This window comes from Salmo salar, chromosome ssa21, assembly GCF_905237065.1.
Source record: "Salmo salar chromosome ssa21, Ssal_v3.1, whole genome shotgun sequence".
Taxonomy (NCBI): domain Eukaryota; kingdom Metazoa; phylum Chordata; class Actinopteri; order Salmoniformes; family Salmonidae; genus Salmo; species Salmo salar.
The window spans coordinates 45287273-45396114 of record NC_059462.1 but is presented as its reverse complement, the minus strand read 5'-3'; the positions used below and the strand labels follow the sequence as shown (position 1 = coordinate 45396114).

The 108842-nt window shown below is 43.5% G+C and overlaps 2 protein-coding genes across 19 annotated transcripts; both read right to left on the bottom strand.

Moving 5' to 3' along the window:
* Positions 1-22584: 22584 nt before the first annotated feature.
* On the bottom strand, positions 22585-90186 carry LOC106582400 (R3H domain-containing protein 1). Of its 18 annotated transcripts, none has more exons than XM_014165478.2 (27): positions 89965-90186; positions 58149-58414; positions 57013-57219; positions 55359-55394; positions 54792-54884; positions 51569-51713; positions 51128-51206; positions 50822-50881; positions 50324-50464; positions 49438-49546; positions 47991-48086; positions 47811-47893; positions 47442-47659; positions 43251-43535; positions 40349-40515; positions 39143-39244; positions 37578-37793; positions 37092-37215; positions 32744-32976; positions 32367-32512; positions 31280-31389; positions 26218-26369; positions 25803-25947; positions 25431-25528; positions 25065-25158; positions 24071-24142; positions 22585-23890 (listed from the first exon to the last, which is right to left on the bottom strand). In XM_014165478.2, the coding sequence occupies exons 2-27, from the start codon at positions 58338-58340 to the stop codon at positions 23733-23735; spliced, it is 3561 nt and encodes a 1186-aa protein (XP_014020953.1). In that variant the 5' UTR covers positions 58341-58414; positions 89965-90186; the 3' UTR covers positions 22585-23732. The 18 variants fall into 18 exon arrangements, with proteins under 18 accessions (XP_014020953.1, XP_014020963.1, XP_014020951.1 ...); XM_014165488.2 differs by lacking the exon at positions 89965-90186 and adding an exon at positions 89301-89567 and having other exon boundaries at positions 24071-24146; XM_014165476.2 differs by lacking the exon at positions 89965-90186 and adding an exon at positions 89301-89567.
* LOC106582384 (formin-like protein 18) lies at positions 59454-60113 on the bottom strand. The gene has a single exon (XM_014165448.2). The coding sequence runs from the start codon at positions 60111-60113 to the stop codon at positions 59454-59456; it is 660 nt and encodes a 219-aa protein (XP_014020923.2).
* Positions 90187-108842: the final 18656 nt, after the last annotated feature.

Sequence of the window (108842 nt, the reverse complement as noted above, 5' to 3'; positions counted from 1 at the left end):
GGAGTAAGGAGGTAAGGCAATAAATAGGCCATAGTAGCGAAGTAATTACAAATTTGCAAATTAACACTGAAGTGATAGATGTGCAGATGATGAAGTGCAAGTAGAAATACTGGTGTGCAAAAGAGCAGAAAAGTAAATAAAAACAATATGGGGATAAGGTAGGTAGTTGGGTGGGCTATTTACAGATGGGCTGTGTACATCTGCAGCGATCGGTAAGCTGCTCAGATAGCTGATGCTTAAAGTTAGTGAGGGAGATATAAGTCTCCGATTTTTGCAATTTGTTCCAGTCATTGGCAGCAGAGAACTGGAAGGAAACGCGGCCAAAGTGGGCGTTGGCTTTGGGGATGACCAGTGAGATATACCTGCTGGAGCGCGTGCTACGGGTTGGTGTTGTTATGGTGACCAGTGAGCTGAGATAAGGCGGATCTTTACCTAGCAAAGACTTATAGATGACCAGTTTGTCTGGCGACGAATATGTAGCGAGGGCCAGCCGACGAGAGCATACAGGTCGCAGTGGTGGGTGGTATATGGGTCTTTGGTGACAAAACGGATGGCACTGTGATAGACTGCTTCCAGTTTGCTGAGTAGAGTGTTGGAGGCTATTTTGTAAATGACATCGCCAAAGTCGAGGATCGGTAGTATAGTCAGTTTAACGAGGGTATGTTTGGCAGCGTGAGTGAAGGAGGCTTTGTTGCAAAATAGGAAGCCCATTCTAGATTTTATTTTGGATTGGAGATGCTTAATATGAGTCTGGAAGAAGAGTTTACAGTCTAGCCAGACACCTAGGTATTTGTAGTTGTCCACATATTCTGAGTCAGAACCGTCCAGAGTAATGATGCTAGTCGGGGGGGCGGGTGCGGGCAGCGATCGGTTGAAGAGCATGGATTTAGTTTATTAGCATTTAAGAGCAGTTGGAGGCCACAGAAGGAGTGTTGTATGGCATTGAAGCTCGTTTGGAGATTTGTTGACACAGTGTCCAAAGAAGGGCCAAATGTATACAGAATGGTGTCGTCTGCGTGGAGGTGAATCAAGGAATCACCCGCAGAGAGAGCGACATCATTGATATATACAGAGAAGAGAGTCGGCCCGAGAATTGAACCCTGTGGTACCCCCAGAGAGACTGCCAGAGGTCCGGACAACAGGCCCTCCGATTTGACACACTGAACTCTGTCTGAGAAGTAGTTGGTGAACCAGGCGAGGCAGTCATTTGAGAAATCAAGGCTGTTGAGTCTGCCGATAAGAATACGGTGATTGACAGAGTCGAAAGCCTTGGCCAAGTCGATGAAGACGGCTGCACAGTACTGTCTTTTATCGATGGCGGTTATGATATCGTTTAGTACCTTGAGCGTGGCTGAGGTGCACCTGTGACCAGCTCGGAAACCAGATTGCACAGCGGAGAAGGTACGTGGGATTCGAAATGGTCAGTGATCTGTTTGTTAACTTGGCTTTCGAAGACTTTAGAAAGGCAGAACAGGATGGATATAGGTCTGTAACAGTTTGGGTCTAGAGTGTCTCCCCCTTTGAAGAGGGGGATGACCGCAGCAGCTTTTCAATCTTTAGGAATCTTGGACGATACGAAAGAGAGGTTGAACAGACTAGTAATAGGGGTTGCAACAATGACGGTGAACCATTTTAGAAAGCGAGGGTCCAGATTGTCTAGCCCAGCTGATTTGTACGGGTCCAGGTTTTGCAGCTCTTTCAGAACATCTGCTATCTGGATTTGGGTGAAGGAGAAGCTGTGAGGCTTGGGCAAGTAGCTGTGGGGGGTGCGGAGCAATTGGCCGGGGTTGGGGTAGCCAGGATGGCCAACAGTAGAGAAATGCTTATTGAAATTCTCGATTATCGTGGATTTATCGGTGGTGACAGTGTTCCCTAGCCTCAGTGCAGTGGGCAGCTGGGAGGAGGTGCTTTTGTTTTCCATGGACTTTACAGTGTCCCAGAACTTTTTGGAGTAAGAGCTACAGGAAGCAAACTTGTTTTTGAAAAAGCTAGCCTTTGCTTTCCTAACTGACTGTGTGTATTGGTTCCTGACTTCCCTGAAAAGTTGCATATCGCGGGGACTATTCGATGCTAGTGCAGTATGCCACAGGATGTTTTTGTGCTGGTCAAGGGCAGTCAGGTCTGGAGTGAACCAAGGGCTATATCTGTTCTTAGTTCTACATTTTTTGAAAGGGGCATGCTTATTTAAGATGGTGAGGAAATTACTTTTAAAAGAACAACCAGGCATCCTCAACTGACGGGATGAGGTCAATATCATTCCAGGATACCCGGGCTAGGTCGATTAGATAGGCCAGCTCGCAGAAGTGTTTTAGGGAGCGTTTGACAGTGATGAGGGGTGGTCGTTTGACCGCGGACCCATAACGGATGCAGGCAATGAGGCAGTGTTCGCTGAGATCCTGATTGAAAACAGCAGAGGTGTATTTGGAGGGCAGGTTGGTCAGGATAATATCTATAAGGGTGCCCATGTTTATGGATTTAGGGTGGTACCTGGTGGGTTTCTTGATGATTTGTGTGAGATTGAGGGCATCTAGCTTAGACTGTAGAACGGCCGGGGTGTTAAGCATATCCCAGTTTAGGTCACCACACTAAGTTGACTGTGCCTTTAAACAACTTGGAAAATTCCAGAAAATTATGTCATGGCTTTAGAAGCTTCTGATAAGCTAATTGACATCATTTAAGTCAATTGGAGGTGTACCTGTGGATGTATTTCAAGGCCTGCCTTCAAACTCAGTGCCTCTTTGCTTGACATCATGGGAAAATCAAAAGAAATCAGCCAAGACCTCAGAAAAAAAATGGTAGACCTCCACAAGTCTGGTTCATCCTTGGGAGCAATTTCCAAATGCCTGAAGGTACCACGTTCATCTGTACAAATAGTACGCAAGTATAAACACCATGGGACCACACAGCCGTCATACTGCTCAGGAAGGAGACGCGCTCTGTCCCATAGAAATGAACGTACTTTGGTGCGAAAAGTGCAAATCAATCCCAGAACAAAAGCAAAGGACCTTGTGAAGATGCTGGAGGAAACAGGTACAAAAGTATCTATATCCACAGTAAAACGAGTCCAATATCGACATAACCTGAAAGGCTGCTCAGCAAGAAAGAAGCCACTACTCCAAAACGGCCATAAAAAAGCCAGACTACGGTTTGCAACTGCACATGGGGACAAAGATCGTACTTTTTGGAGAAATTGATGAAACAACATAATGACCATCGTTATTTTTGGAGGAAAAAGGTGGAGGCTTGCAAGCTGAAGAACATCATCCCAACCGTGAAGCACGGGGGTGACAGCATCATGTTGTGGGGGTTCTTTGCTGCAGGAGAAACTGGTGCACTTCACAAAATAGATGGCATCATGAGGCATGAAAATGATGTGGATATATTGAAGCAACATCTCAAAACATCAGTCAGGAAGTTAAAGCTTGGTTGCAATGGGTCTTCCAAATGGACAATGACCCCAAGCATACTTCCAAAGTTGTGGCAAAATGGCTTAAGGACAGCATAGTCAAGGTATTGGAGTGGCCATCACAAAGCCCTGACCTCAAGCCCATAGAAAATGTGTGGGCAGAACTGAAAAAGCATGTGCGAGCAAGGAGGCCTACAAACCTGACTCAGTTACACCAGCTTTGTCAGGAGGAATGGGCCAAAATTCACCCAACTTATTGTGGGAAGCTTGTGGAAGTCTACCCGAAATGTTTGACTCAAGTTAAACAATTTAAAGGCAATGCTACCAAATAATAATTGAGTGTATGTAAACTCCTGACCCACTGGGAATGTGATGAAAGAAATAAAAGCTGTAATAAATCACTCTCTACTATTATTCTGACATTTCACATTCTTAAAAGCAAGTGGTGATCCTAACTGACCTAAGACAGGGAATTTTTACTAAGATTAAATGTCAGGAATTGTGAAAAACAGTTTAAATGTATTTGGCTAAGGTGTATGTAAACTTTGGACTTCAACTGTATATATTTGCAAAAATCAAAAATAGTTTTTTCTTTGTCATTATGGGGTATTGTCTGTAGATTGTCGTGATGTGTGTTTTGTCATATATTTTTTAATCCCAGCCCTCGTCCCCGCAGGAGGCCTTTTGCCTTTTGGTAGGCCGTCATTGTAAATAAGAATTTGTTCTCAACTGACTTGCCTAGTTAAATAAAAGGTTAAAAAAATGTAATAAGAGGATACATTTTTTTATTTTTAGAATAAGGATATAATTATTATAAAATTATTAATTAGAATACAGGAGCTCTATCACCTTATGGTGAGGATAACTGAATCGTTAGGCAAGGGCAATTTAAGTGGAGGAAAAGATTATACAGCATCTGTGCCACCAGTAAATACAGGTAGTAGTGTTAATCGCCCTGCACATTTGCCGCAGCCGGATAATGTTCTCCTAGTTCCTGGAAAAAAATTATTCAGCATGCTCAACCGGTGTCTCTCATTCAGCCAATAGAAACTTTTAACCGGTTCTCCCCACTAAGAAACAAGTCACAGTCAGAGCCCAAGCCTTCTCAGGTCTCTCCTCCACCCATTACGGGGTCTGAGCATTCAAAGCCTCCCACCATTAGCTCTGACAAATTGGAAACCCTAGTAATTGGTGACTCCATTACCCGCGTTATTAGATTTAAAATGAATTATCCAGCGGTCATACATTGTTTACAAGGAGACAGGGCTACTGACATAAAGGCTAATCTGAAGATGGTGCTGGCTGAGACTAAAATTGGCGAGTGTAGATGGTATAGGGATATTGTTATCCACGTCAGCACCAACGATGTTAGGATGAAACAGTCAGAGGTCACCAAGCGCAACATACCTTCAGTGTGTAATTTAGCTAGAAAGATGTGTTGGCCTCGAATAATTGTCTCTGGCCCACTCCCAGTTAGGAGGAGTGATAGCTCTACAGCAGTCTCAACTCAATCGCTGGTTGAAAACTGTTTTCTGGCCCTCCCAAAAGATAGAATTTGAAGATAACTGAACCTCTTTCTGGGACTCCACACAAAGGACCAAGCCTGGCCTGCTGAGGAGTGACAGACTCCATCACTGATCATAAACTTGATGTGATTGGCCTGACAAACATGTTAAATGAGGCCTCTCCTCGTGGTTACTCTAGTGACCTTGCCCCCCCCGCACATCCTGCAAAGGCGTAGGTGTTGCTAACATTTACGACAGCAAATTTAAATGTACCCCCCCCCCCAAAATTACTGCGTTTTCGTCTTTTGAGCTTCTAGTTATGAAATCTATGCAGCCTACTCAATCACTTTTTATAGCTACTGTTTGCAGGCTTCCTGGGCTGTATACAGCGTTCCTAACCGAGTTCCCAGAATTCCTATCAGACCTTGTAGTCATGACAGATAAATGTTTTTGGTGACTTCAATATTCACATGGAAAAATCCACAGACCCACTCCAAAAGGCTTTCGGAGCCATCCGCGACTCAGTGGGTGTTGTCCAACATGTCTCCGGACCTACGCATTGCCACAGTCAAATATTGTGGATATAAATATTTTTCCTCATAATCCTGGACTATCGGACCACCATTTTATTACGTTTCCAATCGCAACAAATAATCTGCTCAGACTCCAACCAAGGATTATCAAAAGCCGCTCTATGAATTCTAGGACAACACAAAGATTCCTAGATGCCTTCAAGACTTCCTCCACCTACCCAAGGGCGTTGGAGTACAAAAAATCAGTTAGCCACCTAAATGTTTATCTGAGTGATACTTACCTTTTATGTTGAAATTGTAATGTTTCAAATGTTGAAATTAATAGAGTGATAACTGCTAGCGATCTTGACGGAGATGACTGGGTTTGCGGCTAAGTTAGGCTAGGCCATAGAATAACATAAGACAAAATGGAGCCGGCTAATATTCTGGTTTGGACTTATTGATTTATTGCTCCTCTGAGGTAATATTGTGGTTTATTTTCTACTCCGTTTACATGGCCTAGGTTCTGACATCTTCCCAATCAATTGTTATATATTAGAGTTGTATTTTGTTTAGAAAAACTAAACTCTAACTGTCCTAACGCAAGCCTGTCAAACCTATAGTGTTGCTATTAGCTTAGCGGCTACCGTTAGCTGGCTCAGTATTGAGATGGCTGTACTGGTTTATAGTTAATTTAGCTATTTAAAGGTAAAACAGGTTTTCTTATATATGTGTATACATTTGTATAGAAACATAGTACATGAGGTTAAGATACATACTGAGAAGGTACATTGACTTGATTTAAACAATGTATTTACTAGTATGACTATTTTAAATACAGAGGATATATTATGTTACTTCCAGTACTTCCTATTTTTTTACAGCATCTGACTGAATTATTCATGTTTGTAGATCGAAATTCACCCAGGCTCGAATGTTACAGTCCCAAAGAACATCTGGAGGGTGGCCATGCAACCAGGCAAGCAGTTCCACTGTGATGGCAAGAGCGCTGTTGGGTGCTTCAGATGTTGACATGTTGCGGAAAAGCAACAGGAGAGGTATGTACAGAGGTTGTATTGACTGTAGAATTAGAATCGAAAAGATACATTCACATTGAGTAATTTTTTGGGGGTCTCCATCTCACAATGCACATACTGTATAAGGATAACTAGGGTTGCAAAGGGTCAGAAACTTTCCGCTAAATTTCCAGCATTTTTCCAGACATTTTCCATGGGAAGTTAAGCCCTGGAATTTGGGGAATTTTGCTTAAATTCATCAAAATAATTAGCTTATAACAGTGAACCTTTTTTGTGGGATACACATTAGGCAATTCTAGGTCTTGTGGCATATTTTGGTTAAACTATCCCCAATTCAATGGAATTGCAACCCTCTGCAATCCACAGTACATTCTTCCATCACATGTACAGCTGATCTCTCAAGATCTTGCACACTAATGAGATGCTATTGATCCCACACAACTACACTGTCTGGGCCAAGGACTACATGCCTTCTGATAAGTTTTGATTACAATACTGAGTGGGGTGAATATATTTTATATGACATACATAATTTTTTGTTAACTAGTAAATAGTAGCCTACAGCAAAGTGTGTTTAAATCATTTCAAACTTAGCAATTTCTGCTAGTTAGTTTTTGCTACCATGTAGGTTTTAGCTTGCTTGAGCGTGCTAACTGAGGAGTGTTAATTCACCAGTTTCCATACACGTTTCATTTTAAAACATTTATCTTACAAAGGAGTTGTTTAATCTAACTGCTTAACTATTTATCTGTACATGGAATTGTATTTTAATTCGATTTTTTAACTCATTTTTTTCTAATCTTTACAGGAAAATGCCACAGGCACTATCTGATGTGTGGAGACATTTCACTGCAGCTAATGTAGAAGGACAAGCTGTATACATTTGCAAATACTGTGCCAAATCATATGTGAAGAATGCAACAAAGATGCAGAATCATCTGGCCATGTGCATAAAGTTCCCTCAGCGCTCACAACAAGCAACCTCTGACAAAAGTTCCTCTACTTTTAATCGAGGTGAAAATAATGAATCGGAGACCTTATCGATAGCAACAGCTCATGGTCCTCCTGGAATCAGACGTTTTTTTGACTCAATGGAGAAACGTAGTCAGAGAAATGATGAATGTCTTGCTCGAGCTGTGTATGCAACTGGTTCACCTCTGATGCTCACAGGGAATGTGTATTGGAAGAGATTTCTGAATGTTCTCCGCCCAGCATACACCCCTCCAACCAGACATGCTTTATCTACTCATTTGCTGAATGCAGAGTTGAACAGAGTTCAAGTGAAGGTCAAGCAAATCATAGAGAAAGCAGACTGTATTGCAATCATCTCTGATGGGTGGTTGAATGTTAGTGGGCAAGGAATAATGAACTACATCATCTCCACCCCTCAACCAGTATTCTACAAGAGCACAGACACAAGGAACAACAGACACACCGGTCTCTACATTGCAGATTAGCTGAAGGTAGCTATCAATGACCTTGGACCACAGAAGGTATTTGAACTGGTGACAGACAATTCTGCGAACATAAAGGCTGCTTGGTCTAAAGTGGAGGAGTCCTACCCTCACATCACACCTATTGGCTGTGCTGCTCATGCATTGTATCTGCTCCTCAAGGACATCATAGCACTGAAAACAATGGATACACTCTACAAGAGAGCCAAGGAAATGGTTAGGTGGGTGAAGGGTTATCAAGTTATAGCAGAAATCTACCTCACCAAGCAAAGTGAGAAGAATAAGAGCACCACATTGAAGCTGCCCAGCAACACCCGTTGGAGTGGTGTTGTCATCATGTTTGACAGTCTCCTGGAGAGGAAGGAGTCTATCCAAGAAATGGCCATATCACAGTCTGCCGATATGGCCAGCCCCATCAAGGGATCCTCCTGGATTATGTATTTTGGGAGAGAGTGGTAAGCAGCCTGAAACTCCTGAAACCTATAGCAGTAGCCATTGCACGAATTGAGGGAGACAATGCCATCCTGTCTGATGTTCAAACTGCTTGCAGATGTAAGAGAAGAAATCCATACTGCCCTGCCCACTTCACTGTTGCTAAGCAGAGGAAACTGCAGTTCTGAAATGCATCAAAAAGCGTGAAGACTTCTGCCTGAAACTCATACATGTTGGACCCCAAGTATGCTGGCAAGAGCATCCTGTCTGGTGCAGAGATCAACAAAGCCTATGGTGTCATAACTACTGTGTCTCGCCACCTTGGCCTGGATGAGGGCAAGGTTCTTGGCAGTCTGGCGAAGTACACTTCCAAGCAAGGGCTTTGGGATGGAGATGCAATACGGCAGTCGTGCCAACATATCTCATCAGCCACCTGGTGGAAGGGACTTTGTGGATCTGAGGCTCTTTCCCCTGTTGCCTTCATCATCCTCCAAATCCCACTAACATCAGCTGCCTCAGAGCGCAACTGGTCCTTGTTTGGGAACACACACCAAGGCACGCAACAGGCTGACCAATACAAGGGTTGAAAAATTGGTGGCCACCTGGGCAAATTTAAGGCTTTTTGAGCCTGACAACGAGCCATCCTCAACAAGGTTGGAAAGTGACAGTGAAGATGAGGCCTCAGAGTGTGATGTTCAAGAGTTGGACATTGAGGAGATCCAGGGAGAAGACATGGAAGACAACCAAAGCTTTAGTTTCTAGACTATCATTTTACAGATGTTAAAAACATTTTTGGGAGATGCGAAGGATCATTGGGGATCATTCAATATTCCCTTTTCTGTTGTTGTTCAGTGAAATCATCCCATGTGAAGAGTCAACTCATTTAATTACAGTTCAACTCGAAACTAAATCGTTTTTAAATATTCTATTGGAAGGATTTAATCATTTGCAATTATGTCTACTTATGATAAGGTCAAATGTTTATGTTTGTCTCCATATGATATGGTAAATATACTGCTCAAAACAACACATCCTAGATCTGAATGAAAGAAATAATCTTATTAAATACTTTTTTCTTTACATAGTTGAATGTGCTGACAACAAAATCACACAAAAATAATCAATGGAAATCCAATTTATCAACCCATGGAGGTCTGGATTTGGAGTCACACTCAAAATTTAAGTGGAAAACCACACTACAGGCTGATCCAAATTTGATGTAATGTCCTTAAAACAAGTCAAAATGAGGATCAGTAGTGTGTGTGGCCTCCACGTGCCTGTATGACCTCCCTACAACGCCTGGGCATGCTCCTGATGAGGTGGCGGATGGTCTCCTGAGGAATTTCCTCCCAGACCTGGACTAAAGCATCCGCCAACTCCTGGACAGTCTGTGGTGCAACGTGGCGTTGGTGGATGGAGCGAGACATGATGTCCCAGATGTGCTCAATTGGATTCAGGTCTGGGGAACAGGCGGGCCAGTCCAAATCATCAATGCCTTCCTCTTGCAGGAACTGCTGACACACTCCAGCCACATGAGGTCTAGCATTGTCTTGCATTAGGAGGAACCCAGGGCCAACCGCACCAGCATATGGTCTCACAAGGGGTCTGAGGATCTCATCTCGGTACCTAATGGCAGTCAGGCTACCTCTGGCGAGCACATGGAGGGCTGTGCGGCCCCCCAAAGAAATGCCACCCCACACAATGACTGACCCACCGCCAAACCGGTCATGCTGGAGGATGTTGCAGGCAGCAGAACGTTCTCCACGGCGTCTCCAGACTGTCACATCTGTCACGTGCTCAGTGTGAACCTGCTTTCATCTGTGAAGAGCACAGGGCGCCAGTGGCGAATTTGCCAATCATGGTGTTCTCTGGCAAATGCCAAACGTCCTGCACGGTGTTGGGCTGTAAGCACAACCCCCACCTGTGGACGTCGGGCCCTCATACCACCCTCATGGAGTCTATTTCTGACCGTTTGAGCAGACACATGCACATTTGTGGCCTGCTTGAGGTCATTTTGCAGGGCTCTGGCAGTGCTCCTCCTGCTCCTCCTTGCACAAAGGAGGAGGTAGCGGTCCTGCTGCTGGGTTGTTGCCCTCCTACGGCCTCCTCCACGTCTCCTGATGTACTGGCCTGTCTCCTGGTAGCGCCTCCATGCTCTGGACACTACGCTGACAGACACAGCAAACCTTCTTGCCACAGCTCGCTTTGATGTGCCATCCTGGACGAGCTGCACTACCTGAGCCACTTGTGTGGGTTGTAGACTCCGTCTCATGCTACCACTAGAGTGAAAGCACCGCCAGCATTCAAAAGTGACCAAAACATCAGCCAGGAAGCATAGGAACTGAGAAGTGGTCTGTGGTCCCCACCTGCAGAACCACTCCTTTATTGGGGGTGTCTTGCTAATTGCCTATAATTTCCACCTGTTGTCTATTCCATTTGCACAACAGCATATGACATTTATTGTCAATTAGTGTTGCTTCCTAAGTGGACAGTTTGATTTCACAGAAGTGTGATTGACTTGGAGTTACATTGTGTTGTTTAAGTGTTCCCTTAATTTTTTTGAGCAGTGTATATCCAATGCAAAAAACCTTACATTTAAATGGTATTAATATTAATTTGCATACATTCCCGTTAATTCCCATATATATTCCTGTTAATTCCCACGGAAAGTTTCCACCTCTGAATATTCCCCAAAATGTGCAACCCTAAGGATAACAGGCGTTGTATCAGAGGCTACTTGCTGTCCATTCTACTTCTATGAAACAATGGCTGTGGTACAGTGGCAATTTTTGCATGTACATTTTTATTTAACCTTTATTTAACTAGGCTTTAACTTTAAGTCAGGTAAGAACAAATGCTTATTTACAATGACGGCCTACCCCAGCCAAACCAGTACGACGCTGGGCCAAATTGTGCACCGCCCTATGGGACTCCCAATCACGGCCGGTTGTGATACAGCCTGGAATCAAACCAGGGTCTGTAGTGATGCCTCTTGCACTGAGATGCAGTGCCTTTGACCGCTGCGCCACTCAGGAGCCCATAAATCTTGGTGAACAAATTAAATGTTAATTTTCTTTTCTTTTTTAACTGGGATGCATGCCAGCAAAGCCACTACACAACACAATACATTAATTGCACTATAACGGTGACAAACGGTGCCCACAAACTGTTAGGGCCTACATAAAGCTGTCCCAACATCTTACCACTGCTACACCTGGCTATCAGCAGAGCCAGTTCATTCAGCCTCATTTACTGCCTTTAAAAAAACATAGCTGATATGGCTGACTTGCTGAAACAAATGTGGTTTCTAATGAAAATTGAGATGTACAAAATATGGCATGGGATACGACAAGCGGATGAGAGGCAATCCGTAGTTTCAATTAAGACAATGAGCGAGCTAAGATGGACATAGTCAATTTAACTATTTGATTACCACTTTGAAATGTACAGCGACAGAATTCAGAACATGGGCCGCTCTTAGTGTTCTCCCTGTACACCAAGTCAGAACCATAGGATAAATAAAGGGGGCATATAGGCAGACAACGAAAGCTCTTACAATATTCAATGATTACATTTCTCTAAAACCGGTAATAGGCTACATGTGCACCACCAAGTCAGAACAGTAGACGAAATTAAGAGAGTTAAATAGACCAAATTATTAGGGTGCTTTTGGTTAACTTACCCTAACGATGTAACTATAAAACGCTTATTGGATTTTCTCCGTCCGGGTACTGCTACATTTGAAATAAAACTGCCCTTCAGGCCTAAAAATTAATTTAATTTTTTTCTTCCCAGTATGAGAGGAGTTGCTGGTCAACTTGGCCCAAAATTGATTTAGACTTTTGGGGTATCAGGTTGATTGTAGAGGTCTACACACTACATACAATTATAGTAATTTAGATTAAGAATACATTGATACTGATCTGTATTATAATCGTGATAAAAAAAGTTCATAGTAGAATTATGGGATAATTAAACTGGATGTTAATATAATGTACATTCTGCCAATGTTGATGTGTGTTAAATTGAGGGATTTTGACAATAGGACCAAGAGTAATAGGACCAATTTGAATCACTGAGCAATGTCATTCTAAATTTTGGTTGGATAATGAATTGGTTTTTAATTATGATTTGGAAACGGAATGATTTTTAAAACTGAAGGATTGACTTGAGATTAGTATGTTAACTATATGAGTGAAGCAATTAATGTATTAGGGATTGATTGTTTTGATTGCTGTTATGAACTAAAGATGTTGACACTATTGTCAGCATGCCATGGTGAATGGAGAGGGTGAACTCTGATCCGGAGAGTGAAACTGATCCTAATCTATTGGATCTACAGGCATTCCCTTATAAATAGTGGAATCATGATGCTTGTCTTGGGTCATGTTCATTAGGCACCAACGGAATACATTTTACTTTAACCAGGAGTCACTACCTGGATTTGTCCAACAAGATATGCTAATTTTAGTTTCTGGGATGGAAATAGTTATTTCCACCATGCTGATCCATTGGAGTGTGATAGATAACTAAATCTTATTTTATTAAACTCCATTGTTGCATGCACTGCATTATGCATTACATATGTGCTTTTCACTGTCTATGAAGATATAGCTTTGAATCTCAAACTGTATGCATCTTTTGTTTTTCTTCATGGGTTCGTGCAGGTGACTGTACCGTAACCTCCCCAGACAAATTGCTAGAGTGCTTAGAATATGTGTTGGTGGTTGAAATGGGAGAGTTCCTAGGAAGGAGGCTGAGCCAGTGCTATAGCAACCGGTCACGTGCAGGAATCCATGCAGTGAGTTATTGCTTTTATGCTTCATGTAGAATGTATGCATTTTCTACATGTGAATGAATGTTCTTAAATCTTGTAATTTTCTTTTCAGTTGAGAGGATTCTCAAAATGGGGGATTATGGTGGAAAATTGCAAGATTGTTATAATAGTTTTATTGCATCAAATGGTTGTTTTATTCAACAGAATAGAGTATTCTTATAACTATTGTGTGTGTTTTCTACTGAGGATGGGCCACTGGGAGATAACACTGACAGGAGATTTACGATGCGTTTTGGGTGATAAAACCTAAAGAGACCGCATTCCAGAGCATGAGTTAATGTTTCTGTTCTATATGGTACCAGGGAGAGATGACCCCAGGGCCAGACCCTGGTCTGTACACAAAGATGACTGTTTTTACAGCAGATACTGTCTGCTATGAATTATCGGTATCTTTCATACAAATCTTAACTTTGTGACCCATTCTATATGTAGGTTGAAAGGGGTGTATCTTGGCTATAAAATACCTTTGTACTTTTGTCTCGGGGCTCTCAACGAATCATCTGAGGGTGATTCATCGACCAGCCATCGCTATTGCAAAGCTCTCACTAATAAAGATTTATTTTAAGTATAACTCTGACGTATGTGATAAGTTTGTCTCCCCTAATTTGATAGTAAAGAAATTAACCACAACAACCTTCACCCCAGTCTGAGGTCTTGTGCGCTCTGAAGCAGGTTTTTAACAAGGATCTGTACTTTGCTCCGTTCACCTTTCCCTCGATCCTGACTTGTCGCCCAGTCTCTGCCGCTGAAAAACATCCCCACAGCATGATGCTGCCACAACCATGCTTCACCGTAGGGATGGTGCCAGGTTTCCTCAAGACCTGACGCTTGGCATTCAGGCCAAAGTGTTCAATCTTGGTTTCATCAGACCAGAGAATCTTGTTTCTCATGGTCTGAGAGTCTTTAGGTGCCTTTTGGCAAACTCCAAGCGGGCTGTCATGTGCCTTTTACTGAGGAGTGGCTTCCGTCTGACCATTCCACCATAAAGGCCTGATTGGTGGAGTGCTGCAGAGATATTTGTCCTTCTGGAAGGTTCTCCCATCTCCACAGAGGAAGTCTGGAGCTCTGTCATAGTGACCGTCGGGTTCTTGGTCACCTCCCTGACCAAGACCCTTCGCCCCTGATTGCTCAGTTGGGCCGGACGGCCAGATTTAGTAAAGTCTTGGTGGTTCCAAACTTCTTCCATTTAAGAATAATGTGGGGATCTTCAATGCTGCAGACATTTGTTGGTACCCTTCCCCAGATCTGTGCTGAGACACAATCCTGTCTCGGAGCTCTCCAGACAATTCCTTCGACCTCATGGCTTGGTTTTTGCTCTGATATGCACTGTCAACTGTGGGACCTTATATAGACAAGTGTGTGCCTTTCCAAATCATGTCCAATTAATTAAATTTACCAGAGGTGGACTCCAACCAAGTTGTAGAAACATCTTAAGGATGATCAATGGAAACAGGATGCACCTGAGCTCAATTGAGTCTCATAGCAAAGGCGTCTGAATACTCATGTAAATAAGGTATCTGATTTAAAAATAAAACATGTTAAAACCTATTTTCACTTTGTGATTAGGGGGCACTGTGTGTAGATTAATGAGGAAAAAATGTATTTCATACATTTTAGAATAAGGCTGTAAACTAACAAAATGTGGAAAAAGTCAAGGGATCTGAATACATTCCAAATGCACTATTATATATTATGCACATATACACTGACTGACTATACCAAACATTAGGAACAACTTCCTAATATTGAGTTGCACCCCCCTTTTTGTCCCCAGAACATTCTCAATTCATCAAGGCATGGACTCCTCAATGTGTCGAAAGCGTTCCACAGGGATGCTTCTGCAAGTTGTATCAAGTTGGCTGGATGTCCTTTGGGTGGTGGACCATTCTTGATACACACAGGAACATTTGGGGCGTGAAAACAGTGTTTGCAGTTCTTGACACAAACCGGTGCGCCTGCACTTACTACCATACCCCGTTCAAAGATATCTTTTGACTTGCCCATTCACCCTCTAAATGGCTCAGATACACAATCGATGTCTCAATTGTCTGAAGTCTTAGAAATCCTTCTTTAACCTGTCTCCTCCCCTTCATCTACACTGATTGAAGTGGATTTAACAAGTGACATCAATAAGGGTTCATAGCTTTCACCTGGATTCAACTGGTCAGTCTGTCATGGAATGTTTTGTCCACTTAGTGTACAGTATGTGTATAAGGTAGAAATATGTCACATGACAACGGACAATTCTTGTATATTTCAACATACACTATAAATACAAAAGTACGTGGACACCCCTTCAAATAAATGGATTCGGCTATCTCAGCCACAACCATTACTGACAGGTGTAGACAGCCATGTAATCTCCATAGACAAACATTGGCAGTAGATTGGCCTTACCGAAGAGCTCAGTGACTTTTAACATGGGAAGGTGTCATCCTATGACGGTGCCAAGTCAGTTCGTCAAATTTCTGCCCTGCTAGAGCTGCCCCAGTCAAATGTAAGTGGTATTATTGGGAAATGGAAACGTCTAGGAGCAACAACAGCTCAGCCGCAAAGTGGTAGGCCACACAAGCTCACAGAACGGGACCGCCAAGTGCTGAAACGCGTAGTGATAAAAATTGTCTGTCCTCGGTTGCAACACTCACTACCGAGTTCCAAACTGCCTCTGGAAGCAACGTCAGCACAAGAACTGTTCATTGGGAGCTTCATGAAATGAGTTTCCATGGCCGAGCAGCCACACAAAAGCTTAAGACCACCATGCGCAATGCCAAGTCTCGGTTGGAGTGGTGTAAAGCTTTCCGCCATTGGACTCTGGAAACGCGTACTCTGGAGTGATGAATCACGCTTCACCATCTGGCAGGAGAACCAGGATTCCAGGAGAATACTACCTGCCCGAATTCATAGTGCCAACTGTAAAGTTTAGTGGAGGAATAATGGTCTGGGGCTGTTATAACAACAAAAGGGGGGACCAACTAGATATTAATGCCTATGATTTTGGAATGAGATGCTTGACAAGCAGGTGTCCACATACTTTTGGCCATGTAGTGTACATGTACTTGCGTGGACACATAAGCATATATGTATAATACAGTGCCTTGCAAAAGTATTCATCCCCCTTGGCGTTTTTTCTATTTTGTTACATTACAACCTGTAATTTAAATGGATTTTTATTTGGAGTTCATGTAATGGACATACACAAAATAGTACAAATTGGTTAAGTGAAATGAAAAAAATAACTTGATTAAAAAAAAGAAAGTGGTGTGTGCATATGTATTCACCCCCTTTGCTATGAAGCCGCTAAATAAGATCTGGTGCAACCAATTACCTTCAGAAGTCACATAATTAGTTAAATAGATTGCACGCAGGTGGACTTTAAGTGTCACATGATCTCAGTATACATACACCTGTTCTGAAAGGCCCCAGAGTCTGCAACACCACCAAGCAAGCTGCACCATGAAGACCAAGGAGCTCTCCAAACAGGTCAGGGACAAAATTGTGGTGAAGTACAGACCAGGGTTGGGTTATAAACAAAACAAAATCTGAAACTTTGAACAACCCATTGAGCACCATTTAAATCCATTATTAAAGAATGGAAAGAATATGGCACCACAACAAACCTGCCAAGAGAGGGCCGCCCACCAAAACTCACAGACCAGGCAAGGAGGGCATTAATCAGAGAGGCAACAAAGAGACCAAAGATAACCCTGAAGGAGCTGCAAAGCTTCACAGCAGAGACTGGAGTATCTGTCCGTAGGACCATTTTAAGCCGTACACTCCACAGAGCTGGGCTTTACGGAAGAGTGGACAGAAAAAAAGCCATTGCTTAAAGAAAAAAATAAGCAAACACGTTTGGTGTTCGGCAAACGGCATGTGGGAGATTCCCCAAACATATGGAAGAAGGTACTCTGGTCAGATGAGACAAAAATTTTGCTTTTTGGCCATCAAGGAAAACGGTATGTCTGGGGCAAACCCAACACCTTTCATCACCCTGAGAACACCATCCCCACAGTGAAGAATGGTAGCAGGACAATGACCCTAAGCGTACTGCTAAAGCAACACTTGAGTGGTTTAAGGGGAAACATTTCAATGTCTTGGAATGGTCTAGTCAAAGCCCAGACCTCAATCCAATTGAAAATCTGTGGTATGACTTAAATATTGCTGTACACCAGCGGAACCCATCCAACTTGAAGAAGCTGGAGCAGTTTTGCCTTGAAGAATGGGCAACAATCCCAGTGGCTAGATGTGCTAAGCTTATAGCGTCATACCCCAAGAGACTGTAATTGCTGCAAAAGGTGCCTCCACAAAGTATTGATTTTGGGGGGGGGGTGAATAGTTAGGGACGCTCAAGTTCAGTTTTTTTTGTCTTATTTCTTGTCTGTTTCACAATGAAAAATATTTTGCATCTTCAAAGGGGTAGGCATGTTGTGTAAATCAAATGATACAAACCCCCCCAAAAAATCTATTTTAATTCCATGTTGTAAGGCAACAAAATAGGAACAATGCCAAGGGGGTGAATACTTTCACAAGCCACCGTATACAGTGCCTTCAGAAAGTATTCACACCCATTTACCTTTTCCACATTTTGTGTCACAGACAGAACTTAAAATAGATTAATTTGAGATTGTGCCACTGATTTACACACAATACCCCATAATGTCAAAGTGGAATTTTGTTTGTAGATACATTTTGAAATTAATAAAGAAATTAAAGATGAAATGTCTTGAGTCAATGAACCCCTTTTATGGCAAGCCTAAAGTTAATGAGTAGAAATGCGCTTAAAAAAAATATTTGCATAATAACTTGAATGGACTCATTCCATGTTTAATAATAGCGGTTAACATTATTTTTTGAATAACTACCTCATCTCTGTAATCCACACATACAATTAATCTGTTAGGTCCCTCAATCACGTAGTGAATTTTAAGCACATTCATGCACAAAGACCAGGGAGGTTTTTCAATGTCTCGCAAAGGCAGCCACCGATTGGTAGATGTGTAAAAAAAAAAAAAAGATGCAAAATATCCCTTTGAGCTTGGTGAAGTTATTGATTAGGCTTTGGATGGTGTATCAATACACCCAGTCACTACAAACATACAGGCCTCATTCCTAACTCAGTTGCCGGAGAGGAAGGAAACTGCTCAGGGATTTCACCATGAAGCCAATGGTGATTTAAACCAGTTACAGAGTTTAATGATTGTCATATAAGAAAATTGAGGATGGATCAACAACTTTGTAGTTTCTCTACAATACTAACCTAAATGACTGAGTGAATAGAAGGAAGCCTGTACAGAATACAAATATTCCAAAACAGGCATCCTGTTTGCAACAAGGCACTAAAGTAATACTGCAAAAACAAATTGCTAAGAAATTCATATTTTTGTCCTGAATACAAAGTGTTATGTTTGGGGTAAATCCAACTCAACACGTCAGTACCAGTCTTCATATTTTCAAGCCTGTTATGGGTACGCTTGTCAATGGCAAGGACTAGGAAGTTTTTTAGGATAAACAATTACAGAATAGAGCTCAGCGCACGCAAAATCCTAAAGGAAAACCTGGTTCAGTCTTATTTCCAACAGACACTAGGTGACAAATTTACCTTTCAGCAGGATAATAATTTAAAACAAGGTCAAATCTACACCGGAGTTGCTTACCAAGATGACATTGAATGTTCCCGAGTGGCCAAGTTACAGCGTTGACTTAAATCGGCATGAAAATCTATCGCAAGACTTGAAAATGGTTGTCTAGCAATGATCAACAATCAACTTGACAGAGCTTGACACATTTTTTTATATTGTACAATCCAGGTGTGCAAAGCACTTAGAGACTTACCCAAAAAGACTCACAGCTGTAATCGCTGTCAAAGGTGATTCTAACATGTATTGACTCAGGGGTGTGAATACTTACAGTACCAGTCAAAAGTTTAGACACACCTGCTCATTCAAGGGTTTTTCTTTATTTTTACAATTTTCTACATTGTAGAATAATAGTGAAGACATCACAACTATGAAATAACATATGGAATCATATAGTAACCAAAACAAAAAGTGTTAAATGCAAATAGATTTTATATTTGAGATTCTTCAAAGTAGCCAATCTTTGCCTTGATGACAGCTTTGCACACTCTTGGCATTCTCTCAACCAGCTTCATCTGAAAGGCTTTCCCAACAGTCTTGAAGGAGTTTCCACATATGCTGAGCACTTGTTGGCTGCTTTTCCTTCACTCTGCAGTCCAACTCATCTCAATTGGGTTGAGGTCAGGTAATTGTGGAGACCAGGTTATCTAATGAAGCACATCACTCTCCTTCCTGGTCAAATAGCACTTACACAGCCTGGAGGTGTGTTAGGTCATTGTCCTGTTCAAAAACAAATGACAGTCCCACTAAGCGCAAACTAGATGGGATGGAGTATCGCTGCAGAATGCTGTGGTAGCCATGCTGGTTAAGTGTGCCTTGAGTTCTATATAAATCACTAACAGAGTCACCAGCAAAGCACCCCCACACCTCCTCCTCATGCTTCACGGTGGGAACCACATATGCGGAGATCATCCGTTCACCTACTCTGCGTCTCACAAAGACACAGCGATTGGAACGAAAAATCACACATTTGGACTCATCAGACCAAAGCACAGATTTCCACCCGTCTAATGTCAATCAAATGTATTAATAAAGCCCTTCTTACATCAGCTGATGTCAAAGTGATGTACAGAAACCCAACCTAAAACCACAAACAGCAAGCAATGCAGGTGTAGAAGCACGGTGGCTAGGAAAAACTCCATAGAAAGGCCGGAACCTAGAGAGGAACCAGGCTGTGAGGGGTGGCCAGTCCTCTTCTGGCTGTGCCGGGTTGAGATAACAGAACATGGCCAAGCTGTTCAAATGTTCATAGATGACCAGCAGGGTCAAATAATAAATCACAGTGGTTGTAGAGGGTGCAACAGGTCAGCACCTCAGGAGTAAATGTCAGTTGGCTTTTAGCTGATCATTTAGAGTATCTCGACCGCTCCTGCTGTCTCTATAGAGTTGAAAACAGCAGGTCTGGGAAAGTTAGGACGTCTGGTGAACAGGTCAGGGTTCCATAGCCGCAGGCAGAAGTTGAAACTGGAGCAGCACCCTGACCAGGTGGACTGGGGATAGCAAGGACTCATCAGGCCAGGTAGTCCTGAGGCATGGTCCTAGGGCTCAGGTCCTCTGAGAGAGCGAGAATTAGAGAGAGTATACTTAAATTCACACAGGACACCAGATAAGACAGGAGAATTACTTCAGATATAACAGACTGACCCTAGCCCCACGGCACACAAACTATTGCAGCATAAATACTGGAGGCTGAGACAGGAGGGGTCGGGAGACACTGTGGCCCTGTCCGACAATACCCCCAGACAGGGCCAAACAGCCATTGCTTGTGTTCCTTGGCCCAAGCAAGTCTCTTCTTATTGGTGTCCTTTAGTAGTGGTTTCTTAGCAGCAATTTGACCATGAAGGCATGATTCACACAGTCTCCTCTGAACAGTTGATGCTGAGATATGTCTGTTACTTGAACTCTGTGAAGCATTTATTTGGGCTGCAATTTCTGAGGCTGGTAACTCTAATGAACTTATCCTCTGCAGCAGAGGTAACTCTGGGTCTTCCTTCCTGTGGAGGTCCTCATTAAAGCCAGTCTCATAGCACTTGGTGGTTTTTGCGACTGCACTTGAAGAAACTTTCAAAATTCTTGAAAATGTTCCGTATTGACTGACCATATCTTAAAGTAATGATGGACAGTCATTACTCTTTGCTTATTCGAGCTGTTCTTGACATAATATGGACTTGGTCTTTGACCAAATAGAGCTATATTCTGTATACCACCCCTATCTTGTCACAACATAACAGTTTGGCTCAAACACATTAAGAAATACCACAAATGAACTTTTAACAAAGCACACCTGTTAATTGAAATGCATTCCAGGTGACTACCTCATGAAGCTGGTTGAGAGAATGCCAAGAGTGTGCAAAACTGTCATCAAAGCAAAGGGTTGCTACGTTGAAGAATCTCAAATATATTTTGATTTATTTAACACTTTTTTGGTTACTACATGTTTCCATTTGTGTTATTTCATAGTTCTGATGTCTTTACTATTAACCTACAATGTAGAAAATAGTACAAAATTAAGAAAACCCTTGAATGGCTCCGTGTCTGAACTTTTGACTGGTACTGTATGTAATGAGATATTTCTGTATTTCATTGTGTATAAATTCACAAAAATGTCTAAAAACATATTTTCATTTGTCATTATGGATGGGGTAGTGTGTGTAGACAGGTGAGAGGAGAAAAAAAATCTATTTTGAATTCAGGCTGCAACACAAAATGGGGGTATGAAAACATTTAAGGCACATTGCCCTAACTACCTTTTCTGTATGGGTCTCCCTTGTGTGGCAACTTTCATTCAATGATTTATGCACGTCTAAGATTATACTGGGGGTGATATTGAGTGCAACTTTGTTTTTTCAATTGGTTTAGTACTTACCATCAATCCTCCATGGTCTTCGGTGTCTATAAATTATAGAGCAAGATGAATGAAAAATATTACATTTGCTGCTTTAAACCCGACAATGCATAAATATGCCGAATACCACCCCCTTGTGCTAGACAGGAATCATTGGGGGGTATACAAGAAGAGGGAAAAAACAGTGTAAACGATAATCATAACAAAACAACCCAAGGGTCATTTATTGCGGAGAGAATTTCCTCAATTACAAAAGCGCCATTTCACCAACCTTGGCTGCAACACAGAGCTAAGTACTCTAGCTGTTTGTTTAATTATCCGTTAATAATCTCAGAATCAGAATGGAGATCCTTAATGCCACAACGAAACAGACTTCACATGACGGATAAGACAGAGCGATGAATGGTGTGTTCAAGACAACTGGAAAGTTCGAGCTCCAGAAAGAGACCCAAATTTCTGAGTTGGATGACCGTTCACATTTTTTTCCCTCAGTCCAAATGTTTCTTATTTCCCAGTTGTCTTGAACACAGCAGAAGCCATCCATTCTAAACTGTTTCTGGCAACTATGACAGTGGAAGAGGGAACTGTGAGGCATTGGAAGAGATGAGGTTGGTGGGAGGTTAATGTAGCAGACAAATGACCCTATAAAACCTGGATTGAGATGAACAGCACCAACCAAAGACCAAATTAGATAAGACCAAGTATAAAATCCACCTTCCACCCATAGCAAAGCCAACCACACTATGCTTACACTGACATCTGAGGTAGGACTATACCTAGTGTTGATTAAAAAATAATAATTTTAATCGTCAGCTTAAACATCATGAAAGAGGACATCCAAAGCCGTTTGGAGACTAGACAGATAGAAAGCCAGAGTTTCCATCCATTTCAAAGGACCTCCTGTGATCTGAAAAAAGCACATATTTTGGTGTAAACATTTATTGGTTTCAAAATGAAATAAAAATGACTTGCACCAGCATTGAACAGCCTTTCAGAATCCACACATTTGTTTTATCTTTGAGAGAAATTAAAGGAAAAATAGATCATTTTTATATATTCAGTTGTATAAATGTGCAAACTGTTTTTTCTTCCAGTGACCCAGTAAGTATATCATTTAAAAAGACCTAATGAAGGATTTGACAATGTAGGCCTTGTAGAAGAGGAAAGAGGGAAGACAGTGTGGAGACAGAGACAGAGAGAGAGAGACAGAGAGACAGGAGGCCATCCAAGCAGATGATTGCTAAAATATGCCGTTGCGGTGGAGGAGTGTCATTTTAAATGAAGTTAAAAAACAGGGGTTTCAAACAAGCCTTTTTTCCCACTGCTCTCATCTGTGCCTGCCTGTGAACAACACACATACAGAACGTTCACTGTGAAAAAGAGAACTGATTGAATTATTTAGCTACTATATAAATTATTTACAAGGTGCAGGTCTTTTCATTTAACAATAGACTCTGACTGGGGTGTCTTCATTTTGCGTTTCTTGGGAGAATAAAGCAGTAGACTTTGGAGAGAAAGGCACAACTAGAGACCCATTGTGTAGCCGAGGGCAACTTCATCATGTACCGGCCACAATATGGGGCAAGTGGCAGGCTGGCCGATAGTCAGCTACCCTGGGGATGTGGGGAAGCTTTGGTTGAGTTAAACTGAACCAGGCCAGACACTGCAACTGGGCTGGGTGAGTAATAATGAGAGAGCTGAGCTTTGGGTCTGACTCAAGATTTCAACAACTATAAAACAAATGAACAAATAAAATAAAACAAAAATACAGGCTTTTGATATGTTCCGGCCTGTTCTCAAAACAGAGAGCAGACAGGTTATTAATATTTGGAACTTCAATAATCGTGGTTTTTGGATATTCGTTCACGTCAGTTCAGTTACATTTTGTTCTTTTTCGTCAAACCGCTAGTAAGAACATTACAAAGTACAACACAGTCCCCGCAACCAAGTCTCTACAAATCAAGTGGAAAAACAACCCTTTACATCAAGCCAACTTAGTGAGTGAAGGGGGGGGGGCTGGGGGAGTGATGGCAACAGGAAGTGACTGGCGGTGCTGGTGAGGGGTCAGGGTTTAAAAGGCGAGCCAGGGGTCCTTAACGCCCTCTACTGGGAGCTGGCCCTCTCGGGGAGTGTCTGTGGCCGTAACCTCGGCCATGGCACCTGCTCGTGGTAAGTCTGACGGAGGCTCGGGGGCCGTTGTGGCGGAGGAGGGCATCCTGCACAGCGTACCTGGAGGGGAAAGTGGCCAGGATGGTTTAGGTGGAGGCTGGGTTGACAGGGGTTTGACCGTGGGGGTGTGTTTGGCGTGGTGGTGGTCACCGTTAGACATTGACTGCCAGACACGGCGGCTATGATGGTAGCGGTGCTCTCGGAGCCATCAGACCACGGCCCTGGCTCTAGAGAGCTCACCTAGCAGAGAGTCCGCCTCGGTCCGGCTGATCCCCTCCGGCAGCTCAGTCACCTCCAGGACCCGCCCACTCACTGCCTCCGAGAGAGAGAGAGAGCCGTCAGACCCAACTTGGAGACAGCACTTTAGCCTATGACCTCATTAGTTAAAGCAGTACAGACTAACCCTATGCTTCCTTTGTCATAAGACTACTAAATAACTACCCAGACTATCTGCATTTAACCTCTTTGCACAAACTCTTGACTCATCACATGCTTCTACTGTCTATTATCTATCCTGTTGCCTAGTCACTTTACCCCTACCTACAGTATACTGCTGCTACTGTCTATTATCTATCCTGTTACCTAGTCACTCTAACCCTACCTACAGTATACTGCTGTTACTGTCTATTATCTATCCTGTTGCCTAGTCACTTTACCCCTACCTACAGTATACTGCTGTTACTGTCTATTATCTATCCTGTTGTCTAGTCACTAACCCTACCTACAGTATACTGCTGCTACTGTCTATTATCTATCCTGTTGTCTAGGCACTAACCCTACCTACAGTATACTGCTGCTACTGTCTATTATCTATCCTGTTGTCTAGTCACTTTACCCCTACCTACAGTATACTGCTGTTACTGTCTATTACCTATCCTGTTGTCTAGTCACTTTACCCCTATCTATATGTACATATCCACCTCAATTACCTCGTACCCCTGCACAGACTTGGTACCAATACCCCATAGCCAAGTTATCGTTAGTCATTGTGGATTTATTCATCGTGTTATAATTGTTTCTACATTTTTATTTCTGAATTATTAGGAAGGGCCCATAAGTAAGCATTTCTCTGTTGTTAACGAAATATGTGAAAATTAGATATTGATATTTGATCTAAAAACAAAATATATCATGGATAAATGTTGTATTTAAGATACATCTAAGAGTAAGATATTTATTGATTAGAGGTCCACATCTCTGTCCTCTAACAGACAGAGGTGTTCTCTACCATTACCTGGTTGACCTACACTGAGATCTGTAGACAGAGCTTTCCTCGGCTGCTTCCTCCCTCTGCCTCCTCCACCCCTGTGCCGTATCCCCATAGGTACCTGGGAGCAGAAAGGAGGATGAGAGAACATTCAGTTAACCAGCTCGTAGTCTGCTGTTGCACTTTATGTGGACTCCAGCTCAAGGTATCCCAATGCTTGATATTGATTAGATTGGAACAGAAATGAGGAACAAAAGAAAAAGCGGAGACCATTGTTTGACTTGATCTTTTGTTTTATTTGCACAGTACTAAAGAGAAGATGTAGCTAAGCATTTCTAAATGGTACATAGATATCCCCACAGATATTTCTTCCTCTGTCTTGTGTAGACTCACCTGATGGTTGGGGGCCATGGGGGGAAAGTGGAGGAGAGGAGGACGGCTCTGGGGGTTGTACTGGAGGGGTTGCCCTAGCAACGGGTACCGAGCATCTCCTGGGAAACACAAATGACGACACACTAAATTGGGCTACATTTCTTTAGGGTTACCATTTGCCATAAAGATGGAGCAGCTGAGTAGCCTAAGGGACCCTCAGCGTTTCACATATTTGTTTGAATTTAGTATTAGCACACTTAATTCAAGTAGTCAACTAATCAGCAAGCCATTGGAATATGATATTCCTATATAATTGGAATAGATTAAGTATGTGAAATGGCTGGTTGAAGTTCCCCCAGGACTGGGTAAAGGAACACTGGGTGTCTCCCTCACCTTGCCCTGGCACGAAGGGTCTGGAGAACTGTGGCATCATGGGTACGGGGGTTAGGCCAGGACGGATGCTCTTCACATTGGTCAGGTGGGAGGGGGTTGGCGACTGGGCAGGGGAGGTGGAGGGACTGCCCAGCTGGGGACTGCTCTGTATGGACAGATAGAGGACAGGGTTAGATGGAGGGCAGGGTTAGTGGGTGAACACACCCGACACCAGGAAAACCACTGGTTAAAAAATAAAATTAAAATACAAATATTTTCAAGGCTACTCTTACAACATTACAGACCACAACACCAAACCCCATTACTATATTTACACCAAGAGTGTGATACTGAAGAAATACTTGCAAGTCATTTTTTCTTCAAATCTGCATGTTCTCTTTAGGCTGTATGGGGCAGCGGAGCAAGGGACTCTCACCTGTGAGGTGTCTATGACTGAGAGCTCTGTGGACTTCTGTCCTCTGGTGTGATCCAGACTGTAGTACTTGCTGTGTTTCCACTGCGAGGGTGTGAGAGGCCTCGGCTGCTGGCCAGGGGACAACATCAGCTGCATCATCACCATTCCACCACCTGGAGGAGGGGTACAGATGCAACAAGGACAGAAATTACAATATTACATCAAATTCAATGAGAGTTTATATGCATCTCCTCAGGGACAATGAAGATGTGTAAAGATTTTGTCTTATTTTGTGTGTGTGAGACATTTGCCTTTTAAAAATATATTAATCACATTTAATAGGATAAGTATGTCCGTTTGTTTTGTATTTCATTAGTGTATTATGTAGGAAAACTAAATCATGTTCACTGACTTGCAGTTAAAATCCTTTGTCATCTAATTACATGTGATGTTAAAAAAAAAAGTTCAAGAACATTTTGGACCTGCACTTGACCTAATTAAAAGAAGACTACCGACTGCCCTTAGCCGGTCTAATTATTTCTGCCGAGGAAGACTTCCGACTGCCCTTAGCCGGTCTGTAATTATTTCTGCCGAGGAAGACTTCCGACTGCCCTTAGCCGGTCTGTAATTATTTCTGCCGAGGAAGACTTCCGACTGCCCTTAGCCGGTCTGTAATTATTTCTGCCGAGGAAGACTTCCGACTGCCCTTAGCCGGTCTGTAATTATTTCTGCCGAGGAAGACTTCCGACTGCCCTTAGCCGGTCTGTAATTATTTCTGCCGAGGAAGACTTCCGACTGCCCTTAGCCGGTCTGTAATTATTTCTGCCGAGGAAGACTTCCGACTGCCCTTAGCCGGTCTGTAATTATTTCTGCCGAGGAAGACTTCCGACTGCCCTTAGCCGGTCTGTAATTATTTCTGCCGAGGAAGACTTCCGACTGCCCTTAGCCGGTCTGTAATTATTTCTGCCGAGGAAGACTTCTGACTGCACTTAGCCTGTCTAATTATTTCTGCTGGGGGATAAAAGTGACGAGCATCTATGACAGCCACATAATTCCCACCCTATCTCAAGGATGAAAACCTCCATTTATATTTTGTTTTCCATCCATTTTATTCTGAAAATAAAAGGGAGGTCTACAAACAAAAGAACCTGGACTCTATAGTAATACCAACCTTGGATTTAATCCATCACTAGCCCTGTCTTGGTGTAAAACGCAGCAGTCTATTTGTATTTCATTGTGAATGAAAAAAAGAGGTCACACAGAAAGGAAGTTGACCATAGAACAGCATAATAACCAAAACACATTTCCACATAAAAAAATAAAAAAAGACAATAAAATATTTACATTCGTTTGCATTTGCCATAAGAGAGGTTTAAATAAAGGGAATGTATTTTTTACGTGGTAATCCTTGCATGAAATGAAAACATTTCAACCACCTCAGTTCTGAAGAGGGAGATCTAATTTCAGGATTTGAAATAAGATTACCCTTTCCTCAAATTAGTTATTTAAGGAGAAAATAAAAGATGACAGAGAGAGCGCAAGACAGCGCGAGCGCGACAGACAGAGACAAAGAACTTCTGTGAGTGTAATGTTTACCGTTAATTTGTGTTTCACTTTTGCTTATTATCTACTTCACTTGTTAACATATGATTCCCATGCCAATACAGCCCTTAAATTGAAATGTAATTGTAAATTGAGAGACCGACCGAGACACGGGGAGAACGACAGTGGCTATACTGATCAAAAGAGCATCGCCACAGAGGACAATCACATTAACTAAGGCCACCTAACACGTTTCAAATTAGAATTAGATTGCCCACAAAGGCACTTTTTTAATAAGATGACCATAACTGGGAACAAAGCAGCAGAGGAATTACTTCTTAATTACCAGTCCATATCTGTTCAATAATTACATCGTTAAGACTTGGAGTGTAATTTCAATTAGCACCTTAAAGCCTCAAAGCTAACTGGATAGAGGAGGAGGAGATGGGGGGGTGTCAGGAGAAAGACGTTAAGGCGTCTACATCACATTTATTTTGTTGTTGCCACGTTGTATTATTATAGCTTTGGAGCTGGGAGATGAGAATGCTGCCTGTCTGCGCCCCCTCCCAAAGAAGACCCTTTAGAATCGATTCAATCCATTTTGATTTGCCGGAGAATTCGGTTGGAAGTCATTTCTCCTGATGACGCCTTTGTTTAGTTGGGCTCTAATTAAAAATGTTCTTAGGGCTCTTCCACTTCAGTGTTCAGAACAGAGGGGATTGGGCTGTCTACATTGTGACGGTTGGATTGGAGAGAGTGTTAAAACTAAAAAAGGTAGAGATGGGAGAAAGGTTATAAAAAAAATATACTGCTCAAAAAAATAAAGGGATCACTTAAACAACACATCCTAGATCTGAATGAAAGAAATAATCTTTTTTTTATTTATTTTTTTATTTCACCTTTATTTAACCAGGTAGGCAAGTTGAGAACAAGTTCTCATTTACAATTGCGACCTGGCCAAGATAAAGCAAAGCAGTTCGACAACATACAAAAACACAGAGTTACACATGGAGTAAAACAACATACAATCAATGATGCAGTAGAAAAAAAAAATAAGACTATATACAATGTGAGCAAATGATGTGAGATAAGGGAGGTAAAGGCAAAAAAATGCCATGGTGGCAAAGTAAATAAAGTATAGCAAGAAAAACACTGGAATGGTAGATTTGTAGTTTGAAGAAAGTTCAGAGATAAAATATAAATAATATGATGCAAAGGAGCAAAATAAATAAAATAAATAAATACAGTAGGGGAAGAGGTAGTATTTTGGGCTAAATTATAGATGGGCTATGTACAGGTGCAGTGATCTGTGAGCTGCTCTGACAGCTGGTGCTTAAAGCTAGTGAGGGAGATAAGTGTTTCCAGTTTCAGAGATTTTTGTAGTTCGTTCCAGTCATTGGCAGCAGAGAACTGGAAGGAGAGACGACCAAAGGAGGAGTTGGCTTTAGGGGTGACCAGAGAGATATACCTGCTGGAGCGCGTGCTACAGGTGGGTGCTGCTATGGTGACCAGTGAGCGGAGATAAGGGGGGACTTTACCTAGCAGGGTCTTGTAGATGACCTGGAGCCAATGTGTTTGGCGACGATTATGAAGCGAAGGCCAGCCAACGAGAGCGTACAGGTCGCAGTGGTGGGTAGTATATGGGGCTTTGGTGACAAAACGGATGGCACTGATCTTATTAAATACTTTTTTCTTTACATAGTTGAATGTGCTGACAACAAAATCACACAAAAATAAATCAATGGAAATCCAATTTATCAACCCATGGAGGTCTGGATTTGGAGTCACACTCAAAATTAAAGTGGAAAACAACACTACAGGCTGATCCAACTTTGATGTAATGTCCTTAAAACAAGTCAAAATGAGGCTCAGTAGTGTGTGTGGCCTCCACATGCCTGTATGACCTCCCTACAACGCCTGGGCATGCTCCTGATGAGGTGGCGGATGGTCTCCTGAGGGATCTCCTCCCAGACCTGGACTAAAGCATCCGCCAACTCCTGGACAGTCTGTGGTGCAATGTGGCGTTGGTGGATGGAGCGAGACATGATGTCCCAGATGTGCTCAATTGGATTCAGGTCTGGGGAACGGGCGGGCCAGTCCATAGCATCAATGCCTTCCTCTTGCAGGAACTGCTGACACACTCCAGCCACATGAGGTCTAGCATTGTCTTGCATTAGGAGGAACCCAGGGCCAACCGCACCAGCATATGGTCTCACAAGGGGTCTGAGGATCTCATCCCGGTACCTAAGGGCAGTCAGGCTACCTCTGGCGAGCACATGGAGGGCTGTGCGGCCCCCCAAAGAAATGCCACCCCACACAATGACTGACCCACCGCGAAACCGGTCATGCTGGAGGATGTTGCAGGCAGCAGAACGTTCTCCACGACGTCTCCCGACTCTGTCACGTCTGTCACATGTGCTCAGTGTGAACCTGCTTTAATCTGTGAAGAGCACAGGGCACCAGTGGCGAATTTGCCAATCTTGGTGTTCTCTGGCAAATGCCAAACGTCCTGCACGGTGTTGGGCTGTAAGCACAACCCCCAGCTGTGGACGTCGGGCCCTCATACCACCCTCATGGAGTCCGTTTCTGACCGTTTGAGCAGACACATGCACATTTGTTGCCTGCTGGAGGTCATTTTGCAGGACTCTGGCAGTGCTTCTCCTGCTCCTCCTTGCACAAAGGCGGTGGTAGCGGTCCTACTGCTGGGTTGTTGCCCTCCTACGGCCTCCTCCAGGTCTCCTGATGTACTGGCTTGTCTCCTGGTAGCGCCTCCATGCTCTGGACACTACGCTGACAGACACAGCAAACCTTCTTGCCACAGCTCGCATTGATGTGCCATCCTGGATGAGCTGCACTACCTGAGCCACTTGTGTGGGTTGTAGACTCCGTCTCATGCTACTACTAGAGTGAAAGCACCGCCAGCATTCAAAAGTGACCAAAACATCAGCCAGGAAGCATAGGAACTGAGAAGTGGTCTGTGGTCCCCACCTGCAGAACCACTCCTTTATTGGGGGCGTCTTGCTAATTGCCTATAATTTCCACCTGTTGTCTCTTCCATTTGCACAACAGCATGTGACATTTATTGTCAATCAGTGTTGCTTCCTAAGTGGACAGTTTGATTTCACAGAAGTGTGATTGACTTGGAGTTACATTGTGTTGTTTAAGTGTTCCCTTTATTTTTTTGAGCAGTGTATATATTAAAAAAAGGTGGTACAGCGAAGCTAACGTCTGTGGGTTTTGTTTCAGAGACAACCCATACAGCAGCTCATTTGAAGAACTAACTCATTAGCAGCAACATTTCACATTTATACTGTTGAAGAGAAAATGTACTCTTGCTCTTTCAGCGATCCAACAGAAAGTGATAAAGCAGTCTTGTAGCCAGCTACTGATAACCAGCTGGTTGCCAGACTACTTTATTTATACATAGTGATTTTTACTTCCTAGAGACCTGGTTATAATGCATACTGTGGCTCAGACTGGCTATCTGCTGTATACGTGATCACTGCAGTGTGTCGGTCTGTGTGTGTGTTGCTGTGTGTACCTGAGCACTGATGTGTCTGATGGAGGGGCTGCTGGGAGCTGCAGGGGGAGGACGGCCGAGGGAACAGCATCTGCTCTGATCCGGAAGGAGGCAGGAACTCTACAGAGGAGCTGCAGTGAGAGAAACACCACACACACACACACACACACACACACACACACACTAAAGCCGAGTAGCAGAGAGGCCAAGCTCTGGCACGGATTCATTCATGTAATCAGAATTCGGCACATCGGTTTTAAAATGGGCTAAATTACCGAAGTGGAACACTGTGTACACAGGAGATCAATAACCCTGTATTGCATTAGAACTACCATAAATATCCTCAATCTGAAACCGGTGACAGCCGGGAATCGGCTAGAAATCGCTACAGGCTCATTTTCTACCAAATCAAAACAAATCAAGGGAAAACAGCATAAATCACTGCGTCTCCGTTACTGAATTGCGGTTGCGGAGTGCCACTGGGGTTTCTTCTTTCCAGGCTCCTCTCACTCGCCTCCATTTTGATTTTATAACAATATAAGCAAAAATAAGGCAGGCAGGGTTACGCGTCATTCCAAAGCAGAGGCAGGCAGCTGCAGCAGCAGACATTCGGCTCTCCGCGCCACTCAGCACCCTGAAGAATAATGTGCGTCTGTACAGCGGACCAGAGGGCTGGCATGAAGGATGGTGTAGAAAGCAGCTCGCCACACTGGACCAGCGCTGTTATATTAAGACTCAGTAGATATCTGGCCTTATAAATCATCTTGAACATGGCCTATTAAAGAAGAGGACCCAGGAGGAGGGGTTTCCACAGCTCAGTGTGAAGCATCACAGAGAAGGGCTAGTTATCTGTTCAACTTAAACTGCTTACTGTAAAACTGGGAATAATATACAGTATTAATGTTCTGTAGTAATGTTATTGGTCTATAATTGGAGTATGTCCACATTAAAACTGTGCGATGTCCTACCACATGGTGTTCTGTTCAACTGGGAATGCATTTATATGTATTCAACAATTTATTGGTATTATAATGGGTCTACACTAAGTGGAATGGGTCTACACTAAGTATAGGTATTTTTATGTTAAAACTGTATGGTGATGTCCTACCTCTGTTGATTGGGTGTGATAACGTTGTAGTAAACCTGGACACCAGAGCCAGGCATGGGCCCCTGGTTGGACTGGTTGTGGATGACGATAGGCTGCTGATACGTTTGCTGTGGTACAACCTGGGAGCCTTGGGGCTGCATGGATACCTGCCAAGACAGACCCATAATTCAGATGGATGACATGGGATGCCAAAAAATATTAACGGTTACATAAGACTTTATGGTAAAAGAGAATGGTTCTTAATGACTTAACTACTTGGCTAAACAAAGGTTTAAATAAATATGCTTTACATTTCTTAATGTTTATCATTGTTAATTGTGTGTTTTTACATTATAAAGTGACATTGAGTTATTAATGTTGAAATGCTGAGTACCCACCTGATAAGATGGCATAGAGGGATACTGGACCATCATGCCTTGCATCTGATGTCCCATATTGCTATGCTGGCCACTGACTGTGTTCTGCTGGCCGTTCTGCTGGCCACTGACCGGGTTCTGCTGGCCACTGACCGGGTTCTGCTGGCCACTGACCGGGTTTTGACTCTGTGGCTGTTGCACTACTATCATACTCTGATAGCTCTGTGGATGATTGAGCATCACAGTTTGGTAACCTGGAGAAATAGAGAAGGAGCGAGTGAGAAATTAGTGAGGGACGGGGAGCGAGAGAGAGAAACAGACAGAGCAAGATAAAGAGAGATGGGAACGAGAGACGGAGGAGAGAGAGATGAAGTTGATTTAATCAAAAAGTGGATACAAATGTCTTGATTCTTAGAATTCAGCACTTGTATGGAAATTCAAACTTTCAGAATTCCCTGATAAATTGGTCCACAGGGAAAACTAAAGGCATAGAAACCGTAAATGACATTTATTTATTAATAAATGTATTTCCATGACAGAATTCAAAAGCAATTTTGGACTGACCAATGTATATATTTTCAAATAGATGCAACTTACAAGTTATGTCTAAAAATGTTGATTTTAAATTATTTTGGACAGAGTAATCTTGAGGTAATCCTAGTTGAGTCAGAAAAGGATGTTCATATGACGGGCAATCTATCCAACGGGCAACCTATCCAACGGGCAATCTCAGTTGGATAGATTAACTAGTGGAACTAAGACTTAAAAAGAACTGATATTGGCACAAGATGAAGGGAATGTTGGAACTAATGCAATTACAGTTAGTGAAAATGTACACTTACTCCAGCATAAACTAATGTATAGAATTTATTACACAAGAGACAAAATTCACAAATTCTACAGCACAACGGCAGAGTCAAGTCTTAAGTGTAAAATTAACAATGACTCAATAATCCACACCTTCAGGGAAGGCTAAGAAGTCCAAAAGTTATGGGCGGAGCTAGAAAGTTGGCAGAAGTATTACAAAGTAAATGTACTATTAATCCATCTGTCTGCATATTTCAAGACATGACATATGAGGGTGCAGTGAGATACCCAATGGGTTGGACGATCCTTTCTCGTCAATCATCTTGACAAAAACGTATACTTACCTGGAAATCAACCAATCCTCCATCGTTAACACAATGGAACAGTCAAATGCTTTATTATCTAAATGTTGAAAGTGCATGGGCGACGAAGAGAAACAAAATGGTGCCGTTTGAGGCCATGTGGCAGAGAATGATACATCACCCCTAGAGATGGGGGTGTAAACAGGTGGGTCTGGACAGGGGTGGGTGGCGTGAACAGGTGGGTCTGGACAGGGGTGGGTGGCGTGAACAGGTGGGTCTGGACAGGGGTGGGTGGCGTGAACAGGTGGGTCTGGACAGGGGTGGTGGCGTGAACAGGTGGGTCTGGACAGGGGTGGGTGGTGTGAACAGGTGGGTCTGGACAGGGGTGGGTGGCGTGAACAGGTGGGTCTGGACAGGGGTGGGTGGCGTGAACAGGTGGGTCTGGACAGGGGTGGGTGGCGTGAACAGGTGGGTCTGGACAGGGGTGGGTGGCGTGAACAGGTGGGTCTGGACAGGGGTGGGTGGCGTGAACAGGTGGGTCTGGACAGGGGTGGGTGGCGTGAACAGGTGGGTGGTGTGAACAGGTGGGTCTGGACAGGGGTGGTGTAGTGGATGTTTGTGTGTCTGCATGTTGTTGTTTGTATGCTTTGTAAGAATATTATATATTTTACAACAAAAACTAAAAACACTTTGCCACAGAACAGGCTGTGTGCTTATGTCATTGGAAGCGATCAATGATTCAGGGTAGTCAACATTAAAATGGCTCAGTAAATAAACAACCTTTCAGCGCCAAAGTCGTTTCAATAGGATTTCTCCTTCACTGGTAAGATTATGGGAGACGAGATAAAAAAATAAAAAAAACTTCATAGAGGGTGTTAGAGGAAAATTAATTTAAAAAAGCTTTTTCTTTCGCTGGGTAAAATACATCAGCATCAAGGTTACCAGAGAGTGCTTATAGTGGAGAATGTTATTGAAAGCCCCTCTAAAGCAGGCGCCCTGAGTAGAAGGATCGGGGGGGTGGAGGGGAGAAAACAGCAGGAAGTAAAACGAGAAGGGAGGGAGTTAAGGGAGGAGAGGGCTGCCTGGGCAATTTTCAATTTCTCCTGGCTTTTGGCCAGAGTGACAGCAATCAATTTAGCCCAGATGAGAAGAGAAGTGGGACAAAAGGAACGGATGCTCCCAGTGAGAGGAGAGGCAGGCAACAAGAGAGGTTGGTTGCTATTTTTAGTACCATTCTCTCACCTCCACTTACAAACCGAGCATGAAGCGAATATAATATTAAACACTCTGTGCTTCAGCTGACTGGGCAGAGGATGGAAGAGACAAAAGAGAGGAGAGGAAGGAGAATACAAGGGAGATGCTTTGCTTCATCATACCACCCAGACCCTGGACCTCAGGACTCAAAAGGCTTGAATTGCTTGCCTTGCTGCTGGCAGACTGTCTTGCCTGCTTGGTTAAAAGGAGCCACTGACTGTCAGGCGGCTTTAGGAGATAAGATGAAACAGGCCCGCCACCCTTCTCCGTATTACACCAGATATACCGGGGCTTCTGCTGCCTCTCACATTCAAAAGCTTCATCTTTTTTTTACAAGAATAAGGGAACAGGACTAGGCTTTCTCAGCCGCCTGGGGAAAGGAGGAGTTCCGTTTGTAATGGTGTCCTTCAATTCAGATCTACCACATTTCTCATAAAAAACAGTGTTTCCTTAGGCTTTATTTGACCATATCTGGAGAAGTACAATACATTTCTACAGAAAACGTATAAAAGTTTGACATTTGATAGCAGAGAATTCTGCTGATATTTTATGATTATGATAATTGCACACATTATGAATCTATAATTATATCTTGCTTCAGACTGATATGAATTGCAGTTGAGACTTTTGCACAAGACATTTATAGCTAACAATAAGCAGTATAATATCTCATTCAAAATGTCGTCAGAATATGTGAATGTTGTGTATAATTGTGCAAGTGGAGCACAAAAGTTGACATCTGATGTTGAAGTAAAAACCAAAATGAAGACTCTTTTGGCAGGAACATCCAAGGATAAAAACTAAAAATACCAGGCCTTCAAATATTCATGGAGCGATAAATGAAATGTCTCAGTCAAGTCAGATAGAAGGCATTCTGATATGATGGTTAATCCTCAAGTACGCCCAGTAGACAGAAGGCTTTAAAATGTCTGACTTTTACAGCAGTTTGATTGAGTGCTTAGCTGTGGAGGGTTGTTGGCTAACAGTTCTGTCTGAAGAGGTGAAAGTGAGGGGCTGGAAAAGAGACCGGTTCACTGTGAGAATTATAGGCCTCTCAGACAGCGCCCCGGCCCCGTATCCAGGACCTTTGGTTCTTCTGTGGACGGTCAACTTCCACCCGTATCCAGAATAGGCCCTTTGGATCTTACCCCCACCTGGAGGGCTGATATCCAGGTAAGAAACCCCTCTAAACACCTGACTTAGAATGTAACAATGTTTATACGCCTGTGGGTCCTGACATTTCGCTGCTGGAACACCCCATAATTTCCCCATTTGAAATCCCCATCCTGTTCTCCACTGCCAATCTGCATGACCGATGCATGTACAAAGGCTGCCAGGTAATTAAAACAAAATTCCCCATTCCCTTTAAGAGATCCGATTGGCTTTTGTATTTCAGTGGTGCAGCGGAGCATCTGTTTCTCTCGACAGGCCAATGAATGATGCTTCACGATACGCAGTGGAGACGAGGGAGACAATGCTAACGGTGTATTTGATTGGAAATTGTTATTGTGTGGGCTAAAAGGCCAAGGCAACACAATGGCCAACCCTGCAGAGAAAAGCGTTCTAACACAGTAGTCAGCTTTTCGCACCGCTCCTCTGCCCCAGGAGCACCATCTACTTTCCCTGCCACAGTTTATTGAGATGAGCCTATTGTGTACCTGCCATAAGAGCAGATAACCAGAGACAAAGTGCTTAGAGCAATAGAAAATAAAGAGTGTGAAGAGAGCGGTAACAACCATGCCCACCCCACAGTAAGATAGAACATGTAGAAAACATACCACACAGGGAGAAAGACATGGATTGTTACCGCTCTCTTCACCGCCCTCTTTAACCCCCCCATGTAAATAAATGTCATGCAAACCACTCCACTGATGGAATTCCAGATATTACGCCAGAGAAAAAAAACAAAAAAAACCACACCTGATGTGACACCTGTTTTTAATAGAGGAACTAGGCAGCTGAGATGAATGGTTGAGTTACTGGTTCAGCCTGTGTTAGATATTTACCTGTCTGTTGTGTGGGCGGGGGCATTGGCTGGCTCTGCAGGGCACTATACTGCACTGTGCCCACAGGCCTGTACCCCTGGTTGGACAGGGGGTACTGGCCTGGCCCACAGTAACATGCTGGCATCTGCAGGCAGAGATGAAGCAGTCCAAAATGAGATACCATTAATAGCACTACTGCTATGCAGCTCTCGGAGGTCTCTGAACCTAGAGTACATTCCCTCAGCTGCAGTGGCTTAGTTAACAAGTCCAATTTAAATGCTATTTTAAGTAGAGAGAAAGTATCTATGAACAAATGTACAGTACATGTATCTCTCAGATACTAATGATGAAACATTACAACCATATACACGAAGGAATAAAGAGACCGGCCAAGCATTGATCAAGACAGTAAGATGGAAATAACGTATAATAGTACTAATATAATGGAGTACATTGTACAACTTAATAGGAATAAACCAGGTGAGGGTCGGATGTACAGTAACCTACCTGCTGCATGTAACCTTGTTGCTGCATGAGTGGCTGGTTGACAGGCGGAGGGGCGGGGGTGTTGTAGGCCTGGGGGGCAGGGACAGGCTGGCCTGGGGGGGGCACCATGTAGCCCTGCTGCTGCGGGGGGGCCTGGAGCACCACGGAGGAGGGGCCCTCCCCAGAGGCCTGCCGGGACAGACTCATGTGGCTGAACTGGGCTCCCAGGTTCTCTTGCTGTGGGATGGAACACACAGAAACATGTGTTATATGGCATAGATTATATATTTATTATTAACAGTTCGGTCGTGGCTCTAGTTGAACTACTACAGGACCTTGTATGTAATACATAGTACTTTTATATGGCACTTTTCTGAAACTCCAAAGACTTTTATACTGCTGGCTCCTAGTGTAGTCACTGAACTTTGAACTACTGTACCAGCCTACAGCAATACAACTGGATACAGCCACCCATGCAAAGAACAAAACTGAAGTCCTTCTGACTTGCTTAAGTGTGGTGTGGTTTACTTTACTAGGCGACAGGTGGTTGAGTGGTTAGGAACTTTAAGCATTGCTATTTATAGAATATCATATTCAGATTAGACGGTAAAATGAATGTAATTAGTCATTAAGGGATGTTTATTCGTAGAGGGACGTCAGGAAAGAGGTCAGTAGAACACATGATTTGCATCAATGGAGGGAGTGGGGTAGCAAAACAACATGAAAGTTAAACTGATTCAATTCATCATTAATTGGCATATTAATGAAGTCTAATTAACATGCTGACCAAAACGCCTCCGTACGTCGGTCCACGTGAGATTTTGTCTATCACCACCAGATACGAAAATGATCAAACCAACTAACTATATTAATTCATGGACAGGTCCAAACACGCATGAAACATTCATGGACATTTAACTAGCTTGCGGTTGCTAGGGAATTTGTCCTGGAAAATAAACATTGGATTATTATTTTACCTGAAATGCATATGGTCCTTTTTTGTTGCTGGAACTTTGACCCCTTTTGATTCACAAAACATTGTGTGTTGTCTACTCCGACAATTATTCCACAGCTAAAAAGAGGAAACCTAGTTGTTTTTTTAGTTCGTTTTCTTTGGTTTACATTTACATGGTTAATCTCTCATCGTTTTCTGTGGACTTTATATGGCAGTTGGCAACCAACTACGGTGCATTAGCGCTACCAACTGGACTGGAGTGTGGACCTCTTTCATATTTCAATAACCCACGTGGATTAGTATGCTCCTAGCCTGGCTAGACTGACGCCCGTCGACGCGCACCAGAAGATTAGATAAAATTATTGAATAACGTGATCACTTATTTTGCAATGCTCGCAAAACAGGCGGTTTGATCAGCAATTACAAGGGGGGGGAAAAAACATTGACTAGCCTTGAGAAGTAATGCTAAGCAATGCCTGAGACTAGTGAATATAACTTCAGGAACTTTTGATAAATTCACTCCTTGTGTGTATTCTTTCAGTAGCATAAGTTCACTACTCATTTACAAAAGTTTTATTCACAGCTTTTTTTTTACCTAGCCCGAAGAGAGAAGAAGAGAAGAGTAAAGTACCACAGTGTATAGTTGGTCAGGGGAGACGGAGAGGAGCTGAGATGGGTAAGAGACAGACGAGTACTGGACAGGCTGAGCAGTGGGCTGGAGGGGCCGGACCGGCTGAGGAAGGGACAGAACAGACAGAGGTGAGGAAAAACAGTAGAGGAGAAGAAGAGGTAGATGAGAGAAGTAGAGAAGAGGAGAAGAGGTAGAGGGCATTGGGTTTAGTCAGACATTAGGCAGAGATCGCAAACGTCACAAGCGGAGAAAGTATCGTCATCTCAAACAATAGAGGAACAGTATATTAGTAAACAGAGTGAATCAGCGCTAGCTCAGGTGGGAATCCAACTACACATGGGGGAATCCAACTACACATGGGGGAATCCAATAGTAATGAAGTGAATTAACCTCAGTCAATAGATGACCATGGATATCCTCCATCCTCTACTAAGGCCAACTGGTGAAAATCTATTGATATGAAAGCAATGGGACAGCTCTTTGTTAAAAAAACAAATATCCTCTCATCAGCCCCCCCCCTGGTTTGGAATGATGTCTTTATTAGGAAGGGGCGTTGCTGCTTCACCATGGGGAGGTAGGGATCCTTGTCTGACCCCTGGGTCGTGCACCCACACTATCAGAGGTCAAGTCAATTTCCTGCCCTTCCATTTTCACTAATGAAGGTCAAGCTTTCCGGCTCAGTTTTTTTGTAAAATGTTTTTTAAAGGGGCTCTCCATGACAGGTTGTGTTGAGGATCTTGCTATTAGAGATCACTATTCCTACCACTCAGGGCCTGTATAAACGCTAATGATTACGGTTTGGGCTGTGTGCTGCACCAGTGGTCACAGGGTTTAGCTGACACTCTGAACTCAATTCATTTCCTCTGACAGGGGTGGCGACTAAGGCGAAAGGTTGCAAAGTTTCCTCAACGAATAACACCGTACGAATGACAACCACCCCCATGAGCTGTCATGGTAATGTTTTGAAATGGGGGCCATGTCAATCTTCAGGGTGGTTTAGGATGTCTGTGTAAGAACTGAGCATGTGCATCAGTTCACTTCCTACTTTCCCCTGCTCTCTCAGACTGTACAAGCACTGTTTGTAATGTGAATGTGGTGTGTAGTAGATGTTATGAGTAAGCCTGTGACATATACATTTACTCCTAGGGGTTCTATTTCATTTAATTCAAATTCAATTCAGTGGCCTGCTGAAGGGTGTTAGCGGACCTGTGCGAGGACGTGGTTGTGATTGGTGGGCTGGTGCTGGCCAGGCAAGTGCGGAGGAGTGGGCATGGGCTGCTGGGTCCTGCCCTGCTGATTATGATGCTGAGGAGCCATGCCGTGGTTGGGGTTGTACACCACAGCACTGCCATCCGGGTTCACAAACGGCTGTCCTGCAGCGAGAGAGAAGGGCAGAGCTGAAAACACACTGGAAAACCACCAAAACTAGCATCTCTATAAACACAATCATTATTTTCAGCAACACTATCAAGCAACACTTTCCATCTCTATAAATCACATCAATAATAATAATAATGAATATTTTCAACATTATCATCATCACTATCGACACTGGCCCCATGATCAACATTAAATCGATAACGTCAACGCTTTGCCAAATTGCTAGGTATCCAGAAATGTTATAGCTATCATTATCCTTACAGCAGCTGAAGACAGCAGAGTATCTAGAGGGCTTCATTTACATATCATTTTTATGAATTCACACAGCCTAGTGAGTAAATATTTATAATAAATGTTCAACCTTTGCATGAGCAGGAAAAATACTAAGAATGTTGTGTGGAGGAGGCACTTCATGTGGAGAATGACACATTTTTTCCAAGGGCTTACTTCAAAATCTCTGGTGAAAAATGCCTTATGCTCCAGTGAATTTCCCTGAGCTGCTACTTGATGAAAGCATCAATGCATTTCTCTGTGGTTCACTGAAATAGGCTGGCTCTGAATGCCGAATATCCTTTTAAGAAGGTATCTTTTGTGCAGAAAAGAGGGTAGTGCCACGGAGCAATCCAGAGACACCCAGTTCCAGTGTATTACATTACAACAGGCTGGTTTTTCTTTACATTTGTATTCTACACACGTCTACTGAAGCACCGGTTGGTTATAGACATTATCATAGGGACAAGGGTTCACACAGACAAACACGGCCGTGGAAAAGTCTTTGCCCCCTTTCTGATTTTTTCTATTTTTGATATTGAATGTTATCAGCTTTTCAACAAAAAACAAATATATTAGATAAAGGGAACCTGAGTTTACAAATAACATTTTTATAAAAGTGATTAACAAAGTTAAGCAACACCCAATTCTCCTGTGTGAAAAATGAATTGCCCCCTTACACTCAACTGGTTGTGCCACTTTTAGCTGCAATGACTCCAACCAAATGCTTCCTGTTGTTGATCAGTCTCTCACTTCGCTGTGGAGGAATTTCGGCCCACTCTTCCATGGAGAACTGGTTTAACTCAGCTACATTTGTTGGTTTTCAAGCATGAACTGCTTGTTTTAAGTCCTGCCACAACATCTCAATTGGGATTAGGTCTGGACTTTGAGAAGGCCATTTCAAAACTTCAAATTTGTTGACCATCTTCATGTCGACTTGACTGTATTTTTATTTGTTTGTGTGTTTGTTTTGGATCGTCTTGCTGCATGACTCATCTGTGCTTCAGCTTATAGATGGATGGCCTGACATTTTCCTGTAGAATTCTCTGAATTCTCTGATACAGAGCAGAATTCATGGTTCTTTCTATTAAGGCAAGTTGTCCAGGTCCTGAGGCAGCAAAGCATCCCCAAACCATCACACTAGCACCACCATGCTTCAACGTTGGTATGAGGTTCTTACTGTGGAATACAGTGTTTTGTTTTCGCCAGACATAAAATGGGATCATCTCGTTACGGAAGCACCTGGATGATCATCAAGACTCTTGGAAGAACGTTCTATAGACAGATGAGTCAAAAGTATACCTTTTTGGATGACATGGTCACCTGGCGAAAACCAAACAATGCTTTCCACAGTAAGAACCTCATACCAACGGCCAAGCATAGTGGTGGTAGTGTGATGGTTTGGGGATGCTTCGCTGCCTAAGGACCTGGACGACTTGCGGAGAGAGAGGGAGGGTTCTCTCGATTTTTTTCCCACGTTCAATGCCCAAAAGACCGTCTGATGACCCTTAAAATAACTCAGAGTTAACTATCAGGTGGCAAAATTAATTCTCTGGGTTCTACACAAGAATTCCTCATTTTCCAACTCCTTAGGAAAGGTCAATAAGCAATTGCACAGCCCTTAATGGCTCTCGAAAAACATATTAGTGCCAGCGCCATATACCCGGGCTTATCAGCCAGTCCCATGCATATTTAAGAACCAACATTCTCTAGGATGGCCATTGAACCAGCAGAGTGAAGAGGAATACATTATACATCAAAGCTTCGACTCACCCACTATCCATTTTCTCTCTATCCAATAACACTGTACAGTGTGGCTTCATTATCCCGTGTCTAAGCAACACTTTGGGGAATTTGTTTTGACCAAAGTCAGGGTATATTGATCTTGCGAGACAGCCATCGTTTTTCAAAGTGCTTCCGTTGCCTCCTCATTTGTGGGAGGCAGAGACACAGATTCTCATTTGCATGCAAGCCGCGTCATTAGACAGTGACTCCTAAGTCAATTCGGAATAATTTGAGGAAAAGCGATACGCAATCTGTCGGTTGGGTTTACTTTTTAAAGGGCAGTTAAAGCAACTTGTAATTATCACCTCCCCCAAAAGACTCAGCAGCATCACAACTCAAATACATCAGAAATAATGAATGAAGGACGCCTGGTGTGCTGTGTTCTACTGTTGTGTTCCAACACTTTACTGCTTGCAGGAAGACAACACACGCCACCATCAGAAGTTATAGTTCCCCCTCTCCCCCCCCCCCCTCCCTCAACACCACAAGAACAAAGCAGTGGGGGAATAAGCAGCAAGTTGTGTGAGTCTGTGAGTCGTGTTAATTTGAAAGAAGTTAACAGTTTGTGAAAGAAACCCAATGACAGGATACAAACACAAGACACATTTTGCATCCCCCCATGGCAAGCCCCTGTACTTTAACTAAACCTGGTAGGTAGGGTTAGGTTACCAACCTGTGTGTGGGTTGACCAGGACACTCCCTGGCGGTATCCCTGTGGCTTCCAGAGGAAGCAAATAGTAGCTAGTGTTAGCTGTGTTCGCTGGCGGTGCCACGCTCCTGCCTCCCGCCTCATAGACCACAGTACTACTAGCGCAGACAGCTGGGTAGGCCGCTGGGCAGGGAAGGGCAGAGTGGTTGTGGGAGTAGCCAGCCTTGGTTAGAGCCGGGACAGGGTGGGTTGGCTGGGAGCGAGAGAGCGAACCCGTGGAGGACCCTACACTACCCGAAGACTCAGAACCTAGGGAAGGAAGGAGTGAGAAGGAAAGCCTTAACCTACAGACACCATGCTCAGAGTGTTATGTGGGGATGGATGGGGAGAGTCATAAGATGCTCTCCAAGGGTCACAGGAGCAAGGCAGTAAGGCCATGTTACTGATGGTATCTATTGGAGGAGACGCGGCTTGAATTCATCGGGTATTTATAGTAGTCTGGCTCACACAAATCACATATTACTGTATCATACATCATTAGGTGAGGCCATAAATACCTTGACATTTCTACTTAGGTCAACAAATTATTTTTATTAAAAAAAGGTATGCACTACTTCGAAAGGTCAGGTTTGAATCTCCAAACCTACATAGCCAATTATCTATTCTAATTACCTGTGGGAGTAATGCTGTCATAAAATAGAAAGAGGATAATGATATCAACAACTAACTGGCCAGTTAATTAATTCCTTGATTAATGTCTTCATTTAGCTATTCACATTGTTTTGCAATTCACTTGACTGTCCAAGCACCACCACCATGTCCATGGTGAGCAGAAAACTAAGAAATGAATAGATTCTAGAACAGATAGATTATTAGTTCATTAAGACATTAAACAGAATAAAACATATTTGACTAAGACATTCCACTACAATTCTAAAAACAACACCAACCCACTGAGAATATTACCATAACACGTGTGGTTTAAAGGAATGACAGGAAAATGTAGAACTGCTTAAGTCCTGCTTTGTTGAAACAGTTAGCTAGATCACCTATCAAACTGAAGATGTTTGAGATGGGGCTCTGAATGTAATAACCAATGAATTCACACTCGCGATACCAAATTATTTCTAATACAATAAGAGACAAGGAGTGGCCAATATAATTGGAGGGAAAGTATGCTGAAAAGGCAAGCATTAGAAAGTACACTATGTAAAAAATAGACACCGTCTTGGGAACATGTGTGAGTGGTATGTTAAGTGCGAGCAAGGCGTGACAATGCACTAAGAAAAACCTGCATCAATCTCAGGTTGCCAAATAGCAAAGAAAAGTGCTCCGTCAATGTCTGATCTAATAAAATGAAACTAATAAATAAACATCCCGTCAATGCAGGCAGACGGGAGGAGATTAAGAATGGAGGGCTTGGTTCTCCTCGTCTGTCGGCATCTGTTTGAGAATACAACCACATATTGAGGCACCCATTTCACCTGGCAGAGTAGTCATAGGGACTGTGACAGTTCAAAGCTTTTGTCAAACGGCTCCTAATTGGACACTCCTCTAATGGATAGGGCGTAGTGACCATAGAAATAGATCACTAGAATAGACATGAATCTTCTTATTATGAGATAAAGGTCAGCCATTTGTCCATCATGGTTTGCCAGTGCTGTGATCATTGTCTCATGTCAGATATCAGTGCAGACGGGCATCGCGCTAACTAGCAAACACGCATCGCATGGTTAAAAGGAAGTCTGGCTACAATATGCTGTACTAACATTCAAAAATGTTACCAAGGTGGTTGTATTACCAAGGTGACATTGTTCACTGAACCCCCTTTCATCCTCAAAAGAGAGGTAATCTTACCAACAAACCTGTAACTAATATACTCCCCCCCCGAGGAAGTCTGCACTACCTAATTCTACCTCTAGCTAGGGTGTTTTGTGGTGGTAGGATCAGTATTTATGAAATTCGAAAATGTGCACGAAAATGTGCCAACTAACACATTAGCTAGCTAGTGTCTGCTTGCTGGCAGAACCAGTCTCAAATCAATCCATATGAAAGGCAAGGATGCTAACAATGCCAGTTCACACACTCAATGCTGAATACTCCCTCTAGCTAGCTAGCGCAGTGAAGTTGTAGCTAATGCACAAATTAGTTTATGACATCTGTTCTGCTGTGATTAGTGCACCGAGCTGTACAGCACAACTGACTGCTCTCTGCAATGTCATCACGTTGGCCAAATGTTACAAACTAGCGAGGCACATTGCCAGCTGTCAGTGTCAGATACAGGCTGATTTCTGAGAACGGTCCCATAATTTTAGTGCCGTATAACTTTATCAGCAAGCTGGCAAACTAGCTACGGTATGGCCATCAAAACAAGCTTGCACGAGGCTGCTCAGGTTTGCTCAGCTGATTGAGCATGGTTTGCCGTAGTAGCCAGTGCTTCATTGCTACCGAGAGCCAAGTGATTTTCTGAATTAGGAACTAGCGTTCGGCGGGTGAGTAAAATCAAAATGTTGAGATGAGTTCCACGCCCTACAAGACAGATCGGTTGAGGGACAAGCGTGACGTAGGAGTGAGACCATCTGACGTGAGACAATGGTGCTGTGATAAGATCATGTAAAATAATGAATTAAGAATTTTTCTACACTGTATGGTTTGCTAGCTAGACTGACAGTTTGTGGAATGATTGGACAAATTGTTCAAATTAACTGCAAAATACGCCAACATTCCAATCCACTGCCATACACTGGCTGAGATCAGTTGATAGGGCTTACAGAAGTTGCAAATTCAACAAGTACAGATATTGTATCATAAAGTAGCACTCTGTGGAACTCCGCTTCCCAAGAAAATCAACATTTTGACATTTATGGTCCGTTGACATATTTTAGAGGATATTTATACAGAATTTTAAAACCTTTAAACTATTTATAATGACAATATTTTTCATTGACAATACTACACAATTTCTAATATATCACATCTTACTTTTAATTCCCTGCATAAGTAAAATCAGCATTATGCCTCTACTGCCATTCATTCCAATTAGAATTGTTTGTAATTCTCCCTGATCATTATGGCTGCCATTTTTACCTCATTCTGGTACTTTGAGGGTTTATGGCATAGGCCCTCCAGTAATTTAATAGGATGTCCATGGTTGTTACCATAGAGATCCTATTAAGGGTACGCGCGTAAATTGCCTCGACTGTGTCAGAGTGCTCACTGGGCCGTTCGTAAATTTGGAGCGTTTTTCTCTCGGTGTGTTCACAGTGCACACTGGATGCTCTGGCTGAGAAGTAAGGTTGATCCGAGCGTTCTGACCTCACACCGGCAGCCCAAGCTAGCTGGCTAAAGTTGGCTAGCTTGCTACCTACTTCCAGACTCAAATGAGAGAACACATCACTGACCATTTCACTTGCCCTAGCAGTGCTGGTTACTTTTTTCAAATCTATCGCGTTAGTGACTGTGCTGCTAGCAACAATTTAATTCCGTTTTTTTGCCTAACTTTACTGACACCTGTTCCATTCAACGATTGTTGCGCGTTTGAAAATTAATGAGTTTTTCTGCACTCTGGCATACTCAAACGAGTGTGCTCTGAAATAGGAGTAGATAGCTAAAATTAAATTTAGGAACGCACTCTAAATAACTAAATTGCTAATTCTATGGTTGTGACCATATAAATAGACTGAATAAAACAGGCTTGGAAGCTCTAACCCTAGCAATTTGACTGGTAAACTCATTGATACACTTGCAATGTCTGCCTGGTATTGTGATGCAATAATTGCCATGGTATTTTGGAATGTTCTATCAACTGATGCTTGATTGCCATGGTAATGTAGAATGTTCATTCAAATGATGCTAACTGGTGAGGCTCATGCAATTGAATGTATTTTTTGTAGTGTCAGTTAAGTTGACTAAACAAATCACAGATTTAAGCATACACTTTCTGATTTTACTTCCTGGCATGGGTACACTCAAAATGGCTGCCAGTCCACCCATTATGACACCCTTTCTATTCAATCTATTTTTATGGCTGTGACAGGTGCTGCACTGCTGATTGTCAGAGTCCGAATATATGGGTGGAGACTTGAACTGTGGTGAAGTGAAATGTAGTTGATGGTTAGCCTGGTTAAACCAGACTGAACTCTGCACTCACCATGGAATGTGGCATTCAGTCTGGTTTAACCAGGCTAGTTGATGGTGGAAGTGGAGGTTATTTACCAGTCTTAGAGAGGCGACCCATGCTCTTGCTGCTGCCTGAGCTGTCTCCCCTGATGAGGACAGAGATGCCGCTGAAGCTGCTTGCTTTGGTCATGGCTGGCCTCAGGTTACGGTTTGAGCTGTCCGAGTCAGTGCTGCTCCACGGCCGGGGTTCAGAGTTCTTGGGCTCGTTCTCAGAGCTGCTCTGGCGACTGTTGGCCGAGCGGCCATCTTTTAACCTGAGGAAGGATCCATTTTAAACCATTATGGGAATATACGTGTATTAGCTATTAGAAGAAACAGGAACATTCTATGCTATTAAGGACCTTCATAGCAGAGATTACGAGATGGGGAAAGTGTCATGGCTATGTTATGTTGAGAGATAATGACCTAAAGATTTGCCGTCTTTGCTGTGTGCTGTTACAGGCATCATCCTCCTGTATTCTTTTTTCAAGAGGAAAGCCATCTGGACCCTGTAATAAAATAAGTTACGTTATCTACTTGTTTATATTGAATCAAACTCTCACAATCTGCATTTAAAAGCTATTAATATTAAAGGAGGGTTCTTACATCTTGAGCAAATATCCTGTCTCTGGCCCTCTGGTACTCCTCCTCTCGTTCCTCTATAGACTTACTCCTCCTGTCTTCCTTCAGTCTCATCCGCATCTAGACACATCAACACCCAGTTTATCACTAACACCTAGACCCATCAGCACCCAGCTTAGCACTAACACCTAGACCCATCAGCACCCAGCTTAGCACTAACACCTAGACCCATCAGCACCCAGCTTAGCACTAACACCTAGACCCATCAGCACCCAGCTTATCACTAACACCTAGACCCATCAGCACCCAGTTTATCACTAACACCTAGACCCATCAGCACCCAGCTTAGCACTAACACCTAGACCCATCAGCACCCAGCTTATCACTAACACCTAGACCCATCAGCACCCAGCTTAGCACTAACACCTAGACCCATCAGCACCCAGCTTAGCACTAACACCTAGACCCATCAGCACCCAGCTTAGCACTAACACCTAGACCCATCAGCACCCAGTTTATCACTAACACCTAGACCCATCAGCACCCAGTTTATCACTAACACCTAGACCCATCAGCACCCAGTTTATCACTAACACCTAGACCCATCAGCACCCAGTTTATCACTAACACCTAGACCCATCAGCACCCAGCTTATCACTAACACCTAGACCCATCAGCACCCAGTTTATCACTAACACCTAGACCCATCAGCACCCAGTTTATCACTAACACCTAGACCCATCAGCACCCAGTTTATCACTAACACCTAGACCCATCAGCACCCAGTTTATCACTAACACCTAGACCCATCAACACCCAGTTTATCACTAACACCTAGACCCATCAGCACCCAGTTTATCACTAACATCTAGACCCATCAGCACCCAGCTTAGCACCCAGACCCAGCTTAGCACCCAGACCCAGCTTAGCACCCAGACCCAGCTTAGCACCCAGACCCAGCTTAGCACCCAGACCCAGCTTAGCACCTAGACCCAGCTTAGCACCCAGACCCAGCTTAGCACCTAGACCCAGCTTAGCACCTAGACCCAGCTTAGCACCTAGACCCAGCTTAGCACCCAGCTTAGCACCTAGACCCATCAGCACCCAGCTTAGCACCTAGACCCATCAGCCCAACATCTAGACACGTCAACACTATGATTTTGGACCAAAATCTAGATACATCAACACTCATTTCGCACTATGGTTTGTTAACACCAACAAAGGGCTTAGGGAATTTACTCTAGGAAACACTGAACTAAACACCAATACCATTTGGCCATTGACTACTGCTTTGTGCAAAGGAAAATACATTTTTCAGTGGGTTTATGTCTTTTCAGAACTTTACTGGCTTTGGTTTTCATGGTGAAGATCTAATTATTTATTTTCAAATTGTAACTTTTTTCTTGGAAATTAATTGATCATAATGCGGCCTAGTATAGATCTGGAGCGGCTTACATTAAACGACTCTTACCATATTGTCATCTTTGTCTGAGCCCGAGTTGTCCCTTTTGAGAATGTACCGCTTTTGGAAGTCGTCAGTTTTGTCATCTTTGATGTGTTCTGAAAACTTCTGATCAGGTCTACACATACACAGAGAGAGAGAGAGAGAGAGAGAGAGAGAGAGAGAGAGAGAGAGAGAGAGAGAGAGAGAGAGAGAGAGAAAGACACAGAGAGAGAGAGAGAGAGAGAAAGACACAGAGAGAGAGAGAGAGACAGAGAGAAAGACAGAGAGAGAGAGAGAGAGAGACACAGAGACACAGAGACACAGAGACACAGAGAGAGAGAGACACAGAGAGAGAGAGACACAGAGAGAGAGACACAGAGAGAGAGACACAGAGAGAGAGACACAGAGAGAGAGACACAGAGAGAGAGACACAGAGAACAGAGAGACAGAGAGACAGAGAGACAGAGAGACAGAGAGACAGAGAGACAGAGAGACAGAGAGACAGAGAGATAGAGAGATAGAGAGATAGAGAGATAGAGAGTAGCAGCAGAAAGAGAGAGAGAGAGATGGAGAAAATGGGAGGGAGAGATGGAGAAAATGGGAGGGAGAGCAGAGAAAATAACAATGAAAACGGGAGTTGTGGTAGGGCTTCTAAGATACCTGACATGTTTACACCATCTCCCTTCCGCCCCTCTAACAACATTACTCTCCTCCTCCCTACCTTCCTCACTGCAATATTGAAAACGCAGGTAATTAAGTTTCCCCAAAAACTAATTTCAGGGGTCGCAAAGAAAAATCTGTTTTCCCTCGGCAGAAGATACGGAGACAGTCATTTCTGCAGCCTAAGCAGTTTGAATTAGAGTAAGGCTGAGAAATTGAATTATTGGTTGTGGCAGAAAGGGAGATTACTCACATTCTCGTATTGCTAGTTTTGTTGATGATTACAGATTTCCCAGTTTGGTCGACATTGTGGTCTAGGCCGAAGTAGGCTGCAACGCGGTGCAGCAGCATTCTGTGGTAGGAGGTCATCGGAGGGAACTTTCTCTTCTGGCTTCTGGGGTAGGAGAGGTTGTAGGAGGGGGGAGGGAGAGAGGACCGAGGAGGTTGTAGGAGGGAGAGGAGAGTGAGAAAGAATGGGAGGAGAGGACAGTGGATCATATCAATAACTCAGAGAAATTACAGGACAATTAGGAAGTGTCGTTCCGGGCAAAACGGTCCAACATAGCCCAGAGTGAAATCTCATTAGCAGAAAGTGACATTACACGAAATTATGCATGGGCTTAATAAATGACTAGAAACAGATTATTCTGTTGAAATTAAACCTCCCAAGAAATCAAGACATGAGACTCAACTCACTGAAATTCAGTTGAAATGCACCAACAACAAAAAATTACTCAGCTGAACTACTCACTCGTTATTACTGATAAAGTCAAGAATGTCCTGTTCCAACTTCAGTAGCATCATTCTGTCCCTGTGAATATAATGGATTGAACATGGAGAGAATTAGTTTGGTGTCCGTTCAGTAATTTCAGCACTCATCTCATTACCTCAGGGTATGACAGAAACTGCAATTAGTAATCGACTAATGAAGAAGCCAAATGTTCAAAATGTAACCTTTAAGTGAAAGAATGTTTGCTTAATCACCAGTGAAAGAACAGCTCAGCTGGGCTTGTGGATGCAGACAAAAGGTTTCTAAATGGCTGGCATGTCTACACACCTGGGGTTGTTTTTCAGCGTGTTTACTAAGAACTCATGGACATCGATCCCAGTAGAGTCTGTGTATTCCTGACTGGAATCTGGAGGGAGGAGAAAAAGGCATTGATTATTAACTTTTCTATTGTGTCTCCTCATTTCACAGAAACTTTGCAAAAGTTAATCGAGTACTTAATGAGAAACAAACACTTGGGGGGAAAATGTAGGCTAAGCTTGCAGGACATAGACCATCAATTGCGTTTTCACTTTTACAGAAGCATAATTGGGTCCTTCAGACCTCTTATTTTCTTAAATTTGAAGAAACTTCACAACCTCTGAGAAACCTCTGGTTACTGACCATAGTAGGTGCCTAGTGCCTACCCACACACGATGGATGTGTCCCAAATGGAAACTTATTCTGTATATAGTGCACTTGTTTTGACCAGGGGATGCAGACAATGTCTACCTCTGGACAGCATCTTCCTGGGCATCCTTTCAGTCTTCTCCAGCAACTTCTCCACTCCTTTATCTTGGTCCACTTCATTCTTGATGGGCGATGACGCCCACTCCTCTTTGTCAAACGATTGGGTGAGCTGGATCTCAATTTCCTCCTGCAAAATAAAGAAAAGACTGTTGTAGTCACCTTTTATGGATCAGGTGTTCTCTTTTCTCAGCAGCTTGCTATCCATCAGGACAATGACAACCCCCACCTTCCCAAATTCACAGATTCTGTGGCTGGTTGGAAAAGCCATGGGTATTAGGGGTTGTCAGTTTAATGCTATGGTCTTGAGCATTCATACCCTACAGAGTATCTAGAAACCGAGCAGGTGTTTCCCTCCTCCTCCTCATTCACACCCTACAGAGTATCTACAAACCGAGCAGGTGTTTCCCTCCTCCTCCTCCTCATTCACACCCTACAGAGTATCTACAAACCGAGCAGGTGTTTCCCTCCTCCTCCTCCTCATTCACACCCTACAGAGTATCTACAAACCGAGCAGGTGTTTCCCTCCTCCTCCTCATTCACACCCTACAGAGTATCTACAAACCGAGCAGGTGTTTCCCTCCTCCTCCTCATTCACACCCTACAGAGTATCTACAAACCGAGCAGGTGTTTCCCTCCTCCTCCTCATTCACACCCTACAGAGTATCTACAAACCGAGCAGGTGTTTCCCTCCTCCTCCTCATTCACACCCTACAGAGTATCTACAAACCGAGCAGGTGTTTCCCTCCTCCTCCTCATTCACACCCTACAGAGTATCTACAAACCGAGCAGGTGTTTCCCTCCTCCTCCTCATTCACACCCTACAGAGTATCTACAAACCGAGCAGGTGTTTCCCTCCTCCTCCTCATTCACACCCTACAGAGTATCTAGAAACCGAGCAGGTGTTTCCCTCCTCCTCCTCATTCACACCCTACAGAGTATCTAGAAACCGAGCAGGTGTTTCCCTCCTCCTCCTCATTCACACCCTACAGAGTATCTAGAAACCGAGCAGGTGTTTCCCTCCTCCTCATTCACACCCTACAGAGTATCTAGAAACCAAGCAGGTGTTTCCCTCCTCCTCATTCACACCCTACAGAGTATTTAGAAACCAAGCAGGTGTTTCCCTCCTCCTCATTCACACCCTACAGAGTATCTACAAACCAAGCAGGTGTTTCCCTCCTCCTCATTCACACCCTACAGAGTATCTAGAAACCAAGCAGGTGTTTCCCTCCTCATTCACACCCTACAGAGTATCTAGAAACCGAGCAGGTGCTTCCCTCCTCCTCCTCATTCACACCCTACAGAGTATCTAGAAACCAAGCAGGTGTTTCCCTCCTCATTCACACCCTACAGAGTATCTACAAACCAAGCAGGTGTTTCCCTCCTCATTCACACCCTACAGAGTATCTACAAACCAAGCAGGTGTTTCCCTCCTCCTCATTCACACCCTACAGAGTATCTACAAACCAAGCAGGTGTTTCCCTCCTCCTCATTCACACCCTACAGAGTATCTAGAAACCGAGCAGGTGTTTCCCCCCTCCTCATTCACACCCTACAGAGTATCTAGAAACCGAGCAGGTGTTTCCCCCCTCCTCATTCACACCCTACAGAGTACCTACAAACCGAGCAGGCGTTTCCCTCCAACGCCATCTCATTGATTAAGAATCTGAAGCAGAAAGAATGACTTCCCTTTCGTCTTTGAAAGTCAATACTAAAGTCGAACAAGCATACAACATGACGCCCAGGGACAGGCAAGTGGTTTTTTTCTTTAATGGAGGAGGAAAGGAAGGCTGCAATGTTTAAAATGGAAGAATGGTGAATTGTTTTGCTCCACCCCTGTGAAAAGTACTAGCCTGGAAGAGATGAAGTTCGCTAACAGGGCTTTGGTGCAGCACAGACTGAGTGAAAGCAAGGGATTGTGAATACAGTGTTAAAAGAAATTCCAGGAAAGGAAATCGCTATCGCTCAACAGTTCAAGAGTATAAATATGACTTAAGGAGTCTTAAGGTGTCCACTTGCTTTCCAGCCAAAACCGTTTGGAAGTTTGTGCATATATTATAACATTGTGACATTTTTGTTCATTTCAGACTTTGGTGAGGGCACACATTTCTTCTAGAGGCAAGCCTAAGTCTAGGCCCCTTCGGTGATTATTGAAGAATCCTTACTGTTGACTAAAGTATTTGTCGTCATTCAACGAGAGACGACTCGTTTACATGCACATTTGTTCATTGAGAAAACTGCACCAAACGTCTTGGTAAGATATAAAATTGCGCAACTAAGATCTCAGTAAAAACGTCAAAATTAGTTACTGATTTCTAGGGTTCTCAGATTAATTCTGACGATTTTGAGGAACCGTATACTTGCTACAGCATCTCAAAATGGACAAAACGGTACTACTACTGCTTTTTTCTCGTTTTTCAAGCGAAGGTCTTTTAAGGGAGTATGCGAGCACACTCGTTCGGTTAGCTTAGCCGACGGCAGCTAGACACCATCCGAACTGAAGCATACTGACGCCTTTAGTGTGACAAGCTGCCGAGTATCTGACTGAAGGAGTCTTAGTTTGACACCCTACCATATATATTATTTCATGCGGTGTGAGATATTCTAACTGGCGTTTGCTTCATTCACTCACACAGTTGAGTTTCCATGATGATCTAGATAGAATCTTTTTCTACAGTAAACCATCTGAACAAAAATACACTATTTACTTCTTTGGAATGAGTGTTATACAGAAGCCTGGCTTCAACCAATTTAACAGATTTTAACTCATTCCGTCGGATTAAAATGATTTATTTTAATAGGCTAATCCTAGCGTTACTTTGTGTCAATTTCAGATTGTGTTAAACAAAAAATACATTTTTGAATCTAGACCTCAGCTGAGACTAAACAAAAACATGAATCTAGGTAGGTACTTCAATAGTCAACTTTTCTTTAGCTTGACAGAATTTATGTTATTAAAATAAATGATTCTGAAGTTTTTGTTGGGACACTACTGTTCTGGAGGCTGAAGATGACTAAAAAGGGGGAATGGTTAGTGGAGAGAGCGGCAACCAACCAGAGGAATTTCTTATGAACCTCTTGATATTACTCTATTAGAAGAGATGCACTTGAAGGGTATACATATGCAATGAAATGATGGTTAAACACCAGAAGATGGTTCAGGGGGAGGAGGAGGGCTTGAGAATTGCCATGGGAGGGTGGTGGTTACCTGATGTTCTTGAGGCAGATCAGTGGCAATAGGAGGAGGAGAGGACTCTTCGCAAACAGCCAGGCTTCGAACTAACTTTAACTTTGAGTTAGACTGGGGATTGGAGAGTGGTGAGGGTTAAGAACAGAGTCAGGATGGGACAAAGAGATTGTGCAGGTAGAGTTTAAAAACAAACCACAAACCAAACGCGTCGAGGGAGGAAAAGAAACCCAGAACTCCCGTGCAAGCACAGCACACACTGGCATAGCAACCCACTTACGGGTAGAGTTTTCCAAGCTCGAGAAGACGCCATGCACACTGTCACCTAGGTTAACCATAAACTGGTCAGATCACTCGTCCTGTTTCTGATGCATTCAAATTGAAAATTTGCACTTGAATAACTGAAAACTACACACAAAAAACAAGCAACGAAAATATAATTCACAAAAATGCGTTGCTTTCAAAAAAATAAATAAAAGACATTTAAAAAATGCAGGCAGTGTGTAAATGAAACGGGAAACAACAATTCATTGTCAACTACTGGATGATGGGGTTTGTCAAGCAAACACTTAGACATGCCTCCTGTACCTTGGGCCTTTTTCCTGTCTGTTCCGATGTCTGCTGCTGCACAGTAGGCAATGAGACAAAATGGACCATAAGACAAGGGTCTCTGTCTAAGTCCTGGGATGATTCCCCTTAACAACAAACTGACTGAGGAGGACTAAGTGAAATGACATACTAAAGAATACAGGAATCTGCTACTAAAACCATCCCTACACAAAGGGTTATTATTTTTTAGAATCTTTTCTTTTGCCTAAATGTCCAACAGATTCTACCTTGTTTATTAATGGTTAATGCACAATAACATTTATATTTGTTAGCCCTAATGCATCAGGCTACATTACACCCAAGGCTAAATAAGTGACTGCAGTAGAGGATTTGGAAAGAGAGCACGCCTTGGCCTCCATTCTACTGTGAATTCTAGATTCGGAGGGATGGCCGCAGGGAACGGCAACATAACCGCTCTCTCCTGCACACGTCTAAAACACCACCATGTGTGCAGTGATGCATCTCGATCTGCAAAGTGGAGGAGACAGATGGCGACAGAGACATTCGTTCCACCTCCCCTCCCCATCCTCCTAGGGGTGACACGGGAGACATTTGTGGATAAGCTGGGATTTGAGCTAAGAGATGATCAGCTTTTCCCATCTTGCCTAGCTCTCCTCGGCAGACTGACTGCAGGGCTTCTGGCCTTTCCATTTCCTTACAGCTCTTCGCTCTCTGACTGCCTTTAGACCTGGACTCTCTGACTGCCTTTAGTAATGTTCAAGGGGGGCTAGCCAGGCTAAGAGACAACTGAAATGGCACCCCATTCCCTATAATGTGCACTACTTTTGACCAGAGTCCTATGTGGTGCCATTTCAGATGCAGCTCTCCTCTGACTGCTGTAATACTGTATAAACCACCTTTACAGATGCAGCTCTCCTCTGACTGCTGTAATACTGTATAAACCACCTTTACAGATGCAGCTCTCCTCTGACTGCTGTAATACTGTATAAACCACCTTTACAGATGCAGCTCTCCTCTGACTGCTGTAATACTGTATAAACCACCTTTACAGATGCAGCCAGGTTGACAGTAAACTAGCGCTGCCGACAGATATGAAAAGGAAAACGAGCCGACATAAGCAGGGTCAAGACTCTTCAGAAAGGGAGAAAGCATGAGGGAAATGTCACAGCATCAAGGGAGACTAGCCTAGCTGTTCACGCGCTACATGTCGGGGGGGGGGATAACCTACCCGCCATACAGAAACCTCCACAACCTTAACCTTGAAGCATATAATAACTGAGTAGTGATTTTGAGGTATACCGCTTCTGCAGATTCTCATAACTCAATTATCTGACAATTGATTGGTTGTGCTTTGCCAGAGACTCCCCTGGGCCTCTGAGCCTGTGCTGTATCGGAAAGCAATTATTTCTCCCTGCTCTGCCCACCGATACACCAAACCCCTGCCTGTCTCAGTAGCCCCGTTTCTAGCTGAATATACCTTCAGTGGTATGTAGTCCCCTGGTACATAACACAACCCCTTCAACTGACATGCCATACTTTCATACGGAAATTGTGTGGGTAGAAGGTTGATTAGGGGGGTTAAGGGTTGAAAGCAGTGGGAAAAGGCTGACTGGTGGGGATGGTGTGGGATGCAGGGAAGAGATACAACCCTGCTCTGTAATGAGAGGTTTACCTGAGTTTCCTTCTTGTCTTGACAGCAGCTCTCATCTGACCTCTGTGGTTGGAGCTGGGTCTGAGGTTGGGCCTGTGGCTGGGTCTCTGCCTGCTCCCTGCAATCCGTCTTGGTCAGGCTTGGCTCTTCTCCCCCCGCTGGTGTCGGTGTGGCACTGGCATTGTGGCTCTCCTCAGTCTCCAGACCTCTCATAGTGGCGCTAGTCTCCTTTACAGTGACAGTATCAGACGACATTCTCATTAGAGAAAGCTACTTGGAGGTTCGTCTACAAGAGCTCGAGACCTAGAGAGCAGAGAGATGGACAACACACGACACGGTTCCTTTGGTCAGCCTCAGCCACTGCCTGCCCTCCCCGAGGCTACCGTTTCAGCAGCAGCTATTTGTACTAAACAGATCAATGAAGTTTCCTCAATGACAAAAATCTCCCAATTGTGTAATAAAGCATCACTATAAACCCTTAACCTCTCCTCCTCCCTACATCCCACCCTTGTGGCTTCTAAAGTGGCTTCTAAAGCTCTGCCATGAACACGCCAGTGGCTTCTAAAGCTCTGCCATGAACACGCCAGTGGGTGAGATATGCTCTACTCCTGTATGTGAGAGAGACAGTCCTTTCCTTACACCCAGGGACTGCCTGACGGTCGGTGTGTGCGTGTGTGTGAGAGAGAGAGAGAGAGAGAGAGACAGTCCTTTCCTTACACCCAGGGACTGCCTGACGGTGTGTGTGTGTGTGTGTGTGTGTGTGTGTGTGTGTGTCTGGTTCCACGGCAGACGTCAGCATGGCCAGATGGTGCAGCGAGCCGTAAGTGTTCTGTCTGCCAGGTTGCTTGCCTCAGAGAGGAGAGACGGTGGTGACACTCCCATACGTGACGCTGCAGCTAGCAGCACCTAGGCCTCCAGGGACTCATCTCCTCCTTATCGTGAAAACGGGAGAAGCAATCTCCCAGTTTTATCTCCAATCTGTCAATCTGTCAACACACTGCCATCCTATTCTCTATTCTTTCTGACTGGTCAGCGCTGCCTCTGCAGTCTGCCAACTCTAGTCTGGACAGAGACATTAGCAGTGACAATCTATGACAGCATAAGCTGTAATGTCGTGACGTGAGCGACGTCGTGTGTGTGTGTATATAGGCGTGTACCGGCTGCGGTGCTGGGTGCTGGGCCTGCAGGGGGGTGGTGGCGCCGGAGAGAAGGCTGAAGCCTTCTGAGGCAGGGTCACTCGAGGTGCTGCTGCTGCCGTGGGTGTCTGGATGGTGGTGGACCAGCTGGTAGCTGAGGCTCTGGCTTGTGTTGAGCTGGGTCGTGCTGGAAGCCCTGAGGAAGAGGCCCATGTCCCCGTCACCAGCACTGGGTCCGGCAAGCAACGGCACTGGCCTCGGACAAGGCTCTCATGCCCCTCCGTGACCTGGAGAGAGGGGGAGAGAGAGAATGCTTTGTTAGTATATGTGTTCACTTAAATCCATAATGACCAATGTAAACTGCTCAACAACACTTTTGTAGAACAGAGTCAGAGGTCAGCTAGGTCAAGTGGATTTCCAGCTCGCTCCGTAAGGCTCCACTTCACCTCTCGGCCCTACGGGGCCCTGGGTAAACGGGCACTGTGTCACCTCAGACGTTGCCTTGGGTACCAAGAAGCATGGTAGCTAGTTCAGAACAGTTGTCTGATCAGTTCTACACTGGCCAGGATAACTCACAACAGACAAGTTGCCTATGCCAAATTCCTATTATTGAAACCAATTTGTTAGTGCTTCCAGAATTGAGTGGTGTAAACACACACACACACCAGTCCAGACATTCGCTAAAACAAGCCATGCCTTTGCTGGAGGCCTGAGATCATCGGGACGTGTTGAGAATGGCAGGGCACAGCTAAGCAAACACTTGCCGGGTTCCTGACTCTGACAACGTAGCTCGTTTATCAGGCTAATGGAGGTGGCGCGGGGCTGAAGCAGGGACTGCTTGCATTATTTATGGTTCCGATGACCTCGCCTGATTGGGATTCATGAGATCGGGAGCCCAGGGCTGGTGGGGGCCGTCAGTGGAGAGGACAGGTGTGTGTGTGTGTGTGTGTGTGTGGGTGGCTCCTGTCCTTGCTCTTAAACACACAAAGAGATGTCTGTCGGTTTGCTGCAACCTCCTGTCCGTCAACAGGGTGTGTGGTATCTGTTAGAGTCCCTCTGCTTGGACTCTTTCCCAAGGCCTCCGGCCATCTGGTCTGCCTGCCTTGTGCTGTGTGGGAGTGAGCCTGCCAAAAGCCCTCCACATCCCTCACACTATGTGGATCACAGAGACCAGCCGTCGGCAAGGGGCTGAACAAGACGCTAAGCATATTTTTCCGCCTCTTCTCTAAATGCACCCACTCAAGGACAATGATGCTTTTAATGCGACCGGAGAAGAGCTATTTTTTTCTCCCCTCGCTTTCCGCGGCACAGCCAGCGCCAGGCGAGCTAGGACGCCCACGCATGGCCGGCCACAGATGGAGGCTCTCCAGGGGGTAGAGAAGGAGAGCAGGGCTGGGTGGTGGCGTTGGTAGAGGAGAGGGGAGCAAGGCTGGGTGGTGGCGTTGGTAGAAGAGAGCAGGGCTGGGTGGTGGCGTTGGTAGAAGAGAGCAGGGCTGGGTGGTGGCGTTGGTAGAAGAGAGCAGGGCTGGGTGGTGGCGTTGGTAGAAGAGAGCAGGGCTGGGTGGTGGCGTTGGTAGAAGAGAGCAGGGCTGGGTGGTGGCGTTGGTAAAAGAGAGCAGGGCTGGGTGGTGGCGTTGGTAGAAGAGAGCAGGGCTGGGTGGTGGCGTTGGTAGAAGAGAGCAGGGCTGGGTGGTGGCGTTGGTAAAAGAGAGCAGGGCTTGGTGGTGGCGTTGGTAGAAGAGAGCAGGGCTTGGTGGTGGCGTTGGTAGAAGAGAGCAGGGCTGGGTGGTGGCGTTGGTAGAAGAGAGCAGGGCTGGGTGGTGGCGTTGGTAGAAGAGAGCAGGGCTGGGTGGTGGCGTTGGTAGAAGAGAGCAGGGCTGGGTGGTGGCGTTGGTAGAAGAGAGCAGGGCTGGGTGGTGTTGGTAGAGGGGAGCAGGGCTGGGTGGTGGTAGTGGGAGGACCAGTGCTGCCTGACTCAGGCCCCATGAGGATCAACCTCCACAGGGTTGTGGTGCGATGAGCATCTTACAGCAGCAGGAGGCCACCCCGGACACATAACTCTTCAGGGGCTTCTTGTTTCAGCTAGAGCACCGATTGGACGTTCAGTCAAACATTCCATGCCTGTACATATGCTCCTTTGTGTTTTCTGATGACATCATGAGTGCATCATTTCTACGACAGATGCTCGTTTTCTTCACGTCACTTGGTTCACACAAATGCATTTGTGGAGGACAGAGGGAAGAATTTACAGAGGCAAAGAAAATGGCATTTTTATTTTCCTTTTAGATAGAAAAACAGAAGAAGCCTCCCCCTTCTTCCTCCTTCACACTTATTCAATTAAAAAAGGGCAGAGCGGCTGTTTCTTTTTGGCTGGAGCCTGATCAGCTGCAGGCAGTGCTGAACAGAACCGGCAAGGAGGATCCCGAGTCCACATTTACCACTAATTGGCCTGTGTGTTTTAGCTGAGCGGCTAGCCAGATAAGAGACGGCAGTCTCCTCTCCTCACAGTTGACTTGGGAAATTGTTGAGGTATTTACATCTGTGGCCGACCGACCCTGGTGAATGTAACGGACTGTGTGTGCCTCTCTCGTGCTCATCTAAAAAAATAAATAAAAAAAATATAATAATAATAATAATAATACAAATATTTAAAAAAACAAAAATAATAATAATAATAATAATAATAATAATTAGGCAAATGGATCCTGGGAGATACACATGAAATATCTGTGTTGGTGTCAACGAGTGACAGCTTAGCGTGAAGGTACTAATTTTGTCAGGCTGGATAAATAAACTGTTGGCTGCTTTCTCTTCCTGCTGTGTTGCGTGCAAAACGAGAGGCAGGGCTGCTTCCCAAATGGTACCCTATGGACTCGGGTCAAAAGTAGTGCACTATATAGGGAATAGGGTGCCATTTGGGACACCGCCAGAGAGGTGTCTCATATACATAAATAGCGAGGGAGCATGGCACTAACCTGCAGAAGAGAGGAGAGCGGGGACAGCCAGCTACTGTGTCTGCAACTTGACATCGTAATAAACCACAGAGACAATAGACTGATCTGTCCGTGACAGTCCAATCATGTGTTAACTAACCATGAACATATGACATTTTCCTGAAAATAAACTGGGTAAACAGTATTTCCTGCAAATGCAGTTACAGTATGTGAATCACAAAAAAATATATATATTTTTACCCGTGGGAAAAGCATTTATTCTGGAGGACGACTTGAAATTGTAACCAAAAAAAAGTGACTTGATGCATTGTCCAGAATAACAAAAAAGTGCATTTCATTCCACAAGATTAGAATTCTTTTGAACTGAGGGAGAGGACAACTAATTAAATTCCTTCCTATTTGTTATTTTTTACCACACATACACATTTGTCATTTAGCAGACGCTTTTATCCAAAGCGGCTTACAGTATTGACTGCATAAATGTTGTGTTTATTCACTGGTCCTCTGTGGGAATTGAACTCCCAACCCTGACGTTGCAAGCGCCATGCTCTATCAACTGAGCCACACGGGACAAAACACACACAAAAAAATACATGAAAATACAAAAAAAGAAGAAAAAAACCCTGAGGGAAACTCCGTAATTGCCCATTTCTGCACCCACCATGGCCCTTTCCATCACCATCTGAAATATTCCCTGTCTTCAGTTTGGAAGTGCGCCAAGACCACTCGCGGTTCCATTCACACACTAAGATTCTGCTGCATTCAACACACTGAAGTCCACCTCCAGCCCCCAGGGTGCTTTCTTTAATGACGATCTGAATTAGGGTTGGGAGGTTCAACTCCCAGACCCCGCTGCCGCTGTCCATTTCCATCTGCTTAAACACAAAGCCGTGATCACAAGTAAAAAAATAATTAAAAAAATAAAATAAAAAAAAGTGCCGGCCGCGGCCAAGCGGTTATATTAAATGCAGGAATATATTAGTCTGTCAGTAGATCGAGCTACACTAATGACTTCAATAGCAATCATCATATCCACATAACCTATCATCCCATTCAGCAGAATAACTCGCACAGCAGAGTGAGAGATTCACTGACCTCAGGGCTGCTGCCAGAGACGAGGCTACGGCCAGAGACGAGGCTACGGCCAGAGACGAGGCTACGGCCAGAGACGAGGCTACGGCCAGAGACGAGGCTACGGCCAGAGACGAGGCTACCTCTAGCTTCCTTTCAATTACCAATGGTGGAGAAAAAGGAGAAAGAATGAATGAAACATAAGGGAATGGGGGGGATAAGAATCAAAGGCATGGTGCAGTTTTTTTCCTTTGCTGGACAGCAGCAGCCGCCAGTCAGCACACAAAGGAGCACTAGGTTCTGCTAATGAGGACTTCCTGAGGAGGTTAGAGAACAGCGCGCCAGGCTCCACACCCATCACGGCTAAATCCATATAGCAATTACACCACTTAATTGCCTTTTTGAGACATATATTCCCTTTCTGCTTAATGTTAATGCAATTACGCCGGGGTTCCTGGGTAATGTTAAATGCCATCTCTGGAGCATTGTGGCATGCAGTAGCACTGGGTCCCTTTATGTCATTCATTTTAAACCCCTCTTAAGAGCGAGGCTGGAGGAGACTGCGCTGAATCGTAAACCAGACTCTGCGAAAATGTCCCTTGTCGCCTCTCCCTCCCCCCACCCATCCCTCTCCACTCCAGCCATCGGGGATTGTGATGGGAGCCAACGCTCACCGACGGCAAGAGACATTTCAGATAGGCATCAAATTAGAATGATTAATTTGCCCCCCTTCATTAGGTGTACAATTAATAGACATCAAAGAATATGAGACCAGGATTGTGGGGGATTTGATGAGGACAGCTGATGGCCAACAGATGCAAAGTAGCCGTTAGGTCTGTGGTGCCAGCAGCAGTCCGACAGACTCCATTCCCATTGTAACCTTGTACCACTTTACCAGGACTTTGTTTGCCCCATTTAACAGAAATGAGATGCACAGTATTAAGGGCAACTAAATATAAGCGGCCCACTCTACCAATTACAATACGGTTCACGAGGACTTGAACTTTTTTAAAGTTTTTTGGGGCTAACGGTCCCCCAAGGTATCATACAGGGAGATGGACCAGTGAAGTATTAGCAAATAACGCCAAGCTAGTAATGCTACAGTACGATCAGGGATAATAAGGAATTCATCAGCCAGAGAACGAGTGAGCAAAAACAAAAACGAGCCTGGAAACAGAAACGAGCCTGAAAACGCTAACAGAGGCACCAGAGGGTAAACAGCAAATTACAACATTTCTGAAAGGCTTTTGAGCTGATTGGGAACATACCAGGTGAATTGCAACAATTACGGTTGAATAAGTAGAAGCTTACGCCTACCAGTGTAATAATATTCAGAGTTGAAAAGATCCGCAGAATCCGCGCCCCATTAGACACAACAATCTTTCCAGTGCAACAAAAAAAAGCCACTGTCACAAATTGACAATGCCAGTGAACGATGGTGCACAATTTGAATAGACATTGAAGGAGAGAGATGGAACCTGTCTTACTGTTGTATGCATTTCACTCCTGGTCCAAGCATGGCACAGCAAGTAAGGATTCAGCGCGAGGGACTGAGCAGCTTGGTCCAAGCACCGTGGTGCTATTCAGGACACATCAAAAGATTGAGTAGGGGGCCAAGCGTACCACTTTCTTCCCCCTGCCTCCCTCCCACTCTCCCTCTCACCTAGGGAAATAAGCCCTTTGGCAAAGAAACATCGCAGCAGCACAAATAACATTTTCAACTGAGAAGTTAAAATGTTACTACGGCCAAAGATAACCTTGGTGCCGAAAATGACAAAGATCCAGGCTGCCAATCGTATCCCTCCTTTGTAAACACTAAGCTTGTGAACTTCTAGAAAAGCTGCGGCATATCTCCGGGAAACTTTGCTCTCAAACCGCAAAACGGTGAACACTACAGCAACGTTCAGTCTCACATTTATTTGTCCATGTATAAGACGAGAGAAACGGAGGCAAAACCCACTTACACAGAGAGTGCTCATTCATTGGACATTGTTCTGGTAGGTACTTACACCCCTTGAGCGAAGTGTGCAGACAACATAACACTCACTCACCTGCCACATTGTAGCCTCCATTATTTCCATTGGTCAGGGGTTTAGTTTCCATAGTACCAGAGGCTGCATTGGCTGTGAATGTTGCCGGTCGGAGAAAGGTCCCCGAGACAGCCCCCTCTCTTTCTTCCCTGCTCTCACACACACTCGCTCTGTCTCTCTCTGCAGAGCTAGCTCACTCTGTCTGCCTGTGTCTGCCTTTCTCTCTGCTCTGCAGCACTCGCTGTCTGCACCAGGCTGTCTAAGTGCCAGAACCCATGGTTGGATTGTGGCTCTCGCTCCGAGGCCTCGGAGACAGCGCCAAATCAACGGCTGGGCTGTGTGACGTCAGAGCCGGGCTCAGCCACTCAGATGGCTTGGCTGGGCTCGCGGCACGTCACTGGCTATATTGCACTCTTCATTAGCTATACAGCCGGATGCCGCAACGTCAAGTGGAGCCGTGGGAGGTTTATGTACCTCACCCATCCCTCCCCCCCATCAATAACCAACACTCTCCCCCCAAAATCACACCCCACCCCGAGTGTGTGTGGGAGTTTGTGTAAAGGTGAGTGTCGAAAAGGTGGGGATATGTTGGGCCACAGCAGCCGAATACTGTGGCGGTAGAGAGAGGTAAAGAAAGCTGAGATAATTCTGCCTTACAGGTGTATTTGATTGATTGACTGTAGTAGTCAATCAATTAAGCAAGAGCAACTGAACATCTCATTTGAAAGGTTTTGGCCCGTCTCTTCCTTTCTCCAAGTCTCTTAGTGAACAAAAAAATAATAATAAATCCACAGAGATTGTTACTGCAAGACAAACACAAAAAGAGTTGATTATTCACAATTCATCAAGGACTGCTTGGCCTAATCAACTCTATTGGACAAGATACAGATGCTCAGTGATCTGAATATGTAAACAAGAAAAGGTCTGAGCACTGCTTATGCACACCATTCCTCATATATATTTCATGGTATGAAAACCAACAATGTCATAATCTTACTACTGTACTCCACAAACAGGCTTCTTAGAGTGAGAAAAACACAACCCAACAATAGCTTCTCCTTCCTAAACAGCTCATTAAAATCTGGGTGGTATTAAAATAAACAGCATTTCTCTCAAGGATAGGGAACATGAAACAGAAAGCTAAATCCTTTCTCCCTCTGCCATTGATCTTTGTGGGGTCCTCACAAGCCCCTCGAGCAAACGCACAGACACCTAAAAAAAATAAAAATAATAACATCCGACAATTACAGCAGACGTGTGTGCGGCACCCTGCCTCTGCTGTAAACAAATGTGATTCTCACACCTTGAGAATTCTAGTTTTAAACATGGAATTAATGAGCCCTTCCTCCATCCTCCCTAAATCTATAAACAGATCCCTGACAAGAAACCATCAGGAGTCAGTGTGTTCATTACATTTGTTTACATTATTTTGCAACGACATGGGGAGTTGAGCGCAAAAGAGATGGTGTTTGGCAATAACACGGGCTTTGAATGCCTCAGTAATATCCAGATGATTGGAGGGAGAGAGAGAGGGAAGAGACAGAAAAAAATATATAACCAGGCGTTTGTTTTTGCAAGCCTTTCCCCTGAAACCGTATTGTTGAATTAGCCCTGGCATGCTCGAGTCTTAGATTAACACCTATCCCTGGGCTTCCCTGGTGATATTAATATTTGATGATAGCTCCTTAAACGACTTCAATTGCAAGATCACAAACCTTCCCTATGCTGCAGGAAATAAAAGTATTTGGCTATGGCTTAAAACGATCATCCTGAAAGTTAAGAGGCTGTATACTGTATATCATTAGACTTTACACCATAATGCCTGAAACCTGTATGGACAAACCTAAATTCTGAGAAAAATAATGACATAAGGTCCCACTCATTGAATTGGTCGTAGAGCATCACACCATTGAGGTGCAAAGTCTCACTGTCACCTCTGCGTGTGCATGTGGAGGTGTGACAGAGGTGATGGGAGGCGGGGCTGAGTGATAGGTCTGGTGGGGAGAACTACAACACACACACCCACCATGTTGCGTTGGTGAAGCAAACAACTAGGCAGAAAGGTGCTGGTGCCCTCTTTCTCAGCATTCCACACCTGACTAGATCTGTCATCAAAATACCTCTGGAAGATTAAACCCACCCGGTGCACTACACACCCCTGGCGAATAAGGCTTTTGGTGTTGCCGTCGTAACTGGGGAATATTCACTCATACTAATTAATTTTATGCATTGCAAAGCAAGCAGGGGAGGAAATGGATTCAGATTAGCACTGATTTAGTTCAAACTCCCAAGTGTGGTAGTGGAGACGCAGCATTTACAAGGAGCACCCAAACCATGCGTGACTAACGCTAGTAGTGCAACACATCCTGCTTTCAATTTAACAGGAGGAACATACGTGTATATGAACCAAATACGGCCTTCACTTGGGTTGTGTCTGACAACGTTACTAGAAGTCAAATCTTTGCTTTCAACGTTCTTGTTTCCTCAATTGCTCTCAAACCTCCTTGTGGGAGGGAAACCAGGTTTGAGAAAGCAAGGATTTGACGCCGGGCGGCTAGTAACCGTTTTCAGACAGCCCTGGAGAGAGAAATCAACAAGGCATCATGCTGATGGTGACAGTAAGTGGAGGAGAAGACAAATGCCATAATCCCAACCCGCCATCTAATTGCCCTGGACTGCGTCAGTCCCCAAAGAAAACGATCCCCCCTCTCGGTTATTAAATTAGAACGAACATATGTCACGGCAACTCTGTTGGAAAATTATAACCCTATAAAATCGACCATGAATCATAAAAAGTAGTGTCACTGCACTGCTAATTCCAGAGGCTCGGAGAGTCGATCGCAACATTCCACCGTACCTCAAAATAATGAACGGTGGACACTACACCCCCTCAAACAGTGGTTCATCAACATTCTAGAATCACAAGGAACTAACTGGCTGGAAAAATGCGAGTCGTTTTTGACACTGGGTCGCTGATAATGGCCAATCATGACGCTTCCTGCAACCGACCTGTCAACTCTATTCCCCAAGATCAGCTGGGTGTTTTGACCCAGTGGAAAACAAAATAATATTATCAGATGTCAGGCACAAGTCAATGATTGGACCTTGAACAACAACTTGAAGCGTCAAACACTTCAAAGGGTTATTGAGTCACGTTTTTTCTTTGACGGCTGTTCCCAGGCAAAATAGGTTGCATTGCTCTGCAGTGATTTACAATGGTAAAAGGAGCATGCATGCATGCCTTTCCCCAGTCAGACAAGAGTCAGATGCCAACGGCAGAGTTTTAAGCAACTGGTGGGTCTAATCCTGAATGGTGATTGGTTAAAACCGCATTAATCTATTAGATCTGCTATATTACATTGCGCCCCACATAGACATGCTGGCCATTATTCTGTATACCATAACAGTGAAAATCCCAATCAGAAAGAGCGTAAGGATCCCATTGCAGAGACTGGATCAAAATCTAAAATCACATATTAAAAAGTATGAGTTCTGGAAATGGGTAGGTTCTTCTAAGCAATAAATACACTTAGTGCCTTGGCAGGGCCAAATGCGCTGGCTCAGCTTGGGAAAGAGAGAAATGGAGAGGCAGATCTAACCATGTTGTCACACCCACTACTCCCTCGGTCTCCTTGCAGAGATTTTGAGATTGAGCCATTAACAGATGGTATAATTCTCGATACAAAGCTGTGAAATCAAAACAGTTTATCATTTGACTCCATCCAGAAACATTTAATGAGGACTGAGAATACCAGCAAACTATATTCCTGCGTGCCTTCTGTAATTTTATAGGCAGTTTTCAGGTTTATTCTGCCCACGCAATCAAATTAAATTATATTTGTCATATGCTTTGTAAACAGGTGTAGACTAAGAGTGAAATGAGAGAACAACGCAGAGGGAAAGAATTCGAAAATATGGAATAAATGCACAAATCAGTAATAACTTGGCTATATACACGGGGTACTAGTAACGAGTTGATGTGCAAGGGAACGCGGTAAAAGAGGTAGACATGTGCATATAGGTAGGGATAAAGTGACTAGGCAACAGGATAGATAATAAATAGTAGCAGCAGCATATGTGAGGAGTCAAAAGAGTCAGCGCAAAAAGGGTCAATGCAGATGGTTAACTATTGAACTAACAGCTACCCGGACTAACTATTTAGCAGTCTTGCAGCTTGGAGGTAGAAGCTGTTCAGTGTCCTGTTAGTTACAGACTTGGTGCATCGGTACCGCTTGCAGTGCAGTAACAGAGAGAACACTTGCAGTGCAGTAACAGAGAGTCTACAACTTATGGCCTTCCTCCGACACCGCCTGGTATAGAGGTCCTGGATGGCAGGGAGCTCGCTCCGCCCCTGGGCCCTACCCTCTGTAAGCAGTTGCCATACCAAGCGGTGAAGCAGCCAGTCAAGATGATCTCAATGGTGCAGCTGTAGAACTTAGAGGATTTAAGTGCCCATGCCGAATCATTTCAGCGTCCTGACTGGAAAGAAGCGTTGTCGTGCTTTCTTAACGACTGTGTTGGGGTGTATGGACCAGGGTTGGGGGGGTTCCAAATTTTTATAGTCACCGTTCTTCGCTCGTTCCAGGATTTATGGTATTACCGGCTTAGTACACAAGGGGGCGCAAAAAAACCTAAAAGGACTATTGCGTATCTGTTACCAGAATGCGAACAAAATTAACACGTGATAGCAGCCTCCGTGGAAATGTGCCATCTAAATATGCTAACGAGCTCAAACAAAAATAAACGAATGAACAAAGTTGACACATACTTGTCTGCTCTGATTCAGCAAGTGTACACGGTCTGTCTGGAGTCACTAAGGCAACGGGCCTGCCTGCTCTGCTCAGAATGAAAACGGAGAGGAGAAAAAAAGGCAAGGAAATCAAAAGAGCGTGGCAGCTGCACAAATAACTCATCCAAAAGGGCTTTGACTTCTCAAACACAGCAGAAAGTTTACACAATATGATGCCCTGTCACCTTATTCATTCAGTAACTTACTTAGATAACTAGCAAGTTAAACTTAGGGGTTGCGTTAATGCATAATTCTTCATTTATACGCAGGAAAAAAATATGTTGCTGCGTTTTCTAAACGCAGAGCTAAAAAGCTTCTTATTGTAATTTCTGCTCTGCATCAGACTAATTTTGTGCTTCAGATGCACTTCACGAGGATGAGAATTCACAAATTAGTATTTATCAGCAGACAGAGCTCTGACTGGTGTAGCTTTTTCTCCTGTTCTTTTTTCTTGGTGTGGGAGGCCTATTTTCTCCGGTAAAATTCAAGATCAACTTTAAGCAAAACATAGGGACATGTAGCCAGCTACATTCTTTCTATCATAAAGCATAACTATGATGGCCATGAATTGTTTTTGAAAAAAAATGCTGTGCTTTTTCATTGTTAGCTCGTTTACTTGTGTGGCTAACAGCCAAATAGCGTTGCAATTTTCGGTGAAAGAAAACCATAGTTGCACATCCTTGATCACTCAATTGAGGCAAAAAAATAAATAAAAAAAACACTGTTTACTTTCAATATAAAACACGACCCCTGTCAATACACAGCTGGACTCACCTGCTCACGCTGTCACCCGCTGTGTCATTTACAAACAAACACTTGACTGGCTCAACTGTTCTGGGGAACTACGGTAAGCTTCATCATGTAAAATAATGTGACAGGTTAAATGAAGAACGTGATCCATTTTATCTCCTAACATACTGCGCAAGTTAACCGCACGCATTTACTTAGAAAGTAGCTACAAATTGAAAACAAAAATTCTGAAGACTATCCAGTTGCCATTTCCAAACCCCCCAGTACACGGTATACCAACCAAACCTAGTGTGGACCATTCTAATTCCTTAGTGATGTGGACACCGAGGAACTTGATGCTCTCAACCCGCTCCACTACAGCCCTGTCGATTGGGGCCCTCCGTTTCCTGTAGTCCACGATCAGCTCCTTTGTCTTGCTTGAGGAAAAGGTTGTTGTCCTGGCACCACACTGCCAGGTCACTGACCTGCCTATAGGCTGTCTTATTGTCGTCAGTGATAAGGCCAACCGCTGATGTATCTATCGTCAGTGGCAGCCATGCAGTCGTGGGTGAACAGGGAGTACAAGGAGGGGACTAAGTACGCACCCCTGAGGGGCCCTCATGTTGAGGGTCAGCGTGGCGGATGTGTTGTTGCTTACCCTCACCACCAGGGGACAGTCCGTTAGGGAGTCCAGCATCCATTTGTAGAGGGAGGTGTTTAGTCCCAGGGTCCTTCGCTTAGTGATGAGCTTGGAGGACACTATGGTGTTGAACGCTGAGCTATAATAAATGAACAGCTTTCTCACATAGGTGCTTCTCTTGTCCAGGTGGGGAAGGGCAGAGTGGAGTGCAATAGAGATTGCGTCATCTGTAGATCTGTTGGGGGGGGTATGCGAATTGGAGTGGGTCCACGGTGTCTGGGATGGGATGATGTTGATGTGAGCCATGACCAGCCTTTCAACAACAACAAAAATTCAAAGCATTAAATGGCTACAGATGTGAGTGCTATGGGGCAATAGTCATTTAGACAGGTTACCTTGGCGTTCTTGGGCACAGGGTCTATGGGGTTATGCTTGAAACATGAAGGTATTATAAACTGGGTAAGGGAGAGGTTGAAAATATCAGTGTAGACACTTGCCATGGTCAGCGCTAGTGATGTGACAATTTCTTAAATGTTTAAACTGCCGTTTATCGGTTCTGTTAAAACGATAAAATGTTATAAAATTCCACATCAATTCCTTTTGCATGCTATGGCCGCTAGGGGGCAATGAAGTTCTACCTCAGTCATACAGCAGGTGGCACCTGAAATCCGCTTGAGGCAGGTGACGTTATGTCCAGAAGACAACCGCTAATTCACGTTGACTCATGTTTCTTTCATTTGTTATGTGCATTAGCGACTCACAACAAAAATGTACCTAGCCATGTGATCACAGTTGTTCTCCCTACATTCTCTTTTCCCTTTGTTGTGGCTCACTCAATTTCGATGCGACCGCTCCCCACACACACGCTGCACACCACTCCCCACACACACACACACACACACACACACACACACACACACACACACACACACACACACTAGGCCTAAAGACATGATTGCCTATAAAAACATAACTAAATCAAAAAAACTTTATAACGAATTCAAAATGGACTGGTTGATTAAAGTAGGGAAATGTGTTCCAACTACAAGCTGCAGTTCCGGAATAATAAAGGAGTTGTCTTGTTTAGTCTTTTTTCTTCTTCTTCTAACTGCTACAGTGTGCCATTTAAATTTAGGTTACAACCCCCCCAAACCTAGGCAAGTTCCAGAATGAAATACACAAAAAAATGTATTAAGCCAAATTGCTACTTTGTTTCCATGTATAACAAAAGCCTGCCCACCAAGTTTAAACTCACAAATCAAACACAGAGCAAAAGAAAGCACATGCCAAATGTGGGTATCTACTGGTTAAAAAAGGGAAGATTTTTGCTCTCTAATGCTGTACTGTTGGTCTCAACTCCAGTTGTAAAGGGAATAACACCCTGTTGAAATGGGAGTAAACAGTGATATTGACGAGAAAGACGCATCTGTTTCCGTAGTGCGAGTCATGGCTCAAAATGGCGCTTGCAAAACTTCATTCAGCAAATTACCTCAACTCAAGTAGGCCATTGACAATGGCTGCATATCAACTGCAATAATTTCTGTAACCAACGTTTTTTCCCAATTTAACAGCAATGACTTGCTTTATATCCGTGGCAAATAATTTCAACGATTAATATCCCCTCTTACAGCATTGTTGCGCTAGGTAGGCCTATTTGTAAAAATTATAATTATTTTTTTTTAAATGTATCCCTTTATGATAGATGATGATCGGGACCTGTTAGTGGTAGTTTTGTGATAATTGCATATTAAGGACTTGATTTCTTTTAAATGTTAACATTCACACCCCTAGTCAGCGCATGGTCTGAGTACAAGTCCTGGTTATCCATCTGACCATGTGAATGTTAACCTATTTAAAAAGGTCTCGCTCTCCATAGCCGATGTGTGTGAGATTAGTCATCCAGAACAGCTAGTGCTCTCATGCATGGTTCAGTTTTGTTTGCCTCAAACCTCCCTCAGATGTGGATGTGGAGGTTTAGGAGTTCATGAAAAGGAGGCCAGGAACTGCATCAGGGGACAGGGTGCCCTAATCTTCCTATAAAAAGAAGCCTTGACCACAGAATCTGAAGGGACAACTTATCGACTAATAAACACAGGCAGGCTTTTCAGCGCCACGGTTGTCAGGCACACACTCTGGATTTCTGAGTATCAATTTCCACATTTGGAAAATACTGTTTCCCAGAAAAAGAGAGAGTGAGATCCTGAATAAGTGGCAGTCAGTCGCAATTCGCACACAACAGCCACCACATTCTGCAAACCCCCACAAAGCCACCACATTCTGTAACCCCCCCCCCCCACACACAAAGCTGTAACAAAGGATATCAAAGTGGCACCGTCACTCATGTCATTCTAGCACTATAGCTGGGAAAAGAGAAAAATCTGTCAAATAATTATAGCTTGTCCTACAATTTCACTCTGCTGTTGTCTTTTTTGTTCTTTCACATGCAAAAACAAAGTCCCCGGCATTCAGCTTGGAAACACCTGGCACAGGGCTTGTGAGACAACACTTCCAAAGCGCTCAACCAATTCATTTGCATAATAAAAAAAGCGTAATGGCAGCGATTACTAATTAAGACTCGACTTGCAATTTGCTCTCAGGAAAGAGGGAGAAAAAAAATGAGAGAAAGAGAGGTGACAAATGCATTTATTTACATTTTTCCCCAAGGACATACTGATTCATGCACATTCTAGGAAGGCAAAAAAAAAAAGTCCTAATGAGGTCCCTTGGGGTGTAGGGAGAGCCTTCTCTTTCTCTCCTTTCTCCTTTCCCTCTGTGTTGGGGAACGTGTTCCATCCTCATTAGAGCAGAGGCAGGAAACGGGGCTGCACAGACTCTGGGTTCGGCATGTGTCACTGAGATGGGAGGACATTTTGGGGGGGGGTTAACGTTAGCTAGCGCTAGTCGGCTGTACCTGCGCCAGAACTCAGGTATTTATCATCCTATAGCTAGTTCAATATTTTTTTTAAATGCTTTAAATGGTGAGCAAACGTTTTACTTCACTCATTTTCTCATGGCTTTATCATGTCTCTCTGCAGCAGACATACAGTGAGCAATATATTTGTTACATCAAATCGCAATATCAAATCACAATACATACAGTGAACAATATAAAACACAACAATGAGATTTTACTGAGTTACAGTTCCTTATAAGCAAATCAATCAATTTAATTACATGTATTAGGCCCTAATCTATGGATTTCACAACTGGGAAACTGTTGGTCACAGATACCTAAAAATACATTTAAAAAAGGATCAGAAACAAGTCCGTATCTGGTGTGAGCACCATTTGCCTCTTGCATCTCGACACCTTCGCATAGAGTTGATCAGGCTGTTGATTGTGGCCTGTGGTCCCAATCCATGGCGGGAACTGAAACCCGTAGTCTTACACGTAGATGCAGATCAACCCAAACATGCTCAATGGGTGACGTGGCTGGTGAATATGCAAGCCATGAAAGAACTGGGACATTTTCAGCTTCCAGGAATTGTGTACAGATCCTTGAGACATGGGGCCATTCATAATGCTGAAACATGAGGTGATGGCAGCGGATGAATGGCACGACAATGGGCCTTAGGATCTCATCACAGTATCTCTGTGCATTCAAATTGACATCAATAACATGCAATTGTGTTCGTTGTCCGTAGCTTATGCTATAACCTCACTGCCACCATGGAGCACTTGGTTCCCAACAATGACATCAGCAAACCGCTCGCCGATACGATGCCATCTGCACGGTACAGTTGAAACAGTGAAGAGCACACTTCTCCAGCGTGCCACTGGCCATCGAAGGTGAGCATTTGCCCACTGATGTCAGTTACGACGCCAAACTGCCATCAGGTCAAGACCTTGGTGAGGACGACGAGCACGCAGATGAGCTTCCCTGAGACGGTTTCTGACAGCAGAAATTATTTTGTTGTGCAAACCCACAGTTTTATCAACTGTCCAGGTGGCTGGTCTCAGACGATCCCGCAGGTGAAAAAGCCAGATGTGGAGGTCCTGGGCTGGCTTGGTTACACGTGGTCAGCAGTTGTGAGGCCGGTTGGAAGTACTGCCAAATTATTTAAAAACGACACTGGAGGCAGCTTATGATAGAGAAATTAACATTAAATTCTGGCAACAGCTCTGGTGGACATTCCTGCAGTCAGCATGTCAATTGCAATCTCCCTCAAAGCTTGAGACATCTGTGGCATAGCGTGGTGTGACAAAACAGCACATTTTAGAGTGGCCTTTCATTGTCCCCCGCACAAGTTACACCTGTGTAATGATCAGGCTGTTTAATCAGCTTCTTGATATGTCACACCTGTCAGGTGGAAGGATTCTCTTGGCAGAGAAACCCTCACTAACAGGGATGTCAACAAATTTGTGCACAAAATGAGAGAAATAAGCTTTTTGTGCATATGGAACATTTCAGGGATCTTATATTTCTGCTCATGAAACATGGGACTAACAATTTACATGTTGAGTTCATATTTTGTTCAGTACAGAGTCGCAACACAATATCGTATTGGCACCTAAGTATCGTGATAATGTCGTATTATGAGGTCCATGGCAATTTTCAGCCCTATCAACATCGGCAACTGCAAAGTTGTAGATTGCATTAAAACAATGAAAATGTGTTCGTAAAACATAGATCTGTGGTGGCTTCCGATGGCAAACAACCGTGAACCTCAAATGATGACCCCCTGTACACTATATCTATTGATCTGAAGATCACCGTTTCCCCCGGGCTTTTTAATAGGACACCGTGTTTCTTAGCAACCGATAACATTACATCGTTGGTGTTTTTTCTTCCCCCAAGCCGGAGTAACAAAATGAATATGCGACTCCAGACAGTTTCCCCAGCCCAGACTTCATAAACAAACACGGCATAGTAATGCTGGAAGTGACAGGTCACTGCTCACATTTATTGATTCCCAGAGCGGCAGGCAGGCAGGCGTACGATGCAGCACACACCCAGACTGGCATCTTCCCACACACGGAGCAGAGCATCGTCAGCCTCCTCTTCAGTTGTTTAAGGTGATCGTCTCCGTGCAACCCCCCCCCCTCAAAGTGATTGACCTTTTCTATTGCACAGGTATATGCAGAGCAGCTTAGTATCCACTACAGGGAAAGGGCAACAGTGTTTGTAGAGCGATATTAAACCCCCTATAGGGACCAGAGAGACAGCGTTTCCCCTCGCTCTCCCTCTATCCGCAAATCTCTACGAGAAAAATTGCTAGGAGAGAAGAAACTAATTAGAAGCACATGGGAGAGATCGGTAGCAATTAGAGGGGAGCTCGTCAGCTGTGAACCCCCTACCTGCAACAGTGGCTCTGTAGCTCCGCGCTGCACAGGAGCACAGATGACAGGGTGAGCTTTCTGCAAAATTGCTGCCCTGTCTGCCCCCCCCCCCACCCCACCCACCCACCCACCCCGCTCTCCCTCTATCTATTGGCGTGAAGAATATGCAGGAGTAGGGGCTGCCGCAGAAAATCTCTGTGGGGGGCCTGGGAGAGAGAGAGAGCAGGGTTTCGCCAGGCATATATTCTAATTAGGTCAACCCTCATCCTAATGGTCGACCTCTACCTTGATTTGACAGAGCCTGATGCTGGTGGACCCCCACCTGGATGGCAGACTGCAGGGAGGGAGGGAACATTGGAGGGAAAGGTATCATTGAAGCCCAGGCGAAGGACAGACCAGACGTCAACCCTGAACACTCAGTTCTTTTATGTTATGGGTTGTACTCGCTTTCAGGGAACTGAATGTAATAGAAATACCTAACACTGTCCAAGAGATGCCCTCATGCTGTGGAGAATGATATAAACCCCCAGCCAACCATCCTAGGTTATTCCTTAATATTGTGGAAATTTAATTGGCTCTGTGACCCTTTTCTGATGACGGATGACTCATGATTCAGAGCGCATTCATACGACGTAAAAGACTGATGGGGGTGAGGGTGTAATGGTTTTAAAGCCAGCACTTGGGTCACTGTATAGGCGACTAGATAAAACTGCTGTCTGCCTGCCTCAAAAGGAAAAACTCCAACAAATCTTGTGTCAGGTATTTCACATTGGGACAACAAAGTTCGGAGATAGCATGGAGCCTGAAAGATTCTCATGTTTCAGACAATTTTCAGAGCACATTTCTTTTACAGATTTTATTTGCCCCATTCATATATCTTATGGCATGAATACATTTTTGTTCTCTTTTCTTGTTACACACGTCATTCATTGCATGTTTTCATTGCATGTTTTCTGGCAATCAGATTTGTTCCAAAACTTACTTAAATTTGAATGTTGAAAGGAGATTTAATCGAAAAGATATCCCTCAGCTCTCAACAATGCACCAGTTCCCCTGGGATCGAACAACTAGGAAGAGAAGCAATGCCAAGCAAATGTACATTTATATTTTAGTCATTTAGCAGACGCTCTTATCCAGAGCAACTTACAATTAGCGGATTCATCTTAACCTGTTTAGGATAGGGGGCAGTATTTACACGGACGGATAAAAAAAACGTACCCGATTTAATCTGGTTATTACTCCTGCCCAGAAACTAGAATATGCATATAATTGTTTGATTTGGATAGAAAACACCCTAAAGTTTCTAAAACTGTTTGAATGGTGTCTGTGAGTATAACAGAACTCATATGGCAGGCCAAAACCTGAGAAGATTCTAAACAGGAAGTGTCCTCTCTGACCATTTCTTGGCCTTCTATAGCCTCTTTATCGAAAACAGAGGATCTCTGCTGTAACGTGACATTTTCTAAGACTCCCATAGGCTCTCAGAAGGCTCCAGAACATTGAATGATGACTCTGCAGTCCCTGGCTGAAAAACAGTAGCGCATTTGGATAGTGGTCGATCTGAGAACAATGAAACGGGTGCGCGCGTGCACGTGAAAAGTCCATTTTCAGTCTTTGAACGAAAACAACGTCGCCCGGTCGGAATATTATCGCTATTTTATGAGAAAAATAGCATAAAAATTGATTTTAAACAGCGTTTGACATGCTTCGAAGTACGGTAATGGAATATTTTGACATTTTTTGTCACGATATGCGCCGGCGCGTCACCCTTCGGATAGTGTCTTGAACGCAAGAACAAACGCAGCTATTTGTTATAACTATTGATTATTTGGAACCAAACCAACATTTGTTGTTGAAGTAGAAGTCCTGGGAGTGCATTCTGACGAAGAACAGCAAAGGTAATCCAATTTTTCTTATAGTAAATCTGAGTTTGATGAGTGCCAAACTTGGTGGGTGTCAAAATAGCTAGCCATGATGGCCGGGCTATCTACTCAGAATATTACAAAATGTGCCTTCACCGAAAAGCTATTTTAAAATCGGACATAGCGATTGCATAAAGGAGTTCTGTATCTGTATCTATAATTCTTAAAATAATTATGTTTTTTGTGAACGTTTATCGTGAGTAATTTAGTAAATTCACCGAAGTGTTCGGTGGGTATGCTAGTTCTGAACGTCACATGCTAATGTAAAAAGCTGGTTTTTGATATAAATATGAACTTGATTGAACAAAACATGTATTGTATAACATAATGTCCTAGGAGTGTCATCTGATGAAGATCATCAAAGGTTAGTGCTGCATTTAGCTGTGGTTTTGGTTTTTGTGACATTATATGCTAGCTTGAAAAACGGGTGTGTGATTATTTCTGGCTGGGTACTCTCCTGACATAATCTAATGTTTTTCTTTTTTGAAATCGGACAGTGGTTAGATAAAGGAGAGTCTTGTCTTTAAAATGGTGTAAAATAGTCAAATGTTTGAAAAATGGAAGTTTTGGGATTTGAGGAATTTGTAATTCGTGCCACGCCCTATCATTGGATATTGGAGCGGTGTTCCGCTAGCGGAACATCTAGATGTAAGAGGTTATTAACCTGTTGGGGCTAGGGGGCAGTATTTTCACGGCTGGATAAAAAAACGTACCCGATTTAATCTAGTTACTAATCCTACCCAGTAACTAGAATATGCATATACTTATTATATATGGATAGAAAACACCCTAAAGTTTCTAAAACTGTTTGAATGGTGTCTGTGAGTATAACAGAACTCATTTGGCAGGCAAAACCCTGAGACATTTTCTGACAGGAAGTGGATACCTGATGTGTTGAATTACCTTTAAGCCTATGCCATTGAAACACACAGGGGTTGATTAATGTTTTGGCACTTCCTATTGCTTCCACTAGATGTCACCAGCCTTTACAAAGTGTTTTGAGTCTTTTACTGTGAGATCTGACCGAACAAGAGCCATGGAACGGTGATGGCCGGTTAGACTCTGGCGCGCGAGTTCATGTTGGGTACCCTCGTTCCAATACGTTATAAAAGAGAATGCATTCGTCCACCTTGAATATTATTCATGTTCTGGTTAAAAAAAGGCACTAATGATTTATGCTATACAACGTTTGACATGTTTGAACGAACGTAAATATATTTTTTCCCCTCGTTCATGACGAGAAGTCCGGCTGGCTTAGATCATGTGCTAACAACACGGAGCTTTTTGGATATAAATGATGAGCTTTTTTGAACAAAACTACATTCGTTATGGACCTGGGAATCCTGGAAGTGACATCTGATGAAGAGAATCAAAGGTAATGGATTATTTACATAGTATTTTCGATTTTAGATCTCTCCAACATGGCCGTTTGTCTGTATAGCAAAGCATATTTTTCTGGGCGCAGTGCTCAGATTATTGCAAAGTGTGATTTCCCAGTAAGGTTATTTTTAAATCTGGCAAGTTGATTGCGTTCAAGAGATGTAAATCTATAATTCTTTAAATGACAATATAATATTTTACCAATGTTTTCTAATTTTAATTATTTAATTTGTGATGCTGACTTGACTGCCGGTTATTGGAGGGAAACGATTTCCTCAACATCAATGCCATAGTAAAACGCTGTTTTTGCATATAAATATGAACTTGATAGAACTAAAAATGCATGCATTGTCTAACATAATGTCCTATGAGTGTCATCTGATGGAGATTGTAAAAGGTTAGTGCATCATTTTAGCTGGTTTTATGGTTTTGGTGACGCCTGGCTTTGACAAAACATTACACACAGCTATTGTCAATGTACTCTCCTAACATAATCTAACTTTATGCTTTCGCCGTAAAACCTTTTTGAAATCGGACAACGTGGTTAGATTAAGGAGATGTTTATCTTTCAAAGGGTGTAAGATAGTTGTATGTTTGAAAACTTTGAATTTTGACATTTATTTGGTTTCAAATTTGCCGCTCTTGAAATGCACCTGCTGTTGATAGGGTGCACCACGGGTGGCACGCTAGCGTCCCACATAGCCCCAAGAAGTTAAGATAGCCAGGTGGGACAACCACATATCACAGGCATAGAAAGTAATAACGTAGCTCAATAATTTAGCCATCAGTAGAGTCAGAGCGAGAAGAGGGGGATTGGGTGGGGGTCAAGCGCCAGTGCTGGTTAAGTGGGAGGGTTCAGATTGTCGCGTCGCGTCTATTCAAATCTGGTATTGGAACTAATAATTTGGCAAAGAGTAACTCAAGTTTTCTTTAATTAATGCAAACACGTGTATGGTAAATAAGTTGTTCATATATATATATATATATATATATATATATATATATATATATCGCTGTGACACCACGCAGGGCAGACAGAGAAGAGAACGCCACATCCTATTGTTCTCTCTTATATACTCTGACAGAGATAGTTCCCGCTCAATGCTGGCCTGTCAGAGGGAGGAGGAGCGTGGTTTAAACTTGCTCCTCCTATCGTCGGCGTGCAGGCTGGTCCCAGCCTCGTGACGCACTTCCTGTCGCCGGTTGTAGTTCTTGTCTTCAGCAGTTGACTTATCCGTAGTTTATATACTTAATAATGTAGCATAGCTTCCCCGGTATATTATATAGGTTATGCAAACAAATATCCAGTTTATATATTATATATATATATATATATATCCATTCATCACCACAAAACCTGTTTGCCTCGTTGTTCCTGTAATACCACTTATTCACGCATTTCAAAACAGGTTTAGGTTGTTTTCACATACAGCCCCCTTTAAAAGAACCAATCTCAAATGCTCTTTAAAGTAAACTCTGGGGTAAAAACAAAGCAAAATAACGTTGTATTCACACTGCCCTTGCATTTGAATAAGGACTCAACGGTTTTGCCAGTTCACTTCACCTATTTTGTGGTCTGAGTCCTCTTTGCATTCACATTGCTATGTTTAGAAAGGAACCAAAACATTTTTCTAACATTCAATCTAAGTACTCTGGGTTTTTACAAAGTGCAGGACAAGCCATTCCATCAGAATTTGTTGTAAGACAGCTAGATATACTTACTTTCATTTTGCAAGCTAATAGATTGCATTTATTTAAAATATGACATTGTAATCAGAAGATACTACTAACATGTAAATATTATTGGTAACAGAAAAAAAAAAGAATAACTCTAGATTAAATAATGCTGTAATCGAAAGTTGTACAACCAATGCAGGCTACTGCCCCTTTAAGAGCTAGAATTGATTTTATACCCTGTTGTGGCATCTTCTCACACTATTCAAATCCTAGGGCTGGGCGGTATACCATATTTTACTATACCAGTACTGATGCACACACCATTTTGGGTTTTTACTTTACCTTCTATAACGGTACTTCAATGTTCGATTTGTTAAATGGGAAACGCAACTCCGGCGCGTATAATGTCAGTTTTTATAGTTTACTCGTTTGCGTCGAGTCATCTCTCCCTCATGCCGCTAACCACACCAAGCTCTGCCCCTCACTCAAGGACAGAGCAGTTGCTCGAGTCAAGAGCACTTTCTTGCCGTCCACTCCACATAGTCAGATGGGTGCGACAACGTTGGCGGCATGCTGCTTTCCACAAGCGTTCTATAATTACACAAACAAAGTATCTTAAAGTCTGCAAATGACTGTTTGCTAGTTTGACTTTCCTTATCAAGGTGTTGCTAAAATAATTTGTGTTAGTCGCTAATGCTAAATCACTAGTTAGTACATTTAGCAAGCTAGCTGGCTAAGAGTCAAAGCAAAATGTTGCAAGTTAACTTCTTAAAGTATAGGGGGCAGTATTTTCACGGCCGGAAAAAAAACATACCCAAATTAAACTGGTTACTACTCTGGCCCAGAAACTAGAATATGCATATTATTAGTAGATTTGGATAGAAAACACTCTGAAGTTTCTAAAACTGTTTGAATGGTGTCTGAGTATAACAGAACTCATATGGCAGGCAAAAACCTGAGAAAAAGTCAACCAGGAAGTGGGAGATCTGAGAATTGTAGTTCTTTCTAATCCCTATCGAAACTACAGTGTCTGTGAGATCACGTAACACTTCCTAAGGCTCCATTGGCTGTCAAAAGCCTTCAGAAAGTTCTCTCATCGGTCTCCTGTTACTGGGCAGATAATAGGTGCTCAGTCAATGAGTGGACTGCCTGGGGACAAAGGGATTGGTAATGCGCGATCCCGCCGTTCCTTCTTTTTCTTCTTGAATGAATATGATATTGTCCGGTTGGAATATTATTGCATTTTTACGTAAAAAAATACCATAAAGATTGATTTTAAACAACGTTTGACATGCTTCTAAGAATGGTAATGGAACATTGACTTTTCGTCTCTGGTACCGCGCTCGCGCGTTATGCCTTTGGATAGTGCTCTGTACGCACGAACAAAACGGAGGTATTTGGACATAAATATGGATTATTTCTAACAAAAACAACATTTCTTGTGGAAGTAGCAGTCCTGGGAGTGCATTCTGACGAAGATCAGCAAAGGTAAGAGAATATTCATAATACTAATTCTGAGTTTAGGTGACCCCAGAACTTGGCGGGTGTCTGTATAGCTTGCTTTGATGGCGAGCTATGTACTCAGAATATTGAAAAAAAATGTGCTTTCGCCGAAAAGCTATTTTAAATCTGACACAGCGGTTCCATAAAGGAGTACTGTATCTATAATTCTTAAAATAATTATGTATTTTGTCATCGTTTATGATGAGTATTTTTGTAAATTGATGTGCACATTCATCGGATGTTTTGGTGGGAATACATTTTCTGAACATCACGCGCCAATGTAAAATGCTGTTTTCGGATATAAATATTTACTTAATCGAACAAAAAACATACATGTATTGTGTAACATGATGTCCTAGGAGTGTTATCTGATGAAGATCAAAGGTTAGTGCCTCATTTAGCTGTGTTTTGGGTTTTTGTGACATCCATTTTCCAAGCAAGGATGTCTGTGTGGTTATTTTTGTCTATGTACTCTCCTAACATAATCTAATGTTTTGCTTTCGCTGTAAAGCCTTTTTGAAATCAGACAATGTGGTTACATTAAGGAGAAGTGTATCTTTAAAATGGTGTAAAATAGTTGTATTTTTAAGAAATTGAAATGATATTTTTGCTGTTTTGTATTTCACGCCATGCTATTATTTCACTGGCTGTTGAATAGTGTGGGACGGTGACGTCCCACCTTGCCCAGAGAAGTTAAATAATACTGCCTGGTACCGGTGCTGGTATAGGCCTCGATAAGCATGTTTGTCCAACGGTATCTTATCAGAGAGGAATAGGTGAAGCATGAATATGTTAGCTAGCTAGCTACATGAAATATGAAAACATGTAATTAGATTACGGTCATTCACAATGTGGTCAATAAAAATGCAGGTTGTATTAAAAAAAATAAAAGGATACAGTATGGTAAACATTAGGGCCGGGGCGATAACAGTATCGCAATACTCGCTAGTACCATGGCAAGGAAACAAAACGGATTTAACTTCTATAGCAAAACAGCTCTAATGTTGGAAAAAAACCTTGTCATCCAGAGTCACATGCATCTATTTTCCAAGCTAGAACAAAGTATTTTACATACAGCAGGTTTTTAAAAGGACCTAAGAGTTGTCTGCTTCGGGTTTTCATTTTTGCCATGGAAAAAAATATGGTATATACACTGGTATCGTCACAGCCCTACTAAACATCCTGTATGTGTGTATGTATTTTAAGTGGGGCAACGATACATTATTGCTGTGTTTGCAAACGCGAGCCGTGCAAAGCCCAGCAGTTACTCAGGTGAGAGCTTCCTGGGCCTAATGAAGACTGACGTTCGTTTCTGTTTCTCCTTCCCCGGGAGCCCATATATACACATATATATATATATATATATCACTATTCCCTATGGCACTCTATTCCCTATCTAGTGCACTACTTTTGACCAGGCACCATAGGGGTCTGGTCAAATCTAATGCACTTAATAGGGAGCCATTTGGGAAGCGAGCAACCCATGCATCACATCAGCTCCATTAATATCTCCCAGACAGATACAGACGAGAGAAAAAGATACCATTGCCAAACAATACTGAGGCTGAGATAAGCTGTAATGCGATTAGACAGTCTGACAACCCTGGACTTGAGAACATTACAGTCGGGGACGTAGTCATTCTGGAGAGAGAAACAAAAGATGAGACCGAGGCATGATACTAGACGAGTGGTTCTTTCTCCATTCAGCGTTTATTTTTTTTACCCTGACGGATAATCGTGTCTCTAGGAGCTATAAGGCAAGGCAAAGTCCGGACCTCATGGCACACAGCAGTGGCTGCTCAGCGCTGCTAAGTCACTTCAGTTGCAACCAGAGGACCGACCGACAATCGCACTTGTTTGAACGCCTTGTCTCAGCGGAGTACCTTGAAAATGGGCTTAATGTCCTTGAGTAAATGGGTGTCCTGATGCATCAGTGTATGTCCTAACCCTCAGACACAGGCAGAAACAGTTCAGGGCAATTCAACAGTATAACAGTGCCAGTCAGATTTTTCACTTTCAAATGCATGTAAAACAAAAACCAATGATTGCAAAGTTAAACAAGCCATATAACTATTCACAAGGACCACTTTTAACAATTTCCACAGACATTTTTACAAAACACATTTACTTCAAGAACAGTGCAAATTAGGGTGTGAACATTTAAACATTGGGATCGTTAACGTTTAGAAATAAATCCCTAACCAAATAGATACGTGCACTGTGAAGAAAAACGATCAGAAATCTACCACTAACAGCCCAATGACTATTACCAAAATTATTGTGTTATGATATTGTCCATATCACCCAGCCCTATCAACCTTAACAATCAAATAAACAGCTGATGAATCTATTAGCCTATAGAGCACATATTGCAAACAATTAAACTCGAACTAAAAACTCAACACGTTTTGGAATTCCTGTGTATCCTTGAGAATCGCGAATCAATAGCCCTAACCAAAAACTGCCCACGTTTTTTTCTGCAAACCTGCACATCTTCTCTCTATTGTGACACAAAGTGAGAGGGTTTATGGCAGGGGAAACAGTGTTGCAGTAGTCTGTGACAAGTGAACCTGGGAGCTGTGTGTTCACATTGCCCTAAAAAGACAACCGGACTGTGGAATTCAAGAGAACCAAACTCAGACCCTCTCGTTTGGTTCGAGGGCTGAAATCCTTTGGTGTTCACAAACCACAAAACATTTTGCCAACCACATTGAGTTCACAAAAACGGTCTGAAAGGGACCACGTGTGATTAGTATAAAGGGATTTTTTTTTGTATTTTTTTTTTTTTAACATAGTGAGGGAAAAAGTATGATCCCCTGCTGATTTTGTACGTTTGCCCACTGACAAAGAAATGATCAGTCTATAATTTTAATGGTAGGTTTATTTGAACAGTGAGAGACAGAATAACAAAAAATCCAGAAAAACCCATGTCAAAAATGTTGTGAATTGATTTGCATTTTAAATGAGGGAAATACGTTTTTTGAACCCCCTCTCAATCAGAAAGATTTCTGGCTCCCAGGTGTCTTTTATACAGGTAACGAGCTGAGATTAGGAGCACACTCTTAAAGGGAGTGCTCCTAATCTCAGTTTGTTACCTGTATAAAAGACACCTGTCCACAGAAGCAATCAATGAGATTTCAAACTCTCCACCATGGCCAAGACCAAAGAGCGCTCCAAGGATGTCAGGGACAAGATTGTAGACCTACACAAGGCTGGAATGGGCTACAAGATCATCGCCAAGCAGCTTGGTGAGAAGGTGACAACAGTTGGTGCGATAATTCGCAAATGGAAGAAACACAAAAGAACTGTCAATCTCCCTCAGCCTGGGGCTCCATGCAAGATCTCACTTCGTGGAGTTGCATGATCATGAGAACGGTGAGGAATCAGCCCAGAACTACATGGGAGGATCTTGTCAATGATCTCAAGGCAGCTGGGACCATAGTCACCAAGAAAACAATTGGCAACACACTACGCCGTGAAGGACTGAAATCCTGCAGCGCCCGCAAGGTCCCCCTGCTCAAGAAAGCACATATACATGCCCGTCTGAAGTTTGCCAATGAACATTGAATGATTCAGAGGACAACTGGGTGAAAGTGTTGTGGTCAGATGAGACCAAAATGGAGCTCTTTGGCATCAACTCAACTTGCCGTGTTTGGAGGAGGAGGAATGCTGCCTGTGACCCCAAGAACACCATCCCCACCGTCAAACATGGAGGTGGAAACATTATGCTTTGGGGGTGTTTTTCTGCTAAGGGGACAGGACAACTTCACCGCATCAAAGGGACGATGGACGGGGCCATATACCGTCAAATCTTGGGTGAGAACCTCCTTCCCTCAGCCAGGGCATTGAAAATGGGTCGTGGATGGGGATTCCAGAATGACAATGACCCAAAACACACGGCCAAGGCAACAAAGGAGTGGCTCAAGAAGAAGCACATTAAGGTCCTGGAGTGGCCTAGCCAGTCTCCAGACCTTAGTCCCATAGAAAATCTGTGGAGGGAGCTGAAGGTTCGAGTTGCCAAACGTCAGCCTCGAAACCTTAATGATTTGGAAAAGATCTGCAAAGAGGAGTGGGACAAAATCCCTCCTGAGATGTGTGCAAACCTGGTGGCCAACTACAAGAAACGTCTGACCTCTGTGATTGCCAACAAGGGTTTTGCCACCAAGTACTAAGTCATGTTTTGCAGAGGGGTCAAATACTTATTTCCCTCAATAAAATGCAAATAATTTTATAACATTTCACATGCATTTTTCTCTATTTTTTTTGTTTGTTATTCTGTCTCACTGTTCAAATAAACCTACCATTAAAATGATAGACTGATCATTTCTTTGTCAGTGGGCAAACGTACAAAATCAGCAGGGTATCAAATACTTTTCCCCCTCACTGTATACCTAATGCACCAATGCTGTAACGTTACGAGGAGATACGCATTTTTCTAATTATCTACCACCGATATAAAGCACTCCGCACATCGTCATTAACAGTTCGAAAAATGAGTGAGAGCAGCAAAGTCCTGTATGACAATACTTTAATGAGTCAAATGAGACGGTGATTAAATTCTAACTTTGCGAGGTGGAATAAAGCTAGTGGCAACAGTGCAATAAGGGACAGAGTGAGAATCACAGCGCTGATTACAAAAATGATTGCAGTTGATATACTGCAATTGTCAATGGTAGAGGATGTCGGCGTCAATAGGATATCTAAAACCAGAAGACTACAAGATGCCATGTCCAAAAAAAACATGCCGGCCCTGATGAAGCAATTGTGGAATGATTGCTTGGCAAGTGCAAAGCCCGAGCTCTCAAACACCATACGTAGCTTGAACGTCTATGAACACGTTGTCACAAATCACCAATGATCCATCACATTGATGAGAAGTGGGACATGAAGTACGTACTGAGAACATGGAGGCACACAACAGAACATAAAACGGCACTGATACCATCGTTGCTGAGTGGGGGATAGCAGTAAGGTAAGCGCGGTTACCACAGTCAAAATTGGCTGTGTATTCATTAATTTAAGGTTAGGCATAAGGTTAGCATTGTGGTTAAGGTTAGGATTAAGGACAAGGTTTGGTTTAAATCACATAAGAGAAATTGTAGAAATAGGTAGGGTTTATGACCTAGTGACAACGGGTATGTAGGTAGCCAGGACTGCGGCAGATTGAACTGCATTGCCCCCTAGCGGTCATATGCTGAACAACATTGAACTCGTCTTTTTTTTTTAAAGTTTAAACAATAAAAGGCTGTTTAAATGTTGACAAATGTAAATTTGTCACATCCCTAGGGCAAATGGAAAGTTTGGTAAAATAATTACGTTTTGTGCTTTTTCTGCTGTAATTCGGTTACCAAACTTTGCATCGGCACAGTTCAAGTGAATGTGTTTTTGTCATTCACTCTGTTACAGTGGAATTGCCCTTCAGCAGTTTGACAGTCTGTGTAGCTACCATGACAAACCCCACATGTAGCTATTATGAACCACTCAAAGGCAGACAGGTGTCTTAACATTGAGGTGCCGCTGGGCAACCCTAAAGAAAACTAGCCAATATTGTGGTTTTGAAATGTGCAGTAGTTGCAGGGCTGGGAGGAGAGGAAGATCTTCCCCCAGGTGATGAACTATTTATTGCTTTGGAGGATGTGCTGTTATCCATCTTGTGGGATATCAGTCAGTGAGGCACAATAGAGAAACCATTTTCTTCGCCATTACACCTCACCTCTTCCTTCACCATGTGAATTTCCACCACAATCTTTTAATAAAAGACAACTGTGTAGAAGGTAGACAACATACAATATTGTGTGTAGACCTGTGACACAGGAAATAACCTGTCTTGCTGTCAATCTATGAGCAACTTCTGTTCACGGTAGCCTTTTAAGGCATCCAAAATAAATTTAAAAAGACAAATACCATGGATTTGGCCTAAATATAGAACATGACCTGCAAACCATTGAGCAGATAGTCCAACTAATGTTCATGTGTGGACATAGGATACACTACATTTCCAGTTGCAAGAGGGGAAATCCAACAATTGCAAAAGTTCTTAAAGTACTCAGCGGCACATCATACATTTGGTAACCAATCCTATAAAATCACAAGTTTGCAGGCATATGTCCAGGCAAATATCATAAACTAGGAAGAGGTCAATGATTATCAATGCCTGTGACTATGAACTCTTCTCCTGCCAATGTATGATTAGGTCATATTTGTTTTCCCATTGTAGAATTACCAGGTACCCTACATTGGTCAATCACCTACAATGAAATATTGATACAAAAAAAATACTATGCTTGATTGTTTGGAAACGGGTGTTTAGTGCTAGGCTGGTACAAAATTCCGAATGACCGCCAGTAGCTATTTACGGGGTACGTTTCAGGATGCGAGTCAGCCAGAAGTAGGCCTAAATCTCTTCATTCTATTTCCAAAGTTGGAGGAACACCACAGAAGTTAAACGTCATTGTCACTTTACTGTAGTGACAAAGATGTAACTAACTACTGCACATGGATATTGTAGCCAGATAGGTTAACTAGTTAATGATAGTTCGGCTAGCACTGCAAGCTCTCCAAACATGAAAGTTGACATTCATCGCATTACAAAAATCGAACATCACCGGTAACTTACGTAGTTAAGGTTACTTTCAAACAGCAACAACTTGTTCCATATGAACTAATGTCAGTTACCGGTTAGCAACTGGACCAGGTCACATAACTACCTCGACTGTCTTAGTAATAGAGCGTAACGTTATATTATTACACGTAACTAGCTAGCTAACTTGTAGTTCGGACTTTGTGCATTGACACTAGCTACGAACGAAGCTAATTGGTGGCTAGCAAGTAATGGCAGGCCTCACATGGTACGTTAGCATATACTCCCTAACAAGACACTTCTGTAAAAAGACCTAACCAACCGACTCAGTTACAAATGTTAGTTACCAGTTTACGGTTGATTTAAAACAAAAATGACGAGCTAGTTCTGTCAGCACGACACGTGATTACAAAAAGATTGTCAGGAAGAATCCCTTGTTTTTATGCGACTGGTTAGCTAGGTAGCTACTTTCAGTTAGGCCAAAGCTTCGTCAACACATTGCCTTCCTCGCCATTGGACGCCGTTTAGTTAACTGCTAGCAAGCTAAACTTAGCTGCGCAAATTATGTTCATAACAAAATAACATGTTACATTTATAAACCATTAAAATTGTCCTTACCGGCTGCGATAACTTTTGAGTTATTGTTCAGCGGTGTGTATATTTTTCTATTTCCAGTCAGAATCGGCAACATGAGAGCTTGGCGAGGGGGAGGCAGCGCGTCTGCAACTGTCTGACAGATAGGTGGAATGCAGAGTGGAGCCAATGAGTGACATCGACGGGTGCGTCCGTACATTCACTATGACTATCTACTTCTATTTCAGAGCACTCTCGTGTCTGCCAAAGCATAGAATAACTTATGAATTTACTACGCGCAACACCCGTTGAATATGATATGACCGGTGTCAGTAAACATTGGCAAAAAAGAAAAACGTAATTAAATTGCTACCAGTAGCTTAGTTAATCACTAACGCTCAAGAAAACAGTCTAACCAGCTTTGCTAGGGAGAGTAAAATGGTCAGAGTGAGGTGTTCTCTCAATGTCTGGAAGTAGCTAGTCAACTTTAACCAGTTATTTTGACTGCTGATTGTGAGGTCCGAACGCTCATATCAACCCAACTCATCGGCCAGAGCTTCCAGCGTGCGCTCGGAACGCTTTGATAGCAAAACTCTGTGAATTTAGGAACATCATCTGACAAAGCTTTGACTTTACTAACGACCGAGAACACACTCTGACATACTTGAGGTAATTCACAAACGCACCCGAGGCCTGTCCAATCACTTACCTACTAGCTGTGAGAAGTCAATTATTGTACACTTGTTGTTGTTGAAAAAGTTGCTCTCTGACTGAGACCGGGGCATTCATGCATGTGCAGGCTCTTTAAACTTCTACAGAGTACAACAATATGAGTCGTAATACCCATAAAACCGAGGGGTCAAACAGGGAAATGGTTCCTCTCTATCGTTTTTCCACCGTTCATTTTTCCCATAAGGAATTTTAGAAACAAGTAAAATACGGGCTGGGTTTCGTGTAGGCGTACCCTGGCGTGACGTTTTGATAACCGTGTAAATCGCGCTAGGACAAGGTGATCAATATCAATATATCCGCCTGTATTTACCCCCCAAAAATGAAATGCTAATGTAGCTATCATAAAGAACTACAAATGCCATGTTGATCTGGATGAGACTGCCGAATCGAGGCACAAGTAAGAATTTATTTTTATTTATTTAACCTTTATTTAACTAGGCAAGTCAGTTAAGAACAAATTCTTATTTACAATGACGGACTACCAAAAGTCAAAAGGCCTCCTGCGGGACGGGCCTGGGATAAAAACAAAACAAAAAAAACAATATAAATATAGACAAAATACACATCACAACAAGAGAGACAACGCAACACGATATAAAGAGAGACCTAAGACAACAACATAGCAAGGCAGCAACACATGACAACACAGCATAACAACAACATGGTAGCAACACAACATGGTAGCAGCACAAAACATGGTACAAACATTATTGGGCACAGACAACAGCCCATAGTGCAAGAAGGTAGAGACAACAATACATCACACAAAGCAGCCACAACTGTCAGTAAGAATGTCCATGATTGTGTCTTTGAATGAAGAGATTGAGATAAAACTGTCCAGTTTGAGTGTTTGTTGCAGCTTGTTCCAGTCGCTAGCTGCAGCGAACTGAATAGAGGAGCGACCCAGGGATGTATGTGCTTTGGGGACCTTTAACAGAATATGACTGGCAGAATGGGTGTTGTACAGTGGGGCAAAAAAGTATTTAGTCAGCCACCAATTGTGCAAGTTCTCCCACTTAAAAAGATGAGAGAGGCCTGTAATTTTCATCATAGGTACACGTCAACTATGACAGACAAAATGAGGGGGAAAAAATCCAGAAAAATCACATTGTAGGATTTTTAATGAATTTATTTGCAAATTATGGTGGAAAATAAGTATTTGGTCACCTACAAACAAGCAAGATTTCTGGCTCTCACAGACCTGTAACTTCTTCTTTAAGAGGCTCCTCTGTCCTCCACTCGTTACCTGTATTAATGGCACCTGTTTGAACTTGTTATCAGTATAAAAGACATCTGTCCACAACCTCAAACAGTCACACTCCAAACTCCACTATGGCCAAGACCAAAGAGCTGTCAAAGGACACCAGAAACAAAATTGTAGACCTGCACCAGGCTGGGAAGACTGAATCTGCAATAGGTAAGCAGCTTGGTTTCAAGAAATCAACTGTGGGAGCAATTATTAGGAAATGGAAGACATACAAGACCACTGATAATCTCCCTCAATCTGGGGCTCCACGCAAGATCTCACCCCGTGGGGTCAAAATGATCATAAGGACGGTGAGCAAAAATCCCAGAACCACACGGGGGGACCTAGTGAATGACCTGCAGAGAGCTGGGACCAAAGTAACAAAGCCTACCATCAGTAACACACTACGCCGCCAGGGACTCAAATCCTGCAGTGCCAGACGTGTCCCCCTGCTTAAGCCAGTACATGTCCAGGCCCGTCTGAAGTTTGCTAGAGAGCATTTGGATGATCCAGAAGAGGATTGGGAGAATGTCATATGGTCAGATGAAACCAAAATATAACTTTTTGGCAAACTCAACTTGTCGTGTTTGGAGGACAAAGAATGCTGAGTTGCATCCAAAACATCACTGCTCTAGAGGAGATCTGCATGGAGGAATGGGCCAAAATACCAGCAACAGTGTGTGAAAACCTTGTGAAGACTTACAGAAAACATTTGACCTGTGTCATTGCCAACAAAGGGTATAATACAAAGTATTGAGATAAGTATTTGGTCAATAACAAAAGTTTATTTTCCACCATAATTTGCAAATAAATTCATTAAAAATCCTACAATGTGATTTTATGGATTTCTTCTCCTCATTTTGTCTGTCATAGTTGAAGTATACCTATGATGAAAATTACAGGCCTCATCTTTTTAAGTGGGAGAACTTGCACAATTGGTGGCTGACTAAATACTTTTTTGCCCCACTGTATGTGGAGGATGAGGGCTGCAGTAGATATCTCAGAGGGGAGTGAGGCCTAAGAGGGTTGTATAAATAAGCATCAACCAGTGGGTCTTTAGACGGGTATACTGAGATGACCAGTTTACAGAGGAGTATAGAGTGCAGTGTTGTGTCCTATAAGGAGCATTGGTGGCAAATCTGATGGCCGAATGGTAAAGAACCTCTAGCCGCTCGAAAGCAACCTTACCTGCCAATCTATAAATTATGTCTCCGTAATCTAGAATGGTCATCTGAATCAGGGTTAGTTTGGCAGCTGGGGTGAAAGAGGGGTGATTACGATAGAGGAAACCAAGTATAGATTTAACTTTAGCCTGCATCTTTAATATGTGCTGAGAGAAGGACAGTGCATCGTCTAGCCATACTTCCAAGTACTTGTATGAGGTGACTACCTCAAGCTCTAAACACTCAGAGGTAGTAATAACACCTGTGGGAGGAGGGGCATTCTTCTTTCCAAACCACATGACCTTTGTTTTGGAGGTGTTCAGAACAAAGTTAAGGATAGAGAAAGCTTGTTGGACACTAAGAAAGCTTTGTTGTAGAGCATTTAACACAAAATCCGGGGAGGGAACAGCTGAGTATAAGACTGTACCATCTGCATATAAATGGATGAAAGAGCTTCCCACTGCCTGAGCAGTGAGAAGAGCGTGGGGCCTAGGATCGAGCCTTGGGGTACTCCCTTGGTGACAGGCAGTGGCTGAGACAGCAGATTTTCAAACTTTATACACTACACTCTTTGGGAGAGGTAGTTAGCAAACCAGCCCAAAGACCCCTCAGAGACACCAATACTCCTTAGCTGGCCCACAAGAATGGAATAGTCTACCACATCAAAAGCTTTGGCCAAGTCAATAAAAGTAGCAGCACAATATTGCTTAGTATCAAGGGCAATGGTGACATCATTGAGGACCTTTAAGGTTGCAGTGACACATCGATAACCTGAGTGGAAACCAGATTGCATAACAGAGAGAATACTATAGACATCAAGAAAGCCAGTCAGTTGATTATTGACAAGTTTTTCCAACACTTTTGATAAACAGGGCAAAATAGAAATAGGCCTATAACAGTTAGGATCAGCTTGATCTCCCCTTTAAATAAAGGACGACCAGTGGTTGCCTTCCAAGCTAATGGAAACCTCCCCAGATAGGAGAGACAGGCTTGCGATGATAGGGGAAGCAACCTTAAAGAAGAAAGGGTCTAAACCATCTGACGCAGATGTTTTTTTGGGGTCAAGTTTAAGGAGCTCCTTTAGCACCTCTGACTCAGTGACTGCCTGCAGGGATAAACTTTGTAGCAGGGCAGGGGAAAAAGAGGGAGAAGGAAGCATCAGGGATAGTCACATTAGAAGGGGTAGGAGATGAGGAAATGTTGGACGGGCAAGGAGGCATGGCTGAGTCAAATAGGAATCCTAACTTAATGAAGTGGTGATTAAAGAGCTCAGCCATTTGCTTCTTGTTAGTAACAACCACATCAACATTAAGGGACATGGGCAGCTGTGAGGAGGAGGGTTTATTCTCCAGGTCTTTAACCGTTTTCCAGAACTTCTTGGGGTAAGACTGCTCCTTAACTGCTCCTTACAGAACTGCTCCTTAAAGTAACTAACTTTGGCCTTCCGTGTAGCCTGAGTGCACTTATTTCTCATTTGCCTGAACGATACCCAGTCAGCCTGAGTATGCGTGTGCCGAGCCTTTCGCCAAATGCAATTCTTGAGGTGGAGTAACTCTGTAAGATCACGGTGGAACCAGAGGCTGAACCTGTTTTTAATTCTCATTTTCTTTATGGGGGCGTGTTTGTTAACAATACCACTGAAAATATAAAAAAAGAAGGTCCAACCGTCTTCGACAGAGGGGATCAAGCTGATTCTATACCAATTTACAGAGGCAATGAAGGAAGGCTTGCTCATTAAAGTTTTTTAGCAAGCGTCTATGACAAATCAGGACAGGTCGTTTCACTGATCAGCCATTACGAACACAGGCTGTAAAACAGTGATCACAAAGGCCATTACAGAAAACACCAGACTTGGTGGAGACAACCGAGCACTGAAGGTGATCCTTGGTAAAGATTGCCACTCCCCCACCTTTGGAAGATCTGTCTTGCCCGAAATAGGTTATAACATGAAAGGTTAACATCGGTATTCGAAACACTCTACCTTAACCACGTCTCAGTAATGACCAACACATCTGGATTGGAGCTGTGAACCCACGCTTTCAATAGATCCATTTTAGGTAATAAGCTTCTTGTGTTAGAATGTGCAGAAAACCCAGGCTTTTACGAGAGCAGAAATCAGTGGGGCAGATATCAGAGCACAAGTCAGAATTAGGGCTAGCAACAGTAGATGGGCCAGGGTGTACATGCATATTTCCAGATATCATCAACAGTAATACAATCAAGGCATGGCATAGGACAGGGAGAGCTCTGCAATGCTGATTTATGACATCTGAATGTGCATCAGATGGGAACATGATCATATTGTACAGCAATTTCATCACGTAACATGAATACAAAGCGGGCCAGAGATGGTTAGAAAAGGATGGGAGGCCAAAAGTCTGTGTAACCAATAGAGAGTCAGAGTTCCAAGTGTGGGAACAAACATATTCTGTCCCACGGTTGGGTAAAGAAAGTTTGTAGTCAACAAAGTATGCAGGAGTCATGAGACAAAATAGCAAAATGCACAAGAAAATAAATATATATATATATAACGACTTGGGGCTAGCCATTGTAAGTTCAGAGACACTCGCCCCAACAGTGCATGAGTGCTGGAGGTGAATCGAAAACTCGGGAAAGGGGTGAGTATGTTTTGCTAGCTCTCAAACTCTAGGCGGCATTCTGCCTTCTCCCTACAGTTCTCAGCCATTAGCTTCGCCCACGACTGCCTCATGTGAACTACAATCCCTATGCTGTGTTTTAACATTTAGAAACATCAATAATCATCGCTTGTGATATGGCTTTTGAAACATGTGGCCCTTATCTTTCACCAGTGAGAAATAATCCTTCAACTAAAAAAGATACACTTACTGTAGCAGTTTTGTACTGATCCATACAGCTATGGTTGCCTCCATCCAGCAAAACTACATTTCCACTACACTTCCTGAGTTACACTTACACACTGGTGTTCGGAGCATGCTAGATAGGTAATTAGCACAGGTGGTCGCCTCTTACCTTCCTTCTGTTTTCAGTAAACAAGCGCTGTAACATTGAGATATGGCTGTGTGGGAACACTAACCCTAACCCTATCAAGGTGTGTATCAATTTAACCGTTTTGCTTTTTTTGAAAATTATTTCTCGCTAATATGAAAGATAAGGTCCTTATGTTTCCAAAAATGTAACGCAAGCGATGCATGTAATGTTCAGACCGAGCGTCGGGAATCTTAAAAACTCCCCCTTACAGAAGACACCTTTGTCAATTGACTGTTATGTGTACTGTAATGGAACTGATAGTCATGATCGAGGACTAATGTTTTGCATACAAATAATGAAAAGTAGAAAGCAGTATTTTGACAGGATAAATGGTTGGATGCATTTTTTGACAATTTCAGAGGAGTACTTTCTCCGTACTGTAATGTCACATTCTCATACATGTTAATCACCATCCTCATTTTCCTTCCTTTGCAAAAACCTCTGGATATGGTGCTATTTCAAATTTGACAACTTTTGAAAACATTTCTAAGATATTCTAGCCAGGGCTGTCTTCAGGGCTACAGAAAATTCAGATTTCCCTGGGGTTGAAGGTCGTGAGGGAAGTCTGCCCAGGGACACAGTATGCTATGGGGGGTTCTCGTTTGGGAAAAAGACTGTCCTCTCCACTGAGGTATAATAAGAATCCTAAGGATCCTCAAGAATCATAAGGTCCTCTCTCCTCCGTGACCCGGAAACCGATAAGTGGTTGAGTTGTCGAGGAGTGGGTCAATTCGTTAAGTGGGCAAAGGGAAGAGTGTCCTCCCTCCTCGATAGCCACCTTTCATCAAAGATACTCGTGTGTCCTACCGCGGAGGTGTTTTGAAATCTGCCACACCCCCATTGAATCAGCTTTTGTTTTGTCGGAGGAAAAAAACATGCACACGTTTAAAAACAATATGCTACTTATTGTTTTATCTAATTTAAAAAAAAATCTATCAAATAAAATTGTATTTGTCACTTGCTTCGTAAACAGGTGTAGGCTAACAGTGCTTACTTACAGGCCCTTCCAACAATGCAGAGAGAAATAAAATAGAAAACGAATAATAAATCTAATAATAAATACGATAACTTGGCTATATACATGGGGTACCAGTCCAGAGTTAATTTGCAGGGATATGAGGTAATTGAGCTAGATATGTACATATTACTAGGAAAAAAGTGACTAGGCAACAGGATAGCTAATAAACAGTAGCAGCAACGTATGTGATGAGTCAAAAAAAGTTTGTGCAAAAAGGGTCAATGCAGATAGTCCGGTTAACTATTTAACTGACTATTTAGCAGTCTTATGCCTTGGCGGTAAAATATGTTCATGGTCCTGTTGGTTCCAGAGTTGGTGCATCTGTACTGTTTGTTATGTGGTAGCAGAGAAAACAGTCTATGACTGGGGTGGCTGGAGTCTTTGACCATTTTTAGGGCCTTCCTCTGACACCGCCTGGTATAGAAGTCCTGGATGGCAGGGAGCTGGGCCCCATTGATATACTGAGACGTATGCACTACCCTCTGTAGTGCCTTGCGGTCGGACGCCAAGCAATTGCCATTCCAAGCGGTCATGCAGCCAGTCAAGATGCTCTCAAAGGGTGCAGGTGAAGAACTTATTGATGATCTGAGGGCCCATGCCAACTCTTTTCAGCCTCCTAAGGTGAAGAGGCATTGTCGTGGCCTCTTCACGACTGTGTTAGTGTGTATGTGGACCATGATAGATCCTTAGTGATGTGGACACCGACGAACTTGAAACTCTCGACCCACTCCACTGCGGCCAGTTGATGTGGATGGGGGCGTGCTCGGCCCTCCGTTTCCTGTAGTCCATGATCAGCTACTCTTCTTGCTCACGTTGAGGGAGAGGTTGTTATCCTGGCAACACTCTGCCAGGTCACTGACCTCCCTATAGGGTGTCTCATCGTCATCATCAGTGATCAGGCCTACCACCGTTGTGTTGCCAGGAACCTTGGACCCCAGGAAGAGTAGCTGCAGCTTTCACAACAGCTAATGGGGATTCTAATAAAATACCAACTTAATGATGGAGTTGTACATGGCCACGCAGTCATGAGTAAACAGGAGAAACAGGAGGGGAATAAGCGCACACCCTTGAGGGGCACCCGCTTGGCAGATGTTGTTGCCTACACTCACCACCTGGGGGCGGCCCGTCACTAAGTCCAGTATCCAGTTGCAGAGGGAGGGTTTCAGTTCCAGGGTCCTTAGCTTATTGATGAGCTTGGAGGGCACTTTGGTGTTGAAAAGCTGAAAAGCTGCAGCTCTAGCCTATAGTTCAGTGCAGATGTTGCCTGTAATCCATGGCTTCTGATTTGGGTATGTACATACGGTTGCTGTGGGGAAGACGTCGTCAATGCACTTATTAATGATGTATTTGTATGCGTTTGTGTGTGTAGGTGATCTAGATTATTTTTTTTTGCCTGTAGTTGGACAGGTGACATGCATGCAGAAGTAATACGGATTTCCGTTTCCCTGCAATAAAATCACCAGCCACTCGGAATGCTGTCTCTGGATGAGCATTTTCTTGTTTGCTTATGGGCCCATACAGCTCTTTGAGTGTGGTGTTAGTGCCGGCATCAGTTTGTGGTGGTAAATAGACAGCTATGAAAAATATAGGTAAATAGTATGGTCTACAGCTATTCCCACGTCGAATGTAGATGGTTCTGATTGGGGAATCGATGTTTGCGTTGTCGAACAGTGAACAAGAAACTATGAAAAACAGATTTTAAATGCTACCCCCCCCCATCCACAAATCAAAATCGAATATGGATGCCAATGTTTTGTTCTGGCTTTGTGCGCACACGTTTGCACTACTTCCCGTCTGGGTAAGCACGGTTGCCTACTGCACGGCTGATTAGCTAGGACAAACAGGTGTGAAACAGTTCTGTACACATACAAAAAACACAACATGGAATCCATGTTGGGCTTTGATTTGGAGGGGGGGGGGGGGGTAAGTGTTACACAGCTAGATGGAGAATACGATATCCGTCTAGAAGCTGGGCTAACTCAGACAGTGCCCTGTCTTACAGCCAATCTATCTGAGGGGGGGATAATATTATATTATTATTTTAGGTATTATATCAATACTTTGACTCCAAGTATCGATTTGTAACACTAGGTAGCGTTAACTTGCGCTAGTCGGCTGTACCTGTAACTTCATCCTATTGCTTGTTCTCTATGTTCTTTATAAAGAGTGAGACATCTTTTTCAACACTTCTATTTCCATGACTGATAAAAACACATTTTCTCATGCTCTCTCCTTTCTCTCTGCAGCAGACATATAGTGAGCAATATGTTTGGAACATCAAATTACAAAAAAATCGCAGTATAGAATCGTGAGCAACGCAATACATATCGTATCGGTACCTACATTTGGCAATAATAATTGTATCATGAGGTCCCTGGCAATTCCCAGCCCTACAATCTATTCTCTCTGACTTTACCTTCTGAGCCATTTAAATTGTCCACAGTTTCTTTGGATACAGTCTGGATACTAGTGATCTTCAAATGTACAGTATATTCATGATAAACAAGAGCAAATGCATAAATTACCCAGCTTTAGAGCACTACTCATTTCCCTTGGCCGTGACCATTTTCAACCTAAAATGTTCCTCTTCAGACAATGGCAAAAGCTCTTAAACCATATAAATAGAGGGAGAGGGTTTGCTTTACCAGAACCTTTATTTCTATGCTTCAAACCTCAACATCCCCCCACACAAAGCAATACAACTTTAAAACACCTTGTTATGTGCTGAGTATGCTATTATTCAATCTACCAGTTTTCCACCTTTCTCTCTCTTGCTCTCATTCTCTCTCCACATGTCTTTCTCTGCCTGCATAATATCTCTCTTTCTGTCGCTTTCTGATTCATTTATGTGGGGAATTGCTTGTAAACCTCAATGGCGTCAATGCATCAGAGAGAATAGCCAGGTTCAGGTAAAGACAACTGTCTCCCCATGGCCCCAGACTGATTGATACTTTAGAGAAGCGAGTTACTGACGAGCATGGTGCATACTCCTGTGAAGAGACGGGTGATCTGATGCCCTGTTATCTTTACATAACATCTGAGTGGGAGGACAGGCAGCGTCATTCAAGACGAGGGCCAGTGCCACAGCCCTGCATAAGAAGCTGAGAGAGGAAAGCTCTGTTTGGAGCTGTCCATGTGTAGACAGGCGCCCTCAAACTGGAATCTGGTTGACTGCGGGGAGAACTAACAAATGAAATTATGCAAAACACTCCAATAAATTCATAAGGCAAACCGGAAATGGAAATGGACTCTACGGCTTTGAATAAACAAAGTGGGTTTTGATTTGCAGTCAAAGAGGATATTAAAGAGTAGTTATGCATTTTGAATCACTGCTGTATGGTTCTTGAAGAGCTTTCCTGTCTGTAATATAGCCTGAGCAAACAATCCTATATTTAGGAAATTGATTTAGACTGAGAAAATGTATGAATTAAGATAATGAATGAAATAAACAGTGAGACATAGCCTAGACCTATAAAGATAAAACTGTTTACATTAATATCAGTGAATGACAATTCATATTTTCCCTTTGAAATGGAAGGACAGGATCAGAATTACAATTAAGGTATTGTTGCCTCAATTCAAGATAGCTGAAGATTGTATTCTACATCAGCCATTCAGTGAGAAATCCCTTTTGTGGCCAGAACAAAACAGTCATCAACAGAACATTACATATTTGGTCTTATCTCCCTGGCCCATGTTGATGGCTTGACAGCTGCAGACCAATAGACTGACACCCCGGGTGCATGCGGTGGTTATTTCCTCCTGACAGCGCAAATCCACATATCTGTCCCAAATGCGACCCTATTCCCTATATAGTGCACTACTTTGACTAGATGCCTATGGGCCCTGGTGAAAAGTAGAGCACTTCATAGGGAATTGGGTGCCATTTGGAACGCATTCCACATAGAGGCAGCAAGCAGTGTCCCTCAGATCCCACAACAAAACCAGACAGAGCGGATTTCAGATGCTGCATCTCCTTCTAATATGGCTTCTCCCTGGGGGGGGGTCGCTAGCCCCCATTCCCTGGGAGGTGTCTGACGCTGACTCCCTGGTTGAAATTGGTAGTATAGGCAATCTGCTCCCCTCTGTATATCCACCACCAACCCCCAGATGGGCTCTTGCCGTAGTATTTATTGATGTGTTTACCTATAGCGTATCAGCTCCCTGAGACTACACTTTACTGGCCAGTTGACCCGCCTCATTGATATACATCCTGTATTGTATGAGGGGTTTCCATTTTATTTTTCTGCAGGGCAGATAGAGCTCAACGTAAATATTTATTTTTCCAAATTCAGGAAAATAAGGTGTTTCATTGAAGTCTTGAGATTGCATTTATGCTGCGGTTGATGATCCATTTAGTCTGAATGATGCCTGTACGAGGTTTTGTTGCTCACGCTAATCGGCATCACTCCCGCACATTTTAATCATCATCATTGGAACTAGTTTTATGACTGGTTGTATCTTAGAACACACAGTGGCATTGATGGTAAACCGTGTTAAAAGGATTTGCTAGAAAATACATCAGATGACGACGCCAAGCTGTGTCGGTCCTTGGGCAAAGTCAAATCTGAACAATGCGTTAAGAGAAAAATAAATAATTTGAATAATATTTTTTTCAAGACCCCCTTGGGCCTTTGCATCAGGGCTAAGAAGAGTTTGAGGAAGAAGAGTGAGGTGGCTTGTTTTGGGGTGAGTGAGTGGGAGTGAGGAAGTCGAGCAGTGGTGTGCGTAAACAGTATACGCTTTAAGTCTTCAAGCCCCACTCTGACTCACCCCAGTGGGCGAGGGCCAGGAGAACATCAGGACACCCACGCCCTCAGCCCACACTCCCCACAGCTCAGCTCTACAGCTACTGCCCTGGAGGCTGAACAACACAGAGGGACAGGGAGGACAGGAAATAAGAAATACATCTATTTTTTTAAACTATTAATAGTCCACAGTCATCAACGTTATGTTTTCCTCCGGATGCTGTAGGGAACATAAGTGTGTGGGTACAGTACCGGACCTAAACTACAGATATTTATTATTAGACACAGAGTGAAAGGATCAGTCTTTGAAATAGACATCAATGTCTGAAATAGACAAGGGTGTCCTGGCCATGAAAGAGCTTCAGCTGATAATGGAGGTTTTTCTTCCTGTTGTATCATCAGACACCTGAAGACAAAAGACAAGCCATAGGCCAAAAGACAAAGACAAGTACATCATGGCTTTACGAGTGACCCCCTCCTACTCCAATCGCTTGCCAGTGCTTGCGCAAATAGTCTAAGGCACAACAGTCACACAGATGAGATCCACCTTTGGTGATTTGCAATCTGTGTTTTAAAACTTGCTGGCTATCACCAGACTAACCACCCTATTCTTCCATTCTCCAGTCACAGACGGATTACAATCTCAGCCCCAACTGGATGCGATTCAGCTGTGCTGGAGAAGCTGTGCCAGGGAATTGGATATGACATTTTCAGCAATACTGCCTTAGTGCCTTTCTTCAGCTCCCCTTTCAACCTACCAACACACCAGGAACACAAGTGGACGGCTTTCTTGTGGTATTGATTTTTCTTTTCCAGAGATGAAGCAACCAGCTTCCCAGGAGGTCTGTATTGGATTGCTATTACAGTCCCCAATACTGTGTTATTTGGCCTTTTAGCCTTCTGTGGGCTACCTGAATGAGACTATAGCTTGTCCAAGGCACAGATGTACAGAGGTGTTGGTGCTTGTTTCTGTGTATACAACTCCCATAAAAACAGTACAGAAGCTACACATTTCTGACCTTTTGGCATTTAACCCTACCTGTATAAGGCTACCTTATTGTCCAAGGAACAATGGCAAAGAGGCACACTTGTTTCTACCACCTCCAACAACCTCTTCAGTAGCTACGGAGTAGTCTCCGACATCTTGCTCGACTCCCGACAAAGACTAACCAGCACAAAGAAAGTTGGTGATAAGACCTCTGTAATAAGCGTGATATGAGGCGTCAGTGAACCTGAAAGGCACAGGGAAGGGGAGGTAAAGCACAGCTGTGTTCACAGTAAAGATACAATTACATTTGTGGAGACTAAGCCAAGTGGAAACGGAGCCGCAGCAGCACCGCAATTATGGAGGAGCAGTCTAGCTGCTGCTCATCACGCCACAAGGTGATGAAATACACAGTGAATGCAAATTGGCGTGGTTAGTATGGTAATGCACGTGGATCACGTACCCGGTAGAGGGGTGCAAAGGGAGGGAGGGTCAGTGACAATTAAGGCAGATAATTAGCCCAAGTCGTGAGCTGGAGTTACCATGGCATTGATGGCTATCTTTGTTATGAGAGCTAACGCAATGTAACTTTTTGCGTTAAGACATCACGACGGCGCCTCATCATACATCAGACAGGAAAATGTGTGCGTGTTGAAATGTGTGTTTGTCTTATTTCCACTGTCCTCGTTCCCTGTCAGGCCTGTCACCGTGGTGCACCTGATCCTGTGTAAAAGGCTAGTAAAGAAGCCCAGACTGGCAACAGGGGCGGACCACAGTTGAGGCTAATGCCACTTTTCATTTAGCATCATTACTCGGCTGCCAACTACTAAAGCAATCTGTCTCTTACTGAGCTTCGTCTTAGAATGAATGAGAGATACAGTTTAACACCATTAATACTCCACTGGAATTCATCATCTTCTCTTCTTGAAGAAGGCATGAATCATGACCAACAGAACCAAGAGCCTATACAGCAACTGATGTGTAACGTCTGACACAAAGAATACTACTGAAGAAAATCAAAAAATAAAATATATAATATGACATTTTGGACCTGAAAAGAAGCTGGCAAATGAATTATTATACCCCTTTTAATAAATTCTCTATTCATAGGAGGCGCGATTATCTTTTATAGTTCAATTATGTTGTTATCACCAGATGGGACCCTCTGTGGTCCTTTCAGGGCTGCTTCTGCTCTGGCGTCTTCAGGCCCTCGTGGGTTTGGAAGATAACATTTAGGAGTTCTGCATGTTATTGTCAGGCAACCATGACCCAGGATGCCATGTTGTTTGGAGCTTGAGCCACCGTGCGCCCCTCAGTAGACAGGGATGATGAATGCTTGGCGAGGCACCGGGTCCTGACTGAGCCTCGTCCATTGTGTATGGAGGCAGGCCAACAGGGAGAATGGAGCCCCATCAATTAAAAAGAGACACCACTGGCTACAATGACATTACTCAAATGGATTCAACTAGGGACCAGCAGGAAAATAAACCTCAGCGTCCTAGATAGATAGATATTTCTTATTCACCAAATCAGCACTAATGTTGGTTGTTTCTGGGACTTTTAGAGGCACAACTGGTGGAAGAGGGGAAGCATAATATCTGTAAGAGGAGAATAAAACAGGCCGTGGTTATAACCTAGGCAACGGAAGCCAACAACACCATCAGGGTTGATTTGCACAGGTCTGCCAGACTCATAATTGCAGAGCTGTAAGGGGGGAAAAACTGAGTTAGAGGCAAATAATGATGAAAATTATAATAATTCACAGTTTGCATAGAGATTTTTCTGAATGGCAAAGGCTCCACCTGTTGATACCCCCGGCCTCAACCTGTTGATACCCCCCGGCCTCAACCTGTTGATACCCCCCGGCCTCCACTTGTTGATACCCCCCGACCTCAACCTGTTGATACCCCCCGGCCTCAACCTGTTGATACCCCCCGGCCTCAACCTGTTGATACCCCCCGGCCTCAACCTGTTGATACCCCCGGCCTCCACCTGTTGATACCCCCGGCCTCCACCTGTTGATACCCCCGGCCTCCAGCTGTTGATACCCCCGGCCTCCAGCTGTTGATACCCCCGGCCTCCACTTGTTGATACCCCCGCCTCAACCTGTTGATACCCCCGGGCTCCACCTGTTGATACCCCCGGCCTCAACCTGTTGATACCCCCCGGCCTCAACCTGTTGATACCCCACGGCCTCCACCTGTTGATACCCCCCGGCCTCCAGCTGTTGATACCCCCGGCCTCCACTTGTTGATACCCCCGGCCTCAACCTGTTGATACCCCCCGGGCTCCACCTGTTGATACCCCCGGCTCTCAACCTGTTGATACCCCCGGCCTCAACCTGTTGATACCCCCCGGCCTCAACCTGTTGATACCCCACGGCCTCAACCTGTTGATACCCCCCGGCCTCAACCTGTTGATACCCCACGGCCTCCACCTGTTGATACCCCACGGCCTCCACCTGTTGATACCCCCCGGCCTCAACCTGTTGATACCCCCCGGCCTCCACCTGTTGATACACCCCGGCCTCCACCTGTTGATACCCCACGGCCTCCACCTGTTGATACCCCCCGGGCTCCACCTGTTGATACCCCCCGGCCAAGCATCACATTTATTCACCCATCTGCACATCAGAGACGATTTTTTTGATAAGCAGTCAGGTCAAATATTTCAATTGACGCATGTATCTTGTGGTGTGTTCAAAGCAATGAAGAGGAGGTGATAATTAGGAGATCTGGCACTTTTTCTAAAAGGTGTTAGAATGCAATTGCGAGAGGAGGGAAAAGAGAATGCAGGTGTTTGAAAGAAAATTATATTTACAGGGCCTTCAGAAAGTATTCACATCCCTTTGACTTTTTCCACATTTTGTTGTGTTATAAAGTGGGATTAAAATGGATATAAGTGTCATTTTTGGGGGGTCAACGACCTACACAAAATACTCTGTCAAAGTGGAAGATAAATTCTAACATTTGTAAACAAAAAATATGAAAATTAACCGGTAATATACTGTATCTTGATTAGATAAGTATTCAATCACCATGAGACATTACATGTTAGAATCACCTTTGGCAGTGATCACAGCTGTGAGTCTTTCTGGGTAAGTCTCTAAGAGCTTTGCACACCTGGATTGTACAATATTTTCACATTCTTTTAAAAATTCTTCAAGCTCTATCAAGTTGGATGTTGATCATTTCTAGACAGCCATTTTCAAGTGTTGCAATATATTTTCAAGCTTATTTAAGTCAACACTGTAACTAGGTGACTCAGGAACATTCAATGTTGTCTTGGTAAGCAACTCCAGTGTATATTTGGCCTTAAGTTTTAGGTTATTGTCCTGCTGAAATGTTAATCTGTCTCACAGTGTCTGTTGGAAAGCAGACAACCAGGTTTTTCTCCAGGATGTTGCCTTTGCTTAGCTCTATTCCATTTATTTTTATCTTAAAAAAACCTCCCTACTCCTTGCAGATGACAAGCATACACATAACATGATGCAGCCACCACCATACTTGAAAATATGAAGAGTGGTACTCAGTGATGTGTTGTGTTGGATTTGCGACAAAACATAACACTTAGTATTCAGGACATAAAGTTTTTTTTTTTAAATGCCACATGTTTTGCAGTATTACTTTAGTGCCTTGTTGCAAACAGGATGCATGTTTTGGATGATTTGTATTCTGTACAGGCTTCCTTCTTTTCACTGTGTCATTTATGTTAGTATTGTGTTGTAAATACTATGTTATTGATGAAAATCCTCAGTTTTCTCAAATCACAGCCATTAAACTCCGTAATTGTTTTAAAGTCACCATTGACCTCATGGTGAAATGCCTGAGCGGTTTCCCTCCTTTCCGGCAACTGAGTTAGACAAGATGCCTGTATCTTTGTCGTGACTGGGTGTAGTGATACACCATCCAAAGTGTAATAACACGATGCTCAAAGAGATATTCAATGTCTGCTTTTTATTTTATTTTGACCCATCTACCAATAGGTTCCCTTTGCGAGGCATTATAATACCAATTTTTTTAACCTAATACCTATTCTTTACTTAAAAATTTCACTGTTGGTTAGGGCCTGTAAGTAAGCATTTCACTGTTAGTTTTACACTTGTTGTATTCGGTGCACGTGACAAATAACTCCACCCTCTCCGAGTTGGGCATCTCCAGCGCGGCTCACTCTTGGATTGCGTCTTACCTGACAGGTCGCTCCTACCAGGTGGCGTGGCGAGAATCCGTCTCCGCACCACGTGCTCTCACCACTGGTGTCCCCCAGGGCTCAGTTCTAGGCCCTCTCCTATTCTCGCTATACACCAAGTCACTTGGCTCTGTCATATCCTCACATGGTCTCTCCTATCATTGCTACGCAGATGACACACAATTAATCTTCTCCTTTCCCCCTTCTGATAACCAGGTGGCGAATCGAGTCTCTGCATGTCTGGCAGACATATCAGCGTGGATGACGGATCACCACCTCAAGCTGAACCTCGGCAAGACGGAGCTGCTCTTCCTCCCGGGGAAGGACTGCCCATTCCATGATCTCGCCATCACGGTTGACAACTCCATTGTGTCCTCCTCCCAGAGTGCTAAGAGCCTTGGCGTGACCCTGGACAACACCCTGTCGTTCTCCGCTAACATCAAGGCGGTGACCCGATCCTGTAGGTTCATGCTCTACAACATTCGCAGAGTACGACCCTGCCTTACACAGGAAGCGGCGCAGGTCCTAATCCAGGCACTTGTCATCTCCCGTCTGGATTACTGCAACTCGCTGTTGGCGGGGCTCCCTGCCTGTGCCATTAAACCCCTACAACTCATCCAGAACGCCGCAGCCCATCTGGTGTTCAACCTTCCCAAGTTCTCTCACGTCACCCCGCTCCTCCGTACACTCCACTGGCTTCCAGTTGAAGCTTACATCTGCTACAAGACCATGGTGCTTGCCTACGGAGCTGTGAGGGGAATGGCACCTCCGTACCTTCAGGCTCTGATCAGTCCCTACACCCAAACAAGGGCACTGCGTTCATCCACCTCTGGCCTGCTGGCCCCCCTACTTCTGCGGAAGCACAGTTCCCGCTCAGCCCAGTCAAAACTGTTCGCTGCTCTGGCACCCCAATGGTGGAACAAGCTCCCTCACGACGCCAGGACAGCGGAGTCAATCACCACCTTCCGGAGACACCTGAAACCTATACCTCTTTAAGGAATACCTGGGATAGGATTAAGTAATCCTTCTAACCCCCCCCCCCACACACACACACACAAAAAAGATATAGATGTACTATTGTAAAGTGGTTGTTCCACTGGATATCATAAGGTGAATGCACCAATTTGTAAGTCGCTCTGGATAAGAACGTCTGCTAAATGACGTAAATGTAAATGTAATGTCTTTGTGGTTGAATCTGTGTTTGAAATTCCCTGCTCAACTGAGGGACCATACATATAATTGTATGTGTGGGGTACAGAGATGAGGTAGTCATTCAAAAATCATGTTAAACGCATTATTGTACACAGTCTATGCAACTTATTATGTGACTTGTTAAGCACATTTTTACTCCTGAATTTATTTAGGCTTGCCATAACAAATGGGTTGAATGCTAATTGACTCAAGACATTTCAGCTTTTCATTTTTAATGAATTTGTAAAACTTTCTAAAAGCCTAATTTCACTTTGTCATTACAAGGTATTGTGTGTAGGCCAGTGATACAAAGTCTCAATTTAAACCATTATAAATTCAGGCTGTAACACAACAATATGTGGAAAAAGTCAAGGGGTGTGAATACTTTCTGAAGGCACTGTATATCATCAATCATTTCTTTGGAGATGAGTTTAGAAGATTCTAGCAGTTCACTGTTGTCTGTCTCCAGTCTCCAGTCTCCGACTGCTGTTTTGGAGTTTGTGTTTGGTGTTGGGTAGAGATATTGATCCATCCTCTGCTGTGCAGTTCCAGACAGATTGCACCACCTAATCCCGTCTAATTGTTGAAATTCGGGGTTTGCCGGAATCCTGCTGGCATTTCACTTATGGCACCATGTTGCGGGACTATTGCCTTGGGAGCAAAGGTGGAAAAATACCTTGCATTCATTAGATACACAGTAGTTTATCATGCTGGAGTTGCTGATAAACTTGTCGTTCTGTCATTAGGTTAATCTGCAGGTAGATTTACTTTTCATTATCGTCAAATTTCATTATCGTCATACAGGCCTGTCTTTCTGCAGTTAATTTAGTTGTTACTTTCCACGCTGTTTCGCTGACCTAACACGTTTCTATTGTTGGAATGATCTGTTGAAAATAATGCAATAAATAATTCCCAAATTAGACTTGGTGAAGACACCTACTCAGCAGTCAACTTTATTAGGCGGTCAATTTATATTCATTTTTTCATTCTTTAATGACGTGGCAGTGGAGTTAGCTGTCATATGTTAATAATCCTTCTTTCACAGGACAGATTCATTGTGGAGGCATCGCTGGCCTCTGAGGGAAAACACAGAAGCAACGCTTACAATAATACTGTTTGTCAACACAATTTAGGCCTAATCTGTTCTCAATCCAAACGGATTAATCCTTGTTTTACAGGTTGCCGTATTCTCTGTAATAAAGTATACATCATTAATTCATATTCTCTCACTGTCACAGAGTGAGTGTCGTGAACGCGTTCAGCTGTCAGCGCTGTCATCTTTCATTAGCTCAAAAAGATCACTGTAC

What these genes read in the sequence shown, in the direction of transcription:
- LOC106582400 (XM_014165478.2), bottom strand. Translation starts at nt 58,340, where the DNA reads ATGGGCCTCTTCCTCAGGGCTTCCAGCACGACCCAGCTCAACACAAGC. An exon ending in ACGCTGAAAAACAACCCCAG is followed by an intron (nt 50,882 to 51,127) that starts GTGTGTAGACAT and finishes TTATATTCACAG; the next exon opens with GGACAGAATGATGCTACTGA. An exon ending in TCTCAGTGTAGGTCAACCAG is followed by an intron (nt 24,143 to 25,064) that starts GTAATGGTAGAG and finishes TCTCGGAGGCAG; the next exon opens with TGAGTGGGCGGGTCCTGGAG.
- LOC106582384 (XM_014165448.2), bottom strand. Translation starts at nt 60,113, where the DNA reads ATGGGGCCTGAGTCAGGCAGCACTGGTCCTCCCACTACCACCACCCAG.